The sequence below is a fragment of the Amborella trichopoda genome, chromosome 8 (genome assembly GCF_054954075.1).
Source record: "Amborella trichopoda isolate Santa Cruz 75 chromosome 8, AtrichopodaSantaCruz75HAP2 v2.0, whole genome shotgun sequence".
Taxonomy (NCBI): Eukaryota; Viridiplantae; Streptophyta; class Magnoliopsida; order Amborellales; family Amborellaceae; genus Amborella; species Amborella trichopoda.
In genome coordinates, this window is record NC_142343.1 from 35,188,575 (window position 1) to 35,320,596 (window position 132,022).

At 35.4% G+C, this 132,022-nt stretch overlaps 4 protein-coding genes across 10 annotated transcripts; 1 reads left to right on the top strand and 3 right to left on the bottom strand.

The window, feature by feature from the left end:
- Nucleotides 1-6,583: 6,583 nt before the first annotated feature.
- Nucleotides 6,584-25,983, top strand: LOC18423475 (sorting nexin 2A). 2 transcript variants are annotated; one of them, XM_020674542.2, is made up of 6 exons: nucleotides 6,584-6,978; nucleotides 7,064-8,197; nucleotides 13,638-13,847; nucleotides 14,012-14,272; nucleotides 17,418-17,504; nucleotides 25,581-25,983. In XM_020674542.2, exons 2-6 carry the CDS (start codon nucleotides 7,151-7,153, stop codon nucleotides 25,659-25,661), a joined length of 1,686 nt encoding a protein of 561 aa, XP_020530201.1. In that variant the 5' UTR covers nucleotides 6,584-6,978; nucleotides 7,064-7,150; the 3' UTR covers nucleotides 25,662-25,983. The 2 variants fall into 2 exon arrangements, with proteins under 2 accessions (XP_020530201.1, XP_006828139.2); XM_006828076.4 differs by having other exon boundaries at nucleotides 6,584-8,197.
- A 16,030-nt stretch (nucleotides 25,984-42,013) lies between these two features.
- Nucleotides 42,014-45,766, bottom strand: LOC18423471 (putative leucine-rich repeat receptor-like protein kinase IMK3). Its single transcript, XM_006828072.3, has 2 exons — nucleotides 43,198-45,766; nucleotides 42,014-42,931 (listed from the first exon to the last, which is right to left on the bottom strand). The coding sequence occupies exons 1-2, from the start codon at nucleotides 45,098-45,100 to the stop codon at nucleotides 42,300-42,302; spliced, it is 2,535 nt and encodes an 844-aa protein (XP_006828135.1). The 5' UTR covers nucleotides 45,101-45,766; the 3' UTR covers nucleotides 42,014-42,299.
- Nucleotides 45,767-53,387: 7,621 nt separating this feature from the next.
- On the bottom strand, nucleotides 53,388-65,692 carry LOC18423470 (PRA1 family protein B3). Of its 4 annotated transcripts, none has more exons than XR_016061204.1 (3): nucleotides 64,705-65,692; nucleotides 54,854-54,926; nucleotides 53,388-53,915 (listed from the first exon to the last, which is right to left on the bottom strand). XR_016061204.1 is itself a non-coding variant. In XM_006828071.4 (2 exons), the coding sequence occupies exon 1, from the start codon at nucleotides 65,321-65,323 to the stop codon at nucleotides 64,721-64,723; it is 603 nt and encodes a 200-aa protein (XP_006828134.1). In that variant the 5' UTR covers nucleotides 65,324-65,692; the 3' UTR covers nucleotides 53,388-53,915; nucleotides 64,705-64,720. The 4 variants fall into 4 exon arrangements, 2 of the variants coding, with proteins under 2 accessions (XP_006828134.1, XP_020530150.1); XR_016061205.1 differs by lacking the exon at nucleotides 53,388-53,915 and adding an exon at nucleotides 54,493-54,760; XM_006828071.4 differs by lacking the exon at nucleotides 54,854-54,926.
- Nucleotides 65,693-74,576: 8,884 nt separating this feature from the next.
- On the bottom strand, nucleotides 74,577-95,199 carry NAR1 (ferredoxin hydrogenase). 3 transcript variants are annotated; one of them, XM_011628735.3, is made up of 11 exons: nucleotides 94,900-95,199; nucleotides 91,402-91,484; nucleotides 88,096-88,252; nucleotides 83,212-83,398; nucleotides 82,391-82,517; nucleotides 77,304-77,421; nucleotides 77,112-77,161; nucleotides 76,710-76,881; nucleotides 75,429-75,555; nucleotides 75,207-75,298; nucleotides 74,577-74,983 (listed from the first exon to the last, which is right to left on the bottom strand). In XM_011628735.3, the coding sequence occupies exons 1-11, from the start codon at nucleotides 95,026-95,028 to the stop codon at nucleotides 74,831-74,833; spliced, it is 1,395 nt and encodes a 464-aa protein (XP_011627037.2). In that variant the 5' UTR covers nucleotides 95,029-95,199; the 3' UTR covers nucleotides 74,577-74,830. The 3 variants fall into 3 exon arrangements, with proteins under 3 accessions (XP_011627037.2, XP_006828133.2, XP_020530597.2); XM_006828070.4 differs by having other exon boundaries at nucleotides 77,304-77,484; XM_020674938.2 differs by having other exon boundaries at nucleotides 77,304-77,484; nucleotides 88,096-88,232; nucleotides 94,900-95,083.
- Between the last annotated feature and the right edge of the window lie 36,823 nt (nucleotides 95,200-132,022).

The following is a 132,022-nucleotide window of genomic DNA, read 5'->3' on the forward strand; positions in this document are numbered from 1 at the left end:
AGAGAGAGAAAGTACCAAATTTTTTAAGAGAGATGAACTATCTCAAAATTTTAGATAGAGAAACTATCTCAAATTTTAACTTTTAGAAAGAGAAAGTATGTTAAATTTTGAGAGAGAGAAAGTATATTAAAATGTTAGAGAGAGAAAGTACCAATTTATTTAGAGAGATAAGCTATCTCAAAATTTTAGAGAGAGAAACTATCTCAAATTTCAAAGAAAAACTATCTCAAATTTCAAAGAAAAACTATCTCAAATTTTAACTTTCAGAGAGAAAATATGTTAAATTTTAGAGAGGGAAAGTATGTTAAAATTTTAGAGAGAGAAAGTACCAATTTTTTTATAGAGATGAACTATCTCAAAATTTTAGAGAGATAAACTATCTCAAATTTAACTTTTAGATAGATAAAATATGTTAAAATTTTAGAGAGAAAAAGTACCAATGTTTTTTAGAGAGATAACCTATCTCAAACTTTTATAGAGATAAACTATCTCAAATTTTAAGTTTTAGAGAGAAACTATTATATTTTAGAGAGAGAAAGTACATGTAAATTTTTAGAGAGAGAGAAACTATATCAATTTTTTAGAGATAGACTATTTCAAAATTTTTAGAGAGAGAAACAATATCATATTTCAATTTTTAGAGAGGGAAATTATATCAAATTTTAGAGAGTACCTAAAAAGTTTTAGAAATAAAAACTATCTCAAAATTTGTTAGAGAGAGAAACTATATCAAATCTTAAGTTTTACATAAAGAAAGTATTTTTAAAATTATAGAGAGAGAAAATATTCTTAAACTTTTAGAAAGAAACTATTATATATTTTAGAAAGAGAAATGACAAAAAATATATTTAGAGAGAGGAATATCTCATTTTTTGGGGAGAGAAACTATCTTGAATTTTGAGTTTTAGAGAGAAACTATCTCGAAATTTGAATTTTAAAAAGAGAAAATATATCAAAATTTCAAAAATATAAATTGTAGCAATATTTAGAGAGAGAAACTACCTAAAAGTTTTTAGAGAGAACTATCTCAAAAATTTTGGAAAGAGAAACTGTCACAAAATTTATGTTTTAGAGAGAAAAAATATATTAAATTTTTCGAGAGAGAACTATATCAAATTTTAAATAGAGAAAGTACATGAAGTTTTTAAAGAGAGAAACTATATCAAAAATTTATAGAGAGAGAAATCATCTTAAAATTTAAGTTTTAAAGAGAGAAAATATCTCAAATTTAAAACTTTAGAGAGAGAAAGTATATCAAAGTTTAGAGAGGCACTATATAAAATTTTTAAGAGATAAACTATTTCAAAATTTTAGAGAGAGAGAAACTATTTCAAACTCTAAGTTTTAGAGAGAGAAAATATTTTAAAATTTAAGAGAAACTATTTCAAAATTTTAGGGAGAGAAACTATTTCAAACTCTAAGTTTTAGAAAGAGAAAGCATTTTAAAATTTAAGAGAGTAACTATATCAAATGTTAGAGAGATCTCAAATTTTAGCTTTTAGAAAGAGAAAGTATCTTAAACTTTGAGATAAAACTATATTATATTTTAGAGGGAGAAACTACTTAAAAATCTCTAGAGAGAGAAACTATATCAAAATTATTGAAGGGGAACTATCTCAAGTTTTAAGTTTTAAAGAGAGAATATTAAAATTTTAGAAAGAAACTATATTAAATTTTAGAGAGAGTAGAGCACCTAAAAATTGTAGAGAGAGAAATTATATCAAAATTTTTAGATAGAAAATTTCAAATTTGAAATTTTTGATATAAAATATATTAAATTTTAAGGAAAAATTCGTATAGAACTCTAATCCCTCATATTATTTCATGGTAAACCCTCATTCAGTTTTAATTCCAAGCGGCGTAATAAAACCTTTAAAGATTTTACTATAGCCCCTCATCTCTTATCTCATTCTTTTATTGACTTTTGTTTATAAAAATTAGCCCCAACAAATTTTCTTATATCATTTCAACCCAAGAACTTTTTTTAATGGGTGGAAAGGGAAAAACATGGTTAAATTTTTTTTGGATGAAATGATGTAAAAAGATTTGTTATGGCTAATTTTTATGGTAAAAAGTCAATAAAATAGGGAGATAAGAGATGAGGGGGCACAAGGATTTCCTTATGCGTATTGCAAAAAAACGGAAAGATGGTCTACCAGAAATTATGGTTCTTTACGAAATTTTCCCTAAATTTTGTAGAGACAAACCATATCAAATTTTAGAGAGAATAACTATCTCAAAATTTTTATAGATATACTATCCCAAAATTTGAGTTTTAGAGAAAGTATATAAATTTTTTAGAGAAAGTATATAAAATTGTATCAAGTTTTGTTACGAAACAATGGACATAGAAGTGATTGCAAGGAATCCATGAATTTTTTATAGTTTATCCAAATAAGATATTTGAAGAATCCATGACAAAAATCTTTAATATTGAAACTCCATATATTTTTTTAAATTATAAATATCTCTAAGTTTTAGAAAGAGAAAGCATTTTAAAATTTAAGAGAGTAAGTATATCAAATGTTAGAGAGATCTCAAATTTTAGCTTTTAGAAAGAGAAAGTATCTTAAACTTTGAGATAAAACTATATTATATTTTAGAGGGAGAAACTACTTAAAAATCTCTAGAGAGAGAAACTATATCAAAATTATTGAAGGGGAACTATCTCAAGTTTATAGTTTTAAAGAGAGAATATTAAAATTTTAGAAAGAAACTATATTAAATTTTAGCGAGAGTAGAGCACCTAAAAATTGTAGAGAGAGAAATTATATCAAAATTTTTAGATAGAAAATTTCAAATTTTAAATTTTTGATATAAAATATATTAAATTTTAAGGAAAAATTCGTATAGAACTCTAATCCCTCATATTATTTCATGGTAAACCCTCATTCAGTTTTAATTCCAAGCGGCATAATAAAACCTTTAAAGATTTCACAATAGCCCCTCATCTCTTATCTCATTCTTTTATTGGCTTTTGTTTATAAAAATTAGCCCCAACAAATTTTCTTATATCATTTCAACCCAAGAACTTTTTTTAATGGGTGGAAAGGGAAAAACATGGTTAAATTTTTTTTGGATGAAATGATGTAAAAAAATTTGTTATGGCTAATTTTTATGGTAAAAAGTCAATAAAATAGGGAGATAAGAGATGAGGGGGGCACATGGATTTCCTTATGCGTATTGCAAAAAAACGGAAAGATGGTCTACCAGAAATTATGATTCTTTACGAAATTTTCCCTAAATTTTGTAGAGACAAACCATATCAAATTTTAGAGAGAATAACTATCTCAAAATTTTTATAGATATACTATCCCAAAATTTGAGTTTTAGAGAAAGTATATAAAATTTTTAGAGAGAAAAATTGTATCAAGTTTTGTTACGAAACAATGAACATAGAAGTGATTGCAAGGAATCCATAAATTTTTTATAGTTTATCCAAATAAGATATTTGAAGAATCCATGACAAAAATCTTTAATATTGAAACTCCATATATTTTTTAAATTATAAATACCTAAGATTCTTAATTTCTTCTTATCCAACCGTGCCCTTAGATGACTTGGGGAATCACTCGAGTTAGATTGGATGAGGAGAGCGGTTGATTCTGGGCTGGAAAATCTTAGAAATGCCCGAGTCTCCTAATTTTTTAGTTTTTTTTGTTTAAAAATCTTAACATAAGTCAAAATCTCTTAGTCAAACTAGGAACTTAGGCTCAATCGGTGGCGAGTCCGAGCGCCATCTACCTTTTAAACACCAATCAAAAGTGATAATTAACACCCCAATCGTTTCTACAAATGACATAAAAGATAAAATTTATGCAAGGCTTTGAATAACCATTTGGCAGTCATGCTTATCTTTATTCTCCACACCTCTTTTTAGGGCTGCCAATGGCCGGGTCGGGCGCTTTCGGGCTGGGGTGGCTAACGGGACTTTAGCAGGCTGGTTAACGGGTTGCGGTCTGTGCCAGGCCAGGCCATTTTGGATATATAGTATTATAGGACATGACCGGGCCGGGCTGAAAAAGCCCGAAATTAGGTCATCTGGCCGGGCTTTTCTGATAATCCCGAAAATGCCTCGACTGGAACTAATAAGGCTCCGTCCATTTAATTTTTTTTGTTTCTTTAAGCAATAAAGCATAGGTATTCTCTCTACAAATCTCTCTCTCTATGAAACAAATGAACGAAGGTGCTCTCTCTCCCTGCAAGCCACAAGGTTTTCCTCTCTCTCTAAAAAACCAAAAAACTCCTAGATAAAAGAAGAGAAACAAATAAGTCTGGAGAGAATATAAGAAATCACGTACCCCTTCTTTTGAGATTTTGCACTCGGAGCATCTCTCTTTCTCTTTCTCTCTCTATGAATCGAACTTTTTCTTTTTGGAATTTGGAAGTTTTGTAATGTCGATGCTTATTAGTGGGTAGGATTTCCTGGCTTTTCGAAGTGGTTAATATGCAGTGATCCCAACACTTTTTGTGGGGTTTTTTCCAGAGATTGCAGATTAATCCATGATTAATGAGAGTTTTTTTGCTACTTTTTCTTTCTTTCATGCGGTTTAAAAACTATACCATCTTTTTTTTTTAATTAATTTAAAGGTTTTGGTAGTTTTTCTTATCGACATTTTACATATGGTGTCTCGTGTTGTCTCTCTGTTGCTCTGTCTTCTGAGAATTCCTTTGCTATTAATCTTATCTCATTTGTTTGTAACATCGAAACTTATGCAGTTAACAATAAAGTGTTCTTGAAATAGTACATCTTGTATGGTAAGAATTAAGAACATCAAATGCAACACTGCAAGGGAGATAGAGAGGTTCCACGACAAAAAGTAAGTGTTACCTCCTAGTTAAGTTGGGAATCCCATTGCCATCCCATGACTTGGGCGAAACTCTAGTGAGGAGTTGTTCCATAGGGAAGATAAAAGAAGAATCAAATAATTTGCTTTTTTGTTTGGCTTACAAGAAAAAGTTTGGAGAGATTTTTTTAATTTTTTTTTTAAAAAAAAGCCTAAATTGCCGGGTCAGGCCCAAAAAGCCTAATGGGCTGGGCCAAGCTTCCAAGTATAATTTCAGGCCTTAATGGGTCGCCCTGGGCTTTTAAGGGGTGGGCCTTATCGGGCATAGTTCTAGGTTGGGCCTTACTGAGCCCGGCAGAATCAGGTTCGGGCTTTCCTGGGCATAGTTCTGGACTGGGCCTCATTGAGCTCGGAAGAATCAGGTTCGGGCTTTCCTAGGCTCCAAGCCAGGCCTTGCCCGTTGGCAGCCCTACTGGAAAAAATCAATATATTTAAAAAAAACCCATTTGAAAACACCAAGTTCCTTCCTAAGTTTGGCCCTTTAAAACTCGTGACTCTTCTCTCTTGTTATTATGAGAGGAAAGAAGACAAAAGCGTATTAATTTTAGAAAATTGTTTCATGGGGTTGGATTGCATTTCTACATTATACAGTCCAGGAGTATAATCTTAAAGATAGATGCAAATAGGTGACTCATCTAAAAACTAATGTAAATAACTATCAAATGTTTTTTTTTAATATAATTATTATTTATAGTTTTCAATATTTTATCTATTTACTTATTTTTTCATATCCATATTTTTTATAATAAATATTATATATTTTCTAAAAATTAGGATCAAATTATAAAACTCCTATATTGTATCTCTAAAACCCTCTTTCCACCTCTCTCTCGCTAAGAGCACTGTTTTACGCTGCCGTGCAGGCATGCTTTTTACCAGTCCGCACCCCTCTCCCAGAAGTCTCAAGTCCCAACAACCAAAGTAGGCCCTACTTAAGGAAAAGTTTATATGAGGCTGCAATTCTACATTATAGGAGTACGGTGCACTTAAGAAATTCGGTACGAAAAAGTGATTTGAAGTTGAAAAACCTTCTTGGTCATGAAATGTATAGATATATAGAAAAAAAAAAATTTAAAATTTAAAAATAATGCATCTTATAATAAGTTATTTATGCTATTTATTTATAATTTTTTCAAATATTTGTAGATTTGCTTTATGTGTGTCATTTTTTAGAATTTAAAATTTTAGAATTAAAGTTGAACGTGCATTTTGAAATAACTATTAAATTTTCCATACTATTAACCTTCTCATATAACTTATAAATGTGCCTTACTATATAAGGTGGGCACTTTATTCAACGTCTTACTTGTATGGTACACAATACCTCACTAAGTAAGTTTCTTCTCTCATTTATAGGGGTGGCAACGGGTAGGGTTAGGTATGGGTTTGGGTTCGGTTTTTGAACCTGACCTCATCAAAGAATTAAAAAATATGTATTTCAATAAATTTAATTATTTTTCATAAAGAAAGACTCAAAAATATAGGTGGGATCTGGACCCAAATCCGAACCAAAATAATATTCGGGTCTAAAGTTCAGACCCAGATCTAACCCACCAGGGCCAAGTTTTGGACCCGTACCCAAGTTTTGGACCCATACCCCAGCCTGGTGAGGGTCTACCTTTGGGACCTCCGGGTCCATTGCCACCCCTCATTTGACAAAAAAAAGTTCTCACTTGAAAGTCCATCCTTTGTCTCTCTAGTCTCATTAATTTCCCTCTCTCTGCTCTCTCTCATGTGGAGTTCATCTTCATCGAACATGTCATGAGGTTGGGGATCGAAAGTTAATAAGAGCTAGAGAGAGAAGAATAAAGGGCACTCGTGTTGGAGTTGTACCTGAAACCAACCTCATCCGCCCGCCCATAGGAAGCCCTCGGTTGGTTTGTTATTGCCATTGGAGCTGGTGCCATACCACGTGCACTTGTTGCAGAGACCTGGCCGGATCTCATAAAGCGAGGCTAGAAACCCTAACCCTAAAAAACAAATGGCACCAGTATGAAGTTATCAATAAATTATCTGATCTCAAAACTCCATTTATCTGATCTCAAAACTCCATTTCATAACAACCAAGAAGGCAAAGTTCCATTTCATAACAACCAAGAAAGGCAATCAATTTTGTTCTGTAAATTTCATGGTAGGTATGTTTATCGTTTATTTAGATCAAGCTTTTGGGTGTTGACTCTTACTTTCTCTGTTTGTGGTATATATGGTTGATTCAGATCAAGTTTTTGGGGTTTTTAGTATTCTCCTTTGCCCTCTAACTGAGTTTCGACATTGAGATTTGGTTGAGATTCAACTGTGGGAAGATGATGGGCTATGAGAACCTGGAAGTAGAAGAACCTACAAATAATAACAATCTCTTTCCACCCAGAGAAGAGATGGAAAATCTGGTTATTGATGAGGGCCCAAACACGCAAACATTCATCTCTCACAGCGATTACAGGAGTGTGATGTCATCTTTAGCTGAAACCCACCACCCATTAGCTGGTGATGATCCTCTCTCTTCGAATTCTTCCTCCAAAAGTTTTAGAAACTCAAGTTTCACGGAGGATTCTTTCCTTGAACCCCCTGCTTATGCAGATGTGGTGTTCTCTCCATTCACGGAGAAACCCATCTCAGGAAATGGCAATTCATCTCAACCAACTCAGCATCTCTCTAATTCTAGCTCTGAATTCATCACAATTATAGTGTCCAACCCACAAAAAGAGCAGGAAATCTCAAATTCTCTGGTACCTGGGGGCAACACCTACGTTACCTATCTGATAACAACTCGGACAAATATGGCAGATTATGGGTCCTCTGACTTTAGTGGCTCTGCTGAATTTAGCGTAAGGAGAAGATTCAGAGATGTTGTTACCTTAGCTGATCGATTAGCTGATTCTTATCGTGGTTTTCTTATACCTCCTCGCCCTGATAAAAATGTGGTGGAAAGTCAGGTTATGCAAAAGCAAGAGTTTGTTGAGCAAAGAAGATTGGCTTTGGAGAAGTATCTAACTAAATTAGCCAGCCATCCAGTGATTAAGAAAAGTGAAGAGTTGAGGGTCTTTTTACAGGTTCAGGGTAAGCTTCCCCTTCCTTCGACGACTGATATGGCATCGAGAATGCTGGATGGGGCAGTTAAATTGCCAAAGCAATTGTTCGGGGAATCTGTTAGTGCCATTACAGCTCAAGAGGCTGTTCAACCAGCGAAAGGGGGAAGAGATCTGCTAAGGATTTTTAAGGAGTTGAAGCAATCGGTGGCTAATGATTGGGGTGGCTCGAAGCCACCTGTGGTTGAGGAAGATAAGGAGTTCATGGAGAAGAAAGAAAAGTTGCGGGATCTCGAGCAACAGTTGAGCGCTGCATCACAGCAGGTAATCGGATAAAATCTCTCTCTATCACCCTGTCTCTTATCTCCAATGTTTTTGAAACTGCTTTCTTTGTTCCAGTTGCAATTTTTGACAATTTAAATGTTACTCTGAGAATTTCAGTTCATCTCTCTGCCCATTGTGGTATGATTAGGGTTGGAAGGAATTTTGCGTGCCTCATTTTTATCCTCGAATGCTACAGTTCTATGTCAATATAAACTTCCTAAATTAATTTGCTGTTTCCATCTTTTTTAGTGTTCCCGTCATATGCGATTGCATTCAAACGATGCTCTTTGTTCTTAAATTGATTGATTATTAAGGAACCACATACTTGTTTAAAAAGATTATACGATAATAGTTGTTGGATATTGGAGACTAGGTTGCTCAAAAATTCATGGGGGGATAACCATTTTAATTCTATTTCTCTTATGATATATTTGTGAATTATTATGTTTTCCGGAATTTTTTTTTTTGGTGATCCTGGATCTTGGTATTGATGACCTTAAAATAGTTGAGATTATGAGTCATATGCGACGATATCCTAAGAATATTTACAAATGATATTATTTCAGTATCTGTGAACTGTTATTCAAGTATACCTACCTTTTTGGGCGTATAGCCATGTGTTAATGTGACCTTCCCATTATTATTCCATGTCATGTTGCTGTGGTTCCTTCTCAGCTTAACAGTTTTACAATCTATTTCTTTGGCCAGAATCATTGTAGTCTTTCTTTTATTTACTTTCTAAATGTTTCTTTTCACTCTATCAACTCCCCCCCTCCCAAAAAAAAAAAAAAAAAGATAAATTCAAAATGATGTTTATTAGCACTATGGTGGAATAAGGATCCTTTTGTGAACAAGACACTTAAATACTTCCCTTTAGGTTCTTGTCTCTTCAAAATTTTATGTTAACCTCCATTAAATTAAAATCAACCTTGCATGATACGTGATTTTGGAGGCTACACCAGTAAATGTTATGGAAGTAAGCTTGTTCGTATCTTATTCTTTGTAGGATCCTAATGTTCGTTGAATCTTTGGTTTTGATGTTGCACTTTTAGTCTTTTAATGCTCATTGGTCAAAAATTATTTAAAATTAGAATGTTACTGAACTTGTCAAATTTTTTAATTGACCAATAATATTGACTTATATTCTTTTTGTGCTGATAGCAGCGTGATTACATCTGGTTCAGTTGTTTTTGCAAATGTTTATTACTTTTTTGGTTTGCAAATGTCCAATGGGGTATCTGGAAGAACGTGATGGTTTTGAATGTGGTTATACAGAACCATTTTTTTCTTGAAATCGCTTTAAATATAATTGAATAGATTAATTGTATAAGTTGTAAATTTATAGTCAGCTAACAGCAAAAAACTACTTCATAAAAAGAAATCAATTAATTATAAAAATGAAGTGCACGACTGATTTCACGGTTTAATGAAAAAAATGAGGAGAGAAAATTTGAGTGAAAGAGCTTTGGATGCAAACTGTCCCTTGATATCTATGAAGAGAATGCTAATGCTTGTTAGCAGAGTATTACTGTACCTGTAGCATTTCCTATAAAAATCACATCCATCCTAGTCTTAGTCTTTCTTGTGATGACCTAGTCACCCAATCTCTCTTAGGTGAAGCAGGGTCAGGAACAACAAATCTCTTTATGATAAACAAATCCATTTTGCAAGCTCGTTATTACAGGTAATTCCTACATAGGATCACACTAATGATGTATACAATACTTGAATTATCGGTGTAGATGCTACCTAGTTGGTTCTCATCCTTTAGAGACTACGAATGTAGTAGGAGCATTCCTGGACAAAAAGATCGCCCTAAGATGATCATCCCATGGCTATTGAGAATGAATCAAATTAGATAGTTCTATTTCTCAATCTTTCTGACTTGCTCCTAGGGAACCTGAGTCGAAAAGATAGAAAAAAAAATCAGTCATTCACAACCATTGATGAAGGATTCCTCGAAAACTTAAGGATTAGTATAGTAATTGTGAGAAAACTCTAGAGCACTTTTCTCCATTAATTACTCTTTTCATTGTGAAAACCCTGTCCACTCAAAAGAATATTCTACTTATTTTGAAGTAGAATCGACCCCCATATGTTTTGTATGTGGAAACTCTAGTTTTAGTCCTTTCCAGCATAACCTACTAAAAACAAAAAGATCTCTCCCATAGAGCTAACGTTTGGACTATTCAATGAGGCATTCTTTGTTCAATCCCTAATCTCTTTTAGTGGGAGAACTCATTTTCTTTTTCTTTGTCATAGATCAAATCATTCAACAATGAAAAATCTTCCTTGCTGCTGCACCACCATCAATCACCATTCTTCCATCGCATATACAACTGAATGTGGACGAAAGAATTTGGTTCACCTTGAATGCTCCTCTCTTGGGCTGCATGATTTTGTTTTCTAGGAGAGAGAACTAAACTAAACATGGCCCTCGTATCTTGATTACAAAGCGTGGTTGGTAAAGGACTACTCACTAGTTTCATGGCTTGTAAGATGTCTTGAAACTCTCGTGAAGAATTCTATGCATCATCCTAAACTCCAAAATTGTGACTAGGCACATTTATGGTTTCTGACTTTTTCATTTAATTTTCTATGCTCCATGTTGACTCCAATCTTTCGGAGCTAGTTTACAGTGGTGACTTTGACTTCTTCAAAATTCAGCATAAATTTTTTTTTTAAACATATATTTTGCATCCTCACCATTTATCAGAGGCCAATGCTCCTTTACTTTCTATCCAAATGCAAAGTTAATTGGCTTCAAGGAGCCACACATCTTTTGGACAAGATTACTCTCTAGGGTCAAATTCTCTCAGCAATTCCTTCCTCATTTAGGACTTTGGGAAAAATACTGTCCCTCTCTTAGGCACCTCTATGACATGATTTTGACTCCTCATGTCTTCAAGACTTGTGCAAAATACAGGTAAACCTCAACTTGAAACTTTGATTTGTAAATGCTGCTCAGGCTTAAGAGCTTGTCCTTCTTGAATGGCATTATTGTTTCTAAATTTTTCCTCTGGCACATTTGGTTCGTGTGAAAACAAGAAAAAATTATCTCATGTGGTCAAGTGTGGGAACATTTTCATACCAATTCGTCTTAATGCATCTTTCACACTAATTGGCTACTAATTGATATAAAAATATTCACACACTTGACTACATGAGAGAATTTTTTCATGTGAAAATGTTTTCTAGAAAACATTTTCACGCGAACCAAATGTCTCAAGTGATTCCTTTTTTATCATTTTGGGACCTTGCCCAATGTAATTCTAGTGGCATGTCTCGAAACTTTGATTTGTAAATGCTACTCAGGCTGAAGAGCTTGTCCTCCTTGATTGGCTTTATCATTTCTAAATTCTCCTCAAGTGGTTTCTTTTTGACCATTTTCGGACCTTTCCCAATGTAATTCTAGTGGCATGTTTGGATTTTTTCAAACAAAATTTGAAATGATTCCAATTGGAAATTTTTGTTTTCTTCCCAGTAAAAATCTTTTATTGTAACCCTTGTCTTTAATCAAGGGCATGGCTAACATTTGTTGTAAAAGGGAAAATTTCCATTACTTTGTTTTAGACTTTGCTAAATTGATTGTTCCCATGTTAGTGGTTCTTTCTAATCATTTACATGTGATGGACCCTTACAAGGGATGCTGAATTATATCTCATCATCATCATCATAGCCTTTTACCAACTATTTGGGGTCGGCTACACGAATATTGGTCCCCACTCTGCTTTATTAAGGGGCATACCATCAAGCCCTATATCTTTTCTCACTACTTCCAACCATGTCTTTTTGGGCCTAGCCGCCTAGCCCTTGCCCCTTTTGAGCCTTCCACTTGAATCAACTTGCACGTCCTAACATGTGCTGTATTGGGCTTGTGTTGCACATGGCCAGCCCACCTAGGTCTACTTTCTCTCATCTTAGCTTCAATTGGAGCCAGGCCTAAGTTCTGGGGAATGTATTCATTTCGAATTCTTTCTCTTCTTGTCTTGCCACTCATTCATCTCAACATTTTCATCTCAGCTACACTCATCGTTTGGGTATGTTGTTTCTTGACCGCCCAACATTCAACCCCATAAAGCAAAACTGGTCTCACGGATGCTAAATTATATCTCTCGGATATATTTTTGATTGTTTTATTTTGAAGTCAACACATTTCAAACAACCAAATTGCTTCCTTGCAAGACCATTTAGATACGTAAAAAGAATATCTATAATAGCTTTATTTGATTGAACATATGAAAAAGTTGTGAGCTAGCAATTAATTGCAGTGTTATCTCGATACTCCATATATAGGCTGGTGTCATGTATCAACATGTGTCGACATTCAGACATGTGCTGACACTTAGAGGCATGACTGTACGAGTTGGTTGCATCATCAGTACGGTGTCGATACTTTAAATTAAATTGTCTAGCAATTTTTGACATATAATATTAGATCTCCACATGGTAGTATTTACTTTTTGCTTTTGGCAAGTCCATGGTTCTATTGCCAAGCTTGCAATGTCTCTCTCTCCTTTTTTTTTTTTTTTTTTTTTTACTATTCTTTAGCAATAAAAAGGTATACCATGCTTATAGTGGGAATGGAACCCCTTTCCATGCTCGTGGTGGGAATGGAACCCCTCTCCTGCACTGTCACATGTTACCACATCTCCATTAGTTGTTGAATGTTAGGAAAGGGACAATTATATTATATATCCTTAATAATATTTTATTAGTTGTAAAAAAAATATGCTTATAATGGGCTTGAACTCTGACACCTTGGCACTCTACCATCTCTCCAAGAGTTTAATTAATATTATAAAACAAAATATCCTATATTATATGATATAAGATTTTAATTACAAAAAATAGATGTAGTGACATGTCTTGTCCTACTGGCTTTTTAGATTGATGTACTAGATACTTGAGACACTTGTAGGCGTCGACACCCAGGTAGTGCCCATGTAACACAGGTTAATTGCTAAGTATCCATAATATGAAGTTGTACGCTAGCAGTACTGGTTCAGGATGAGAGGAGTGAAAATAGGTAAACCATACTTTTGCATTTGGAATTGTTTGGTGATAGATAATTGTTTGTGGATGCTAAAATGCTGCCTAATATTGTTGTCTCATTTGGCTTTCGTGTTATGAGATTTTTAGGCATCCGATCAAGAAACATTCTCAAATTTTGAACTAACAACCAAGAGATAAGTGTTGGTTCTTTTTGTTTTCTATGCACACGGGACAAAGTTCTTCTGGCTGTTGTTACAAAGTCGCTTGGTTGTTGTGACTCTTGTCCGATTATACAAAATCAAAGCAGCCTACCTCTTTTCATATTTTCAGGGCAGCAATTTCATTTTCAGTTTATTTTCATCTACGTCCTTTTAGTTCATAATAGTTGCAGGCATTTTCCAAAATGTGAATTGAAGGTAAACTTACCTCTGTTGACTGGTTACAGGCAGAGGGGCTTGTTAAAGCCCAGCAAGACATTGGAGAAACAATGGGAGAATTGGGATTGGCTTTTATTAAGCTTGCAAAATTTGAGACTGAGGAAGCTGTATACAATTCTCAGAGAACACGAGCTGCTGATGCCAAGCGTGTGGCTACTGCTGCTGTAAAAGCAAGTAGATTTTATCGGGAAGCAAATGCACAAACTGTCAAACATTTGGTATACAAGAAATCCTTTCAAATTTCGGCCTTTATTAAATCTTTATCCTTATTGGTGGAAGCTTAAGTTTTTCTCATGTGTCTTACCAGTCACTAATAAAAAAAGAAAAAAAGAAACAAAAAGAAATAATCATTGACTTACCAATGATATGTTTTTTTTTGCAGGACACGCTCCATGAATATCTTGGATTAATGCAAGCTGTCCACACTGCATTTGCAGACAGGTCTAATGCCCTCTTAACTGTACAAACCCTTTTATCAGAGTTGTCGTCCTTGAGGTCCAGAGTGGAGAAACTTGAAGCTGCATCCTCAAAAATTTTTGGTGGCGATAAAACTAGAAACAAAAAAATGGAGGAATTGAAAGAAACAATAAGAGTTACTGAAGAGGCAAAGGACTGTGCGATCAAGGAATATGAAAGAATTAAGGTTAGCCTTTTACTGTCGCCTTAGTTTCAGGATCTGCATGTGAATAGGTTTTTATAGATACATGCCAGTAGAAAAAATATTTTTTGACAACTTTTGATCCAAGTGAGAACTTTTGATCCCAGGTTAATTTCTGTAAGTGATTCCTAATTTATTTCATGTCATACATGCTACTGGTGGCTATCTTGATGCTTGGAAACAATATATACTGTTTTTTCTTGTTCTTGAATTGATATTTTTCTGAATCGTTTCGTGGTTCATCTACGAAATATTAACCACGTGATTTGAACGCATAGGAGCTAGTTTGGTTGTCCCCTAATCTGGTAGCTTTTTGGATGACAAGTGATCAAAGTTTCTGAAGGGTTTGGGTGGATTTGGATATTGCGAGTTTTTCTGATTTAAATTAGAAAAAAGCTATCAATTTCATGCCAATATTGGCATTCAGAAAAATTGTACTTTAACTTGTGTTTTTTAGCTTATCAGGCTCTCTCTATCTCAAACTTACCCTTCCTCTCTCAAGTCCCCAACCACATCCCCCAACCCCCCTATCTCTTCTCTCCCTCTTTGCTTCAGACACACAGGGGGACTGCCCTTTTTCCCAGCTCTTTCTCTCTCTCTCTCTCTCACACACACACACACACAGAGGCTGCCCTTTTTCCCAGCCCCCGATCTCTGTCTTCCCCTATCTACACCTGCAACTCAAATTCACAGGTGAAAGTGCAAAGAAACAAAGTAATGTAAGCATGGCTATTTCTCTGTCTCAAATTCAGCTCTCCAAAAATCGTAGCCAAACCAACTCATAAATCACACCATACTTCCTCTCCATCTCCTTCTCCGTAAAATGTGATAAAAAAGAGGCCTATCTTTCCCTTCTTTCAAAGTCCCACAAGCCTCAGTCCAATCCTCTTGTTCTTCTTCTTATCCTTCTCCTTCTCTCTCTCCTGTCCATGATGTCGAAGCCAGTTTATGCCAAACTTCGCCTCCTCGTTGCCTCAATACCCAAATTCTCCTTCTCTCTCTAAGCAATCACCTTCATTTCTTTCTCTCTCTAAGCAATCACCATTGAAGCTCGCCTCTCTTGAAGAAATTATGGAAAATCTTTTTGAATTTTGGCAAAAATCAGCCCCTCCTTCTCAGGCCCCCCTCTGATAAATCCCATATAATCTCTTTCCAAAAGCCTTATAAGAGAAGAGCCGTGGAACCAAATCAAGAAAACATCGATTCTAAGTGCCCCACTAAGCTATCTTACAATGCCATTAGAGAGAGCTTGCGCCAGCTTCGAGCCAGTGGACTCAATTTAACATAAGTATAAAGGCCTCTGATACAGGCATGGATATCATATATCTCTCTGAAGTAATTCAAAGATAGCCTGAATTTTCTGCCTGATGACCCAGCTTCAGAGCCATTAATCAAGCTATTTTTTGGAAAAGAGATGAGTGAGAGGCGGCGAGTGATTTTGGGTCTACAGAGACTGAGTTTGTGATGATGTATAGCGATTCAGAGTTGGATGGGGAAGCTAAGGAATCTGGGGCCTACGAGGTTCAGGGGAAAAACTGTGTATTTCTTTCCTTGAAAAATGTAGATTTTCCACAAAGGTGAAAGTCAAGGTTTTGGCCACTAATGCGGTTTCATGCTTCCATTTATTGTTGGGGTTTGTGTAGAGAGATTTGTGGGAAGGTTGGTCAGTAGCCATTTGCTTGGAATTGGCCATTGGGTAGACAGAGAAAGGAGGGATATAGAGTACATGGATTTAGTGGGTTTCTTTTGTGGGGACTCTCCCTCTCTCTCTCTCTGTCTCGCCCCCACCCATGCCACCAAACAATGTGGGGACTCTCCCTCTCCCTCTCTCTCTCTCTCTCCCCCCTGCCCTTGTGACCAAACAAGTTATGGACACCATAAAAGAAAACATCACATCTCTAAATTCAGCATAAAAAACCTGCTAGATTTTTTGCTGAAAGGAATTTTAAAGCATGCATCCAATCTGGACCCAAATCATCAGGTGCTACTGCTCTCCAATACTAGCGAGACTACCCCTTCAAACAAAATGAGGCCCAAACCTTTTAGCCATATTTTGTGAAGCCCCTTTGTTGTTGTCCCTGCATTTTACCTACCCTCTAATCCTCTTAAGATTTTTGTACTTAATCCAAAATCTGTCAAATAGAAACATAACTTCCTCTGAAATGTGCCATTAGCTTGCTTAACCTTCAGCATGGAGGGAATTTCCTTGATCCAAGAAAATTACATATATGCTATTTGATTCTACTCATATATTATCATTGCTAGCTAATTCAAGAATGGGTTCTTGTTGAAAGATGTATGCATCATGTAATTTTGGGGACATGGGCCTCAATTTGTTTACTGATGAAAAGAAGCTGTTTACATAGAGCTAGTACATCTTACAGTTGCTTATGTATAAAATATTTCGTTGACTTGCTTCTGGCTTTTGGCTTTTATTTCTGGGAGTAATATTGGCATTTGTCAAGGTGCAATCTTTTTTTATGTACATATATATGTGACACACTAAGGGCGGGGCCTAGTAATGAACTGCATAATTATTGCCTCATTTTCTTCCTTATATGGTGATCGAGATTGAACTGCCTTACAGGTTTCTTAAACCCTGCCCAACATTTTACCTCGGGTTGTGTAATTTATGGTCGAGAACAGCCATAGGGGTTTCCACCTTGGGAGTCAAAGGTTTTCCCCTTATAATTATAGAAGCTTTATTGTAATTTCTAGTCGAGGACAGCCTTCTTCCACCCCCCCCTCGCCCAACCAAAAAAAACGGCTTTATTGTAATTTCTTTCATAGTGTCGAGGACATCCTTCTCTCCCCCCCCCCCCAAAAAAAACAAAAGAAAAACCTATTACATATTCACATGGAATGAGAGTTACACTGGCAGTCTCATTCATGAGATTGAGTGGCACAAACAATTGTATCAAATTTGAGTGAAAGAAGTTAGTCTGGAGCATGCAAGAAGTTTCTCAATATTTGGAAGTGAACTTTTGGGTGTATCTACTTTGTTGAAACTTGATACGTAGTAAATCTGGAGAATGTAAGAAGTTTCTCAATATTTGGAAGTGAACTTACGGGGTGTATCTACTTTGTTGAAACTTGATACCTTATGTGCTTAATCTTGGTAATATTGCAGGAAAACAACAGAAATGAACTTGAAAGGCTTGATAGAGAAAGACAGAATGATTTCCACAACATGTTGAAAGGGTTTGTAATAAATCAGGTATGTTTCCATTATGATTGCAGTGGTATATAATTATTTTATTGTTGGTTAATTTTGAACTCATCAAGGAACAAGAGGAACTAGTACTCTTTTTTGGTTGATTGTCCGCATCTAGCAATTGTTTTCTTTGGTAGAGCAGGTTATTTTAATTTGAGTTCTTGATCTTGTTTATATAGGTCCTGCTTATCTTAAATGGGTTAGTGTTGGAGAGTCTCTGGTACACATCCCTTATTCTTCCTAGGACATCCAAAGCAAGTCACTTGGAGCATAGTTGTCGATTTTGTAACTGTCCGGCGTGAGAATATAGGTTCTGATACAATCAGCAAACAATACAATGGATGTATTCAATTATTGTTTTCCGAGATTGTGTTATCAGATCTGCTTTGCTTTGGACAGGAGGCCAAAGACTTCAGCTTCAGACTTCAAACTGAAACAAAGCAAAGCTAACGCCAATACTTTCAAAATATTGGCTGTTTTTGGAATATCACTGATATATCGCCAATATTGTTGATATTTCTAAATTTTATGTATTTTTTAAAATTACTTAGTTATATATTTTTTGTTTTCTTTTACTTAAAGATTACCTGAAAACTTCCACTGGAACAGCTGAAGTGCCAAATGATTCCATTCCTAACCAAATTGGAATCTGCAAAACGAATCTGATAACACTGTTCCCCAATGCCATAATTTTTAGGGTTCAAGTTGGTTTTATTTTCTGCGGGAACTTTTTTATGCATTATTATCAAACTTGTGCTTTGCTCCTTATTGTGGGGGATTCTGGCTGAAGAATGTCGCAACCTTTTTATTGAGGTGCAGTTATGTATTTGAAGCCTTTTCAATTGAACTGTAGCAGTTTTACACAAAATGAGATCCGATTTCTTTCTTTTCTAAATCATTACAATGTTCCATAAATACATGTATGCTTTTTGTTCATATTGATTTCTTGCAAAAAGCTCTTCTATTGATTGGTGTGAATGTCACTCTCAGAAATCAAAACTTAAGGCTCCTATTCAGTAAAACCAACTTTTAAAGTTTTAAAACTCAGGATTCACCTGAGTTGAACCTGCTCGGCAACCCGGTCAGTCTCATAGTTTATTAGGAGACTTGCCCATGTCTTATATGCATTTTCTCTGTTAGTCAGCAAACTTGTCTGGGTTGAGTCAATACAATAGCTTGGGACCAGGCTGAGACCCAAGGTGAACCAGAGGCTTAAAACACTGATAAACATGGAATGCTTATATCCTAACCTTCACATATTGAGATGAAACACACTTTCCTAATATGCTTTCTAATATTAGGATGCTTCTTCTCTACCTTTGCATTTTTGCTTTCATTATCTTGTGAGTTGTGAAGTTGTTTTCTAGACATACTTAAATCTATAGCTTATGCGGCAAATTTTGATGTACAAAACTGCTTTACTAGTATTTTCCAAGGTTTCCTCCCTAGTTGATGCCACAATTAAAGTTTTATGTTCAAATTCACATAAGGATCGTGATGTTAATCTCACCAATTCACCCTCCTACATGTCATATTATTATTTGATATAAACCTGTTACCAACAATTGGCTTAGTATAATACTTGACACAAAATGGACATTACTGAAGTTTTTGAATGTTGCCAGATTTTTTGGGTTAAAGTAATCTTTGCTGTTATCATTTTATCATTTGCATACTGATACCATATGTTGGTGGCAAAGCCATTATTTGATTTTTTTTAAGGAAATTTACGTATGGACCGGGTTTTTTTACCGTTAATATGGTATGGCCCGAAAATAGCCCATTATTACCTGGAAAGATGTATCCACGATTTTTTTTTATTTTTTGCCAAGTTTGCCCCCTGTCCAATGTTTGACCATTTTATTTCCCCCAAATCCTACAAAGATTCTATTCCAAGCTAGCTCTTTTGCTTTCTCTCTCTAACTGGCTTCTCCTTTTCTCTCTTTAAGCTCTGTTCCCTCTCTCTCTCTCTCACCTCACTTTCTGCAGGTTCCGAGTTCTCACTCTTGGGTTTCTCTTTCTCTCTCTTTTGGGATTGTTAATTTGTTATTTCTCTCTCTAATCTCTTTCTCTCTCTAGAGGGGTTAATGATTGGGAGTGTGCATGTCTGCCTCACTGGATTTATTTGTGTTTATGCCCAGTTGATTTTGCATAATGATCCCCCTCATTATTTGCTGTGATATAACAGCTGTTGCATCCCCTAAGAGCTCACGAGCGAATTCTCAAATATACTCGGCCATGTTTGAAAAAAATGCGGTCCGATGGTTTGAACATCAGACCGTCTTCTTTTCTTTTTCTTTTTGAATAAATAATGCAGTCCGATGGTTTGAACATGCCTTTTGTTCTTTTTTTTTAGCTAAACCAAGTGGTCCGATGTTTGAATCATCGGACCGCATGATTTACTTAGAAAATTTCAATAGAAGGCGGTCTGATGGTTTAAACATCAGACTGCATTGTTTAGTTAAATAATTGAACAGATTGCGGTTCGATGTTCGAACCATCAGACCGCTTGGTTTTATAAAAAAAATTGAACAGATGGCGGTCCGATGTTCAAACCATCGGACTGTGTTTTCAAACCCAAAAAAAAAAGAGAAAGAAGACGGTCCATTCTTACACGGCCATGTTTGAGAAAAAAAGAAGCGGTCCGATGTTTGAAAAATCGGACCGAGGGCAAACTTGGCAAAAAATAAAAAAAATTCGGGGATCCGTCTTTCCAGGTAATAACGGCCTATTTTCGGGTCATTCTGTTATAATGGTAAAAAAACTCAGTCCATACATAAATTTCCCTTTTTTTAATTTGATAAATAACGTGTAAATGAGTGAGAATATTCATGAACTTCTTGGCTTGTAAAGGACTGATATTAAATTAAGTGTTAGAAGGTGGAGATATGCAGCGTATGTCCAGAACAAGTAGAGAGAATTTTAAATTTTCATGTGCTCCATTTAGTACTAAAGTTTAAGTTAAAATTGTTGGTACGAGGTGAAGACCAAATAAATGGATTTCTAGATCACTTTGACAGCTTGTTTGCTAAGGATATGTTTGACAAACTACTTATTATCCTAGTACTTCAGAATAGGAAAAAGCCACCAATAGGTTGCACCTGTAATGGATCGTAATACAGGTTGACTCAGCCGTCAGATCTTTAATTAGATGGCTGAAAAAAGCATGTTGCTATTTGAAATTTAATCTTTTTTCTACGAATTGGATAGAGATGAAATATGAAATATTTGGCGTGTACTTCAAATGACTAAAGTGACTAACTTACCCTCGTCATTTTTAGGGGTATTATGGTTATTTTAAATTTTGAAAAATAATTTTTATATTTTTCTTGTGGGCCTTATTTTTTAGTACACAACCAAAATTTCATCTTGAACCAATTTGTAAAAAAAAATTAAAATTCAAATAGTAACATGCATTTTCAACTATCTTAACTATGATTTGACAACTGGGAGTCAACCTATATTATTATTCATTATAGCTACAACGTATTGGTAGCTTTTTCCTTCAGAATAATATATAGATTTATAACAATCATGTTCTTTCCTCCGTAAACCTTGTTTTGATTGATCAAGATCTTTCAGAAAATTAAGATGAGTTCCTCTTATCTGAATATCACAAAATTCAAGTAGGACATAATTTTATGGGTTCAGTTATCACTAAAATCTAAATGGATTGGGTGGCTTTCCTTCCCCCATCTTCTCCTCACCTTCATCTCTTCCATCTTCTGCATACCCCTGAGCCTATTGCACCTAAACCACTCTCTCGCCTTATGGACTGAACCAAGCCAGCTGCCAACCTTGCCGGAAAATAATTTCCCTGTAATTGAAATGAAGAAGACTCTAGGTTAATCACACCTAAAATGAGAGAACCCATCTTGCTTTCCTTCCCCTGCCTCCCCCTCGCATTCACCTCTGCCATATTCTACATGCCCACTGAGCCTATTGCACCTACACCACTCTCTGGCCTCATGGACTGAACCAAGCCAGTTGCCAACCTTGCTGGAAAATAATTTCCCTGCCACTGAAATGAAGAAGACTCTTAAGATTAATCACACCTAAAGAGAGAGACCCCCCTCATTGTTGCTCTTTTTCTACAACAAGGGCAGTTTCGGGGTTTTGGTATAGGGTGAAGCTTTGGTGATGCTGCTGGCCGGGGAGTATGCTGTGAAATCAGCATGAAGGATTGTAGTGCACACCATTAGATTCAGGTTCAATGAGGAAATCTATCAATCCATATAGAAGTAATGACACCATTAGATGAGTTCATGGCTGGACAGAGTAAAAAGAGAGGAGGTAAATTGAGAGGAATGACTATGAAATTAGGGTTTTGAAGAATAAAAAAGGTTAGATTTTCAACGCCCCATTTGGGCTGGTTTTTGGGTGGCCTTTTAAGCTGGTGTTTTGGGAGATTGGGTTCTTTGAATTGCAGAGAAGAAGATAAATGCGGTGCATTTGTGTTGGAAAGAAGAAAATGCTTGGGTACTGGTTTTTTTAAGATTTGAAGAAAGAATTGGGTATTTTGTGTGTGTGTGAGAGAGAGGGAGTGAGAGAGAGAGGGAGAGTGCTGCAAATCAAGTGATTGACATAAAACACCGGAATCAAATCCACCCAGATGCAAATCTAGCAATGGAGATGAGCTGGAGAGAGAGAGAGAGAGAGAGAGAGAGAGAGAGAGAGAGAGGTTTTTCTTTTCGCCGGACTGAAAACTCACCGCTTTTATCAAACCAGGGTAAAGAAAGATTTTCTAACATGTAGTCCGGCAAGCGGATTCGGAGAGAGAAATTTGAAACCCTCGCTGTACTGCTGGGTATCCATTTGATAGACTGGATTTTAAAAACAAAGTTTCAGGGATGGCCGTGATTGTTGGTGGTCATGCTCGAGTAATATTGTCATGGGTTGAAAACATTCAATCAAATGCTTGAAAAAATCTTGATTAAACAGAAATTCTAGTTTTGTTAGCCAAATAGTTCGAATATGAAATTTATTAAAATTTTGATTTATTGGTAGACAGTCAAACGGACAAAAAAAGAACATGTTAGGATAATATGTAATCTAGAAATATGGAAAGCCAATAAAGCCTTTGTTCAAATTTCTGAATATTTAAATCCTGTTTTATCAATCATATCCTAAGGGGCTATTTTTGAGTTAGTGTTATTAAGTCAGAAGTTACTATAGGTTGCCATGATCATTTTCAGCTTTGTTCTTAGCTTTCTAGGCCTGCCCATGCCCTAGTCTCCCCTGGACTCTATGCCTTCTGCATCCTTTACCCAAACCTGACAAAGAATGGTTAGGCTGATGTGTAAAATCATTTGTTTCAGCATACAACAACAGCCCCCTCCTCGGACCCACCCCAACCCCCGACAACCCCCCAGCCCCCAAAAAAAAAAAAAAACACCTACCCACTACCCACTGAACGAAGAAAGAAAAAGGGGTTTCAAATCTGAAACAAAGTTGGACCTGTGAACTTGAACTTGTTAATCTAGCTTAGTCTGGTGGTCCGACAAGTTCATTCTGGTCTGGTTCGAGAGCCTGGCCGAAACTCAGTAGTTTTGGTTGACTATATTTCTGTTGTAATGCAATTAGTGATTTTTTTTTTTGGGTTTTGTTTCTTCTTCTTTTGCTGTTACAAGTATTTCATTCTTTTTTTTTGTGGGAACTAGCAAGATGGTGTGGAATATGGAGAACCTTTTACCCCTGTAGGCACAAAGATGAATGTTAGCACTATTCGACATTAGGATCTGTTGAAGGACAATGTCAACAATTCCCTTTTTCAAGGGATTCTACATTCAGCCAACTCCAGATTTATAACGATCAGATTCTGTCAGCTTGCCATATGACTAATATGTTCCTTGAGCCCAGTTTAAGAAATTTCTAGTAATTGTAATTGTTGGGCACCCGAAGAGTCGGTGCATCTGCTTCTTATTTGTTGCACCCTTCTCTGACTGAAATAGTAGTGCTATGTTTTGTGTAGATGACATTGTGCTTTCCTGGTATGACTGGATGGCTCTTCTAGCATCAACTTCATCATCTTTAATGTTGCATAGATATGGGTATTTGCATGTGTGTTAGACACAGGTCTGCGGTGTTGGTTTCTTCGAGCCTCAAGGAGCGAGTAGGATTCCGTGACCCAGCTCTCCCCCACAGGAAAAAAAACAACAAACACCAAAAAGAAAGTGTTCATTCTACATTCATATAAGAGTATAAATTTCATGACTGATCCACCCCCATGTTCTTTCACTTTGAATGCACAGAAAAGGAAGCTTATATTTTTGCTATTTAACACATACCAAAAGAAAGCCAAATTTTTTTTTAGTATTTTTATTATTGAATGCATAACTGAAAAGGCCAATTTAAAATTTTGAATCACATCAAACAAGTCACCTGTGCCCTTTCATTTTGATCGAGTAACAAAGTAAAGCAAGTTTTCTTTGAAAAAAGAAAACAAAGCGAGTTTTCTTTCTTTTTTCCCTTTTGTTGTTGAATGCATAACAAGAAAAACAAGTCTTTATTTTTGATTCATAGCAAAAAAAGTCACTGATTAGCCCCATAATCTTTTATTTTGGATGCCGGACCGAAAAACGGAAAGTTTTTATTTTCGTTATTTAATGCATAACAACATAAAGCAAGTCTTTTATTTTCATTATCGAATGCATAAGAAGAAAATCAGTGTTTATTTTTTATTTACAGCAAAAAGGTTTGTTCCATGCTGCTCGTTCATTTTGAACGCAAAGGTAAATGAGCTAGTTTTCATTTTTGGAAGCTTCAGCTGGAAACTTTTCAACGTGTTTATGTTCAGAAGAATGAATTCTGGCGAATCTAGGAGAATCTTATCTGTAATTGTGTTGGTATGTCTCTGACACGGTTTAGGGAGAGGACATTCCCATTACTTGAATATGAAGTTTTCTGGACAAATAGTGCTCCCATTGTGTCACTCATGTGGTTATAGTATAGTCTCTGGCCCGGTTTGCATTCGTACATAAGTCGCTGACCCAGCCGACTTATATGCGCTACTGTTTGTGAGCTGTTTGGTCGAGCACTGTGTGCCACTATTAGCTACATTGTTATGACAATTTCATGTAGACAGCCAGGAATTATTGTTGAGTAGTTTGTTTCTTCAAGAGGTCATTTTGCTGCTGTATTGGATAAATCCACCTATCTGCATTGACAAACGGGCACTTTGTATTGCTTGTTGTGTAGTGAGCTTATGTGAATTTATTTTGTCTTTTTCATGTATTACATTTTGCAAGTTATCTATAAATATGTGGATGTCCTTTGACCACTTCATGTAGGCAACAAACTAACAAAGCCAAACCCTCAGTTTGAATCTGAGCGTGCATTTTATATTCTCTGTTCAGCCATGTCTTGACTGCTCTCTCACTAAGCTAAGTCCCCAAGAAATGGGAGCTCAAGGCAGTGGAAGTTTTGAATTTGTAGTATCCCATTGCTGCTTCAGTGGGTTCAGAATCTTATAAGTGCCTGGCAGACATCAATTCTAGAATAAATAAGCAACCCCACAATTAGTTTGGGCTTGAAGAGCTATGGTTTAATATGCATATGGACTAATTTATCAACTTTCAGTAATTATTATTGGTAATGCTATATTAGATGAAAGCTGGCCATTAATTTGCAGTCTTGTGAACCATTAGTTTGTTTACTTTTAACTGAGTATCCTTACAGGAAAAGTTAAATCATAATTTCGTCACCTTGTTAGTGGCTTGAAGGGGCAATTGCCATCCCCAACCCCACCCCCCCTTCCCCCTAATAAAACCACTAAGCACCAAAAAAAAAAGTGTGTGCGGAGATTTTTTATAGGGTGCCATTATGCCCCTTGATGCCAGTGCTTCCATGAGAGTAATACATTATCTTCCTTAATTTGTTCTCATTAACATCCATTTTTATATTTGAAAAATTTAAAATGGATGAGATATTGTTATGTTCTCTTGGTAGTGCCCTTTTGTCATGGTTTGGGGCTTCCTTTGTGTGATGACCTTCTTACCTGTATATTCATCTTATTCTCATAAGGAAGTTTGATTTGGCTTGGTGGATATTTATAGTGAAGGTTTCTGCTCGTGTTGACAGGTTGGGTATGCGGAGAAGATTGCGAATGTGTGGACGAAAGTTGCAGAAGAAACAAGTGAATATGCAAAAGATAGTATTTGATTATTGTTTTTAAGTGAGGATGGTATTTCAGATTAGAAATATGTACATAGGTTTATGGTACGTCCCTTCCACTTCAGAGCCTGTACACTACCACTCGCGCGGGGTTCCTAGAGCAAAGGAAAATAACTTGGCAGATTTTTGAAGTAGCCTTTTAGTTATTTCATGATGTGTACACAAATCCTTTTATGCTTGCAGCCATTCCATGTCCATATGGCCTTATCGATCGCAGAGAAACCTATTAAGATTTTCTAAAGAGTTTTTGGATTCAAGTTAGATTTTCTAGAGTTTTTGGATTCAAGTTATGTGGAAGTGTTGAAAGCTAGAATGTGCATAATGCTCTCTCTCTCTCTCTCTCTCTCTCTCTCTCTACACTCTGTGTATGTTTAGGTTCCCAAGTTCATTTATTTTTTAGTAGTTCAGTGGGAATTGGGTCCTCTATCTATGATATGAATAGAAGTCAGGACGTTACGTTGTGGCATTCCGCTACCTTGACCACATATCATTCTTAACTAGTTCCCAAGTTGAAATACGAAATCTCTTTCTATCTAGGTTTGATCTAAATAATCTTGTTCTTGTTTCATTTCCTTATACCCTTGGGGGTGCGATATCATTCAAACCTTGGATGGAACTCCATAGCTATTTAAATAAGGGAAACGTTTAAATATGACACCTTAAAATGTAGAAGTATAATTTACCTCTAAAAATGAAAGAGGTTGTTTTAATGTTGGAAAAATATATAATTGATCATCTATTTAAGATGTATACATATAAAGAAAAATAAGATTTTAAGTCTTAAAAATAGTACATCTTGTTACATATTATATGGGTCGACTATTTTCAACATTTTCATGTGTTTAAAGATCTATTTGATTTGAACCAGTTTAGAGTAATTAGAAATGAAAATAGATTCTCTTACCATCCTAAGAATATTTGACTCTAAGCTTGCATTTCATGATAAAAGTTTGGAGGTGTACCTTACTCTAATGTTTATGGTTGCAATATGATGTGGATGGCATCCTCCTGAAGGTGCAAGTTATACTTATGTTGGGTGCCTTTTACTTTAATGTTTATGGTTGCAATCTGGTGTGGATGGCATCCTCCTTATGCTTATGTTGGGTGCCTCTGACACCTAATGATGGGGATTTTGTTTGATAGGAAAGTTTGCAAATCATTTTTTATTCACCTTAAAAGGAATTGGTTGAGCTGTGATAAAGTCCCTTAAATGGAGGGTTAGAAGCAATGTTTGAAAACTCGTCGAGTCGAGCTGGAATCGTTCGTTCGATTCAGTAATCGTCGGTTACCGAGTCGGTTCTACAAAAAAATCGGTAATCGCCCGTATCCGGAGAGAATCAGGCGATTCCCAATAGTAAATCGCAAGTCTCACCGAATATTTTGGGTTCACACGTGGCCGCCTCACTAGAGCGACACGTGGCACGTACCTACAAACCCTCAATGCATGACAATTCACCTTGCTCGTATGCCCTCTTCGTTTTTCTACACGCATGACTGAATGACTAGTACACAACACTTAATAGAGAACAAAGGGTTTCTCATCCTTCGATGCGGGATAATTCCCACAAAAAGCCATTCAAGCAAGATGATTCAATATGTATTATATTATAGTTGTTAATGAAACACATCAAGCAATGTGGTGGTATTGGTTAACAACCTTGAATTTTCGGGCGGACGTCTTGAGTTCGAACCCTGTGCATCCTCGTTTATAATACAATATTTTTTTTAAGATAAAGATAAAAATAGAGATAAAGATAAAAAATAAAAAGCTTTTCAAGATAATGAATAAAAAACTTGAAATAAAATAGAAAAAATAAAAAGCTTTTCTTGTTGTAAAAAAAGCTTAAAAAATAAAAAATAAAAAGTTTTTCAAAATACAAGGTAATATAAAAAGTATTTCTTGCAAAAAAATAAAACAAAAGGCATAAAAAATTTTTTTGACAACAAAAATAAACGAAGGCAGAAAATACTGTTGTAAAAAATTAGAAAAAATAAAAAATAAAAAACTTTTCAAGATAAAGATAAAAAATATAATACAACATTTTTTTTTATTTTTCTTGTAAAAAAAATACAAGGTAATATAACAAGTATTTCTTGCAAAAAAAAGAAAACAAAAGGCATAAAAAAAATAAAATGTACTTTGGCAGCATCAAATTTTTTTTTTCTTGTAAAAAAACATAAAAAGTAATACAAGAAGAAAAAAAAAATGCAATCCAACTTCTTCTTCTTTTGTCAAAAAAGAAGAAGAAGATAATCAACAAGTATCATATTTTTCTTGTAAAAAAAAAAGATAACACAATAAGTATTTCTTGTCAAAAAAATAACAGGTATTTCTTAATACAACCTAGGAATAAATAGTTTAATTATATTTTTTATTTTTATAACATGATAGTCTTTAACATAAATTTAGTAATATTAATTTAAAGATAGGATTCATACAATGAGGCAGTTTGAAAGCTCTCTTTCTGCTAACAATTTTTTTACTAATTTATTCTAGAAACCTAAAAAATTAAAAAATATTGGTACGCATTCTAATAATTTCTACATTGATAACCAAATCTTTTATTTTATTTATTAATTTTTGTATTACAAATCATGTAGTGTACTATTTTTCTTACAGTTGTCAATAATACATTTTAAATTAGTTGATATTATAAAATATTTTGGATTTGTTATTATTTATATAATAAAATCATTATAAAATATTCTTGGTATATAATATTATAGTTAGTTAGGTTGTAATAATTTGGGTTTTTTTAGCGGATTAGTGTTTTTCGCCAATTCGAGATTTTAGTGGCCAAATTTTCATCGATTTAGTCAACTCTTTATTGTAGTCCATATATGATTATATAATTAATCGATAATAATTCTATGATTTCTGTTGTGTGATGTAAATTTAATGGTCAACATAAGTTTATATAGGGAAGAACATCTCAATATTCATAAATTGATGAAAACAATGAAAGTTAATAATGTAGTATCCCCATTTCTTATTGGATTCGTAAAAAACAACATTTATAATGAATTTTAATATTTTTTTGAATTTTTTTAAGGCTTAATCCGAGTGATTCGGCCCGATTCTCGATCCGGATCGCCGATTCGTCTATCTGAATCGATTTTTGGGATGCCCGATCCGAGTAACCGATCCATTTTTAAACCACTGGTTAGAAGTAAAAAAGTTGGAGTGGATATTCATTTGCTCTTTTCCAGCTTCAGGTTGAAAATTTTATGTGGGCCTCCTTTGGAATATTTTTTTGGACTTTATACGAAATTTCCTTTTCAAATTGATAGTAAAGACGAAAGAATATGATTTAAAAGTCTTTGGCGCAATAAATCCGCTTAACATGCACAAAAGACTTCCAATTCGCAAAAAACAGGGAGCTTATCATTCTCTCCTAAGACCACAAACTATTCTCACGCATTAGAAAACCACTAACTATTCTAAAACGAGTAGGGGCTTGTATTCCCACCAATCAGCCAAAAAAAGAAGAAGTCGTAATTTATTTATTTTTAACTTACATTAACGACATGCATTTCGTAAGAATATTAATCTTACCGAGTGATTAAGTCTTACTAAACTACACCCAAAGAACGTTACAAACTAGAAGTACGTCACCATCAAGCTAATAGATCAAATCACAATTTTTGTTTACGAACATTTTATTATAATAGATATTTTTGTTTCCAAACATTTTATTATATATCAATAATTCATATTTATCCATTTTCCATGCTAATCATTAATATTTAACAGTAAATAATAATAGTTAATTACTTTATTTTCTAAGAAAATTATCGATAGTATACCTATATTTTAAAAAAATTGAAAAAAAACCCCAACTGTCAAAACCTTACCCGCACCCTTTTTCCCCATTTTCACAAAATTTTGGATGAAACTACCCTTTACGATGATAGTCTTTGTACCGTAAAACTCATTACGGTATTTTTAATACCGTAATGTTTAGTGGCTCTCTATATGGTAATGGGAAAACCATATTAATAAATAAAATTATTATGGTAATATGGTTACCGTATTGTTTTTACAATGAATTACGGTATTCGTAGTACCGTAATACTTCCAAACTTTTATACGGTAATAAAATTACCGCAATTGTTTCCCGCTTTTTTTTTTTTACCAATTTTTTCATAAAACCCTATTTTGACGAATTGTTGAGCACTTTCATGATTTTTTTATCTCTCTCATCCATTTTTTATCTCTCTCATGTATTTTCTATCATATCATCTATTATTTATCAATCTTTGAAGGAGGTCTCTATGAGGATCAAATTTACACACCAACTGATTTGTAGGTATGTTATCAAAATATTATGTTGTTTTTAACTTCTAAAAAATATATTATGTTGCATAAATAAGTATTAGATTTATTTATATTGTTGCATAAAAAAGTTTAAATTTATTTAATGGTTGGCCATCAAAATAATGTTTTCCTATAATAGTTGATGTAGTTTGGTCGGGCATTTATTTTTTTTTATTTTTGATTATGACATTTGTATTACAATCTAATGTCCCTCATGCAACCTCCTCACTATTTGTAAGTATTTTGAACTTCTTATAAGTATTTTATTTATGTTTCCATCAGAAATTTCTATGCAGTGATTCAGTTTGTATGCAACAATAATGGGTGAGAACAAAGTGAAAATCGTTTTACACTTTGGTGGTTTTTTCAATAAGAAATCTAATAATGGAAGTATTTTTTATGACGGTAGGGACGTAAAAGTTATATTTTTTAAGGGGATCCAATCATTTGAACAAGTCAAGGATCACTTGTCAAAAGTATCAAATTATGCCCCAAGTACAATGACTATTAGGTATATTGACTTAGGGTTACCAAGTAATATGATATGTATTGATGATGATGACGACATTGCCAATATGATGGAAGGATCTTCTCCCATCACTATGTACGTATCCAACAGACCTATTGAGTCTAACTACAATGAATATTGACCACAAAAAATGCCCCGATATTACCGAATATCAACCACCAACAATGCCCGATAATGATCCATCAAGATTGGTCATGTAAGAAGTTTGCAATGGAAATCACTAATTTTCTTATTTTTCAATTTTTTGTTATGGGTTAAGATAAATTTGACTATCTTGAATTTTTTTTTTCTACAGCACATCCCGACTAGAGCAAGTAGGTCATAGTGAATGTGCTGCTGGCATAGGCGTACAAGATAAGCATGAATCAGAAATCGAGTGGCATATGGACGACATTGATCCGATATAAAGCTCCCTGCGGATTAACCGTTACGAGTTGTACTTCAAGATGGTTAGGATTTTGATGATGTACATGCAAAGCGTAATCATCTTATTGATTATGCCATATCACAAGACTTCAATATGAAGTTTTAAAAAGCGAGGGGAGACGTATGGGGCAAGGTGTGCTGCAGATGGGTAGTCATGACAAGTGCGCTGTTGGAGGGTTAATACAACAAACTTCTTCAGGGTGAAGAAGTTTGTAATGTGCACTCATGTGCCGACGAAATAGGTAGGGTTCATCAGCCACTTGCTTGAAGCCACTAGGTGGCAAGCAAGATCAAAGATTGGTTGAATGATATGCCCAATCTTACACCTGGAGATGTGGTTAATGATATACAACGTGAACACGGTGTCATGTTATCTTACCAACAAGCATGGCAGGGCAAAGATGTTGCACAACATATAAATGAGAGTTCTCATGTGAAGTCATACAAGGTTCTCACTAAGTATCTACATAAGATCTGAGTCACTAACCTTGGAACCTTAACGATTATTCAAACAGATGATCATGATAGGTTTGAGCATATGTTTATAGGTAACCGTCCATGTTTGTATGGTTTTATGTTTAGTTGTAGGCCGTTAATAGAACTAGATGAGACATTTCTCAAGAGAAGATACAAAGGGATATTACTGGTTGCAATTGGGGTAGATGCGAATGGAAATATATATTCTATAACATATGCAGTGATTAAGAGTGAAAATATACTAAGTTGGACTTTGTTCCTAGAGCTTCTGAATGAGCAGTTTAGCGAGAGGTCTGATTTGCCAGCAGTGACTATTGTCTCAGATTGTCAGAAGAGATTATAAGCCGCAATTGAAACAGTATTTCCAACCAGTGAACAAGGCTATTATATGAAACACGTTGCCAATAACTTCAAAAAGGCCTATAGGAATTCGGCGCTTTTAAAGAAGATGGTCATGTCCCTAGAATGGTGCGACGTGCTTACAACGAAGGCCCAAAAGGTAATAGACCTGAGGAGGGTTAAGTCCATATTCCTTCATACAATCACATGGGCACATGATGGTATGTATGAGATAAATGCAGATAAGAAATATGTTGTTAATCTTGCGACTCATACATGCAATTGTTGAGTGTTACAAATTAGTGGGTTGCCGTGCAGTCATGCAATCGCCACTGTAGATCATAGGCATAAAGATGTTACAAACTTTTACGGCATTTATTTCATAATTCAAATGTACTGTAGAGCATATTTCCTTCCCTTCAAACCACTGCCTGATGTACAACAGTTGCCAAAGATTGTATATACGACATTAATGCCGTCAGCTGCAAGGTGAACTGCGGGTCGGCAAAAGAAACGTCATAGGCAAATAGAGTTCAAAGCAGTGGTTTAAAAAACGGATCGGTGCCCCGGATCGGGCACGTCAAAAACCCATCCAGATCGGTGAATTGGTTATCCGGATTGGGAATCGGCTGAATAGGTCTTATTAAGCCTTAAAAAAAATCCAAAAAAATTATGAAAATTCATTATAAATGTTATTTTTTAATAATCCAATAAGAAATATGAGTATTACATTATTAACTTTCATTTTAATCAATTTGTGAATAATTAAGATATTCTTTGCCTGTATGAACTTATGTTAACCATTAATTTTGCATCACATAAAACAAAAAACATAGAATTACCATGGATAAAGTATATAATCATACATGGACTACAATAAATAATGGATTAAATTGATAAAAAATGGCCACTAAAATCTCGAATTGGTGGAAAAACCTATCCGCTAAAAAAAAAAAAAAACCAAATTATTACAACCTAACGAACTATAATCCAAAATTATTACAACCAATCTAACTATAATATTATATATTGCAACGAAAATTGTTGGTTTATATTTTATTATATAAATAATAGCAAATTTAAAATATTTTATAATATCATGTAATTTAAAATGTATTATTGACAATTGTAAGAAAAATAATACATTACAAGATTTATAACGTAAATAAATAAATAAAATATTTGATTATCAATATATAAATCATTCGAATGCGCATCAATTTTCGAAATAACAGTTCAAAATTTTAAAAATATAATTTTTTAGAAGTCTAGAATAACTTTAATGGAAGAGATTGTTAGAGACAGAGAAATATTTCAAATGTGTATGAATCATATCTTAAAATTAATGTTCCTAAATTTATGTTAAAGCTTACCATATTATAAAAATAAAAATTATAATTAGATAAGTTATTCTTAGTTTGTATTAAAAAATATTTGTTGTATTAAGAAATATCTTTTAATTTTTTGACAAGAAATACTTATTGTATTTTTTTTTAATGAGAAAATATGATTTTTCTTGTATTACTTTTTTTTTTTTGACAAGAAAAAAAGAAGATGTTATATTACCTTTTTTTTTTTTTGGCTTGTTGTATTACTTTTTATTTTCTTTATTTCTTTTACCATATTACTTTCTTCATTTTAGTTTTTCTATTAAGACAAAAGTAAAAACCTAACTTTTTTTTTTTTTTTTTATGAAGATAAATTTTAGTTTTTTTTTTTAAGACAAAAGTAAAAACCTATCTTCTTTTTCTTTTTATGATATTATTTTTAATTTTTTTTTTAAATTTTTTTTTTATGATAATATTATCGTTTTTTATTTATTTTTATTTTTTATGAAGATAAATTTTAGTTTTTTTTAAAGACAAAAGTAAAAACCTATCATCTTTTTTTTTTTTATGATATTATTTTTTTAAATTTTTTTTTGAAGACAAAAAATGAATTTTGCATAATAACGTCTCAACTGGGATTGAACTTGGGAAGTCACGCATGAGAACCGTTGCTGCTATCCACAATAACCCCTCGCACACTGTTAAAAAGTTTTGTACAATAATTACCTATATTGTATGAATTTTCAGTATAATATGGCTTAACGCAAGTCCCACATCGAAGAATTGGAGAAAGTGTGGAAGGTATAAATACCTTAACAAAAGCCTTAACACTAGCATGATGGAGAGAAAGGGTACACTAGTTATGACATTTTGAAAAAAATTACCAAAATATCCTCAGGTAACGACTCGTCCTGTGACGTCACTAAGCGAGAGGCTGGAATTGCGATTTTATGACGTAATAGGGGCGATTCACTGCTAAAAAATGTCGACACTCCTCTAGGATTGGACGATCCCCGGTTTTGCAGAAGAATCGACACGGGGTGCCCGATTCCCGTGTCGACTCGGGGGTGTCCATTGCGACTCACCGACTTCTAAAACCCTGGTTCACAGAGATTAGGCCTCTTAAGTGTAGCCGATGTGGAGTTGTGGGCCATAGCCAAAAGACATGTAAATCAAGTATATAAAATGATGTAAAGAGGCCATTAGTGCTAGTTGATATTTTTTTGATATATCATTTTGTTTTTTAATCTGTAAAGAGACAACTGCCTACTGATATGAATTTTTGGTTTAATTAATGAAATATCTAAAGCTGTTGATTTTGATGAGTGCCTCTTCAATTTTTTAAAAGTATGTGTTTAATTTAATAAATTTATAGTTTATAGACTTTTTTAGTACCGTAATCTTGCTGAAGTTCATTACGGTCATACAAAGGCCGTAATAGACTTGAAAAAGGTTAAAGTACTAACAATACCGTAATGTCTATTACGGTATTGGTACTGCCATAATGCATTTCAAGCTATTACGGTCATACAAAGACTGTAGTGGTCAAAAAGTTCACTGAAATTCCAATGAACTTTTGACTCTTTGTATGACCGTAATGGAATTCAGTCATGCTCCTAAACCTTTTCATGCATGCTCTTAAAGACTTATTCATCAAATCACTTTCACTTGAATCATATCAATTCACATTCATTTGAATCATATCAAATCACTTTCACTTGAATCATATCAAATCATTTTCACTTGAATCATATACAAAGCATATATACAATTCACATACAAAGCAATTGATCACTTGAATCATATACATAACACATATGCAATTCACATACAAAGAAAACTTTTCAACCATGCATCCAATCATGTACCAAAAAATATTTACATATAAACTTTTCATAAAACAGTAGAGGCACTACTGGCCTCTTTACAATAGACAATTTAGGTACTACTGACATCTTTATACAAGACAGTTTAGGCACTACTGGCCTCTTTACAACAAATAAATTTATGATCATAAACGCTTTCGTCGTACTGGCAGCTTCTCAGCCTATTGTGGTAACTACAATTCTATATTTGAGCTGCTTGGCTGTTGTGAGCAGCTCTCCTCCTGTCTTGCAACACGAGGACGTAACTGCCATCTGGGCTCCTCTGGTTTAATCGGTGTGGGGATGGGTTGTGTATTACTTGGCCCCTCATTTGCTTGAGAAGGATGCCATACTGGCATGTTGTCATCCATCTCGTCATCCAACTCCAATTCTTCAAATACTTCTTCCCTGCAACTTCTGGGTCATACATTTTAAGCATGTCTAATGCTTCCCCAATTATGTCACAATTTCTTGAATTGTAATTTTCACGTACAAGTTCAGTTGCATGGCTGATGTCAATAGGATGCATCAAGTCATATAAAATAGAAATTAGATTAATGAGACTTCTAAATTGCATCAAGTTATATGAAATATAAAAATAAATTATTACCATTCTATCTTCATCAGTATAACCTCGAGGTGTGAATTTGGAGGGACGTTTTCTAAATGGACTATGGATCAGATGCCTAATCCTTAGCCCATGCCACTCGATGTATTCTCCTGTCGGCTTCCCATTGAACATATCTTCATCTGTATGACAAATATAATCTAAGCGGTTCGTCCATATATCTATTTCAGCTCTAAGCTCATCTCCCTAGTTGTCAGTCATCTTCCCCCTTCTCTCCCTTCTCTCCACTGCAAGGGATCTGCCGGTATCCCTTGGTGAAGTCCAAATTGCCGGAGTACACAATTTGGCATATACCCGTCACAGATGTGTCCACATGTGCTGTATGTGCGACACAAAGCAGTCTAACGGACACGAAGCCCATAATCTCTGTCCTCTGCAGTTTCATCTCTTATGTCAGGATGATCATCGTATGGGGTCCAGATGACTATACTATATTAATATCATTTATCCGCGCATTATCAATCTTCTGTCGCCCCACGAGACCAAAGTTGTGAGTGTTATACCATTCTCTAGGAGAGGCTGATCTGAGGGATCTAAGTTGCCTTGCCCTTTTCTCTTTGGGAATTGGGTGTAACAGTTTGAAATGCTCGTACGTCCAACACTAAAATGCATGTATAAAAAAATAAGGATCACAATAACAAATATCTATCGACCTTTATAAAAAGTATCAAAACATTCACATACTGTCATTACTAGCAAAAGAATGATTGATCCACTTAGATGTTGATGATCATGACGAACAACCTTTGACAAGGCTCGATACAAAAAAGCTAACGCAACTGCACCCCATGCATACTGTCTAGCTACGTCCATATCCTCAAAAAATTGTAAATGCATTGTAGAAATTGTATCATCTATGGAATCCGCAAATATTGTGTACCTGACTAGATATAAGAGCGGTGCGGTTATAGTAGAAGAGTGATGTGGTTATAGTTCTGTGGTAGCTGCTTAAATGTGTTCCTCAGCCATGTCAGTCGGATAACGGAATGGCTATAACTAGGTGGCAGCTGTCCTATCATGCGGACTATATAATCATCGCAGTTCTCCACTCTCCTCAAGGTTACAGCTACAGCAGTCACCTTTAACCGGAGGATTTTCAATGTATCTTCAAGGGTAGGCATCATCTCTCCGATGTCTACAGTGAAGTGTCCCGTGTTCGTCTTTATGCGCCACCTCTCGATAATTGTAGATAATGTGCCGTGGTCATATTGACTCAATGATACTATGGTCAGACGATACAATCTTGATCTCCTAACCAAATCAATTTGATCGTTATTTGTTAACGGTCATGAAGAATTTGCATTGGGCTTCTCATCAATCCTAAGGGTATTTTTTCGATCCTGAAATAGAATTTGTGATTTCAGATACTAAAATAAATATATTGATTAATTAACATGATAGATAAAGAATATAATTTTAAATACTTGTACATACATCTCCTTCTTTGATCTTCTATGATATATGTTCTCTCTGTCTAGTAAGCAATGTAGGAATTAAGGACCTCCAAAGAAAGGTGCATCTTCCACCATGTTCACTATTGAAAAAACCATCATAAATCATTATTATTGTTCAAAAAGCCAAAGAGTAATCATTATTACTATTAGTGGATGGTGGTTGCGTAAGTTACATTGGAAATTACAGATGAGGGAGAGACATAAATCAATGATCAATGTTGTATAAATCAGTTACTAGACTAGTCTTCTACGTGATACTAGTAAAAGAGATCGCAACTATCACAAATCCACAAAAGAAAAACTTCAAACTTCAAACAATAATTCTCCCTATGCTTGAGATTAACAAATTGGGACACAAATGCTTGAAAAACACAATGTCACAATCAAAATTTTACATATGAGGGGGACATAGAAATCGATGATCAATATTGTATACATCAGTTCCTAAACATTGAATCCAACCTGATGGACTAATGTCTTCTAGGTGACACAATGTAAAAGAGATCTCAACTATCACAAATCGACAAAAGAAAACTTCAAATAAAATTTTGATGATACAACTTCGAGAACAATTATATGAATGCCCAATAAAATCATGGCTAATACAATTATCTAAACAACTTCAAATAAAAGTTTGATACCTATTTGTAGATCGCTGCTAATACAGTATAAACACGAATATCCAATGAAATCAAAGCTAAAAACTCAATAATCCACATATTCAAGAACAATTTCCCCCCAAAAAAAAAACACAAATCCAAAATTTGGATGATCTCTCAATTTCATCCAAAAACTATTTATTTAAATCGATTTTATATAATAGAACTAACAATTTTATAAACTCAGAATAATTCCATATTGTAAGAAATTTTATATATAGAGTTATTTGGATGTAGTTCTTTTCACTGATAATTTACTAATAATTCATTGTTTCGTTTTTCTAAGGCATCTATCATAAAGCCAAAAAAAACAAACCCAAATTGTCATCTCTCAATTTCATCCAAAATCTATTTAGGTTGATTTTACATCGCAAAAATAACAATTTTATATAACTCGAAAACAACTCGAAAACGTGAAATAAATCCAGACCAAAACACATACCTGTGATGAGGGACAGAGCTTTATAATGGAAGAAGGAAAACCGTAATCAACCTTCTAGGGTTCACAGACTATGGTAGAAGGAAAACTGTAATCGGCCTTTCTAGGGTTCACGGACCTTAATGAGAGAATAAGGTTTCGGTTAGGGGTTTATAGGTGCCAAACAATTACGGCAATATGATTGCCGTAATAAAATCAAAAGGAATTACGATATTAAGAATGCCGTAATTGAAACATAAGATATTACAGTACTCTCTTTATTATAATATAAATTCCAATTATTACGGTAGTTTTTGTACCGTAATACCAACACAGTGTATAATGGTAGTCTTTCTACCGTTAAGGGTAATTTCGTACAAAAAAAAAGCCAAAATTGGGAAAAAGGGTGTGGGCGAGGTTTTAAAAAATTAGGGTTTTTTTTTCCAATTTTAATAAAATTTAGGTATATTAGAGATAATTTCCCTATTTTCTAATAGTGCGTTTTTTTTTTTAACTTCATTAGAGAGGACATGAACCGGGTGGTGGGAACTTTACAAATGACAGAAGGAATTTCTTTCTTTCTTCTTTTTTTTATTTATTTTTTATTTTTAACAAAGTTCAGAGCTTTTATTAATGTCAAAACATCACATTGCCCTCAGCAACACAAATTGTTCCAGACCTACACCCCGCTTAGCAAGTCCATCTGCTGACTCATTTGCTTCCCTATAAATATGTTTGAAAGAAACATCAATTGAATCATTAATCTCCACAACAGATAACCACAAAGTGTAACATCTATGGAATTCTCTGCTGCGTATTACACCATCTGATAACGTTAAGAAAATCACCTTTCATAAATGTCTTTCAAGCTGTTTCTCCTTGAAGATCCTAAGACCTTGGAAAAAGACCCAACAAATTTCTTGAAGGACCATTTATAGGGAACAAAATGAGGATGCATTGGCCTACAATTCTAAGCTTTGATCCATTTTGACGAGTGTTCAAAATGAGCTCCCCAGTATTAAAGTAGTTGATGCAGACCCATGGAACCCCATGATTATTAATTTTCATGAATATTGAAGACATATAACTCCTGCTTTGCATTTTTCATTGTTTTTACTGAAATTTGGTGAGTGCATTGAAGTACACTAGCGCATTGAGGAGAAGAAAGACTAGAATTTTAGATTTTCTTCGGTTGTAGCTAATGATGACACTTTAAAGGCCAAGTTTTTCTTCATTGGTGTTGCTTCTTAACCATGATGTCAAAGTTTCATCATCATCATTATCCGAGCCTTATCCTACTTATTTGGGGTCAGCTATATAAATCAAGTTCTGTCATTTTGCTTTATCAAGGGCCATACCCTGCTATATAGTATATTGCTTAAAGGGAACACCCTAATATGAGCATATAACATAAGTTCAAGATTCATGAAAAGGTATGGCAAAGCCTTGTGCTGGCTGCCCTACCGATATCAACTTTTCAATCTATTCTAGCGACATGCTTAAAAATGATTGTTTTCTAGTCTTTGAGATAATTGAGCCACATTCTCCATCTCCCAATGGAAGCATGTGATGTTATTTGTGAGAGAGAGGAGATTGGGTTCATATTTTATACACCCCTGTCCACTTTGCTATATTAAAGGAAATTAACAATGCATGGCATTTGAATAGACCGATTTTAAACAGAAGAGATGGAGGGGCAACTTCAAAACCTGGCATTGAGTGCAGTGAGTGAGAGAGTAAACAATTATTATTCAAGTGAGAAATGTTATTTTTGGGTCCTAAAAAATCAACATATGGGTCTGTCTTGTCTTCATAAATAATGCAATTGGCTCCAAAGTTTAATCACAACGAGAATTGTTAACCAAACAGTTAACAGCCAACAAAGCATATTAGCTACAATGTCATTGATAAAAAAACTTGTTGGCCGTTGTGAAATTGCATGAAGCAATATAACTTAGATTGCATGAAGTAACATTGCGGTGTTAATAGCAGCTAAAAGTGTCAATCATTCAATATTGCATAAAGCAATGCTATAAAACAATGTAGAGCTGTTAACAACAATAAAAACAGCTGACCAAGCTGTTAATGGCAATTGAAAGTGTTGATATATATAGTTAACAAGCAATATAGAAATGTTGGAGCTTCATTGCATAAAGCAACAATTGAATGGATCATTATGCTGCCGGGAAGAATACTGCTCAGATATGCACAAATGAGAAGACATGCTACGTTGAAATGGACTTGGAGGCATGAGATGCTCTCGCTATGCTCAAGGTATTCAATGCCCTCTACTTGAGCTGTTAAGTGCAAATGGAACTCTGATGTGGATACCTCTAGGATACAACTTAGCCTAGTGAACGAACGTAACTCTCTTTGGTTTGCGCACTTGAAGAGAATGCCAGAGATGCAACATTGTAATGTTTTGCCTTCTGATGGACACCTCGACTCGTGCTTTGATTGCACAAAACATGTTCAATAATGATTTGGTTTAGAGAGAGAATAGTTGACAAGCTCCCCAGAAAATTCAGCAAAAAAGAGCAAGGAAATGGAAAATGGGGGATGAAGCTGTCCTAAACAATCATCTCGGTTTTAGATATGTCATTCACAAGTCCTCAACCTTAGGAGAATGTTGTCTATATAATCTTTCATGATGTCACGCATCATATCATGGAATATTTACTATAATCACATTGATAGGTTGCCCTAGCAAATTTTGGGCCAAAGGGCATGACATTTTAATAGCAAGTTCCCCATAGATTGGTGATCATGATCTCCTTCTGATCCTCTATCACCATCTTTATTTGATTGCATTTGGAGAAGCTATCCAAGGAGGACACCATCTCTTATTCGGTGTTATTTTTTACCAACATAATCAATATTGGGACGAGGGGAGTTCTCTTTGGAGCGTAGCTTATTGAGATCTCGGCAGTAAATGCACACTCTTACATATTTATCTTTTTTAGTGACCGTGATGATGTTGGTGTGTTAATTTGAGTAAACCATCGAAACTATGGATCTCACGTTGAGTAGCTTGTTTAGCTCTTTATTGGTTTTGGTAATATGCCAGAGGGGCTGATTCCAGAAGTGCTGTTGAACCAGTGTGATTCTCAGGAGCAGAACCAAAATCTTAACCAGTGTGACTCTTGGGAGCAGAACCAAAATCCGTACCAGTGTGACTATTGGGAGCAGAACCAAAATCCAACCCAAGCATGTTGGCGTATAACCATGCGAAGAAGTCTCAATATTCTTGTAGGATTGAGACTATCTTTTCCCATTCCTTGGGGGTCCTCCTTATACCTAAGTTGACGTCGATCATTTCCTCAACTATTACTTCATGTGTTCTGTTGAACACATGAACTGTTTGACACAGATTTTGAGCTCCTTGAATTCAGGAACATTGTATCTTTGATGTGGTAGAATATCAACACTGGAAGTTGGACATATCCTGGTTATGTAGAGGGATGAGACATGTTGGGTGACTTGGTTTGAGCTTTTATTAAGTTTTCTAGGTACGTTTTCCTAACTTACTAATGAATTTCAAAAACATTTTTACAATTGTTTGAGATGTTTGACCTGCCTGTTTAAGGTCAATTCTAATGCAAGAAATCTCCGATAACAAAGAGCATACTAATACTATCTTACAATATGAATTCATCAGTCATTAATTTGTCACTGTATCTTTTCAGGCATGCTAATACAAGAAAGCTATAATTAATTATTAATTAAAGAGATTGTATACTACAAGACAATTAACTTTTGGTACAAAGAGGTAAAATCACTCTTAACCATGGATTTGAAATCCACACAACATTCGGGAGATTTTATTTTGGACTTTGTGTGCACTTGATGGCACATCACTAACAATCTGATTTCAATTACGGTCAATAATAGCAGTGACCTTATACCAAAAATAAATGGTCTTATTCTTTATTCTTTTAATTAAAACCAACAGATGTAACAGTACTTATATACAAGCAAAATTCATCAAATCATCACAGTTAGGAGACCTGGACCTGGCTCCTCTCTCAACCAACTACTACTACATTAATCCAAAATCCTAAGTCACACAACAACAAGAATGAAAGAATAAAGTCGCTCTTTCCTCTCAACTTGGATGTGAACCAGTGTCCAATTCATCCAAGTTTAAAAATGGTATTAATAGAGAGCCAGCCAAGTAAGCAGTCATCAAGAGGCAGAGGCAGCAGCCTCAGTAGTAGAAGTGGTAGCACCAGCTTCTGGTTGTGTTGCTGCTAACTCAGGCTTGATCTCCTCCAACTGATGCAAAACGTGCTCAATATCTGGCCTAGCAGAAGGAGAAGGATCCACACAGTGCAAAGCCAGCTTCAAAGTGTTCAATAGTTCATCCCCAGTGTTAGCTGAATCCCTAATGAGCTCAAGATCAAAGACCTCATTAGTCCACTCTTCCTTAACTATAGAGGCCACCCATTCGGGCAAACTAGCACCAGTACTAGAAGCATCACTAGGAGCCTTGCCGGTTAGAAGTTCCAACAAAACAACCCCAAGGCTATAGATGTCCGTTTTTGTGCTCGCTTTCTTGAGTTTTGAGAGCTCGGGGGCTCGGTAGCCAAGGGCACCAGCGGTGGCAATGACGTTGGAGTTGGCTGCGGCGGTCATGAGGCGGGAGAGGCCGAAGTCGGCGATCTTTGCATTGCGGTCTTCGTCAAGGAGGATGTTGCCAGCAGTGAGGTTGCCGTGGACGATGTTCTCACGTGTATGGAGGTGGTGGAGGCCGCGGGCTGTGCTGATGGCAATGTTCATGCGTGTGCTCCAGTCGATTGGCGTCTCAGGGCCCCTTGCTGCTCACATGTGTATTTAATAAATTAGATTAAAAACAAATAGACTAGAGTTTTGCTAGATATTTACACATACATATGAAAGAAGCTTGGTTTCCATGTAAGGCAGGCAAGGTGCTGCGTGTTCTATAGTTGACAGAGAAGTATTTGAATCTCTCTCTCTCTCTCTCTCTCTCTCTCTCTCTCTCTCTCTCTCTCTCTATAAAAACGATATACACCACATATACTCATAAACAAGAAGAAGAACAATGGAAAGAAGCAGATCATACCATGAAGGAATGCAGCGAGGCTCCCACCAGGCATGAAGTCAAAAACGAGCAGCTTTTCATCCTTGGGACCCCAGTAGTAAGCCCTCAATGGAAGCAAATTCGGGTGCCTTATCTTCCCCAAAGTCCCTGCCTCAGCCTCAAACTCTCTCTGCCCTTTAGATATTCTCTCTCTAAGCCTCTTCACTGCAACCTGATTCCCATCCTCTAATGTGGCCTTATACACAGTCCCATAAGTGCTCTTTCCCATAACTTCAGCAGTTGCACACAACAGATCATCAGCTGTGAAGGCCAATGGCCCATCAAAATGGACCAATTTTCCCCCAGCCTCACCCCCTCCTTCTTCTCCTCCTCCACCCCCTACAGGTGGTGCCACCCCTTTTGCCCCTGCACCATTTCCCCCTTTCCCATTAGTCTTCTTTCTCTCTCTAGAAACCCAGCATAGGATCAATAAGCAACAGAGGAGCAATACAAAGACTAGTAAGACGCCACCCACTATTATGAGTATCTTCTCTCTCTTGGTGAGTTCCTTCTTGTGGGAGTTCGGGGGGTTAGAGGGTGGGGGGAAGGGTGGGTGTGGTGGAGCTGAGCAGGGGACTGATGGACTGTATCCACATAGTTGGAGGTTTCCTTTGAATGAGCTTGAGTTGAATTTTAGAGAGAGAAGAGGGGGAACAGAGCCAGAGAGGTTGTTATAAGAGACATTCAATGAGTCTAAATTGGGTAAATCAGCTAGGCTTGGAGGAATGCGCCCTGTTAGATTGTTTTCAGAGAGATCGAGCTGAGAGAGACCAGAGATTTTGCTTAAAGAAGAGGGGATTGAGCCATTGATTCTGTTATGTTTCAGTACCAGAACAGAGAGCTTCTCAAGCTTGTTAATGGCTTCTGGGATAGTGCTACTGATTTGATTGTTACCAATGTTTAGTTGGACTAACGACGAGAGGTTTAAGAGAGGGAGGGGCAAGTTTCCACTAATGGAGTTGCTGGAAAGATCGAGATTGCGCAACCTTGGCAACTCTCCCAACTCCTCTGGCATGCTTCCATTGATCTGGTTAGAACCCAGGTAAAGCTCTTCTAGTTTTTTGAGCCTAGAGAGAGAAGGAGGCACCGGTCCAGAGAGAGAGTTATGCTCCAAATTCAACAACTGAAGCTGGTAGGACCCTTCTGAATCAAGACTAGTTCTTATCCCACCACCCCAAGTATCAGGAACGGGACCAGAGAGACTATTATTTTGTAGAGAGAGAAAGGTGAGAGACGAAGACTGCGTAAGATCAACTGGGATCGAACCAACAAACCGATTGTAAGCCAGATTGAGCCTATACAGTCTGGTAGAGTTTGCAAACCCTTTCGGAATAACCCCAGTGAAAGAATTGTTACGAATATCAAGAGTTTGAAGCAGAGGTGATAGAGAAACAATGGGAGGAATAGTGCCCGAAAGCCTATTGTTAAAGAGATAAACTCCTCTTAGAGTGGGCAAAAGCCAAAGAGAGGAAGGAAAAGCTCCTTCTATCACATTATCATGGAGACTGAGCTTTCTTAAAGCAGGGAGCTGGCCTACCTGTTCAGAGATACGGCCGCCTAAGCCCTTCCATGGAAGCTGAATAGCTATAACTTGGCCCTGAACACATTTGATCCCAATCCATCCACCTGAACAAACCCCAACTCCTGAATCATTCCAGCTCCTCAGAACCCCTTTGGGATCGTCGAGAGCATGCTTAAAAGCTTGAAGAGCTTGATAATCAGCTTGGGTCACTACTATTCCGTCCCATGACTGAGAAAAAGCGGTTTGAAACGGAAAGACGGCAATGAGGACTAGAGGAAGCTGCAGAAGCAATGGCAGGTTCCGCAAGATGAGTTGTTTCTCTCTCTTCTTCCTCTTGGTTTCGGATTTCTTCTGCCGTAACATTGTCTACGAGACAGCAGAAGAGAGGTAGAGAGAGAAGGTCGATATGGAACGATGGGTGAAAAAGTCTCTAGAGAGAGCAGATGGGTTTTGCAATGAAAACTGGAAGTATGAGGTAGATGCAAATGGGGTTTCAGAGAGAGAGAGAGAGACGGAATGCAAGGGAAAGGTCGGCAAAATGATGGGGGGTTTGATCAGGAAAAGAGTTAGAGAGAGAGAGAAGATAAGTTGGGAAAGAAACAGATAGAAATACAAAATGATGGGTTTATCAAGAAAGAGAAAGAGAAAGAGATGGATGAGAGATGTACGGAGGCGATAAGAGGTACAGAGAAAAGATAGGTTTGGGAGGAGGAAACCACATGTGAAGGGAGAGAGACAGAGTGAGAGCTTAACCAGGACAGTTTTCTTAGGAGATTTTAGAGAGGGAGAGAAGTGAGAGCTTAACCAGAACAGTTTTCTCGAGAGATTTTAGAGAGAGAGAAGATTGAAAGAGATACTGATTTACAGAGATTGGAGAGATAGATACAAGGGATATAGAGAGAGAGATAGAAGGTAGAGAGAGAGGAGAGGTTTGAATTTTAAGAGAGAGAGAGAGAGGGGTGGTGGAGCATGTGAAGGGAGCCTCGGGGTTAGAGAGAGAAAGAAAGAGAGTCAGAATCGGAGTGTTTAGTTGTTGAAGGGGGGACCAACGGCTACTTCTTGGAGTGGAGCTCCCTGCAACGCCCAACGGCTACATTTTTAACCCTTTCTGAATGAATGTCCGCGCCTGCCCCTGGATCCTGAAAATAATGACCGAAAAAGCCCCCATCTTTTTCCATGACCCTTCCCTTTCGGGTACGAGGTTCCCCGTTTTTGGGGAAAATTGCGAGAGTGCCCCCATTTTTTCTCCAGATATGACCATTGTGCCATCTAATTGCTCTCCCAGGTGGAGGGTTCTTCGGTCTCTGTCAAGTTTGTGACGGTGCCCTGTATTAAATTTTATGAAAATGACTTAAATACCCTCATTTTAATAAGATATTGGCCCTTTGGCAAGCGTTGCCGTTAGTGGTTTGGTCATTTAAGGAAAAGAGGGAAAGCATTACGGATGGGCCGGGCCGGGCCAGGCCGCCTGTGGATGTAGCCGAATCCCAATCCCCACAGGATTGGCACATGCCTGTCCCAGCCCTTATCGAGCAAAAACGGCATCAGCCTTAGCCCAATAAAATTGATAAAAAAATTATCACAAATGTACCTTAATTTTCTTCTATTTAGAAAAAAAACCTCAACTTTCGTAAACCTTTTTACATATGCGGGCTTGACAGCGTAGAAATCGGGTCCCTAACTTAATTCCCAATATATGATTCCTAGATAGCGATATGTTCGTTTTTATCTAATTTTGTATTAGATGAAAATAAACGATATGTTCGTGTTTATGTAATTTTGTATTAGATGAAAATAAAGTATTTCGAAATTTAAATTAGGCGAACGGATCCCTTGAATTTCGAAAGGGCGGAGGTGGCGAAAAGAAAGCCATTTTTTTCGATCAACGGAGTCTTATTTTTATCTAATCACGTTGAGATTTAGATTCTAATCGTATTTTATGGTGAAGTAGGAATATTCGCATTAAATCCCAATATAATAGAGAGAGAGAATCTTTTGAGTTTGTTGCAAAAAACCATAATGCTTAATGAGTGTATGTTAGCTTCAAAAGGAATTTTGTCTTCGGGGTGGGATTTCGCCCTTTACCTAGAATAGAGAGAAAGGCTTCTTCCTCTTTTGAATGTGTTGTTGTAAATCATTATAAAGATCCATATGAGTGCTGAAAAGTCTGCAATTAGGATTGATGAACTACCACCCTCTTGTCTATTGTGAGTGTTGAGATAGAGAGAGGCTTTTTTTCTTTTTTTTTGACAAATAAGGGACTTACTCGTTTTAATGTGTTGTAAATCATCTTGAACACCCTTGATGACAACAGGTTGGATTAGACTTGGATTCGGACTAGAAAAAGGAAAAATATCATGGGGTCCGAACCCCTGACACAAAAATCAAAATATCTATGAATATATTTTACAAATTTGGATAAAAAAAAATATAATGTGGGACCTAGACCCGATCCAAAAAATAGTGTTTGGGTCCAAGATTTAATTCCGGACCTGATCTAATCCAATTTTTTAACCCAAACCCAAAACCGGATCCATTGCCACCCCCGAAAAATTTGCAAGTAGAATCGATGAAACTACCCTTTTTGTCTAGTGCGAGTGATGCAAATCACCTCAATGAGTGTTGCAAAAGGATGATGAAAAGTGATTCGTGGTTTGTTTTTGGGTAAGAAGGATAAAAAGTTTGCCGAGTGTTTAAAACCAACCAACAATCTTTTGAAAGCTTTCCTTAAAGAATGAATCAATCAATCATAATAACGAAACCACACAATTCCCAATGCAAATCCAACTCATCATAATCTAAGTCCTTTCTAAGCATTTAGGGAGTATATGGTCCCGTTCGCTTAAAAGTGTTATCCACCTCACATGTGGGAAAGTCGTACCTAATGGCGGACGTTAGTGCTTTACTAACGGCATATTTAGACCAAAATACATTAGCTTGACATTATTATTTTACCTTCCTCTCTCAAACATACGTTTGACTGTAAGAAAATGTTCTGACAGGGCCAATCAAAATAAGTAAATCCTCCAATCAAAAAAAAAAACTGAAAATGACATTTCTAGTACGAGAAATCTTCGAAACAATCATATCGGCCTTTACCATTGTGTTTGTGAAAAAAATTAGGATTTTAAGATCTAACAATAATGAATATTGTAACATATAATCTGTACTGACCATTTCACCCTAAAACTAAGGGTTGTACCATTACCATGTTTTGAGTTTAAATTTCATAGTTGGTATTAAAAATTGATTATAAAACTATGGTAGAGATTTTCGATGCTCAAAGTGCTTTTTATACTAGGAATCAAGATGAAGCTTTACTTTGTTTTCATGAAGCCTAGCCTTGTAGAATCTGCATCCCTGACTATAAGAACAATTTCACATTTTTCATAGTAGGACACGGTTTCTATTAGTTCCTGGACTCATAGGTAGAAATGCGGCCCCCTTAATAATTTATTGAGCGCATATATTATGCTCCCTAAGAAGGGCATTGCGCATCTCCTCCCTCGCTCAAAACACCTATTTAAGAGAATTTTCTTAGTCTAAAATTTTGGAAAACACATAGTAATAACTAGATGATTACTTTTAAAAGAACAAAAATTGAATTTTAAGTTATGTGGCACTTGAATCTAACCCTTCAAAAATTGGACGGTCTTTTCTCAATCTTGAGGCATACTTTTTTTCTAGTAAATAGAGAGTTTATTTCAAAAATTCTTTTTGCCATGACTATTCTATGGCTTGTAGAGATTACATTCCCAAAATTTGAGATCCAAAAAGTATCTTAGCAAGTGTTTTACATGAGGGAGGAAATCGATTGTATCCTCCCTAGGGAGGAGGAAATCTTTTCACTAATCGATTTTCAAAATATATTTTGATCCTAATTTTCAAGGAATATGTAATGGACCCGGTTTCAATACGGCCAAGCCAGCATATAGAAATGCAGGCCTATTAATAAATCTATATTTTAAAAGGATTTTTTGACTTAATTTTTAAGGACATGTAATCTCTATCATGGAGATCATGAATATGAAAAAAATAAGTAAATTTAAAAAACTAAAAATAATAATTCTAATAAAAAAACATTTGGACCGTTAGATTTCATTGTTTTTAGATAGAACACCTACTTGCATCCATATTTAATATGGATGCTTTACACTTTTTGGATTGCATATGTGTAATCCTGCGGTCCAACCCGCATGAAACAGTTTTCTATATGTAATGTCTAACATGAAAATTAATTATACGTAAAAAAATAAAAATTAAAAACTAAAAAATAATATATCAGAAATATACTTTAATTTTTGCCTAGTTGGAAGGAAACCCTCAACTTTCATAAACTTCATCCACACCATTTTCCCTCAATTTTGATATTTTTTGGACCAAAATAACATTTACGATAGTCATATTATCGTAATGACTAGGCTAAGTATTATGGTACTTTAAGTACCATAATAACCAGATTAAGCATTACGGTACTGTAAATACTGGAATATTTAGATGTGGCAAATTAGGGAGAAAGAGACCCGGTGAGCATTACGGTCTTTAAAGTAATGTAATGTTTATTCTGGTCATTACGGTACTTAAAGTATCGTAATTCTTAGCCTGGTCAAAGTACCGAAATGCGGTAGTCATCACGGTAATACGACTATTGTGAAGGCTATTTTAGTAAAAAAATATCAAAATTGAGAAAAAAGAGTGTGGACGAAGTATATAAAAGTTGGTTTTTTTTTCAATTAGACAAAAATTAAAATATATTTATGATAATTTCCCAAACTAAAAGTGGTATTTTTTGGAAGGAAATTTTCAAACCATTGATTTTACTCTTTTTTTTTTATTTTTCGACCATTTTTACATCCATCTTTGGATGGACGATTTATGCATCAGGGGATACAAATGTAGGAATGCGTTCCCAATGCATGTAACACTTTCTTACATATTAAAATACCATCTCTCTCACACATGCATATACACACGTCCAAACACCCATACAATTCTCTCCCTCACTCTTGAGCGTCAGCCCTGGAGGGTTAACATGAGATTTCTCATTCCATTAAGGCATGTTCGGATACCTAGAGATACATATTATTGGGAAGATGTCTATCATGGAATTTACATTTCGTGAAAGTAGTGTCTAATTTATATTTTATGGGATTAATATCTCTTGGAACATAAGTGTCTATTGTATGAATAGCATCTGATAAGAGACTTCGAACATGCCCATCTACTGTTTACATTAATATCATTGTATTTAGTGTTTGGATTAATATCATTGTATTTAGGGTGAGATTTGTATAAGGTGTCAACCTTAAACATTCACGATAAGATACATCTCAAAATCTCATTAAAAGATGTATTTTCGGTGTGTAAACTCTCATCATGGTCTAAGAGTCTATTTTTCACCTCTATTATGAAATTGAATGCTCCATAAATGGTACAGATCTAGCAGATTTATGAACACTTGAAAATCTTAAAAATGAACGGTCTAGATAAGGTGTTACAAAATATACTGCTTCTAAGACTTAAAATTCTTTTTTTCTTTAAAATTTATTAAGTCTATTGTATGAATAGACTTAATATCCATCTATATCGAGGTCAAGATGATCACTTGGAGAAGAAACAACATTCTTCAATGGGATTTTACGGTACACCTTCTACAGTATAACGTTGACACCTTATATAAAAGTTTTCCTTGTATTTATAATAATATTGGAGAAAATATCTCCTTATCCCCTATTTTTAACTTCCATATCTTATAAGACCCAAGAATTGAAAATATTACTTGTAAGCAAAAAGTTTCCATCTATTCTATCTTATAACCCCTTGAACCCCTTTGACTAAATTTTTTATCCAAACAAACACTAAAATAACACCTATTCAAATTCCATCTCTCTCTCTTCGTTTCTCGGTGAGTTTACCAGCCAAGATGTTTAGCTTGAGCTCGAACACGAGCACACGTTATGTGTGAGAGAGAGATGGAGTTTTAGAGAGAGATGAAGTTTAGGTTTTAGAGAGAGATGAAGTTTTAGATAAAGAGAGATGGAGTTTAGAGAGAGAAAGACGATGATGTGAGTATGAGAGATGGAGTTTTGATAGAGAGAGAGACGATGATGTGAGAGAGAGATAGAATCGTTTCATAAGTTATTGAGGTCACTAATATATGGTCAAAAGGGTTTAAAGGGTTGGAAGATAGAAAAGATGGAGTCCTTTTGCTTACAAGTATTATTTTCAATTCTTGGGTCTAATGAGATATAAAAGTTAAAAATAGAGGATAATAGGATATTTTTTCATAATATTATTAATATAATATTAATGACAACGTAGTAATTGACCCTAATAGTATGGATAAAGCTCATATGATGATAATGAATAACAAAGTATTAATAATATTGTTGTAAATTTAAGGCTATGTATGCAATGAGACCATTTAATTTTATATAAGAAGGTCAAAAGTATTACTATTTGTTAGATTTAAAATCGGGTGGCTACAGATGTGCCAATGTTTAGGCACCAAGTTCAAAACAAAATTTCTCGAATGTTATAATACATTTTCATCTATTAAAAAAATGCTTGTGACCTCCTTGTACAAAAAATGAATGGTCCCAAATATACAATTCCTAAAATGAATAGTAGAATAAATTAATAATTGTCATAATAATAATATAATATCTTAATAACAAACATCATAATAGTATAAAGCTAGGTTATGTTGGGGTACTCATGCATATGAGTATTTCCATAAGGTACGTAATATTTTTGGACACTTGATACCCTCTTACCTTATTATGTAATAACTTTCTTTTTTATCAAGGGGTATTTTAGATGCTTAATTATAGATAAAGTGATATTTTTTGATAGAGAATCATTTATTATGTGTAGTAGAGAATAACATCATGTACATGAAGTGTAACAAGCAAAAGGCTTTTCATGATTTTTTTTAATCATATATGATTGCATCGTAATTCGGCTCTTTTTACCAACTCGATGTTGAGGAATCCGTGGATCTAGAAATTCATTTAAGCGAATTGAACCTTCTCAAACTGTTTCTTTTTAAGAACAAAAAAGATTGTGATATCACTCACATGGAGCTATAATTGCATCTTAACCACTACTCAAATGCTACTAATTTTTTACAAAAATATATCATACCACTCCTAATAATGAAAAATACCCTTACTGAAAAAATTTTGTATTACAAAACAAAGGACAATTAGTGTAAAAAAATATTGAATACATTAAAGAAATAATAATATATATGAGTACCCTAACCCTTAAAAGAAAAGGAGAATTCATTTTCAACCAAACAATACCGCTCTTGGGATTTCCATTAGTCTTCTCCAATGCCAAACAAGTAAGACATAATGCTTTTTGTTTTAATTCCAATAATAACAATCAATGAAGATAAATCAATAAATTCAAAGTGAATTTGTTTAGATCCATATTTTCCTTTCAATAATTTATCCCAATCTTTCATTATCAATCTACTACCCTAAAGAGGTAGAGACATTCTTTGACGTTTGAAAATCACATATCAATTGGACCAATTTTTAGCATTTTTGTTTTCAAAAGACACTTAAATGGAGAAATTTTACAGTATTTCATTAACGGCTCATTACCATCCAAAGTCCATCAAACACTCACAATTATTTGATAGTATCTAAAATTTAATTTTTTACAAATCTAATTTACCTCAAATTTTGTGGGTATGTACACCATAGTAGGCGTACTTGAATAAAATATCATTAGCATCAACAAATATTTTTCCCAACAATTTAGGATCGACTACACGAATCTTAGTATGCTATTCTACTCTATTATGTGTCATACCCTCAATAAGGTTATAAATCCCTATCTTTTCTCTCTACTTCCAACCATATCTTTTTAAGCCTACTCATTGTCCTTTTTGAGTCTCGAACCAACTCACGCCGGCCAATGATGTGTTGTACTTGATTTGCACTGTACATGCCTAGCTCAACTAATTCTACTTTTTCTCATCTTATCGCCTATTTGAACTACACCTAAAATCTAAGAAAGGTGATAACCTTAAACTTTCCTTAATCCACCCCGAGCCTGATAAAGAGCTACACTGTACTAAATAGACAATCAATGTAAAACTTTACAAAAACTTTCACGAAACCAGATTAAAATATAAAAAATAATAATTTTAATAATAAAATAATAAAATTACCCCTATAAATATTTCAAGGGAATTTTTATCATTTTATTTTTAATAATTATTTTTAAAATATTTTATTTGGGTGTTAGATGGTTAGATGTACGCACGTCTCAAATTTTATAAAAATCAAATATTTGAAAAATATTAAAATTCAAATAGACTGTGGATGGTGATGAGTTGTATGAATGGAGTACGACCTCATTGGTGCTTGAAGGGCATCCTTTGTTCCAGATAGAAGGCTTCATTGAGTTCAGTGAATCCTACGAACATAGTGTGTTGTGTAGCATAACCAATGGTTTGGAGAAAAGAATGAAATGGAGAGGCCACATTCTAATTAGGAGTCAAAGCTCCCATGTAGAGGTGGCAATGGACCTAGCTAGACCTAGGACCTGACAGGTAGACCCGACCTTGGGTATGGGTATAAGTCCAAATTTTGGACCTGAAAGGTTAAGTCTAAATACAAAATCTGGACTTGAATACTATTTGGGTCCAGGACTAGCATGCCCCGACCAGTACTAGACCTGAATAATATGGGTACATGTTATGTGTGTATTCATAAATGTTGCCAATGCGTTTTTTTCTTAAGAATTTCCAGTTATTACATAAAACAATAAGGAAATGTGGGTATTCATATATGTTGTGCAATATTGTAAATGTTGCCAATAATATAAATATAATGGTACAAAAAAGGGCAAAAAATGAAGAAGAAAAAAAAGCTCATAGTTATAGGGCGGCAGGTAGACCTGGGACCCGACAGGTCTGGGTATGGGTCCAAATTTTGTACCTGAAGATCAGGTCCTAGTCGTACCAGACCCGACCTGTTACCACCCCTACTCCCATGTAAGTGACTGCATTACTTTTCTAACTTCGGCACTGATGCAACAGCAAGCAACGAATATGGTCTCCAAGAGTTCATGTATACACAACCAAAGGTATTATCCTTAACATCTCTACATATAGCTATCGTATGCCGTCTCATGGATTCTCTAATTTGAATCACCAAACCTGCCAAGCAAATGCACAGATCTAAATTTCAAACCTCCTATAATAAAACTAGCTGGTTTGACCAATGGCATCAAGGCAGTTCCCTTCAGTTGGGACCCATTCTACATTGTCAAAAGTTCGTAATGAAAAACAAGGAAGTCCACCATTAGGGGGCATATTGTAGCATGTCCCCCTAAAAAAAAACCATTGAACAACAAGCATTGAAATGCAGATGCTCACCAGGGAGCAGTTATGATACATCTAATGAGCAAGAATACACTTGAAAAAAAATCTATCAATTATCAAAGAAAAAAAGAGTGGTCAATGGTAATTTATTGTTGGTCATTAGAAGATATTTATTATTAACAATATATAATATTGAGCAGGAAGGAAATTTGGAAAATGAAACAGTTCTGGCATGAACCAATGAAAATCTGATGAGAAACTTTCCCAGGATTCATACCCCTATCCTTCATCCACTTTCCTTCGTAATCTAGAAATTCATCTATTCTCCAAATAAAAACCATTTTTCCAGATCTCATTTCTTTCTCTAATCCAATCATCTGAACATGAAATGGGCCATAATAACAGCAACTCATCCACCACAATTCTTCGAGATTCACATTTCCATTGCTAATGTCATAATTGTATCTTTATTATTAAAGTTGAATTAGCTGCTCATTTACCTCAAATTAAAATTGAGGACGTGTTCTTGTTAAAAACTACTATTTTGTATTTTTCCTGCCTCAAACAAGATCAGATCTCATTTGCATGCAAAGGAATTAGGGACGTGGGCAGACAACAGTTTTTTGACTACTCCACAACCACATCTGCAGCCTTACCTCAAATTCAGCTTTTTGACTACTCTGTCAACCACATATGCAGCATTACCTAAAATGCAATCCAAATTTGTTTTGAGGCAGCCTACAAATCCAAAGTATTAAAGTCAATTTACTGACCTGAAGTTTAGTATAAAAGGTGCCGCTGGCACCTAGGGATAGTCATATTTGTCATTCAGTAGAAGATTCAGACCTACAAAAGAAACTTCAGCAAATATACAGAATGTTCATTTTGGTAACAACAAAATTCTTATGGAAAGTTTGAATAAATTTCCACATGCTAAGTGAATGATAATATGGCAATTTGAAGGAAAACAAAGGTATAGCAAAGAAGTCATTCACAGAAAGATAGTAGTGAGGATAGGTGGAATGTGAGGAAAAAGTCCTATAGGGTGCCTGGTCTATGGAGAAGTAGCAGCATGATTGAAATAAGACCTGTAAGGGGATTAGATTTAGGTAAAGGGATGGCAGTAGGTGCAGTATTTAGAGGATAAAAGACTAACATGGGTCCATAAAAACTCCCATGCCTGTGATGGCTTGGTGCCAAGTAGTTGGTTGATTGGCCTCTCATTAGAACAGGGCGCATCAATGATCTGCTTTCCTTTTGGATGCCATAAACACAGAAAAATGGATGAATATTTCAAGGTGCAAGGATGTATAGGAATTACTCACGCAAGAATATTAACAACATTGGAGTTAAAGATTTGGTCTATAGATTGGCAGAGAGCTTCTCGTGAGAGGTTATGTAAAAATCAAAATAAAGCTAAATGGTGCAATCCTCTAAGTAAGTCCATTCAAGTCAAATTTTAGTAGCAGCTCACTTCGAAATTCCGACTCCTTAAGAGTTGGAGTCACAAAAATAGTGAAGGCTTGACGTGTGACTCGCTTGAGGCCAAGTTGGAGAAGGTTTATATGGTTCAAAAGATTTTCCTCAGCAGCTTCTGTATTCTCTTGTGACTGAGTCAACTTGTCAACTTGTAGAACGTTAAACGATGGATGAGGACCAACGTACCTTGGTGATTGCAGTTGTAATAGAGGAACTTTTTAAAGTTTACAGCTTCTTTTTATCATATTTCTTCAGAAGTTAACTAGTTCAAAACATGCCATATGTTGGTTAAGTTGCTTATCAAAACACTAAATTTTAATTTCTAATTCAAATACTTCCTATTATTATCATTTTATTGCGGGCTATACAAATTATATTCAAATTTATCATTGGTTAGAACTCTCTTCCAATGTGCATTTGCCAAAGTCTAAATGAAATCGACATGGAATCCCTATATTCCCTCTGCTCTCTTGACTCCACCTTTCCCATCCTTTGCAAGATTTCATATATCTACGCAAGCCCATTTAATATCTCTTGGATGGGACATAATTCATTTCTTTCTGCTGAATCTAGAACAAAATGGTCCAAGCATGATAGTAGTGCATCTTTTATGAAAGCTGTAAGTTCTAATTTCTATCTCCGTTTATCAGAGCACCACTAAAGAGAGTAAAATTTACATGCTATTGCAACCATCAATAAACGAATGGCTTTGCTAATAGCATGAAACTATTATGACAGCATTCTAGATATAAATATTACCGACATGCTTTCAAAGTCGAGACAAATTGTAATCTTACATTAGATTTCTCCTTTCACATTAACTTCTCCTATGACTTTTCTACCCCTTGAGGATTCAGATCATGATCATCAACATAATGCTTGTCTTAAGTTCGCCACAAACTTTTTCAGTTCTTCTCGACAAAAATAACTATTCTTATTTGAATAAGCCTACTTTATAAGTCAGGTTTATTTTCTAACAATCTGCTTAAACCAAACTCTTACACACATTAAGTAATTCAATTAATTGTGTATAAACAAAATTTCACATATTTCTAGAATCTGCCCATAGGCAACAAGCTAGAGTTCAATTCCATATTTCTCTAATTTACAATGATGTCCTTCACCAAGCCAAAATATAGAAGTAAAATATGTTGCTTCCACAGCATCACAAACTGAGCATTCACCCTGAGCTACAACATGGTTACTGTCAAAAGTGATTGTGGTTATGTTATCCATTCAATATTCAAGTATTCCCTTAGCCAGATTGCTCAACACGGACTTGCAAGAATTACACATATGGAATATGTCAAACTTTAAGAACTGCCAGAAAAATGACTTGAAGAACTTTAGATAACTTCTGAGATAAAAAAAAATCCCTGAATGAGTGAAATCTTCTCCCCCTTTATTTGAGGTCACTTCACCAAGCTCTCTTGGTTCAATGGATTTAAAGCTCACCAAAATTTATTCCATAGAAAAGAATCTCATGTGCTACTTCCCCCTTCATAAAACCAACTAGAGGGTCTACTTCAAATGAAACCCATCTACCACCTTTCAATCATATATGATTACCAATATGAGTATATGTCAAACTCATGGGATTGAGCTTTAAAAAAAGCATGCATAATTGATATATCAAGAATCCATTTCACTAAAATCTTCAAGACATCACCAAAATTTATCTGGAACTACAACAAAAAATTTCTTCTTTCCCATTTCGGATTAGTTACGGACATCATCCAAGTGAATGCAGCTAGACCAACAACAGTATAGTAGTGTTTTATCTGCCGAAATGCCAAAATATGAATCCTCATTGTTTTCTTCGCATATACAATTTTTTTTGATAACTGTTAACTTTTGTATTGATCGAAAGAATACATACAATGAGGTAAAAGTAAATCCCAGAGTACCTTAAGTAAACGGAACTCCTGGTAAAAAAGAATATGTCATCAGTCCCTATACAAAATGGGTTACAAAATTATCTCCTTACACAGTGTACTGCAAATGGACAAAAAAATAAAGAGAGTAGCTAACAAAAAATCCCAGTCCACAAAAAAACCCCGCCCCCAAAGGAAGCACGTACTCTGTAACCACCCGAAGTTGATTGCGCCTATTCTTCAACATGAGCCTTGGCTCCGTCCTTGACCATTAGATTCGCGAACCCGTTCGGCGTCCTCGAGATATGCTTCCATAAGACGGGCATATCCCTGCCAAGATGCTGAATCTCGTCATAAATAGACACAAGATACCAGGGGGGAGTAGCTTTCCTTGAAGCCCATGAAATAATGTTTGTAGCGTCTCCCTCCACCAACAGAAACTGTCCCCAAGAACGGTCAAAGTTTTGTATGCCTCTGAGTAGAGCCATTGATTCGGCGAACTGAGAGTCTTGGATGCAGAGATATTCAGAGAAGGTAAATAATACATTTTCGTGGTGATCCCTGAAAACTCGACCTGCCCTTGCATGGCCTGGGTTTCCCAAAGAGCAACCATCAAAATTCAATTTGATTACTCCTTGGGGAGGAGGTTCCTAGGCCTTTGAAACTTTATTTTTCTTTGGTTTGTGAAGTAGGATATGCTCCCACTGCAGTATAAAGGAGTCTGTAGGGATACCCTTGAAAAAATGGTGGTTTAAAGCCCAAAAGGTTACTAAGGAGGTAACCTTATGGAAGAGAAAGGGGATTAGACGGACCTATCCTTGAAATATTCTGGCATTTCTTTCTTTCCAGATAGTCCAAATTGTTGCTGCCACGGTAGCTTTCCATAGGGTCCTGCCTGCCTTCGGCCAGTGTGATGCCAAGTTCAGGGCGATAAGGTCTTTAACGGTTGGAGGTATTACCAAAAAGACCCTAAATAGTTGCAACACTAGGCACCATAGATCATCACGTTACAATGTAGGAACATGTGATTGTTCAATTGCTCTTGAATCAAGCACATGATGCACCTATTGGAATAGGGATTCCTGTCTTTTGAAGTTGATCCACGGTAAGAGCCTTGTTAGAACTTGCAATCCAGTTAAAAGTTTCCACCTTTTTGGGGGTGCAATAGACTGCCAAACCTGTGATAGAATCGAGGTTGGGTTGAGGGGGAAGGTAGGTGGTTGGATTAGCTTTTTATAGAAAGAAGTGACTGTGAACTCCCCTTTAGGAGCAGGGGACCATACCAGTTTATCTCAACCAAAGATGGGAATAAAAGTGTTGTGAAGCGTTGTGAGGAGAGAAAGGAATTCATTATATTCTCCCTCAGAAAGATTCCTTCTGAAAGTTGGATGCCAAACTCTTCTTCCTCCATCCATTCTTAACTCCTCCTGTACCGTAGCCTCTCTATTCAAAGTAATAAAGAACAAAGAGGGATAGGAGTCCCTCAACGGGGCATGGCCTATCCATAGGTTAGTCCAGAATCGCACTTTACTTCCTTCTCTTGGGTAGAATCTGATAAACTTCCTGAAAAGTTCAAGGTTGGCAATAAGGACCTCCAAACCCCTGAAGCATTAGACCAAGGTTTTTTCTCTGGGATCCAAGAGTGTTCTGGAATATTATACTTGTGTCGCAACACCTGGGCCCAAAGTGAGTCAGGTTGGGTAGCCAAGCACCACCACCATTTCCCTAAGAGGGCAAGATTTTGTTTTCTTAAGTTTCTAATCCCCATCCCGCCTTGTTGTTCAGGGAGGCGTACCTTTTCCCAGGAAATAAGGTGGAATTTGGTTTTTTCCACTTGTCCTGACCAAAGAAAGTTCCTCATGAGCTGGTCAAGATGTTTTACCACAAAGAATGGTATTTGAAAGAGGGACATCATGTACACAGGTGCATTGGCCAAAGTAGCCTTGATAAGGGTGGTTCTTCCTACTTGTGACAAGTATCTCCCTTTCCAACCAGCCAACCTTCTGTCGACCTTATCTAATGCTTTGGAGAAAAGTCTCTTTTTTGGTTTTCCGAGGCCAAGGGGAAGACCCAAGTAGGAAGTAGGGAGGTCTTCCACTTGACATGCCCAGTTTGGGATGAGCTCCCTGGTTTGGGTGATGGTGATAGCTATACTCATCATTTTCGATTTCTCCATATTAACCTCCAGTGGCAAATGGATTTCTCCATATTAACCTTGAACCCAGTGGCAAATTGGAAGCATTTGAGGTAGATTATGAGGTTTTCGACTTCGAAAGAGGAGGCATTTAAAAAGACCAGGGTGTCATCTGCGTATTGCAGATGTGACACCATAGACCCTCGACGAGAAGACTTGAAGCCTGAAAGAAGGCCAGCTTGGTGAAGACAATCTAGTGAGCGGCTGAAAACCTCAGTCGAGATAGCGAAGAGAAAAGGGGGCAGAGGGTCCCCTTGGCGTAGGCCTCTCGATGAGGGAAAATAGACTTTGGGAGTCCTATTTATGAGGATTGAAAAATTAGGGTGGGAATAACACCCTCTCATCCAAGTACGCCATCTATCTCAGAACCCCATTTGAGCCATGTCTCATCTAGTATCGACCAATTCACATGGTCGTATACTTTTTCCCAATCAATTTTAAAAATGAGACTAGGTTTTTTGGTTCGATGCCTAGAATGGATGCATTCATTTGCGATCATGGCTCCATCAAGGATTTGCCTATTTTTGATAAACGCCGACTGTGAGGGCGAGATGATCGACGGGAGGACCTCCTGAAGTCTAAAGGCCAACACTTTAGATAGAATTTTATAATCCTTAATTTTCTCAACTCCTTGGACCTTAGGAATCAGAGTAACGAAGGTGGCATTGATAGATTTGTTGAGGATACCCAGCTGGAAATACTCTACAAAGAAATTTAAGAAATCCACGTGAGAAGTATCCCAAAAAAACTTAAACGGTGCAATAGGAAATCCATCAGGCCCAGGAGCTTTGTCTTTGGCTAGGTCATCCAAAGCCTTAAAAATTTCGTCTTCAAGGAATGGACGTTCTAGCCAAGTTGCTTGTTCTTCTGAGAGGGTCAGAAAATCTTAGTCAGTCATAGCTAGTCGAGAACCAGAGGGACTTGAGTATAGGTTCTTGAAAAAATTTAAGATTGTTGATTCAATCTCCTCCGGTTGGTCTAAGACAAGGTTGTTTACTTTGATGGCACAGATTGTATTGTCCCTCCGATGACAGTTGGCAATCCTATGGAAAACGCGGGTATTGTAATCCCCAGTTTTGAGCCAGTTAACTCTTGACCTTTGGTACTTGTAGATCTCTTCTTTTTTCAAGGTGGACAAGTAATTAAGTTTGGTTTGGGTTCAGAGCTCAGCTTCAGAAGAAGATAGAAGGCGTGATTCTTCAACGCTGTTTAGGTCTTGCAGGGTCTTAAGAAGGTCAGACTTTATCTGGGAATAGTTTCCCGAAACTAATGACCTCCAGGGCTTGAGTGAGGCTTTAAGAAGTTGAATTTTCGATTGCAGTCTAAACCCAACTCTACCTTTAACTTGCACAGACAAAGAATTCCATTAGGTAGGGATCAGAGTTGAGAGAGACCTTTCCTCTAGCCAAGCCAGTTCAAATCTGAAGGGTTTAGGTCCCCTACTAAGAGGTAAGGTTGACAAGAAAATAGGGCACCGGTCAGAGACACGCTTAGGCAAGGCCATCGCATAAGAGCCCGAGAACTCTTCCTCTCATTCTGGATTAAATGGAAATCTATCCAACTTGGATAGAGAGGGTTGGGAAGAGTGATTGGACTAGGTGAATCTGTTTACTTGAAGAGGCATATCAAGGAGATCAGTCCCACAAATAAAATCAGAGAAGTCCAACATGCCCTAAGAAACCCAACTGCTGGTGTTCCGTTCATGGGACCACCTGGTAATGTTAAAGTCCCCACCCAGGCATCAGGTAGGATGAGGTAAGGCCACGATATAATCCAATTCAGACCAGAAACGCAGCCTACATGTCGAGTTACAGGGGCCATAGATGGTCGAGAATTTCCAAGCAAGGCCATCCGATAGTCTGGACAGCATAATGGTGACTAAGAAGTCCCCTAGATGTGATGATTTCAAAAGATGATCAGTTGGGTCCCAAATAACCCAAATATCCCCCGACGCTCCTACCGCAGGTAGGGCTACCCACTGGCATGGTCTTCTATCCCAAACCTGACGAACTTGGGGAAGGGAGGGCTCAGGGCACTTAGTTTTGGTTCAAGCTAGAATAGTGGGATAGTGTTTGGAAGTGAGGTCCTTAATGGCCTTTCTTTTCAAAGGTTGACCTAGACCTTTGATGTTCCAACAGACTAACTTCATGAAGAATAAGCAGGGGAGGGGAGGGAGGCAATTCTGGGTGAACGCCTCATACGACCGCTTGAAGGGGGGGGGGATAGCCCTTCAAAAGTTGAGGTGGCATGAACCGTAAAAGAGGAAAAGGGGTTGAGAAGGTCCCTCTTTCCTTTGAAACCCACCTTCATGCGGCTTTGGCGGTCGACGAGTATGAAGCGATGAGCTGGACCTTCTGGGCCATCATGCTGGAACCCCATCACGCTGTACATGTCTTTCATCCTTTCTAAGTCACGGTCAGACCCTTCCCCATCGACCCCCTCAACTCCTGGGTTTTCTGAGGGGGGAGAGAAGGGAGTAGAAGAATCCTCTAGTGGTGGGTTAAAGTCATCCCCATCGAACTCCCCGTCTAAAGCCACGGACGAGAGGGGAGAGATGAGCTGGGACAGAAGCCTCGAACATGTCCATCTCCTGCTAATGGGGTGAAGGGGAAGGGGAGAAAGACGGGTAGAGATCAGAAGGAACGGCAGGAGAAACACAGAGTTGGGAGGCAGAGGAGGAAAGAGGGGTACGAGGGAAAAAACCCGGGAAGACGGAAGGAGAAGTGTGGGTAACGTGAGATGGAGAAGTAGCACGGAAGGCGGTCGGGGGGAGGTAGGTAAGGTAGTGGGAGACCTCAACAGATTGGTGGGACAGACAAAAAAAGCCCCATAACAGTGATGGGGGGAATGCACCCTGTGCACCTAACAATGTGGGGACACTAACCAGGGGGTAGTCCACAGAAGGGTAAGCAAAGGGGGGATACTCTGGTTCCCAAAGGGGGAGGGGAGGAAGAATCCATGAGGGGAGAAGGGAAAGACAATAGGCCAGGAGCGGAAGGAGAGTGGGAATCAGTCACGGAGGGTTCCTTAGAAGAGGGAGAAGGGTTGCAGAGCTGAGGTAGAGAAAGAGAGGAAGCGAGTGAAGAAGAAGTTGAGGGAGGGGGAGGAAGAACTGAAGAGGCAAAAGAAAGAGGACCCGACAGGAAAGACGAAGGCTGCATGCCGTCATAAGGACACGTGGCAACCCGGGAGGGAGGCGAAGAGGCCAGGGGAGGCTCGAGGTCAACAATTAGCATCAATTATGAGTTCACCAAATTGATTTCACCACCTTTCATACTACAATCAACATATCTCTCTAATAATGATATTGATATTAAGCATTACATCAATAAATATAATAAATAATAAATATGAAAGCTATAATAAATTAGTATGAATTATCCCATATCACACAATTCTCCACAAAAGTCTCTTAGAGTATTCCTCTATAATAAAGGGACACAAAAGAAGCTCTTACAAACATTAAGCCAAAGCGAAAGGCTCTCATCCCTGAGTCACTAGAATCACAAAAACCAACTAAAAAAATGCCACTGCATACCAAGGCAAATTCTAGAAAGCCTCTCACACTTGAAAACCTAAAAAAAAGCGACTGCATACTAGGGTAAATTCTAAAAAGGTTCTCACACTTGAAAACCTATGTTTTCCCAGTGAGGTTTCACATAGACAAGTTTAAGAACACCCTCACTAGCCTAGTGCAAATAGCCTTCATCAAAGTCTTCAAAGGCTAGAGATTCATGAAGCTATCCACTACTATCATCCTATGGGTCAAGCCGTCCATTCTATATATAGACTAAAAACTCGTTGGCATAAATGGCTAGAGATTCATGACATTCGTAATGTAGAGCCTAAGCCTCAAGCAGTTCATATACGCACTTGATAACAATCTTGTTGTATCTACTTTCTCATGGAAGTTGTGCACGAACAAAGGTCCCATGAGGCAGACCAAGTTCATGAGCACAATAAAAGAAATTTCAAAAGGGCTAAAAAAATTCAATTTCAATGGATGTAAGAGAAAAGTGAGAGAATTATGTCACATTGTTTCAGAAGACGATACATTCTCTTTTTGAAGTGTCTAACTTAGATAATATTGCAACCTGAGTCAGATGTCACAACTCCTAGGCAATTTTACTAGATGCCTAAGAAGTATTGTGGTATTGACATGTGCGATCTTGCTATATCACAGAGAATGGATAAACTGAAAAGCATCATGACAAGCAAACTTAATAAGTATAAAGTTTAACCAGCATCCAGCAGTCTCGCATTAAGAAAATGCCAGAGATCATTTAGGGCCAACTATGAATAACATAAATTGATACAATTTCTATCAAAGGTGAAGTTTGGTTCCAATCAAAGATGAGTGAACATAAGTTTTAATTTAATGGTATTTCTAGAAACTCAACCCTGATCATGATTTGTGTTTTTTTTTTTATCCACACTGGTTCCCTTAACTTGGTAGATTAAGAACTAAAATATCTTGGCCATGGGAGTCCACCCATTTGCAAGTCAGAATGTACAACGTACAAAGTGCACAATTCAATAACAAGGCGGCTGTTGAAAACTTCATAAGATCGGAAAAATAAAACAAAAAATCACAAATAAAAAATCACAGAGGGGGAGAAAATGATCAAAACTGCATATAGCAAAAATTACCAAATAAAAGAAAACATAAAAAACCAACCCATGTTAAACCAAATCGAGAGAGAGAGAGAGAGAGAGAGAGAGAGAGAGAGAGAGAGAGAGAGAGAGAGAGAGAGAGAGAGAGAGAGAGAGAGAGAGAGAGACCGGATGATAGAAGCCTGCATATTCATGTCGTCTTTAAAAAATATCACATATGAATGACTCGACTAAGTACTCAGAATGAACAATATTCAAGAAGACGTGGCCAATTCCAAAAGCTACCCAAAAAAAAAAAGAGATCCAACCAAAAGTTCATGTGAGAGAGAGACGGAGAGGAAATAATTCTCTGATCGCCAAAATCAGGCAAACGAAAAAGGAACAGAGCAAAAATTACAGATCAGGCCTATAACATAACATAAAATGAAGCAAAGAGAAGCTTTAATTCAACGAAGAAGGAAACCTTAGCTTCTGGATCCTCAAACATGCGCAGCCACAACAGGTGCAGGTGTAGCAGCCCCTCCAAGGAATGACAAGAACCCACCAGAGGACTCCTGCTCGTCAAGGAACAAATCCTCAGGCACACGAAAAGCACCATGAGCGCATACGATGGCGAGCCCAAACATGAGAGCAGAAATGAGCAGAGACCCAACACTCGTCAAGAACACCACAATCACAGTGAGCAGAACCATGATGCCCAGAACCTCTCTATCACTGAAGGATCGATTGAAGAGAATCAAAGGCTCAGTCCTGAAAAAGTACAGGAAGATCCATCCAGCCAGTAAACAAACGAGCATGAAGAGAGAGACTGGATGAGAAACCAGGCTGATCGCTAGGGCACCACACAAGAGAATAAGGTAATTGATGCGAAAGTAGGTCCAATTCTTCCGAATTCGAGCAGTGGCTTCAGAGAGAGTATCAGGCTTTGAGAGCTGGTTTCGATCCAACAGCTCCATCCATGGCCGACGCTGAGCCAGGGAAGCACGTGCTCCATCCGAGAGGCGAGCAAAGAATGCACGGGCAGCGGGTGTTGTTGCAATGGCCGTGCCCTGGGACACTGGTAAGGGGCTCTGTGTCGCCATTGGTGATGGATTTGATAAACTCTAGAAATTTGCGGGAAGTTAGCGGGGCAAAGGGGGTGTGGGGGGGGGGGGAGGGGGGCGTGTAAGATCTGCGTTCTTTGTTGAAGATCTCTACCTTCTGAAACCCTAGAAAAGACCAGAATGATGCTAGATCTGTACCTTTTGGAAACCCTAGAGAGGAAGAAATGGACGATCCGTACCTTCTGAACTCCTAGAAAAGGAAGGCTTTAGCTTCTGAAAAATGAAACAGAAGATACCCTAAAAAGTTCAGGAGAAAGGGAGATCTGAAACTACCAAAACCCAAGAAATCTCTCCCTGAAATTTTTAGAAAACCCTAGAAAAATTGTTCGTTAACTCTTAAAAAGCCCTAGACAATTTCAGCGAAGGTGGAGGGTTCTTTATCTTAAGAGAACCCTCGAAAAGCAGAAGAGGAAACGTTGGGATCACGGAGATGGAAGCGGCACCGTTGGGTGAGAGCGCTCGGCGATGTGGCAGGACTTGAGCCGTGGGATTGAGGGACGGAAGCGATGAGATTTGACCCTTCTTCAACGCGTGAAAGGACGGTTGGTCTGAACTCGATCCGTGGTTTCTTATAGGAGAGAAGAGGGAAGCAAACGAAATAATAGGAAAATCGTTTGATAGGGCTGCGGGCCTATCAACGTAACTAACGCCTCCGCTGGTACCCCATAAAAACAACAATTGTTTCATGCGGGCTGGACCTCATTTCTACAATATGCAGTCAATAGGTGGTCCATCTACAATCAATTGTAGTGTGCTGTCAAAATATTTTTTCATATAATTATTACTTTTAGTTTTTAAATTTTATTTTATTTCGTATTCATGATGGCCATATTAAAGATTATATATTCTCTAAAAATTAAGATCAAATTATATTTAAAAAATATATTTATTGCCAAACACGCATTTCGGCATGCGTGGGCTTGGCCGCATGCTAACCGCATCCCATAAAAAAATTACAATTCAATTACTGGAAAACCTTTATATGGATCTCAGCTTGAACATTATTTTTTGTAAAAATAAAAAATAAAAAAAATTCAAGTTCTAAAAATAGTGTATATTATATTAAATTATCTACATCATCTATTTACCACTACAAATAAGTGTTCATAGATATGCAAGATCGGTATTTTTTCCAAAAATAATGGCCGTAACATAATTTCAAAGATTGTCTTATTATAATAGAATTGTTACATGAAATCACTCCATCATATATACATTAGTAAAAAGCACATGCTTTGCACGTGATTAAAAAAACCTTGACTGTCAAATAAAAAACAACAAACAATTTTAGGTAAAAAATAGAATATATATATATATATATTAAATTGCTTAATTTAACTAATAGGAAAATTTACTAATGTTGTGAAGTATTGATACTATTTACCCTCTCACAAAGTTAAAATAAATTTTAAGAGCATGAAAGTTTGTTATTTCAAATATAATATTTCTTAAGCATTTTCAAGAATAACGATTAAGTGTAGGGCTTGGGATTAGAAATAAAATATGTAAAGAAATTTAAATAGTCATGACAAGTAATAAGAAAGAGATTGTCATAAAAAATATTAAATTTATAACTGTATTTAAGAAAAGAAATGACAAAAGTTGGATACATTTTCATCTCTTTGTATCAATAGAATATTTTTATGTATCTAAAAAATTCAAAATAATAAATGTGAAAATTGATCATAATCTATTAATATGTTTTTAAGGAGCAGAACTTTGGCCAAAAATTGCAGTTTCAAATTTGAAAATTTATTAACAAAGTGAAATGATGAGTTATGGACAAAAATTAAAAGGATGAGAAAGTTAAAGTAAAAAATAAGAACTTCTTTGAGATTAATTCTCAGTAAATTGCATAATAATACACATGATGTTAAAGTTATACAGAAAAATAAATAAATAGAAATATTGGCATACCTTTAGATGTATATAGCCTTATTAAGCATAATGAAATCAATATGAATTTTACACAATAATAAAAAATTAAAAATATTTACAATAATAAACAAATCAACAAAGAAAGCTGTAAAAGATATCTATGCAAAAAATAAATAAAATAAAATAAAATAAAAAACAATGCATAGGAAGTGATCTCTCTTGATATATGATGGGAGAACTCTTTCACGTCTCTCTCAACCAATTTCTCTCATTTTCTCACGCCTCTCAATTAATATCATTCTATATATGATGTAAAGGTATAGTTTGTATGGAGGCCAGGCTCTAAACAATTAAATTAGAGCCTATTGTCAAATAATATCGAGAAATGTGATTTCAGCATTGGAAATCTTTCTGATAGACTTAAAATATTTTTTCATCTTTATTTATTGAGTTATAATATTTTTTCATCTTTATTTATAAAGTTTAAAGCTTCAAAAATAGTATAAATCAACATATCCATAAAAACTTGAAAATCTTGAAGATTAACAGTAAATAAATGCGTTACAAAATACACTATTTCCAAAACTTGAAATCCATTTTGTTTTCGCATGTCCATATATCTTGATGTCGAAATGATCAATTTGAGGATATTTAAGCATCAAAACAACCTCTTCTAGTGAAATTTTTGAGGTAGGCTCTAATTTGATTGTTTAGAGCCTCGGCTCTACATAAACTTTTCCCATCGTGTAATTCCCACCCTATCTATTATAATTTATTTGCTTAGATTTTAATTGATTGTTTCCTATAATTTTGGCTTTTTTTGTGGCTATAACTATCCACTCCCTCCACTACCACCACTTTCCTTTCTTAACCATATAAGTTTTCTAAAAAAAGTTTTTTCTCTCTCCCTATAGATGGGGAATTAAGATAAAAGCCAATCTATCTCCTTGATGTTTTCTCCATCTCTCTCTTTCTCACTATTTTCTCTCTACATGCTCCCTCTCTCAATCAAGAACCTCTCCAAGTCTCTCTCTCCCTTCTTTAAAATACATATATCTATACCCCAAAAGAGACAGGAATGTAGACTATATAATAAGTAAACTATCTTATAACACATGTAGCATTAGGGTCTTTTATTATTCTCTTGATATATGTCTAATATATATATATATATATATATATATATATATATATATATATATATATATATATATATATATGGTGCGGTTTCTATAAGGTTGCAATTTTAAACCATCCAATTAAGGCGCACCTCCAATTTTTATCATAACATGTAATTTTGTTGTAAAAAATTCTTAGGATTATCTTAAAATCTATTTTTATATCTAATTAGAAAATTTTAAACTCCAAAAATAGTTAAAATAAAAGAGATCTATAATCATATGAAAATCTTGAAAATGGACGATCTAGATAATGTGTTGCAAGGTGCACTATTTCTGATACTCAAAAACTGTTTTTTCTTTTATATTCATACATCTCGATGTCTAGATGATCAAATAGAGGATTTTTCAACACTAAAACAACCCTTCCGATATATTTTTGAGGTGCATCTGTAATTCTACATTTTAAGGTTGCAATCTTATATAAACTTTTCCCATATATATATATATATATATATATATATATATATATATATATATATATATATATATATATATATATATATATATATATATATATAGTCTAAGAATGGTGAAGACCTTAAACTTTCTTTTAACCTATCCCCTGCCAAGGTAAAAAAGTTGGGTTGTGTTTGGTAGGCAGCCAACATAAAGTTTTGTTAAAACTTAGCATGAATCCAGAATTAAATTCATTAAGAGTGAGGATCACAATGTCTTAGTGAAGGTTGAAGAAGTTAATGAAAGGTGGAGAGTTTATTTTCAAAAAGTATTAAATGATGAACACAATGAGAACATAGTGGTAGAACGAACCGTTCGTATAAATGAGGGCAGAGGTCATAAATACATTTGTAGGTTAATATCGGAAGTGAAAGAAGCTTTGAAATTAATGAACATAGGAAAGGCTTTAGGACGAGGTGATATCCCGATAGAGGTTTAGAAGTGCTTGGGAGAAAATGACACTATCTGACAAAGTTGTTCAACAAGGTATTGAGAACAAAGAAATTGCCAAACAAATGGAGGAAAAGTATTGTGGTACCTATTTATAAGAACAATGGAGATATGCAAAATTATGCTAACTATTGAGGGATTAAGCTTATAAGCCATTTATGAAGCTCTGGCAAAGAGTAATTGATCAACGACCAAGGCATGACAAGTGTATCTGAAAATCAATTTGGTTTTTTGTCAAGGTAGTCAACAACCGAGGCAATTTTCTTTCTTAGACAACTGATTGAGAAGATTAGGGCGAAGGGAAAAGACCTCAACATGGTTTTCTTAATCTAAAAAAAACTTATGATAGGGTATTTCGAGCTTTGATTTGGTACGTGTTTGAAAAGAAATGAGTCTCCAAACACTACATCGACTTGGTGAGAGATATGCATGATTGATTGCTAACTACTATATGAACAACTAATAGAGAGATGAGAGAGTTTTTAGTGACAATAAGTCTACTTCAGGAATCAGTATCGAGCTCATACCTCTTTGTCTTATTTATAAACGATTTAACTAGACACCTACAAGATGAAGTACCGTAATGCGTGTTGTTTACAGATGACATAGTTTTGATCGATGAGACCCGAAACAACATCAACACAAAGTTAGAACTTTCAAAGAATGCTTGAATATAAAGGTTTTAAAATTAGCCGGACTAAGACATAGTATATGGAATGCAAGTTTAGTAATAATAGGAGTAGAGGTGAGGAAGTAGTTAAGATTGACGACCATAAAATACCAAAAAGACTGCACTTTCGATATCTTTAGTCAATAATCCAGGAAAATAGAGAGATTGAGGAAGATGTCGCACACATTTTATGTACAGTGGAGATGTGCAATTAGAATTTTATGTGATCTCCGTATACCAATGAAGCTGAAGGGCAAGTTTTATAAAACAACTGTGAGACCAGCTTTTCTCTATGGAGCAGAATGTCGAGCAGTTAGAAAACAAAATACCAATAGAATGAGTATAATGGAGATGAAGATGTTGAGATGGATAGGTGGCAAGATAAGAAATATTAGTATTCGAAGTGAATCCCTTCGAAAAAATTTAGGTGTAGCACCAATAGGCGAATGGAGGAAAAGTATTGTAGTACTTATTTACAAGAACAAATGAGACATACAAAAATTGTACAAACTATCAAGGAACTTATGAGCCATACTATGAAGCTCTAGGAGAGAGTCATTGAACAACGACTAAGGCATGAAACAAATGTATTTGAAAATCAATTTGGTTTTATATCAAGAAGGTCAACAATTTAGGCTATTTTTCTACTTAGGCAACTAATTGAGAAATTTAAGGCGCAGGAAACATCCACATGATATTTATTGATCTAGAGAAAACTTATGATAGAGTACTTCGAGATTTGATTTAGAAGGTATTAGAAAAGAAAGGCATCTCTAGACACTACATCAACTTGGTGAGAAGTATGTACGATAGAGCAGTAACTAGAATACGAACAATGGGAAGGCAAGTGAGTTTTCAGTGACAATATGCCTACATCAAGGGTCTGTATTGAGCCCATACTCTTTGTCTTAGTTGTGGACAACTTAACTAGGCATCTACAAGATGAGGTATTGTAGTGCGTGTTGTTCGCAGATGACATAGTTTTGATTGATGAGACGCGAAACAACATCAACACAAAGTTAAAACTTTGGAGGGATGTTTTAGAATCCAAATGTTTTAAAATTAGTAAGACTAAGACAGAGTATATAGAGTACAAGTTTAGTAATAATAGGAGTAGAGATGATGAAGTAGTTAAGATTGACGGTTAGAAAGTACAAAAGAGACCGCACTTTCAATAACTTAAGTCGTTAATCTAGGAAAATGGAGAGATCGAGGAAGATGTCATATACAGAATTAGAGCTAGGTGGGAAAAGTGAAGATGTGCAACTGAAATTTTATGTGATTGATGCATACCAATGAGGCTGAAGGGCAAGTTCTATAAGACAGTAGTGAGACTAGCTTTGCTCTATGGGACAGAATATTGGGTGGACAAAAAAACGATATACCCATAGAATGAGTGTAATAAAGATGAGGATGTTAAGATGAATGAGTAGCAAGACAATAACGGATAGAATTTAAAATGAATCTATTCGAGAGAATTTGGGTGTGGCACCAATAGACGATAAGATGAGATAGAATAGACGTAGGTGGGCTGACCATATGTGATATCGACCAAGTACAACACCTGTTAGAAGGTACGAGTTAGTTCAAGTGGAATGACTGAAAAGGCAAGGGATAAGCTCAAAAGGATGTGGTTGTAAATAGTCCGAAAAGATATGGGGATTTATGGTTTAACTGAAGATATGACCTTTAATAGAGCAGAATGGAACACCATGATTCATGTAACCGACCCCAATTAATTGACAAAAGGCTAAAATAATGATGATGACGACCAATAGACGATAAGATAAGAGAGAGTAGAGAAATGTTGGATGGCCATGTGTGATAGAAGCCCAGTGCAACACCTGTTAGGAGGTATGAGTTAGTTCAAGTGGAAGGCTAAAAAATGGCAAGAGATAGACCCAAAAGGATATGGTTGAAAGTACTGAGAAAATATATAGGGACTCATGGCCTCATTGAGGGTATGAACCATTAATAGAGTAGAATGATGCATCAGAATTCGTATAACCGACCCTTATTAATTGAGAAAAGTCTATGATGATGATGATGACGATGATATATATATATATATATATATCACTTAAAAACACTAAGAAATAAATTTCTACATTATTTTGCTCATGGCTCGTCACCATCAAAAGTTTATTATGCGGTCACGGTTATCTAATAGTGTTTGAATTTTAATAATCTTTCTATGAATCAAATTAACATGAACTTTTAATGATTATGTGTGAGGCATACCTAAATAAAAGGTAAAAAAATTATCCAAAAAATTAAATGGCCACATTACTTCTACAAATATTTTAGGCGTACTTTTATTCTTCTAAGATTTTATTTAGGTGTGAGCTGGTCAAATTTACACGCTCCAAATTTTTGATGAATATGATTTGTAGAAAAATGATTAAAATTCAAACACTATCGTATTATTATAACCAGAGTTTAAAAACTTGTCGATCTGATCCGGAATCGGATATTGGTGACACCATTTCGGATCCACTAATAAAACAGGATCCGATCGTTTTTGTCAACAAATCGCCCTGACGTCATAAAGCAGGCAGTGTTTAAAAAATCGTCAATCGGATCCGAAATCGGGCGATCCAGATCAGGTATCGATGACACCGTTCCGGATCTGTTACGTACAATGCACAAGGTCAACGTCCCACATGTCACTTTGGTCCCACATTTCACTTTGACAACCAAATGATGTATATTTCTAAATTATATAAGCATATTCTTCCCACCATCTATCGATGTGGGATATTTCTTTTGCCTTGGCAATAAAGTCTACAATTGAATGAGACATTGTCATTAATAGCTCTCTCTTATATAAAGAAACTATCATCTATAAAATAATAGGTGCGATTTATATAGAGCTTAAAAGGTGCAATTTATATAGAGCCTAGGCTCTAAACAATTAAATTAGAGCATGCCTTTAAATAGTAACTAGAAATATGGTTTCAATACTGGAAATCTTTTTGATAGCCTTAAAAAATATTTTCATCTTTATTTATAAAATTTAAAGCTTCAAAAATAGAGTAGATTGAGAGATTTATGAAAACTTGAAAATATTGAAAATTGACGGTCCAAAAATGCATTGCAAAATCTACTATTTCCAAAGCTTGAAATCCTTTTTTTTTTTTTCTCATGTCCCTGCATCTTGACATCGAGATGATCAATTTGAGGATATTTGGGCATCAAAACAACCGTTTGTAGTGAATTTTTGAGGTAGGCTCTAATTTGTTTATCTAGAGCTTAGACTCTATATAAACTTGTCCCTAAAATAAATGGTCTACAAAATAAAAAATTTATTTTTCTTTTCTAAATAATTATATTCATTTTTCTTTTTATAATTTACAAGAATATAGTATACATAACTAAGTTGAATTACACAAATACAAAAAATAAATTACACATAATAAATTTACAAGAATTAATATAATTATATGAAATTTTTGTTATTTATGCTAATAACTCAATATAATTATGTTAAACTTATGTTGCTATAATTATGTGAATATGAACATATTAAAATAACATTAATATTATTATGTTCAATGAGTATAATTATGTAAAAATTGTTAACTAACTATAATTCTTTATTATAATTATGTTAATATTTTTATTGCTTTATTGTAATTTTTATTGTTATAAATACATTAAAATACTATATAATTTAATATATTAAATTATTGTGTTATTTAATAAATCATTATTGTTACATAAAATGTGACAACATTTTATCATTTACATATTTTTAATGCTAAATTTTGAAAAACCATATATACAAAGTCGAATTTAAAATTTTGAAACTTAATCATCACTGCCTAAAAAAAATACAATATATCATTTATATTCATATTGAATGTTTGAAAGTGGTTTAAAGCTTACTCAAAGTTTTGTTACCATTTTTTTTTTTGGTAGCTACTATGCGTGTGGCGAAGATATTTTTTTTTTTTTTTTTGAAGTTTGGTATCTTTATTTTCCAAATTTTAGAATAAATTTTTTTTGTAATATTTTAATTTCATATTATTACAATTTATAGGGGGTTTTATTTTTATTATAATGTTATAATTAATAATTATAGATTGATAATCAAATCTTGTATTTTATTTATTAATTTATTTGTATTATAAATTTTATAATGTATTATTTTTTCTTATTGTTGTAAATAATTTTTTTGAATTCGATGATATTATAAGACATTGTAGATTTGTTCTTATTTTTAAATAATATCTTATTTTTTGAGTTCGATCAATGTTTAAAAAATCACCGATCCGTTTTTTTTAACCTTGATGTAATGTACTATTTCTTTTTACAATTGTCAATAACATTTTAAATTAAATGAAGATACTTCATCCATGATAATTCTATGATTATTTTTGTGTATGATATAAATTTAGAGTTTAACATACATTCATACAGAGAAAGAATATCTCAATATTCACATATTGATGAAAAAAATGAAAATTAATAATGTAGTACCCCTATTTTTTTTTGGATTCATAAAAAACAACATTTATAATGATTTTTAATAATTTTTTTATTTTTTATTTATTTTTATTGCTGAATCCGACCGATTCCCGATCCGAACCGCCGATTTCAATAAATATGCCACTGATACAATTTCATAGATAAAAAGACCAACTGATACAAGTGTATAGAAAAAGAGAGCCCCAAGAACTGACATGGGGTTCAGCTGTGCGCACTATGCAGAGAAAGAAAAGAAGGCCCAAGAGCACATGCTACGTGCACGTTATGCAAAGCCAACTCCTGGTTCGGCTGCATTCGCCATGTACAGAGATAACCCTTGGAAACATATTACGTAATGAATCAAGTAAAGGCAATTATGTATCACCAATTGCTCAGTTGAGAAGCCATACTGCTGACTGTTGGATGGTATGCTGTGCGTACATATTTCTTAGCTTTCTCCGAACCAGGTAGGCCTAGCCATTCATCATATAAGCCCTTCACCAGTGGATTCTCAAAAGGATCAGCCACCCTAACCTGTAAAATAACCGAAAAGAACTTGAGCTTGTTTCCTATCATAAAGCTATTAACCGTCCACTGCCACTTTACCCAGTTATCAGAAAAGAACTTTACCTACCCTGCTCAGCCTAAAAAACTTTCCTGACCAAACACAAGCTATAAAAACGATAAAAAGCGCATTTAGGTATGAGAGGAAATTAAGACTCCTTTTTCTTTAGGTTAGTGACAAATGAAAACTAACATCTTGCAAATACAAGTTTTCCAATAATTGAATGGTATCCTTGGCTGATTGGCCCAGCTTTGGTTTTATTTGACCACCTCCGTTGAGACAACCTGCATAATTAATGACAGAATACAACTTGTCAGATGAATACCTTGAAGCATTCACTTATAAAAGTTTGTTTTAACTGGTTTTTTTATTTAAACAGAAATTACAACAGAAAAATATTAGAAGGGGCGACACCTGAAGGACATGCCATGACTTCTACATAGTGGTAATCAGATTTCCCAGTCTTTATTTTCCTCACAATGTTCTGCAGGTTGCGGAAGCCATAACAGAGAGCAAATTTAAGAACAATTTTGCCATTGACCTGCAGTGAGAATATCACAAGGCATGGTTATGTAAAACCCATAGTTGTTGAGATCGGGAGCGGGAACGGTATCAGGATCAAGATCGGGAGTGGAGGATCGTGAAATGCTAGAAAATCCCTATGGCTAGGAGCGCCGTCCATCCAATGCACATGTTAGGGTTTGACATCCCTCCACAAATGTTAGGGATCAAGATTCCAACCATAAAGTCTATAATAATTTAGGATTATATAAACTTTTTAAAGTAGGGATCTCTTTATTTAGGGAAAGCTTTCTATGCTTCCCTTACAAAATAAAACTTATATGCTTCCCCCTATCCAACTGTCCATCCTGAATGGATGGCTAAGATGGCCCCAATCACAATATCACGTCTCTACACTATTTTATTTTTTAATTATTTTTTTACAAACTATTTTGACACCAAATTTGAGGCATCCACTCCTCTCTTAAAGTAGCACCTGTAAAAAATATATAAAAAATAGTCTCAATAAAATAAAATGATCAAAATACCCCCAAGAGTTTCAAGGGGTATTATAGTCATTATATTTTATCAAAAAATTCTTTTTAATTTTTTTTGATGCGCCCCAATGAGATGATGGAACATACCAAATTTCATGTTCATATAATTTGCATTAAAAAACTAAAAATAAAATACTCTGAGGTGTCAGATCTATATCAAATGGTCAGTGGCACACTTGATCTAAATTGAACGGCTGGATAGGGAGAGAGCATATAAATTTTATGCTGTAGGGGCAGTATAGAAACCTTTTCCCCTTATTTATAGCAAACAAGCAATGCAACTATATGAAAAGTATAGTTGTATTGCTAGCTGGCTGTAAATAAATAAAACCATTATTTTGATTGTTGTCTTGGTCCTTAAGATTAGGATCGAGATCCCCAACAAGAAGCAGCAGGATTCCTAACAATGGGGATCAAGATCTCAAAATTTAAAAATAGACTCCTGAAAGATCTGTTTCGGAAGCATAATAATCGGGATCCTAAAAGTGATCGCCTATCCCGGTAACTATGGTAAACCACAAAATCTCGAGTATGAAACCATTTCCTGAAACTTCCTTAAAAAAGTGTTGATCTACTCACTCTTGGTAAGTTCATTTGTGTGTGTAAAACCCCAAAGAAATCAATCCTAGAAACTTGCCTCTAATGTTGCTTCTCGAAAATCTGAATTTCGTAATATTTTGAAGTTAACAGGTCCTTGCATGTCCTCGCCGAATAACCGTTCGGCAGCATAGCGAAATATTGTCTCTGCATAACCTCCAGAACCCCCTTGAACCCCATAAAGATGGCCCTCCTCATCAACATTTGTGAGCCTGTGTATGATGTGTAAAAGCATCTTAAGAATTGCAAAGATGAAATGCTATTTTTTCTTATACTTTCTTCTTTTTGTCAGTTGGATGTAAGCAGGGAACTGAGCCACAACCCTAGTGTTATGGCCTTTATGTATGTGTATGTCTATATCCATGTATTTATGAATGTGGGTGCGTGTGCCTGTGTCAATGGCCATGAAGAGACTTTGCAAAAGAGAAAAATAAACTCTTACAATCTATCTAGGGGAGCTTCCTCTAAGGATCTGAAATCGCAAGATTTTAACTGCAACAATCCCAAAAACAAGAATATATGTCAACCATGTGTTTTTTTTGGATAATATTTGTCAATGATTTGATTACCAAGGATTCTTACAAAAAAAAAATTAGAACCTTTTTAGGATAAGTAAATATGGAGGTATCATTACCTTTATCAAGTCCAAAACTTCACCAGTTGTCAAAACAGAATCAACCTCAGCAATTCTTGGGCCTGCAGCTTCGTGACCAGTTTCTCCTTGGCGCCCCATAGAAAATACAAAATCATCCCTGAAAGCCTCCAGCTTTTTATCATAACAGGGCATCACACTCACGTGATAGACTTTATCTGGGCTATCCAACAATTTTCCATCCCAAGTTACTCAAAAACTATTCTTAAAAACAATAACAGCAAAAATGATGTTATTTCAATAGACTAAAAATAGGTCATAAGGAAAAGAAAAATGCATGCATAGAGCAGACGTTAGCAAGACTTGCGAAGAAGTTGAATCGCCATCAGAAAAAATTCAAGTACAAATTATAGAGAGAGAGTGAGCGAGAGTGGAATTGCTGCAAGAACTTCTCTTTCCGGCAAGAATGGCCTGGGAAAGCATAGCTACAAAGAATTCAACCTGTATGCAGGAACCCTCTCTTACCATTGTGGGACTCAACATTGTTCCTTTCTTTTTTTTATTATTAGGGACTCAACATTGTTCCTGATTTCTCAAAAGCTATTTAAAATAATCTTTGACATTTGTTTACGACAAGCACAGGTCTTGAAATTCTAGTTGCTGTCAAAATGGTTTAAATACCATTGCTTTTTGTAGAAACTGAAGACAATATGAATTACCCATTCTATCTCAAAAACTCCCCAAAGAATTTCTCAAATTGCAATACATCCAATTTTCAATCTAGAATTAAAAAGATCATCATAAAGCTACAGAACCCATAAATTAGGAATTTCAGACTCACTGTCACGTACATAACTGAATTGTTAAATGAGTGTATGTATTGGAATACTTACAATTCCCAGCATAAGTATTAAGTATTGTACTAAACAACATTTCCATCATTATTATATCTTCCAGGTGACAAATTTCTTGATCTAAGATGGGTGAGGACCTTAAACTTCCCCTTAACTTGTCGCATGCCCGGGTAAAGGGGCTGGGTTGTGTTAGGTAGGCAGCCAACACAAAACTTTTCCAAAACTTATTAGGTGACAAAGTTCTAGGCTTATACTTGCCAAAAAAAAAAAATCTTAAGACCAATGTTCTAAAACTCGTTTAGTTGACTAGTTTAACTAAAAAAAAAATTGTTGAGTAAATTTGGGCCTTGTCTGAGTGGACTCTACTCTGGTAAACCAGTGAGTTTTGTGGTTTATCAAGAGAATCCTCAAAGTCATTCTATGGGCCTCTTTGGATGCACCCATTCTCACTAATAATTCACTGTTGCTATAAAATACCCATTAAAAGCTTTATTTGATGTTTGTGTAATGTCCCTTGTATGTTTATTTGTGATGGACTTTTTGTTAGGTTTCATGTAACTTAAATATATTTGAAAAAAGTATTTTTCTTTACTCATATAACTTAATCCCTTTCTGTACAGTCTTTTTGATAGGGCGACCCATGCTCTCTCTCTCTCTCTCTCTCTCTAACTACAACTATCCCGTTGCTTTTCAGTGAATTGACCAGAATTCGTAATTGAAAACAACAAAAAAATTTCGGAGCTAATGATTGTCAATAACCCATCTGTGAAACAGTAACTTCTTCTCCGCACCAAAAATGAAACCCTGATTGCGAAGAAAATGGACTACTCCTTATCCCTTCTTCCCTCCCTACATTCTTTCACACCAAAGCCTGATGGCCATGATTGTAAACTTTGAGCTGATTTTCAATTCTTTTTTGAGATAGGAGGAAACATAGGGATCAGCTTGACATGAGAGAAGTGCTTTGCATAGATCAAACCTCAAACCTTTCTCTGTTTGATCTGATCTGCCATGTTTGGAGCCAAAGAGACTTCCTACAACTACTAAAGATCCTTCAACAGTACAAGCACTCCGAGCCCTGTAAAGGTTCAATTTTCTCAGTAGATCATCACATCCTTGATGCCTTTGCTCTCAGTAAAACTCTTCAAAGTCTTCACTGTAAGATCTATTATTGCTTCCTCTGAGGCCCTCTCCCACTAATCCAGTCCTCATTCCAACATATAACAACATTTTCTGAGGAGCTTAAACTCTCTCTGAACTGGAGAAATGAAAAAAGTCATGGACTTGGGTAAAGAACTCAAACCCTAAATTCAAGGAGGAAAGGGGCAATGAAGGTTGATGCTGGTTTTTCCCGGTGAAGGCTGTAGTTCATGGTAAAATTACAAAACATTTGAAAAATGGAAATATTACATTTGGTGGAGAAGTTTGAGTGAGAAATTAGGGTTCTTCTGTGGAGTTTTACAGAGAAGAATTACGGTTCTTTTGTGGGAGAAATTTTTGAGAAACTTGGGTTATTTAATGCAGAGAGATAATGAAGATCAGTAGTTTTAAAGCAAAAAAGAGAGAATTAAAAAGAGTACGATTTGAAGGAGATGGAGCTTTGGAGGTTAAGGTCATGGCCAATTTTAAGTATGGAGAAATTGGGGTCAGGGCACCAAACAATGAACCAAATAATACTATGCAACATATAGGGCACCTACCAAACCAATGATGTTAAGACTGAACTGGAACAACCAATTCAAACTGGAAACTGGAGAACTGATGGCCCCTCATTCAGGTCAAACCCCCTAGACTGGATGGTCCACCATACCAATGGAGTGGTGGATGGGCTGGTCCACTGATCCAGCACCAAACTGGCTTGTCTCAATGGACCTAAAATGATAGATATCATCCCTTTTTCATTTTTTAATATTTTTAACAAATTTGACAGGGTTTTTGTCCTATGAGTTTGTTTTGGGGCAGTTTGGTATTTATAACATTGTGATGAATTTTTACGGTAAAACAAGAACCTTTTCTAGAGAGTGATTGAATCTTTGGCATTTTCCATCTCTCTCTAACCCAAAATAACCTAGCTTTGTTGTGATGGCTGCCGACTTTCTGAGCTGGTTCGAGCCACTCAAATAGAAGTTCTCAAACCTCCCTGATTTATTCTTTGGTTTATTTAGATTTAAAATTAGAAAATTGAAAATATTTGGATTTTTAGACTCTTACAAATAATTATTTTTTCCCAAATAATTGCTGAGTTGTTTCTTGCATTCATTCTGAAAGTCTTTTGCATTTAATAGTCAAATTGATGTAGATATTTTCTTAATTTGTAGATTTTGCGCATAGTTCGGGATATAAATATGTTTGATTTTTCAGTTTTTGATTTTCAGTTACATATGAAATTCAATGATTTAAAGGTCAGTAGAGAGAGATTTAACAATGAGGAAGGTTGAGATAATGAGGAAGGAGGATATGACATTAAAGATGATGATTATGGATCACATCTGTTTTCTTTAGCATTTATGTGCAAGTGATCAGTCTTGTAATATTCTGAATGTAACAAACTAGGTTAACTAGTTGCAAATCTGTGGCCTAATGTATGCGGACTTGTGGAGTTGTGGATTGGTTTTTTACTTCTTCTTTTTTTGCTAAATATACTTCTTGTCTTGCCTTCAATATTTCAATTTCATTGTCACTGATATCGCTTGATGAGTTATCAGAGTGCATCATGACAATGTCATATGTCGTGTTATGATATTAATTTGTTCCCAACAATTATGAAATTTTATATTTTTTAGATTTTTCTTTTTTCCAACATTTTCACTTTTCTTTTTCAAATTTTCTGTATTTTCCATGTTTTCTTTTATTTTTTATTTATTTGAGGGGTCTAACAAGTGAACCAGTCCAGTTTGACAGATCTGACCATAAAGGTGCCCTCACTGGTTCAGCCAATGGTCCGGGCTTGACAACATTGTAACAAACAGCTAACAAAGTAGTCGCATGCAGAATATATAAATTTTAGACAAACAGTCCACTCCTGAAGAATTAACTGCCCTATAACTGTTGTTTTATCAAAAGAGTCAACCGATTCTTATTAAGAGTCAGATATATCAGACTTCTGAATCATTATCTAGGAGAGTTATTGGCTAACATAGACCCTTCAAAAATCACATTGTACCAATACACATTCAAAGGTTCCTTCCCCACACAGTAAAATATGAAAAATTTCTGGGAGTTAGATACCTAAAAATGCAAGTAATCTGAATGTAAACATCTAGTAGGAATAAATCACACAAAGTAGAGATTGCAGGGAAAACAGAGACTAGCCAAACAAATAACCCAAAATTGCTCTATACCAACATTAAAAAAGAACAGAATAATAATAAGAATGAAAAGGCACCCGAAAGTTCAGAAAACCAAATAAATATATCCTTTCTCTGGATTAGGCAGTGAACCAAGCTTGAGGTGGAACGCAATCCCATCATAACATCGTAACCCATTTTTCTGTCCTCTATAACTAATTCAAAGGCTTTGCTAACCCATTTGGGAACTGATTCAAGATTCCAATGAAACTATCTACCCGCCAAGACACTTAAAGAATGAGGGAGAGCTCATTTATGGGCAGGCCGAGTGGCGGCATCCTCAAACCCCGAAAGGGACACAACAGATCCTATATCCCATAAGAGACGCTCAATGAGAAGGAATTGGAGGAAGAATCTATAATGCACTAGAACGCCCTTTTTTGGGTTCCTACAAATGAACAAAAAAGGGATAAGGTAAGCAAGGAGATTATTCTTATTAATTACAATTGGGGGTTCAAATCCCTCCTCGCCCACAACGGCCTCAAAAAGGAAGGCCCCTTCCTTCACCTCTGGGGTAGGAAAATAAAATAATGATCGGGATAGCAGACGCAAAGCTATGGAACTTGGGTGTGGGTCTTTTGTTTTATATTTCTAATTTCTAGAAATTAGAAATTTAAATTTCTGATTTTATTGTTAATTATTGCATATACTATTCCTCGTCCGAATCAGCATATTTGTGTTTTACTTCCTGTAACTCTTCCTCAGCCAGGCTAGGGCAGAATAGCGGAGCAAGTATTAGTAATGTCTAGATAAATGATAATTGCTTAAAAACAAAGCAATAAATAATGTAGTTTCCCTGGTTAAGGTCCTTTTGTTGCTACTCATGCAAAAAGGAATGAATGTTTCATTTCAAAAATATGCAAATTAACTTGATATTCCATTCTAGTAAGAGATCAAATAGCCACATTATTTGAGATATAATACTTACGTGAGCCCCAATTTCCAGCAAATATGATGTTTGATGATAGATCCAATAGACTGCTGGGGACTTCTCACAGTACTAATATAAGGCAAAATATAAGATCCAAGAGTCTTTTCCGCATAGCATATCCAACCTGAAATATTTTAAAAAATAAATAAATCTCAGAGCTGTCACCATTTCTTGATATAACATTTGAGCCACTAATCATGCATATTGCATGAAACAATATTGGTTAAATAGAAAAGTTCACATTAGAAAATGAATACTCTAAAGCCTGATCATTCATATTGGCTTTGTCTCGACTAGTGCTCTCCTGATTACATTAGGAATTAGCTGCAAGAAACTTTGATCACATTGTCTTTTCTTTATTGGAAAAATGTCAGGATAGTACCTGCAACACCTGTACAAATCAAAGAGTGGTCCAGAAACTTGAAATATTGGACAGTACCTGGACCAGTCACTATTTTAAATGACTATTTCATCACACATGACCTGGACTAAGAAAGTCATTTAAATCTTGAAATATCAGAACAGTAAAATAACCTAGCTTCACCATTGTTAAAATAGTTATTTAAAATCATTAATGGGTCCAGAACTCGTCCCAATGTCTCCAATTTCTGGACAATCTATGCAGGTGTTCCTGGTAGTGTCCAGATGTCCCCCCTTTCTCATTATTTACATTACCTTCCAACGGAGAATATACCAAAAAGTAAACAGGCAAGAATGAAGTTGGTGATTTATCGAATCCATAATAATTAACATATTGCACTGAGATGGTACATTTATAACTCAGTAAGAAATCAGAAAAAGTTTGTAGTGCATAATACCTGGGCAAGCCGATGAAAGCATGGGAAGTGTGGGCACACATTCTTGGGCATAAGTTGCAAGGTGCTGATTGTATCTTGTAATAAATTCATCGCATGCTTCAATAAGAGCTAAATCCCTACTGCAATTTGTATCAAACACAGCCTTCACTCCCAAAGACTTGAAGAACTGAGTGAGTTTCCTGAAAACCTGAAAAAAGGAAGAAATTGTTAGTTCAACAGCATAACCCATTCGAGTCTTATTAAAAAGAGGTTCATGAAGTCTTATGAATAAATAACTAGCACCAAAGCAAGTTCAATTTTGAACTTCAGGCCAGTAAAACCATGTCCAGTAAAGGAATGAAAAAAAAAGTAGCATATCCATCTCCAATTGTTATGATAAATTTTCAAGTTCAATTAAAAAATTACAGGAAAAACATAACCATGTACTGAAGGAATAACTATAACCATCTTACTTGTAGTCCACTTTAATATTACTCTGGATTTAACAAAATCCTCCGGCAAGCATCATGATGCATTATTTAACTGGAGAAAGTAAAATCTTTCACCAATATTTCTTCAACATTTCCAGACCCATAGAAGGATTTCCATTTGAAAAGAATAGTCAAGTTATAAAGGAAGAATGCATCATATCAGAAATGAACAAGAGTCACAGGTAATTTCACATATTCTACCGCTAGCTTCAAGCATATGGCATATAAGATTTTCAACAAATTCCTATAAAATATTTTACAAATCAAGTTGGGATCATGATATTACTATATGTGATTCTGTTAAAGTTGCAGAAGATCCAAAAAATGACAAGAACTTGCTCCAAGCAGTTGTTTCACTGATATATATATCCATTTTTCTTTAGAATGGTCACTTGTATTATTTAAGAAAAGGTTTACAAAAAATCAGGCAACCCATAAGAGAGGACACCCTATACAAGAACCCCGAAGGGGCCAAAAAATGCTTTACAGCAATTAAAGAAAAGATACAGCAGTGAATGAATGTGACAGTGGAGAGCACAAAATCGCCTAGTCCCCTTGATAGGATTGGAATGGCCTCCCTCCCTATCCAAAGCGTCGGCTGCAGAATTGGCTTCCCTATAGATGTGGTTCCATGAAACTCTTAAATTCCTGCAAATATGCGATACCTCGTTGAAACTTTGGTCGAGTCTCTATGGGCAGGAAGTGGGATTGGAGGCCTCACATTCCTAGAATCCCCTTTGACCACTAGCTCTAGATTCCAAGTGGGGTTAACCTTGCGAAGGCCCTACAAAAGGACAAGGGCCTCAACAAGAGTTGAGTCAGCTATGCCTATTGGTCGAGAAAAAGATAACAACGTGCTGCTTCGTTGGTTCTGAAGAGGCCCCCTATGCCAAAGGGACCAGGGTTGCCAAGAGAGTAACCGTTAAAAGTTCAACTTGGTGTAGCCTACATCCGGCAGTCTCCAAAGAGATGATCCTGAGATCCTTGAGGTACTCAAGACCAACATAGTTTGCCAATTGTTGTGAAGGTTGGAGTAGGAGAAATCCTTAAAAGAACTTGTGGTTTTTGGCTCAAAAGGAGACCAAACTTCTAACCTTATCTATCATGGTGGCGACAGTGTTCTCGTGTCTCTAAAAGTTCTCTTGTTTCTTTCAGTCCAAATTACCCAAATTATTGCGGCCACTGAGGCTCTCTCCAAAGGAGTCGACATGCCTTGGGCCAGGGAGTGAGAGAAGGCCTTACACAGGTGGGAGATCGATCGTGGGGTCACCCAAAACCACTGAACTAGTCGAAGCAGGTCACTCATAAGGATCTGGCCACTTTGCAATGGATAAACAGAAGTTTGTTGGTTTCTTCGGCCCCCATGCACATGACACTCCTATTACGACAAGGAAGGCCCCTTCTTTGGATGTGGTTGATAGTCAAGACTCTCTCATAAAGAGCAATCCAGCAGAAAGCTTGTATCCTCAATAATATGAAAGGGAACCAGGCCTTGGATGCAAGGACAAGGGGGGAAGTAAGGTCGGGTGGGTAAGAAAAGGTTCGAAAAAAGGAGGACACAAAATTCCGGAGGCTGCCAGTGCCTAGATAATCTTGTCTTCCCCACTAGGACGGAGGAAAACCAAAGGCAAAAGTTTGACCAGAGCTACTCCTCTATTTCGTGATCAGCTAAGAGCCTTCTGAAGTCAGGTGTCCAGGTCCTAATAGACCCTGAGGTACCGAAGTTCTCGGGCCACTGAAGATTGAGCGTCACGAGCAGGGAGAAATAAGTTAGGGAACGGATCCCGAAGCGGGGTGTGACCCATCCGAGTGTCTGACCAGAACTTCACTTTATTTCCTTCCTTCAAACGGAAGCAAATGTGTTAAAAGGAAGAGGTTGCGGCAGTGAAGCACTGACCTCCAAAAACCTGAGATGTTGCTGCTGACTCCGCATTCAGGGGGCCAATTATCAACACCGTAACAGTATTTGTGACGAATGACTTCCCTCCAAAGTTGTTGGGTGGCAAACCTCCATCACCATTTGCCAAAGAGGGCAATGTTATGAGCTCTGAGGTTGCGAATGCCTAAGCTGCCTTGATCTTTCGGCAAGCAAAGCTTAGGCCACGATATAAGGTGGTCCTTTCATCTGTTGTCCCCCGACCAGAAAAACTTTCACATCATCCTCTCCAGCCTGGCCACCACCAAGGCGGGGAGGTGAAAAAACGACATTTGGTATACAAGGGTATTAGCAAGGGTGGCCTTGATTGGAGTGAGCCTGCCCGCCTTGGATAGGAATCTACCTTTCCAACCTGCCAATCTCCTATCAAATTTATCTATAATGTGACTCTAGTGAGAGAGGTGGAGCATGCCAAGGCACATAGGAAGGCCTAGGTAGGTCAATGGTAGTTCATCAACTTAGCAGCCCCATCTGTGAGCTAAGGACTGCACTAAAAGAGGATTTGTGCAAACCCCAATCATCTTGGATTTGGCCAAGTTAACCTTGAAACCAGTGGCCATTTTGAAACACTTAAGGAAAGTAAGACAGTATCGACCTGTTGAATTGATGAATTGCAAAAGACGAGTGTGCAATCTGCATACTGGAAGGTGGGATATGTTGGGACCTTCGTTACTAGATTGGAAGCCACTCAGAAGTCCAGCTTGGTACAGCCTAGAGATGGAGGAGCTGAAGATTTCAGCCATGATAGCAAAGAGGAATGGCAACAAAGAGCCGCCTTGGCCAAGCCCTCTGGTGGCCGGGAAGAATCCTTTGGGGGATCCATTTATCAACACAAAGAAGAAAGGATTTGAGATGCACCCTTGCATCCATTTCCTCCATTTGGACCCAAAAGCCATCCTGCTGAGAATCTCATCAAGAAGCGACCATTCAACTTGGTCGTATGCTTTGTCCCAATCTAGTTTTATGACTAGGCCAGGGATCTTGGAGGTGTGTCTAGTATGGATACACTCACGGCTATGAGCTCCCCATCTAAAATCTGATGGTCTTTGACAAAGGTCCCCTAAGTAACGGAGATGGAAAGCATTTTGTAGGAGCTATTAACTGGGCTGATGGGACTAAAGTGTCTAAGTTCCTCTATCCCTTCAATCTTCGGAATCAGATGAATGAAATTGGTGTTCATGACTCTGTTGACAAGCCTGCTGGAGTTAAACTCGGAGAAAAAAATCGAGAATATCAGGATGGAGAGTGTCCCAAAAGTTCTTAAACAGAGCGATAGGGTAGCCATCTGGACCTGGCGCTCGATCAGGGCTCAGTTCATTGATGGCTCTGAGGATCTCATCTTCGAGGAAGGGGCTAGATTTTTCAGAAGGAAGGGTGAAAAAAGAAAGGTCATCCATCGTGGGTTTCACTCCTGTCAGGGAGAAGAGGCAGGAAAAGAATTGGACAGCTGCTTGTTCATGAGCGAAGGATGCTTGAGAATGATGTTAACCACCATGAGATGGGTAATGGAGTTTTCTCACTTTCGGGAATTTGCAATCTTGTGGAAGTACCCTGTATTGAGGTCTCCTAGTTTTAGCCATTTTACTTTAGCCCTTTGGACCAATAGATTTCCACCTTGCATAGGGAAAGGCTGTACTCAAATTTTTCTTGGGAGCAGAGGTCCAGTTCAGCAAGAAGTAGGGTTCTAGACTCCTCAATATTATCCCAATGTTGAATGGATTGGATTAGGGCTTCCTTCTGGGAACAAAGATTGTCCGGGATTTCGGAGCTCCAGGTCTTCAAAGAGGATTTCAGGAGCTGCAACTACCGTTGAAGTCGGAAACCAGCCCAACCATGGACCATGGACGAGTAAGACCCCCACCAAGAGTGCACCAAATTGGTGAAATTAGGTTCTTCAAGCCCGGATACCTCGAAACGGAAAGGCTTGGGGACTTTAGCGATGGCCAGGGTGTCAAGAAGGACCGGGCATTCATCTGATGGTTTGGGCAAGGCAGCAGAATGGGTGCCCGGGAAAAGGTGGTCCCATTCCAAAGAATGAGAAAGCGATCAATTTTAGAGATGGATGGGTTATTGGAATGGTTGGACCACATAAACTGGGCCCCTTCGAGAGGAATATCAATGAGTTGATATCGGGATATATAAGCACTGAAGTGAGGAAAAATTAATACATTTTCATAGAAATTATTTCTTAATGAAAAATCCAGTTTTTGAATTTATCTATTAGTTTATACATTTGTTTTTGCTTACTTTATACTGCATCATATCAGTTTTAACAAAGCAACATTGAAGGCACATAATAATATCGTGCGATAGAAAATATTAGTTGTTAGCGCCACCACGCCAGTAGAGCAAATCAACAATCAAGGATTCAAATCTCCCATGTACTAATAAAATAGACGTCACACTCAATTATGGATTGAACCAGATTAATAGAAATTGCAAAGAACAAAAGGCGACGAATGACAATCTTTTTGATACCTGTAGCGGAGAGATGTCAAAATGAGCCGCTAAAGATGCTCTTGACTGGGGAGAAAGGGAAACTATAACAGCTTCTTTATTCACTTTGACCTGAGAAAGAAACTCATCCACACTTTGTTGCTCAAGCATGACAGTCTCTGCAGATGTTAAGCAACCACTGCAGGATCAAAAGAAATTAAATGTTTCTACTGCTAGTCATTAGAAAAGAAATTTAACAATTAATATATCGTCTTACACAGGGAAGGAGAGAGAAATATGCCAAGCTAAATAGAACTTGACAAACCATTAACAGGGCAAAAGCCTTTATTGTTATTGATAAAATAAAAAAGTCTGTGTTGCATAATGCTCGCATATGCAACCCATCAACTATCATAAAGCTAGCAATACCACATACTTAATTATTTGCATATTTGTTATAACAACTAATGTTTTACCATCACATTTCCTTGCAAACTGTAACAGTCCCTTTACTATTTATAATAAGATGAGTAAAATCGCAAATTGAAGATATGTACTTTTCACGGACATAAAACTGACAAATGAGTCTAATTTTCTCATGGATAGACAGGACATTGAGCTGGATTTTTTATTTTTTTTGGTGTTAAGTCAGAACAGTGAACCAGATTTGTTGCAAACATCCAAATTGAAGGAGGTTAGGAAAGTTGAACAAGTACTAAACTCTATTTGGCTAGAGAAAACTACTTGTTAAAGGAAAGCTTCTACTGGGACTAGGAAAAGACTCCATAATTTCTAACCAATTTTAAATGCACACGTAAATCAACTTTCAAAGTCATACCCATAATTGCTTAAACATGCTTCGTTTAAATGGAAACTAAGAATCATATATCATGCAAACTTAAAGTACATCATATATATGGGAATGATACAATTCTGTCACAATACAATTGGGCCAGAGAGAAGGGTCGCCAACCATAAGACAGTAAAGTCACCCAATTCTAGCCAACAAGTCAGCCAGGTCAATTGTCTTTCAAAATACATGAGATTAGGATATAGTGGGTGATCGGGAAAACCTATTGGATACTTTAAATTTTCCAGGAAGGATGAACGCAAATCACTACTTGATAGGCATCACATGTCACACCCAAATAATTACATGGTAGTTTCTATTTTGTCTTTTTGCTTTATTTCTTCTAGCTTCAGAAACTGGAAAGACAGCTTTTGCAAGTCACATCAAGGGATGTGCCTCAATAAAGTGAGTCAGTTGTGAATAAATCTTGTTGCCATTAAGGAGTGCTCAGGCTCTAAGTTAGCTAATTGCTAAACTGCAAGAGAGTCAGATCTCTTGGCAACAGAGTCAGCATTAGTTCAGTTTTGATCCCGAAAATGTAGTAAATAGCCCACTAATTATGGAGAGCTAGAAAAACTTCAAGACAAAAGCACATACGTCAGAATTAACTAAAAAACTCCAACGTCCATGTTTTTAAGTGAATTTCTTTGGGTAGGGTTAGTAAAACATTAATTAATAATAAAACAACAAAAATTTCTTTGCAGAGGGTTGAAATGGCAGACCGAATTTCATAATAGGGCTTTGGAAGATAAGGTGCAAGACAGAGTAAAGTGTTGATAGAGAGAGAGAGAGAGAGAAGATAAGCTGCAAGACAGAGTAAAGTGTTGAGAGAGAGGAGAGAGAGAGAGAGAGAGAGAAGATAAGGTGAAAGACAGAGTAAAGTGTTGAGAGAGAGAGAGAGAGGATAAGCTGCAAGACAGAGTAAAGTGTTGAGAGAGAGGAGAGAGAGAGAGAGAGAGAAGATAAGGTGAAAGACAGAGTAAAGTGTTGAGAGAGAGAGAGAGAGAGAGAGAGAGAGAGATGGGAATTGGTCCAATAGCCAAAAGAGAGACAAGTAATAGAGAATACTTTGGAGGTAAAGAGAGAGTTGAATGGGGATTGGTCCAAAAGCCAAAAGCGAGACAAGTAACGGAAAATAAATTGGAGCTAATTCTCAAGAAATTTTACCAATCAAAATGTTTTTGAGGAAGTTCTTTAAGAACATCATTTGAATAATGGTATAATACGGCTGTATTTCTTTTCCTTCAAAGAAGCAAGTTACTTTGAAAATAATCATCTTTTAAAATACTTCTGAAAAATGGAGTCTTTTGGGGGGGTTGTCGTTTGTTGCTAACTATGCCAGGGCATCAACCTCCGAATTAGAAGAGTCAAAAATTTCGAGGGGCCAAAGCAGGTTATAGTAATGAGCCATCATGAACCCTAAGGAGTCCACTATTTCCAAGCAGGGTGGGGTAGTGGTTGAGCTACTATAGAAAATAAGTCCGACTACTCCTGGCTCTAGATACCTCCATCACACTGTATGCCTAGGTTTGTGAGCTCACTAGGCAAATGTGCTCCAGTTCTCAACTGAGATCCTTTCCAACCACTATAAAACAATATTACAGTATTCTCTAGGACATTGGCACAGGTAGCTAGATCTGAAGATTTTGCGTTTATGTTCTTCTTTTTTTTAATAGATATGTTATCTTATACGTCATGATCAATATTCTACAACGTTGACTTAGCAGAAAACACCAAATCGATTCATTCAGATTATTACTTGGAACCATCGAAATAGTTCTAGTAGAAAAATTCATATTTTTGACATCTACACTCGAGTTTAGATGTAAAGGATGGTGATACAAGCACCTGTAGATGATGCGTAAACGCCCTTAGGATCATCCTGACAACTTAATCCAAATTATTTTTATTCTTTGTATATGACCCAGTTCATGGCAGATCGATCTTCGAGTTGCATGTGAAGTTTTAGAACCCACACTTAACATAACCTTGATTTTTTTATACAATTTTGTAAGACTTCAATTAGATAAAATCTGCATATCATGACAGGAACAAAATAGTAAGGCGTATGATGAAAAATAAAAGAGAAGGGGGGGGGAGAGAGAGAGAGAGAGAGAAAGAGAGAGAGAGAGTTTTGGTGTCACTGATAGAGCAATTGAGATGTGTAAGGGAAAAGGACTTATCACTTCCCAACATTCTCAAATATAATATTACCATGATGAGAGATGAATAACAGTACACTTTACAAATAATTTCTATGATGTGATAATAATACCCTTTACAAATAATTTCTGCAATGTGCTAGCTTCACCCCTTGACATTTAGTGGAACATATTGAGACCTGTGTCAAAAACAGGGAGGGGGAGGGGGAGGGGGAGGGGAAGGGGGGGGTGGGGGGGGCGGAACCAAATGCTTTGTTGCTACGTAAACAACCAGTGTAAAACCTTTCTACAGAAAAGAGAGAACGAGACAAGAAACAGAGAGAAAGAATCTGATACCTGCAAGCCAAGCAATCATGTAGGGTGACTTTCACTGGTTCTGATGGTGATTGACTCAAATTAGGTGTTGCTTTATCTTGACTCTGGAAAATAGAAAATCCCATCCAAATAAGTAAAATTACGGAGACTAAATCAGAAAAGCATCTTTCATTAAGAAATGGTTTTTACAAACTTCCAGATAATATTGATGGAAGCTAAGCACTAGAATCATGGATATGAGCAGGGTGGCAGATGCCACAATGTGACATCTAGAGTTCACTTCCCACTAGTTGCAAGTTAACATTCCAAAAAAAAAAGAATAAGAAGAAGAAGAAGAACAATGGATCTGAGCAGAACCACTGAAATCACGATAATACAAATCATAAGAACGGATCCAACAAACCAACAACATTTCCTTTTCCCTTTCTTTGGGTTGTTGCACTTGTGCTCTCATTTTGAGATTTCACACACGCACACCCACACACACAAACAAACAAAGACAGCCAGGCATACATACATAATACATATACATACATACATATATAATACATGCATGCATGCAGGAATGTGCGTGTGTTGGAAGTTGGACCCAATACAAAACTAACTAAAAGGCCCATGCAGTGTTTTAAAAAGCAGACCGCCCAGTGCCTAGGTGGCCGCCTAGGTGGTCCAAAAGGCTTGGGCGCATCACCCAAGCCTAGCCAGCCAAATTACGTGGATATCCCTGGGCGCCCACCTGACCGACCCGCCTAGGCACCCGCCCAAGGCCTGCGCCCTGCCCAGGGGCGGAAATGCAGCTCCTTGTGGGTATTTTGGGTCATTTTTTTAATACTAAAAAGGTTAAATTGTGGGTTTTACGTTCATTTGAAACTTAAAACCCATTAGATGCTATTTTAGCGAGAGAAAACCCCAAAAAGAAAAAAATTTCTACTGGGCCGCCCAAGTTTTGGGCGCTTTCCTAGCTCTTTTTGAAACACTGGGCCCATGATCTGATTGGTCGAGTTCATGTAGATAGGAAATTGAACCTGAAAACCAATGGCCGAAGAGCCCCCTCACTAAAAGAGTGCATTACAGCCGTGATCACTTTTTGGGCCAAAAAACAAGAACTTTAGTAAACACCCTATTTCATCTTTTATTCTATAGACAGACCGCCGGCCATCTCTTGTTCCTCCCTATTGAGACCACCGGAAGAAGGAATCATCAAACTCAACATAGACCACCAAGGATATCCTACTTTCATTTTTAGGCTCCATTGGGTCCGCATACTCCAGTCTTGAAGAAATATAGCTGTCATAGAAGGCATTAAGCAATTCGACCCAACTTGGGGCACCTCTCTCATGGTTGATGGTGATTCCAAAGAATGTAATCTAGACCACTAAATACTTCCCATTTTTGGTGACTCAAGCACTTGTTTGATCATATTTTCAATCTATGCAGGCTTATTCATATCTCCTTTTAGCTAAACCTACAACTGATGTGCTTGCTAAAGAAGGCACAGCCTCAAGGAACATAGATAGGACTGCCACGACAGATTTTAAAAGTGACAATCCCAGTTTTTCCTTTTCAGTTCATGAATGTATTTTTTGGATTAAGCCTCTCTGTTAATATGGGGTATTTCACCCCTCATTTTTTGGTTCTCTCTTTCACTCTAACGTATAGAGCTTCCAACTTGTGGGATGCCATTTTTTGACAATTATGCATACATGTAATAGAAATGTTAATATTCTCTTAGAGAAGAACTCCATGCCTCCAAACACTAGGACGCTTGAAGGATCCAGCCACACCATCTAAGATTATTATGACACAATATCCACAAAAAGTATACTCCTGCAAAAACCTAGCCAATCATATGCAGACAAGCACGTACCAGTTATTCTGATAAGAAGCAAAGGGCAGAACAACTAAGAAGGAGAGGACACATTTTCAGGGAAATCCTTGTTTATGCTTTTGAAGGAAAACCAAGATTTCAGACTTGGAATGCAATAAGTTAAGAGACTCAATCTTGGGACCTTAATGCAATAACAAAAATTTCCTGACCACCACTTGACAAAGATCATCCCAAGAAAAAAGTTCAAGTTTTAACACAATCCAAAGCATAGCCACCAGATTCCTATTTTCATTCTGATGGAACCACGCATCAAACTAGTTAAGTGTACAACCATGTAAAGGAAAATAGTAGACTCCTAAAGGACAAGTTTCAGGTCCAAATTTTTCCTCAATACAATTTGATGACCATATACTTATCAAATACTAATTAATAGACACCCTTTGAGCAAGGTGCAGACACAAAATAACCATACAAGGATTGACACCATTGGAGCAGGAAGCTGCTGAACTGGATATATCCTTAATCTGAGGCAAAAACTCTGGGCATGGATTGTGCAATAATAGAAAGAATCAATAATTGGTTAATTTATCAAATTCGGAAACTTTTTCCTTTCAAATGGTCAATAATAAAATCAGGGTGCAGTTGGCATATGGATGCATCCGTAGCTGTAGAGATAAGGTGTACCTTCAAATTTTATCATGGTATATAATTTTGATGTAAAATGTTCTTAGGATTATCTCAAAATCTATTTTTATATCTAATTATAAAATTTTAAATTTAAAAAATGGTTAAAATCAAGTAGATCTATAAACATATGAAAATCTTGAAAATGGATGGTGTAGATAATATGTTGTAAAATGCACTATTTATGAGACTTAAAATCTTTATATTTTTCAGGGTCATAAATCTCGATGTTGAGATGATCAATCAAAGTGTTTTTCAACATTAAACTACTTTTTCCGATGGATTTTTGAGGTGCATCTGTAGTTCTACATTATAAGGTTGCATTCTTATATAAACTTTTTCCATAAAATAAACATCTAATCTCACAAAAGAGAGTTACTTCACAATTCAGTTCAGTCGTAGTATTCAAAGTTGGGACTTAGCAGGAATCGTCGACGACTAACCAATCAAGCCCAAGCCCAAGCCCAAAATCCGAATTAGTAAAGAAAATACAAATAACAAATGTCAACAATAAGTTATCAATGGAAAACGAGAGATTTTATTTTTTCCTACAATTAGCTTTGCGTGGTTCAGAATAAAATGGTAGAAGATGTTAACTGTGTTAATTGAGTTTCTACCGTCTCTGATAGAGACTCAACCTACTTCTTTACAAAAATAAATCCTTAATCTTTCACTTACCAACCACAATACAATATTATTGTATTTAATAGTTTAATTTATTCCCTCAACTGTTCACTTGAATTACCCGTTGGGTTCATTACATAGATGAAAAATATATACCAATTTACCAAAAGAAACAAATACCGAAAGAATATTTCAGGATTAGAAAAACCTGCAACTTACTTTTCAGATTCATAAGGGCAAAAGAAAAATGAATTTGGTAATATACGATGCAAACTTGTATTCCGGATTCAAGATGGAAAAAGAACCAGTATGAATCAGAAACTAGTAAAGGAATCTATCGAAGAAATCATATGAATTCCACGAAATCGTATGAATTCGCTTACCTTATCAGAAGCTCTCTCTGGTTTAGAGGCCGGCTCGTAGCCCTTCAAAGAAACTATGCAGGACTGAGAGGGGGCAATGAAGTCGTTGAGATCACCAACCCTCAACGTGGCTGAGAACTTTTCCGACATCTTCTCCTACACCTTCCTCTCCTACACAACTCACCCGAGAGCTGGAAGAGCAAAGAAAGAATTCCAGGAACCGACACAGAGGGATAAAGGAAGAGCGTGAAGGAGTTGTCGGTCTAAATTTGGAACCCGTTTCTATACGGCCAAGCCCGTATATGTAGAAATGCGGGACTCTTATAAATCTATTTTTGAGATGGATTTGAAGACTTAATTTTCAAGTACATGTAATCTCTAACATGTACATCTTGAATATGAAAAGATAAATAAATTTTAAAAATTATAAATAATAATTCCTATTAATTTCTATTATTTTTAGATGGAACAAATACTTTCATCTATCTTTAACATAGATACTTCAAACTTTTTCTAGACCCCATAGGTAGAAAAGTGGTCGAGCCCGTGTCAAACAATTTTCCTGTGAGTTTAAACTAGAAGGATGAGGTTTCTATAAAGCATAGGTCTTATGAAAACAAAACAAATGCTCACCTTAAATCATTGATCGGAAAGTACTTTCAGGACAAAAATTCTCTTGGCTCTAAAATCAATTTCTAACACAAAATTTGAAACTAAAAAAATCTACAGATCTTGTGGATTTGTGAACATTTATTTTTAGGATAAAATGGTCGGTCTAGATAATTTGTTATAATGTACACTATTTTTAGATCTTAAAATCCTAATTTTTTTTCACAACTATAATGTTCAAGTCAATATGATCGATGTAAATGTTTTCCAAAGCTTGAATTGTGATTTAAGATGACTTATGAGGTGAGGGTTTGCTTACTCTGGTAGGGCTGCAGTCCTATCAAACCATTTTCCAAAAGGAGATGACGTAGTGCCCTTTGTAATCTATGGTCCACAAAAACCACATGGCCCCTGTAAACCCATAGACGCCCTCACATTTTGAAAACTAGGACCAATTCCCCCTCTCCCCACATTTTTTTAGCGTAAAATATACGAAATTACGCTTTTTTTCATCTCTAAAATGCCTAAGTCATCAAATTAAGAAGAATAGTACCGGTTTTTATTACTTTTACCGAGCGTTCTAAGATTCGACCGAGGTACTCAATCCTTGGTCAAGGTAAGATACTCGCCCGAGTCCAGTTCTTTTTTTAAAAAAAAAACTAAAGAAAAAAATTGTTACATATAATATAATCGACACATATATCAATCAGCTAACAAGTGTGCTGGTTAGGCTGCCTCACATCAATATATCTTTTTATAAGAGGTCCTGAGTTTCTATTCTTGTAGAACCGCATTAAAACATTAGCATGAGGACTAACCGTGAAGCCATTCAAGCACATTTGAGTTAAATTAGACATAGTAATATAAAAAAAATTTGTATCATGCGGGCTGGACCGCATTTCTACAATATGCGGTCCAGAGGTATAAAGCATCCATCTTAAAGATGGATGCAAATAGGTGGTTCATCTAAAAACAAATGTAACTAACTATCCAAATGTTTTCTTAATATAATTATTATTTCTAGTTTTCAAAAAAAAATATTATATTCCTGATCTCCAAATTAAAGATTATATATTCTCTAGAAATTAAGTTCAAATTATATTTTAAAAATAATTTATTGCCAAGCCCGCATAGAAACCGAGTCCTTAATATAATTAAACTCTAAAAACAGAGTTAAATTAGACATATTAATATAATTAAATTTGAAAACATGTTGTATAGAAGAATGCATAGGGTCAGGGGGCTAAATTTTATTGCCCATTACATAATATGGTCTCGCCATAGCAAATTGTATAATTATTTGTGGGGCAGCAACCGCACTTCAATAAAGAATTAAATTGACAAGAAAAAAGTTTATATAAGGTGTAAAATTATACTGTGGGAGGCCTACTTCAAAAACACCCCAAAGCATATTGTTTTTATAACGTGAAACCCTCTAATCGATCATCTTGACTTTGAGGCCCATGGCTATGAAAAAAAACCAATTTCAAGTCTTGAAAATAGTGCTTTTTTTTTTTTTGGTAAAAAAAAACAGTGCATCTTGTAGTACAGTATTTTGACTATTCATTTTCAAGATTTTCAAGTATTTATAAATCTAATTGATTTGCACTATTTTTAGAACTTTAAATTTCACAATTAGATAAAAATAATAACCTTTTAGACCATTGCAAAGTTGGTTGGCACCAAAATTACTTCTTTCACCATAATTTGGAAGCGTGCCTTACTTGGATTATTTAAAGGTGATGCCTTATACAAATTGCCCCCAATTGATAAATGAGCTACTAGTGCCTAAAAAAATAATGAGATAGAATTGACCCATATCCCAATTACCTGCTATCCCAATTACCCATATCCCATATCCCAATTACCTGCTAAAATGTTGAAGAATATATATATATATATATATATATATATATATATATATATATATATATTATAAAATATAATTTATAATGTATATAATATTCATTTTATTAATTTATAGTTCAATTATATATGATAAATAATTTAATATTTATTATATGCTATAATAATATTATATATTATATTAATAATACTACGATCATGGAGAATATTATAATATTATATTATATTGATATATATCATGTAATGTTATATAACACAATATAATATAATATATTGTTTATATATATATATATATATATAATTCAAATAACATCGATAAAATAAATATCAGGGTCTGGGGCAAAAATATGTTCCCAAATTTAAGCTCCTGGGCATGGAGCAAAAAAGTTATTCTTTTTAAGTGAAAAATGAGAAAGTTGATGAATAAAAATATTCCAATAAGTTTCAAACACTGTAGTACTTCTTGTGTGTCAAACACGAGATTTCTACAGTTTTAGGGACTTATTTGTTCTAAAGAAATAAGTTCCCTAAACAATATGCTCTAAGAGATGAACTATTTGTTAAAATTGTTGAATTGTATTTTCTAGAAATTATATCAATCTTTATTTTATTTTATTATGAGTGAGGTAGTGAGGTTATACTTGTAAGTTTGTGTAGTATGAAGTTATGAAACTACTAGTGGTTAGTAATTATTGTTGAAAGTGGATAATTATTGTAGTAAATACGGTTTTAAGAGCCTCTATTTAAAGAAATGTGTGTGGCGAGAAAATTGGAGCATATGTACTAAGGTTAATCTTAGGTATCAAGATTGTAATGCCTTTGGGTACTCAATTTTCATCTTTGAATGAAAATTTTTCTTCCACCTCATCTTGATTGTTCTTCTTCAATCTCTTTGGTTGTGAGTCTTGAACTAATGTGACATTGTTACACTAATTGAGAAGCGGATTGTTCCAGTATTGTGTCATGATCTTTCTCACGCTATTCAACATTTTATCTATTTATAACCATTCTAATTAATGATCACATGTCTTTTTATGGGTATTTTAAATCAAAAGATATAAGTAAAATGTTAAATAATTCATATCTTATAGGTATAGTTAAATAAATTTTCCGAACTTTTATTGCCTTTTTGATTGACAATCCAATATATAGGTCTTTAGGAAATTAATTAAATTTATTTATAACTTCAGAATGCTTAAGTAATTTTATTTAAAACTAAAAATGCATTTTCTTGGTGTTACAAACTCAAGAATGTAGTAATTCTTGCTTTCTTTCATTTTTTTTTTTTTTTTTGAAGTATTAATGGTGGACACGGAGCCTAGGATGTTATGTTTCTTGCTTTCCATACTTATAACAGGTTTTATTTACCAAGATTGTATACAATGAGACCATTTACTTTTGCTACATGGATTTCACAATTACTTATAACCATCCGATGTGAAATCTGATAGCTTGCATGTGTCACAAAGTTCGAGAAAATTTCTTTTGATCTTTGAGCTTGGTCAATGAAATAAATACAGCCACACTATTTCGTCCCTAATAGTCAAGATTAATTGTGACCACCTTGTACCAAAGATAAATGATCTCATTATATACTTTCCCTTATTTATATGCGATTCAATTTCTTGTACTTACTTTTACTTTGTGAGGACAACTCTGTAGCAAAAGAAATAAGTGTTTATTTGGCTACAAATTTTGAGGAAAAAGATTATACAAGGTGCTAACCTTGTAAAACGCATCTCACAAATGTATAAGAAAAAAGCATTCTGATGTTGAAAAAATTCTCCTTTTGATTGTCTATATATATATATATATATATATATATATATTTATATTTATATGGGTGTGGATTATGTTAGACTATGGGTTGACTGGTACAGTGTCATCCAATTGTCCAGATTCAATCTTGGCTGATCTGACGATTACAATCTCATTTCATATTTGAATTTTTATTTTATTTTTCTACAAATTCAAATCACTTGAAATTTTAGGCGTTCATGATTCTCATCAAGGAACACCCAATAAAAATATAAAAAAATAATTCGAAAAATATAAATTATCCAAAATACCCTCGAGATATTTTATTAGATTCTTATATTTCTTAAAAATAGACGCTCCAAATTCCAAGTGATTTGGATTTGTAGAAAAAAAAATGAAAATCCAAATACGAAATGAGGTCGTGACCGTCAGATCGGCCTAGATTGAATATGGACCATTGGCTGACACTGTAGCTATCAAAATATTGCATTTTGTAACACATCGTCTTGACGGTCCATTTGCAAGATTTTCAAGTGTTTATAGATATGATCAATCCACACTAATTTTAGAACTCTATTTTTCATAATTAGATATGTAAATAGATTTTCATACTATTGTACGAGTTTTTGGCATCATAACTCTGGCAAGGTTTGGAGGTGTGGCCCACATTGATTGCTTAAGGTCGTTCACACGTTATATAAACCAAACTTATTTTTAAAGGAAAAAGTTTATATAAGGTTGCAACTTTGAATTGTAGGATTAAGGTGCACCTTAAAAACCCATCGGAAAAGGTTGTTTTGATGTTGAAAAATATTTTAATTGATCATCTCGATATTGAAATATATGAATATAAAGAACAAAAACGATTTTGAATACCAAAATTAGTGTATCTTACAACATATTATTTGAACCGTCCATTTTTAATATTTTTATGTGTTTATAAATCTACTTGATTTGAATCATTTTTGAAGTTTAAAATTTTATAATTAGAGATGACAAAGGATTTTAATGCCATCCTAAAAATTTTGACACCAAAATTACATCTTACTATAAAATTTAGATGCAACGTTATGCAAACCGCACCCATTTTTAAACCATTGGTCCTTACATGTTGGATTTTATCTTAACTAATTTTGTGGTTTGGGGATGTTTGGAAGTCTTTCCACAGCCAATGATTTCAACATAGGGTACGTCTTGGGCTCTTTGGCTGCATTTTGCACGTTGTAAACCATATTGGAGAGATAAAAGGATAGCAAGGAATACTCGCTTAACCTTTTCCTTTCCCAATGGTTTTTTTTTTTTCCAATTAATTAACATGCCCTATGAACAACATTTTCAGTTTTTTTATTATCTGAATTTTTTTATTTTTCACAACTATATAGTTCTTATGGACAGAGTGCAATTGGAGAATCTTCTATCAAGGATAAATAGAAGAGAGCAATTGCTTGGACAAATCATTTCTCATGTTGGGGATTTAACTGAAGCTAAATCCTAGACTTTCCATTTGTCAAATAAAGCGATGATTGATAACTTAAAGTTCATATGACATCAACAAAAGGCTAAAACTACTGTCCCAGTGGCATGGTATTTTTCTAGCCTTAGTCATTTCAAGCTAAACATTGATGGGCCTTCTTTGCGTAACCCGGGTTGCGTGGGTGGGGTGGCGTTGTTAGAGATTGTAATGATGTGTTCATTGCTGCGTTTGCTAAACACTTCGGTATCACCTCTAACCATTATGTGAAATTTCTTGCTCTTGAAGAAAGTTCGATCCTAGTTGTTCAGTTGCAAAGTTTCCCTCTTCAGATTGAAAGTGATTATGCACTGCTCGTTAATGTTATTAAAAAACGGTGTAGACCTCCTTGGATGCTACCTACAGTTGCAATAAATTGTCGACACTAACTTGTTAATCGTAGGTGGCTCATGTCCTGTGATGACCCAGACTTTTCCTGACCAATTAGCGTCCATAGCGGGATAAAGAGGAAGAAGTACCAGCGTTGGCTGTGTTGTGTACAACGCGGCTATGAAGAGGAAGGAGTACCAGCGCCGGCTTTGTTGTGTGCAGCGCCAGTTGTGCTGTGTACAATGCGGCTGTGAAGAGGAAGGAGTACCAGCACCATCTGTGTTGTGTGCAGCGCCAGCTGTGAAGAAGAAGAAGCACCCGCGCCAGCTGTGTTGTGTGCAACACCGGCTGTGAAGATGAGAGGGATGGACCAGTGCTGGCTGTGTAGCGCCGACTGTGTCTTTGACATGCATGTGTTAATGGTGCCACTTGTGGAGTGCATGCTGTTTGAGTGTCACTTGTCCAGCTTTGGAAGTCTTTTGCGCCACTTGGGCAGCCACCCCACCCTCGTGAGTACTTAAGCCTCCTCTCTCAGCCACGCCACTCACTCTTCCCTCATCTCTTCTTTCTCTCTAGGACAATGGTTCAAGGAAGTGACTATTGGAGGGCAGCCATTGTTTGGTGGGTGAGAGCTTTGAAAGGAAGATTGGAGAATGCATGATCAATCGCCATTGCATTATAGCCATAAAGATGCATGAGAATTTATGCATGCGAAATGAGCAAGGAAAGTGTATGTGATGTAGAAATGTAAATTTTTTTTATATAATATAAAAATTTACTATATAATATAATATAAATATATATATATATATATATATATATATAATATAATATAAAAATTTACTATTTAAAAAAACTGGGTTGGATGGCACCCAAATCCAATCCAGATTTTAATTTAGATCTATTTTTTGAATCCAAATCTGGATTGAGTCATTTCTCACCCCTATATAGGAGCTTAGTTTTGACAAGTTAAGAGACTACGTCAATTAACCTATAATTGTTCTCTTTTTCTTCCTTGATCCTATTGCCATTTTTTTAAAGTTAATTCAAGCCTTATGATGCTTCAAAATTCACCCAAACAATAATGTGTTAATTGTAATTTCTTTTCTTTGTTCTCGCACAAGAATCTATCTCTTTGTTCCCATATGAGGACATGTTACCATTCAAGTCCATTTGATATCAAGTGAGGGAAGCAATTAATGTTATCATGATTTCCATGTTGACAAGCACCTTTTCAACTAATGCTAAAACTAGGGTAAAATAATTGCTAGAGTCATCAGCTATGTTAATACTGCTTTTTTTGGGGTAAGTTAGCCCCTTTTCATTAAGAAATAAAAGAGACTATAGCTAATTACTTTACATGAGTTTTAGTAAGGAAAATAGGGCACTTGTGCCGGATCATGAGCTTAAGTAAGGAAAATAAAAACCAGCGAAAGAGAATGTCAAATTGTAGCTTTAGCACGGGTTGCAACTCTCTTTGCAAGAGAAGCAACCACCATGTTGGCCTTACAAAACATATGGGACATGTCACGACCCCGCCCCCAGACCACTGCTGGAGGGCGACAGAGCGCGTGATCGCTATTGGTGGTCTCGAACGTCACTCAGGTAGGAGTGGCTCAACGCATAAAACACGGAATCAAGAGCAAATCATGAAAAAAAACTAGAATAGATCCATTCAACAGACAAATATCAAATCAAAAGTATACACACACACACATATATATATACACACACACATATTTAAATAGTATATAATCCGGATCCAGATCGGATGTATCCTATTAAGATCCGAATCTGAATATCCAAAATCCTATTTGAACCCAAATCTGACTTGGATTCGATGTATACCATTCGGATCTAGATCCCGATCGGTCAGGCCTGCTCCCACCCCTACTCTTACAAGCCTAAGATACTTAATAAGGGTTTGATATGGTTCACGAACTTGGTGCTTGATCAATCATTTCCCAACGATATCAAATAATCTTGGAATGAGATCAAAGGTTAAAGACCTCAAAAACATGGCATCATAAGGCGATTAGCCAAATTTGGATGATATATGAGGGCAAGTATGACCCAAAATTTTGTACACACACTGTCTTTGTTTTAATAATCAATCCAAAAAAAAAATTCGATTTGAACCCTATATATAGTAAAAATGAGTCTTCTCCAACAACAAATCTAGACTATTCATTTGATAAATTTCAAGATCTTAGCCTTTAAAAACTCAAAATTATTTTATTTCTTTCTTATCATTGTTCATTTAATGATAATGAAGCCATCTAAAATGATTGGAACAGAAAAAATCCTTTTAAGGCCTAAATCTAAGCATCTTATCAAAATGGATGACCTATGTTAATTGGGCTAAAAATATACTTTTGAGGTTGCGTTTTCAAAATTTTCCTTTTTGTGATCGTTCATTAGAATGAAAAGAATGTATATTTTAAAATTTGGATCAAACCAATGGCCCTAACATGGTTTTTGAAGAATGTTGCATGATATTACTATATAATCATTGCATGAAATCATTGTCTGCGAAAAATATAAAAAAATTATTTTACATGAAAAAATTGACAAAAATACCCTCAAAATTTTTTGGGGGTATTTTGGTCAATGTTTTTTCGGAGATAATTTTTTTTATATATATTTTTATTAGATGCGCCTCAGTAAGATGTACATAACCTCCAAATTTCAGATCATTCTGATTTATAGAAACAAAAATGAAAAATAAAATACTACCAGACAATCGTGACCGCGCTATGAAACTTGGACGGTGATGAGGGTAGGCGAAATTACTATTCATTTTTTCCTATAGGTGTTAGGAAGACTTTTCCTATATATATATATATATATATATATATATATATATATATATATATATATATATGAAAGATACTATAAAATACCTATAGGCGAAAATGAACAGTGATTTCGCTCACCCTCATCACCGTCTAAAGTTCATCGTATGATCACGATTGTTCGACAGTGTTTTATTTTTTATTTTTTTTACAAATTGGAATGATTTAAAATTTGGAGAGTGTGTTTATAAAAAATAGGAAAATCTATGAAAAATATTAAAAACATATTTTACATTAAATAAATTGACCAAAATACCCCTAAAAAGTTTCAGGGGTATTTTGTTTAATTTTTTTCACAAATTATTTTTAATTTTTTTTATTAAGTGCGTTTCACTTAGATGTTCGCACGCTCTAAATTTCAGATCATTTCGATTTGTAGAAAAACACTTAAAAATAAAAGACTACCAGACAATCGTGACCGTGTGATGAACTTTGGATGGTGATGAGGGCATGTAAAATTCCTTTAGATGAAAGTGAGCAATGAGTTCGCCTACCCTCATCACCATCCAAAGTTCATCGCCTGGTCACCATTGTTCAATAGTTTTTCATTTTTCAATTATTTTTTTACAAATCGGAGTGACTTGAAATTTGGAGCGTGTGTTCATAAAAAATAGGCGAATCTAAGAAAAATATCAAAAATATATTTTATATGAAAAAATAACCAAAATACCCATGAAAACTTTTAGGTGTATTTTGGTTAATTTATTTTTCTAGAATTATTATTTTTATATTTTTATTAGGTGCGCCGTACTAAGATTATATGTGCTCCAAATTTCAGATCATTCTAATTTGTAGAAAAAAAATAAAAAATAAAACATTAATGAACAATCATAACTGTACGATAAATTTTACACAATCATAACTGTATGAAATCTCTATACAGAATGTACAGAGATTTTCGTTAATTATTATTTTTTCTTTCAATGTGGAGTCCACAATTGAATAATTATTTCTCGGTACTTGAAAATGTTCTTTTTTAATGTTTGCTTCATTGATTGTTTTCGTTCTCTTTTCATAGTATTATTCTGTTCCCATATTCTTGGCCTTAAAAAACCGGGGTTAATTTTTTCAAAAAAATGTTTATTTCCAATTTGTCTATTTACTTCTATTTCTCGCTCTCTCTCTCTCTCTCTCTCAATTTTATACACATATCAACTTGACATTCCAAACAACCTAGACCGTAAATGATTGACAATAGTCTATAGTGGTAAAGTGTACCCTCTCTTTAGCTTGGACTTGAAATTGCTTTCTCCTCTCTCTCTAGTCTTCTTTTTTTTCTCTCTCCATTGCAATTTTGAAACTGGCGAGTTCTTTTTATTTCATCTTTCAGTTTACAGGTTGCTAGTTTCTATTAAAATCTTCAATGGAAGTGCAAAAGAAAGAGAGAGAAAGTAATATAGCAAGATCCACCCCACAATTTCCAACTGCCTTTCGCTTTTATCAAATGGATGCAGAGCTCTATGAATATTATATCAACAAAAGGCACAATTATCTCCCTTTACCTGCATATTTGTTTGTAGAAGGTCAATACTTATGTATAATCCCTGGTACGTTGAAATTAATATTTTTCTTGCCTTTTTTTTTCCCCCGAAAAGTAGACTTTCATAACTCTTTTGAATTAAGTTAGAGTTTCATATTACTATGCTTCTTTGTCTTGTTTATAGAGTTTTTACAGGTAGCCTTCATAATCTTTGTTGATATGGAGTAAGAATGAGGTTATGATAATGTGATAAATTGTGTGTGAGAGAGATGCTAAGCTTTTCAATATAGAGAGAGAGAGTGATTTTAATGATTTTTTTGGCAAATCAGTGGGGATTTGAGCCCCTACCCATTCTTTATCGAAAAGAAAAGGAAAAGCAAAGAATGTAAAGTTTATATTACAATTCTTTCATATGTATTCCCATAGTTATTGGGAGGGGGACCAGGAGTGGGAGCAGCTATGTTTTCGGGAGCAAGAGCGTCGGATCGAAGGCTGCTTAAAGCTCCGGAGCTCGGGAAGCGAGTTCCAGTGAGGGTAAAAGTTGCAGATTGAGATCCCGTATGAACAGGGAGTCCGTTCCCCATACACTGGGATCGATGTCCTTATTTAACGGGAACACGTTCTATGTAAAATGGGATCGTGTTCTCATGTTCATTAGGATCACGCTCCTATACATTCACCACCTCTTCGACCTCCCCACCCCTAACCAATGGACCCATTTGCCAAAACACGCCTCTCTCTCTCTCTCTCTCTCTCTCTCTAACTTCATGAACACATTCATTTGACTTCATAGTGAGTGGACTCTTTCTCTCTCCTTAGAAAGCACAACAACAACAAAAATCTACATACCCATCTCAACCTCGCTTGTTAGCAGTTGCAGACCTCCATGGCGATCTCCAAAAGGTCAAACAATCTCTGAAAATAGCTAAAATCTTCAATGAAAAAATATTCATTGGATTGCAGGCAACTCCATGATTGTGAAAGCTTGGTGATATCTTTGACATAGGAGGTAGCTCCTTTACTTATTAGAAAAACTCAAGCAAGACACAGAGAAATCAAAGTGGAAGTTGTTAATTTTACAGGGAAACAATGAAAGCCTGAATATACAAGGAGATTTAAGGTATATTATAAAAGTTGGCCTTGATGAAGTCAAGAATTGGGATGACTTGTTTTCTGTAAGAATTTAAATAAAAAACTTTGCAAAGGATTGGAAAAGCAAATTAACATTTTTAACGGAGTACCCAAAAATTACTCATCTGGAATTAGGGCTAGAATAGCTGCTTTGAGTCTTGGAGGCCCAATTTCTATTCGTTTTTTAGCCGATAACCCTACTGTTTTAATGGTGGTTGGCTTTGTTTTTGTTCATGGTGGGATCCTCCCTTAGGATGGAGTTCCAAGAATGTAATGATCTCAATCCTAAAATTTTGGGAGTGAGGATTTAATTTGTTCAGAAACCCATTCCATGGGACAGTGGGGGCGATATCCGTGTGGTAGCGGGAGCGAGCTCCGTTGTGAATGAGATCGAGAATCTTAAAATAAGAGCAAGCTCCTAAAAAGTTGGGAACGGGTTCCGGACGAGATCCTAGCTACGGAGTGCCTAAGTTGGGTTCCGGATTAGGAGCACCACCTTAGTTGGGCGCTCCTGATAACCATGTGTATTCCTAGCCATATATGAAAATATAAGTGAATTAAGGAACTTTGGTGGGCGGCTATGGCCTCAGAGAGATTTGCAGCTCTTTTGGCCATACAGTCGGCTACCATGTTGGCCTTACGTAGAGACATGAGAAATGTTTAAAAAACAACCAACAAGGTGAGTACCATGTTGGCTTTACGTAGAGACATGAGAAATGTTCAAAGAACAACCAACAAGGTGATAAGGGCAGTTTGATGCAATAATATGGAGATTCCAAGGGGTTTGTGTCAAGTTTAGATAGAATACATTAGAACCTGTGAATCGCTTTCAATAAGCAGTGAGAGCTGGATGTCCCTCTCAATAGCCAACTGGATGTCCCTCTCGAGGGCTGAAAATTCAGCATTGTTGTTGGATGTGTGCCCCAAGGGTATAGCGAATACAGTAAGGAAAACCCGTTAGTCATTTTTGATAATTCCAGTGCATCCAACCACTCTATAATTACTAAGAGATATGCCATCGATGTTGAGCTTGTAATAGCCCACTGGACGTGAAGACCATGAAACCCATAATGAGAGTTGTGGCTTCCACAGCATGCCATTGGATTTTCATATTATCAACAATGTGCTTCTTTAAAGGGTGAAAATTCCATTCATTCATTTTTACCAAACCTACAACAAAAGAGTTCTAATAAAGCTGGACTTTGAAATGAACTTACGTCACTCGTTGCTTCTTAATTTATCATGATCAATTTTACTTTTGATACATTTTTCATCTTCATAAACCTTCGTTCTTTTCTTATTTTTTCTGATTCTTTTATTCTATGTATGCGCTGATGGTTATTGGTTAGCTCCTCTCTTTCACTTTCTCTCTCTCTGCATTGGTTCTTTCTCTCTCTTTCTCTACATTGGTTCTTTTGCTTTCTCTCTACCTTGGTTCTCTCTCTCTCTTTTTCTTTGCATTATTCTTTTGCTCTCTCTTTTCATTCTTTGCTTTCTACATCCGTTTTCGAATATGTAGTTCTTTTGTCTAACTTTCTTCACCTATGATGTGTTAACTTCTCTTACATCAAAACTTCTTGTTCTTGCTTTCTTGTGTGGGTTATTACTTTAAATTGGTGCTATGTTTGTTTCTTTGCTTAATTTCCTCCTCATTAAACCATATTACTTATCTTCTTGAAAGATTCAAATCATTGTCATAATCTGAAATCAGTTTTTATTTCATTTTCTTTTGCTTATGAATAATGAATGTATATTGCCTATTATTTGCTGCATTTCTCTTCTACATTATAAGAAATATATATTTTTCATCTTTGTCTCAATTTCTTGAATCTTTCTTGTTTAGATCTAGTCATGTTATTGCTTTTATATTTCTTTTTATTTAATGGTAAATTGAAGATGATAAAAAAAAATTTGTTATGAGAGAGAGACATCTGAGATGGAAAACTTTGTAAATTTTTAGAGAGAGACATATCAGAGAGCAATCTTTGTAAATTCCTATAGAGAGAGAGACGGATGATTGGGCACCTTTACCTGTTTGACCTTTGCCTTAAATTTTAGAGAAAGACAGCGATAGAGCTAATAAGGTGACCTTAGCCCACACTTTCAAAGAGAGAGAGAGAGAGAGTTCATGGGTTCTATGCGTATAGAAGATACTGGTTTTTAATGTTGTGGTTAGTTCATTAAGACCAGCGTCGCAAAATCGAACCGAAAAGGTTAACTGATATGGGGCTTGGAGTGGTTAGAACCGGAACCAGATTAACTGGGCAGGTTTTTTTTTTTTTTTAATTGGTCAAAAATACCCAAAAAAAATTAAAAAATTAAAAAAATTCTAGTAGAGGCACTTTTCAAGTTCGACCCTCCAAAGATGGGTTCCTTCGATAGATTAACCTAGACTTCTTGGGTGTATTTTGTCATTAATGACCCAACCCATATTACCAAATGTGAGAGATGATTTGAAATTAAGATCACATTTGTAAAATACACACATACTCTCTCTCTCTCTCCGTGTATGTGTGGAATTGGGCCAGATTGGGATCGGCCAGTAACCGATCCCGAGTTAGTTGGCTGATATTTTAAACATTGGCTAATCTTTTAAAGACTCTTTCCATAACATTTTAAAAACCTTGATAGAAAATGAAAAAAAAAAGAAAAAAAAAAAAAAGAACCAAGCACATACAAGACAATGGTGTAGTGTTTCATTTAACATAAGATAACCAAAATTTTTGCATGCACTTAAAAAAACAAAATGTCCCATTTCCATTATTACAAATATAACTATCATGCACTTAACAAAACATAATTAAAACAAATCGAGCAAAAGATCGAGCGACATTATCATGCACTTATAAAAAAGAAGAATCAATTTCACCAAAAAATAATTTTATAAAAAAGGATAACTTTATTAAGCAAAATAGAAAAACTTTTCCCATATTCATCTAAAAACATAATTTTATTAAAAAATCATAATTCTATTAAAAATAATTTTATTAAGAAAAATAGAAAAACACTTCCAATATTCATCAAAAAACATAATTTTATTAAACAAAATATTTTTTTAGAAAAATCGATTTTTCAAAAACCCCTAAAATCTAGGAATATTTCAAGCAAGAAACGACCTTCAATATTTGGATAATCGAACAAATAAACATACATGCATTGTAAAGGCTTCGATCATCTTTCAAATGCACCAAATCTCATAAAAAAATATTTGGTATTTTTAATTTAGTTGAAAAGATGGTGGAAATTTCGGATCTATAAAATTTTCATGATATGGTGCAACAAAAAACTTCATATAAAAACATTTAATCAATCATAAATAGGCATACCTATTTTATTTGAGAGATAAGCCTTGATGATCAAAATCCACAACTAAATTTGATAAAAAACAACCAATAAATTGATCAAAAAACTGTGTTTTTGGATCGAACACAGGTTATTTGAGCAGCAATTTTTCAGGCTAAAATCAACCCATAATCTTTGGTTTCTTGAACAAATTAAAACATGAATCTAATACATACTTCGATTATCTATCAAACCTACCAAATTTCTTCAAGAACCATTAGGTATTGAAGAAATTATCGAAAGAATGGCGGAAATTTTCAAAACCTAAAAAATCTGCCATTTTGATCCAAGAAACTCTTTTTTTTTTTTCTATGTTTCAATCCAAATTTCTTGTTTCATAGATTCTAGATAGTGATTTATGGCAATAAATTATTCAAAAAGACAAAATAATGCACGAAAACGAATCAAAAAGTGAAAATTTGGATTCAAGAATGCTTGCTACAAAATAACGGCCCCGATTTCAAAATAATGGCCGTAACGGGTACATTATCTTTATTTCGTAAAAAACGTCCGTTATATCGTTTAACTGGTCCGGTTAGCATAAAATGGGCCGATTTGACTAAGAAATGGCCAGCTCGACCTATAACTGGCTGGTTTTGGCCGAAAAGTTTTTGGGGGGTGTACCCTAGGCTACTCGACACCCAAAACCGGCCCTAATACGATTCGAAACCCTTTTGCGACGCTGGTTAGTTCATTAAGACCAGCGTCGCAAAATCGAACCGAAAAGGTTAACTGATATGGGGCTTGGAGTGGTTAGAACCGGAACCAGATTAACTGGGCAGGTTTTTTTTTTTTTTTAATTGGTCAAAAATACCCAAAAAAAATTAAAAAATTAAAAAAATTCTAGTAGAGGCACTTTTCAAGTTCGACCCTCCAAAGATGGGTTCCTTCGATAGATTAACCTAGACTTCTTGGGTGTATTTTGTCATTAATGACCCAACCCATATTACCAAATGTGAGAGATGATTTGAAATTAAGATCACATTTGTAAAATACACACATACTCTCTCTCTCTCTCTCCGTGTATGTGTGGAATTGGGCCAGATTGGGATCGGCCAGTAACCGATCCCGAGTTAGTTGGCTGATATTTTAAACATTGGCTAATCTTTTAAAGACTCTTTCCATAACATTTTAAAAACCTTGATAGAAAATGAAAAAAAAAAGAAAAAAAAAAAAAAGAACCAAGCACATACAAGACAATGGTGTAGTGTTTCATTTAACATAAGATAACCAAAATTTTTGCATGCACTTAAAAAAACAAAATGTCCCATTTCCATTATTACAAATATAACTATCATGCACTTAACAAAACATAATTAAAACAAATCGAGCAAAAGATCGAGCGACATTATCATGCACTTATAAAAAAGAAGAATCAATTTCACCAAAAAATAATTTTATAAAAAAGGATAACTTTATTAAGCAAAATAGAAAAACTTTTCCCATATTCATCTAAAAACATAATTTTATTAAAAAATCATAATTCTATTAAAAATAATTTTATTAAGAAAAATAGAAAAACACTTCCAATATTCATCAAAAAACATAATTTTATTAAACAAAATATTTTTTTAGAAAAATCGATTTTTCAAAAACCCCTAAAATCTAGGAATATTTCAAGCAAGAAACGACCTTCAATATTTGGATAATCGAACAAATAAACATACATGCATTGTAAAGGCTTCGATCATCTTTCAAATGCACCAAATCTCATAAAAAAATATTTGGTATTTTTAATTTAGTTGAAAAGATGGTGGAAATTTCGGATCTATAAAATTTTCATGATATGGTGCAACAAAAAACTTCATATAAAAACATTTAATCAATCATAAATAGGCATACCTATTTTATTTGAGAGATAAGCCTTGATGATCAAAATCCACAACTAAATTTGATAAAAAACAACCAATAAATTGATCAAAAAACTGTGTTTTTGGATCGAACACAGGTTATTTGAGCAGCAATTTTTCAGGCTAAAATCAACCCATAATCTTTGGTTTCTTGAACAAATTAAAACATGAATCTAATACATACTTCGATTATCTATCAAACCTACCAAATTTCTTCAAGAACCATTAGGTATTGAAGAAATTATCGAAAGAATGGCGGAAATTTTCAAAACCTAAAAAATCTGCCATTTTGATCCAAGAAACTCTTTTTTTTTTTTCTATGTTTCAATCCAAATTTCTTGTTTCATAGATTCTAGATAGTGATTTATGGCAATAAATTATTCAAAAAGACAAAATAATGCACGAAAACGAATCAAAAAGTGAAAATTTGGATTCAAGAATGCTTGCTACAAAATAACGGCCCCGATTTCAAAATAATGGCCGTAACGGGTACATTATCTTTATTTCGTAAAAAACGTCCGTTATATCGTTTAACTGGTCCGGTTAGCATAAAATGGGCCGATTTGACTAAGAAATGGCCAGCTCGACCTATAACTGGCTGGTTTTGGCCGAAAAGTTTTTGGGGGGTGTACCCTAGGCTACTCGACACCCAAAACCGGCCCTAATACGATTCGAAACCCTTTTGCGACGCTGGTTAGTTCATTAAGACCAGCGTCGCAAAATCGAACCGAAAAGGTTAACTGATATGGGGCTTGGAGTGGTTAGAACCGGAACCAGATTAACTGGGCAGGTTTTTTTTTTTTTTTAATTGGTCAAAAATACCCAAAAAAAATTAAAAAATTAAAAAAATTCTAGTAGAGGCACTTTTCAAGTTCGACCCTCCAAAGATGGGTTCCTTCGATAGATTAACCTAGACTTCTTGGGTGTATTTTGTCATTAATGACCCAACCCATATTACCAAATGTGAGAGATGATTTGAAATTAAGATCACATTTGTAAAATACACACATACTCTCTCTCTCTCTCTCCGTGTATGTGTGGAATTGGGCCAGATTGGGATCGGCCAGTAACCGATCCCGAGTTAGTTGGCTGATATTTTAAACATTGGCTAATCTTTTAAAGACTCTTTCCATAACATTTTAAAAACCTTGATAGAAAATGAAAAAAAAAAGAAAAAAAAAAAAAAGAACCAAGCACATACAAGACAATGGTGTAGTGTTTCATTTAACATAAGATAACCAAAATTTTTGCATGCACTTAAAAAAACAAAATGTCCCATTTCCATTATTACAAATATAACTATCATGCACTTAACAAAACATAATTAAAACAAATCGAGCAAAAGATCGAGCGACATTATCATGCACTTATAAAAAAGAAGAATCAATTTCACCAAAAAATAATTTTATAAAAAAGGATAACTTTATTAAGCAAAATAGAAAAACTTTTCCCATATTCATCTAAAAACATAATTTTATTAAAAAATCATAATTCTATTAAAAATAATTTTATTAAGAAAAATAGAAAAACACTTCCAATATTCATCAAAAAACATAATTTTATTAAACAAAATATTTTTTTAGAAAAATCGATTTTTCAAAAACCCCTAAAATCTAGGAATATTTCAAGCAAGAAACGACCTTCAATATTTGGATAATCGAACAAATAAACATACATGCATTGTAAAGGCTTCGATCATCTTTCAAATGCACCAAATCTCATAAAAAAATATTTGGTATTTTTAATTTAGTTGAAAAGATGGTGGAAATTTCGGATCTATAAAATTTTCATGATATGGTGCAACAAAAAACTTCATATAAAAACATTTAATCAATCATAAATAGGCATACCTATTTTATTTGAGAGATAAGCCTTGATGATCAAAATCCACAACTAAATTTGATAAAAAACAACCAATAAATTGATCAAAAAACTGTGTTTTTGGATCGAACACAGGTTATTTGAGCAGCAATTTTTCAGGCTAAAATCAACCCATAATCTTTGGTTTCTTGAACAAATTAAAACATGAATCTAATACATACTTCGATTATCTATCAAACCTACCAAATTTCTTCAAGAACCATTAGGTATTGAAGAAATTATCGAAAGAATGGCGGAAATTTTCAAAACCTAAAAAATCTGCCATTTTGATCCAAGAAACTCTTTTTTTTTTTTCTATGTTTCAATCCAAATTTCTTGTTTCATAGATTCTAGATAGTGATTTATGGCAATAAATTATTCAAAAAGACAAAATAATGCACGAAAACGAATCAAAAAGTGAAAATTTGGATTCAAGAATGCTTGCTACAAAATAACGGCCCCGATTTCAAAATAATGGCCGTAACGGGTACATTATCTTTATTTCGTAAAAAACGTCCGTTATATCGTTTAACTGGTCCGGTTAGCATAAAATGGGCCGATTTGACTAAGAAATGGCCAGCTCGACCTATAACTGGCTGGTTTTGGCCGAAAAGTTTTTGGGGGGTGTACCCTAGGCTACTCGACACCCAAAACCGGCCCTAATACGATTCGAAACCCTTGCGGTTCCGATCGAACTAGCTGGTTCCGGTTCTAACCGACCAGCTTTCCTAACACTGATTAAGACTTTCGCTTATATCATTTCCAGTTTTGTGTCTTCTCTCTATGCACCTGGCTTAGCCAAAAGGTAGAGTTTAATTTGAAAATTGGTCACAAGTTTCAGATTTTTGAGTTAATTAATGGAAAAATATCTTCATAGATCCCATTTTCAACTTTCAATTCTTCCTAACCCCCAAATAACTTTATCTATTTTTCTTCCAACTTTTAACCCAAACAAATTAAAAAAAACATCTTTTTTTTAACTCTCTCTCTCTCCTCACGTGTTTCAATCTTTCTCCTCATGTGTTTCTTTCTCTAGGCTGTTCTTCCTCTCTCTTTTTGCAACCCATTCTTTCCAGCTCAACAATGGTGGAAGCCGGGTTATTCTGGTTATGGTGGGGGTGACGTGGCGTATGGTGGGGCATCAGGCTATGGTGTTGTTGGTGGTCATGGGGTGGTGTATCGAGTGAGACTGGCGTTTCAGGAGGAAGTGCAGGTGGTGTAGCTAGTGGTGAGCAAAGTGGTGGAGGCTATATTGGAAGTGGATATGGTGATTCGAATGGGAATGCGGGGTTTGGAAGTCTGATGCTTCTTCTCAAGGTGGTGGTCAAGGTTATGGGGTCCCTCGAGCCAATGGGCCTCCCAGTTCTCAGGTTGGGTATGGTGGCTATGGTGCGCAAACAAGGCAGGCTCATCAACAGTGAGTTAAGGAGGCTCAGCACGTTCCAACCCTCAAGCTCTTCATAGCTCACAAAGCCATCTTTTGGCTTTACATCAATGAGAGGAAACCAAAAAACCAGCCTCCTCGTCACGTCATAAATATCGCCGGAATTAGACCCAAATTTACCCGAATTTTCCCCCACTTCTCCATATTTTTTCCCTTAAAAGCCTGAATGGCCAGAATTTTGACTGGGAATTGCCAGAAAAATGAGCATTCCGGCCAAAGCCTTCTTCCTATTCTAAGTCGAAGAAAGAGGGGCGGGGTTCTTGTGGTCGCCAGGAAATGAGCCGGCGATGTTTGGAAGTGGCCGGAGGTTTGCCGAAAAATGCAGTAAATTTTGGGGGGTTGAGAGAGTGGGGGGTTTGGGAGGTTGATAGGGAGGGAGAGAAAGAAAGGGAATCATGTTAATAGATGAGGGGTTTAGCAAACAATATCTTTTCTAAATTTGTTTGGGCTAAAAAAATTAGAAAATAAATAAAATATGTTCAAGGGTTAGGAGATATAATAAAGTGAATTTCTATGTGATAAGATTAGTTTGCAACCTTAGGTCAATAAAAAAAATAAAAATTGAAAATGAGGTCTATAAAAATATTTTCCCAATTTTATACATGCTGCTTGACATTCCAAACAACCTGGGTTATAAATGGTTTTCGATAGCCTATACTTGCAAAATGTACTCTCTATCTTTTAGTTCACAAGTTGGTAGTTTCTGTTAAAATCTTCAATGGAGGTACAAAGGAAAGAGTCAAAAACTAATATAACGAGATTCGACCCATCATCCTATTATTTCCAACTCTGTGAATATTATCTCAACAAAAAGCTCAATTCTCTCCCTTTACCTATAAATTTAGTGGTAGAGGTCAATATTTATGACTATAATGCTTGGGATCTTCTTGGTACATTGAAATCAATGATTTTCTTGCCTCTTTTTTTTTCTTCGATAAGTAGATTTTCGTAGATTTTCATAACTCTTTTGCATTAGAGTAGTGTTTCATATTACTATGTTTCTTTTTCTTGTTTATAGAGTTTCTACAGGTAGGTTTCATGATCTTTGTTGATATGGAGTAGGGATGAGGTTATGATGAAGTGATAAATTGTGTGTATATGAGAGAGAAGATTTTTATGATTTTTTCTTATTTTAGTAAATGGGTGGGGATTTGGGACCCTACTCGTTTTTCATTGAAAAGGAAAGGAAAAGCAAATAATACAAAGTTTATATTATAATTCGTTCATATGTATTCCTCACCATTTCAAAAAAGGATAATAGAATTATGGAAATCTGGTGGCTGGGCACAGAGAGATTTGCAACTCTTTTGGCCAAGCAGTCAACTACTATGTTGGCCTCACAATAGACATGAGGAATGTTCTAAGAACAGCCAGTAAGGTGATGATAGTAGTTTGATGATATGGAGATTCTAGGGGCCTCGTGTCGACCTTTGGATAGAATGCCCTAGAACATATGAATCACTTTCAATAAGTAGAGGAAAACATTGCACCTCAATGGCTAACTAGATGCCCCTATCTAGTGCTGAAAATTCAGCAATATTGTTGGATGTGTGTCCCAAGGGAATAGTAAAAGCAGCAAGCAAAACTCCCCTTGTCATCCCTGATGATTCCATTGCACTCAGTCAGTCTAGGATTGCCAAGAGATAAGCCATCAATGTTGAGCTTGTAATAGCTCATTGCCACTAGATTTTCATATTACCAACAATCTGTTTCTTTAAAAGGTGAAAATTCTGTTAGAATATGGATATCTCAAGTTCATACTGATATACATCATTATGGATGTATGGGTATATATCTTGGTCATCAAGTTAGTATGATGATAAGCCTCCTATTATTTGCCTCTATCTTCAAGAATCATATCATATTTATCTCATGTAATTGTGTAACCGTCCTCTATATAAAGGTATTTATTGATATAAATATTCATCCAAAATAGTGAAGATGTAGTCCGCTAGGCTTTGGATCCATGGATGTAAGACTTTGGCCTGAACCACGTTCTCTCTTCTTCTCTCTCTATTCCATCTATGCCATCATGAATTCTAACATGGTATCAGAGTAATAGGTTCCTCGGCTCAGATCTGAGTTTGCCAACCTTAGATCTGAGATCAGGAAATTTCAAAACCGTCTGCCTATTGTTGGCTCATATTCGTTCCAAAAATTTCGTGCTTTAACAAGAGTTAGAAAGAGAAAGCGAGATGGTTCCTGTTGGATGAGAGATAAAAAGAGCCCATCTTCAATGGAAGATCAGGCCTTTTTCGTAGGCCTCCTGTTGTTGCTGTTGCTGCTGATGCTTCTTCCTCTCTTCCAGCGGTCACCTATTCTTCATCAGCTACTATGGAGATCAGTCATCGCAAGCATAATATACATTTACATGCCAAATAGCGTTTACAAGTGGCCCAACATAAGAGAAGGCGTGTGCCAAGTTGTAGAGAGAGAGAGGACATGGATCAGCTTCAGCTGCTATTGGAGGGTTGCCTCCCATCAATCCAGAGTTTAGAGATATCTACCAAAAAAAAAAAAAAAAAGGAAAGATAGAAAAAGAAAGATAGAACTTTTGTTGCATAATATTTCAGATTGGCACGAGCAGGTGTTAAATCCTTGAGCTTTATCATATGGAGATTTGTTCGTGTTTGCACTTTTGTGTTGAATAAGTCATGGACTGAAAATAGCTACTGCTAAATAGCGTCTTCTGTTAATGTATTAGTAAGTTTAAATTGATGGTGTGCCTTGGGGATGTAGATTGTTATTTTATCAACCATGAAGCACTTGAACAGTTGGGATTATTCTGCGTAGAGAGGGAAGGTCCTCAATTTGAATAGTTGGGATTATTTGGTCTTTCAATGAAGTGATAGATTAAAAGACAATGCAAGTTTATGAAATTCGGTGTGAGAGATAAAATTGATGCAAAAAAAAAAAAAAAAGATTGGAACTTGGGGTGATTTTGGCAGGGAGAGATTGAAGACTGAAAGATTCAGGAGTTCTCCTTGGTTGCTTTCTAGAGACACAGAGAAGGCGATCAACATTAGGGAATTGATTTTAAGTGGGGTTTCTCTTGAGAGGGTGATTGACGAAGATTTGTGGAGTGATTATGATTGACTGAATATTGATCTCAGGGCATGTATTCCAAAATAAATAAATACAAAATATATAAAGAGATAAAAAAGTGCTCTTGATTGTGAACCGCGCAGGTTGTGATTGATGAGAGCGGGCCTTCTGCTCAAAACTGGATCACATGGGAAAAACTTTTCCCATTGGTATGTTGTTGCTTGAGTTCTCAACGAATTGCTGATTTGTGTTATCACTTCCAAGTGCTTCTTGTTTGATGATCGAATTTCTTGATCCCGATTGATGATCAAGTTTTTCGTTACTTGATCATGTTTGATGATGGAGTTTTTCGTTACTCCATCCTATGTAATGATCGAGTTTTTCATTACTCGATCCCAAATGTTTCGATAGCCTCCTTCTTCTACAGAGAAGAAGAAGAGGAAAAAGCCATCATTTTCCTAAAGGGAGAAGAAGAAGAGAGAAAGAAAAATCATTTTCTTTCCTAGAGGGAGAAGAAGAAGAGAGAAAGAAAGATTATTTTCTTTTAGAGAGAGAAAGTCTCTAGAATGAAAAAAAACTTCTGAGAGAGAAAATCTTCAGAGAATAAAACCTTAGGGAGAAAGTCTCTAAAAGAAAGTATAGAGCACAAGAAATGTCGTTTCTTGGATGACCCTAGAGAGAAAAAGTCTCTAGAAGAAAGTAGAGAGTCCAAGAAATGTTGCTTCTTGGAAGACCATGGTAACCTGTGAAATTTATCATGGATTTAATCACTACTCGTTTTTTTTGGCAACTTATTATTGTTCAAAATCCAACTGCTTTGTATCAAAGCATCTTGAGTTTGAGGGGTGCTAGGATATGGATATCTCGTGTTCATATTGATAGACATTATTATGGATGTATGGGTATATATCTTGGCCATCAAGTTAGTTTGGTGATAAGCCTCCTACTATTTATCTCTACCTCCAAGAATCATACCATATTTATCTCATGTAATTGTGTGACCGTCCTTTATATATAGAGGTACTTATTGATGCAAATATTCATCTAAAATAGTGAAGATGTAGCCAATTGGGCTTTAGATCCGTGGACGTAAGGCTTCAACCTGAACCACGTTCTCTCTTCTTCTCTCTCCATTGCATGTATTCTTTCATGAATTCTAACAAATTCCATCCACTTGCTTTTGCCAAACCTGCAGCAAACGAGATAATGTAATGCAACAATTGTTCTCTTTTGTATTTGCTTCTTTCAAAAGTGTGTAAGTTTCTCTTAGTCTAGAGGAACCAGATCGTTGTCGAGAACAGGGATATACAGAGGCCCAATGATTTGTACTGATACTTGTTCCAAATGTTTAACATACAAGGAATCGATGGTCTTATGGGGAATTTTTGCCATCGCACCATATGATAGAATGTCAGAGTACCTACAATATGTTAAGATTTAAAAACCCTCTTAGATACAGAAACAAGAATCCCAAAAGTTGAATCCTTCCAAGGTCGTGCACTTATCCAGTTAGAAATAAAACAGGAGAGACCACGAGCCACAATATGAGAAATAAAGCATGAAACACACACGTCACAAGAATACAAAGATTTACAAAGTTCACCCCAAGAGGGCTGCAGCTACAGGCACAACAAACTGAAATTTACTATACCAATGAAAGTTACATTATAGATTTTGGGACAGAATTATCTCTCTAACCCTCAACAAAGCTCAATCAAGCAAATTCTTTTAGACTCACTCTCCCGATCTTCACCTGTTAATATCTCATCTCTATTCTACAACTAAATTACTGTCCAAGAACAGATCCATCTCTATTGCACAGTTAAACCACCGTTTAGAAAGAGACCCTTGAGAGCAACGGAACCATCCAAATTCTCCTTGAAACTGAATCATATCCAAAATCTTATTGAAAACTGCTTCTCTACAAGAAACCACCCTCTCAATCTATATAAGTCATATCCATGGTGTTTCTCTCCGTAGGAAGCTCTCTTCTCTATGAGGAGAGGCTTGCCTCTAGAGCAAAGGAGATCCAACCTCTCTCTTTAGAGAGGAAGCCATCTTTCCTATATGGTGAACCAAATAGCACACACCTAGTCTTTCATCTTTCATCATATATATAAGATTAGGAGCCCACACTAAATAAAATATTTTCTATATGTGTTACATAAATATCAAGAACGAAGAGATATATCCAAGACTCCTAATCTTTTTTTATTTCTATTTCCTTTAGAAGCCCGTTTGGATAAGAGGAATTAAGAATATTAGATATTTGAAATCCAAGAAAATCTATGGATTTTCAATATCAAGGATTTTTGCCATGGATTCCTCAAATATCTTGTTTGGATAAACTATACAAAATTTATGGATTCCTTGCAATCACTTCTATGTCCATTGTTTAGTAAAAAAACTTGTTACAATTTCTCACTTTAAAATTTTTATATACTTTCTCTCTCTAAAACTCAAAATTTGGGATAGTGTATCTATAGAAATTTTGAAATAGTTCTCTCTCTAAACTTTGATATGGTTTGTCTCTCTAAAATTTAATATACTTTCTATCCAAAATTTAAAAATTGAAATTGTCCATCTAAAAATTTTGAGATAATTTCTTTTTCTAAAATTTTTAGGTGTGTTACCCTCTCTAAAATTTAATAAAGTACTCCCTTTTTAAAACTTAAAACTTGAGATGGTTTCCCTCTTCAATAATTTTGAGATAATTTCTCTCTCTAAACATTTTTAAATAGTTTCTCTCTCTAAAATATGATCTAGCTCTTCTCTCAAATTTTCAGATACTTTCTCTTTCTAAAAGCTATAATTTGAGATAATTTTTCTCTAAAAATTTTGAGATAGTTTTTTTTCTAAATATTTTTATGTACTTTCTCTCTCTAAAATTTGAAATAGTTAGCTCTCTTAAATTTTAAGATGCTTTCTCTCTCTACAACTTCAAGTTTGAGATAGTTTTATTATCTAAAATTTTGAAATAGTTTCTCTCTTAAAATTTGATATAGTGTCTCTCTAAACTTTGATATACTTTCTCTCTCTCTAAAGTTTAAAATTTGAGATATGTTCTCCCTCTAAAACTTAAATTTTGAGATAGTTTCTCTCTCTAAATTTTTTTGACATAGTTTCTCTTTCTAAAAATTTCATGTACTTTCTCTATTTAAAATTTGATATAGTTTATCTCTCGAAAATTTTAATATACTTTTTCTCTCTAAAACATAAATTTTACGATAGTTTCGCTCTTCATAAATTTTGAGATAGTTTCTATCTCTAAATTTTTTTAGGTAGTTTTTCTCTCTAAAATTTGATATAATTTCTATTTTTTAAATTTTAGTATATTTTCTCTTTCTAAAATTCAAAATTCGAGATGGTTTCTCTCTAAAACTCAAAATTTGATATAATTTTTCTCTCTAGAAACCCACATAGATATAAAGAGTACTGGAGGCACGATTTGCATCGACGGTGAAACTATTGGAACATGGCATAGTTTCGGCAAGCATAAACCAACATCATTAAGTTATATCACCTTTCATCTTGTATGTATTTTATTATTATTATTATTATTATTAGAAGAAGAAGAGTAATAATCTTATGAGACCCTCCTATACCCATTTTTGTAGGACCCCAAATGATCACCATTCAATTTGTTACATATCTCTAAAAAAATTATCACATGGGTGTGGGACTTGATTTTTCTAGAGATCTGTGCCAAATTTAGTAGTGATCCTTAGGGGTCCTACATACATGAGTGTGGGAGGTTCTCACAGGATCATTGCTCTTATTATTATTGTTATTGTTCTTGTTATAATTGTTATTGTTATTGTTATTATTAACAATTTACATCAAACAGTTCATTGAAAGAATATGTGTAGAAAAATGGTCCACGAGCCAAGCAGCCTATTGAACAATACTAATTGGATGACTTAGATTAAATATTGACACATTGAACACTGCATTTTTTTATTTTTTATTTTCTTTGTAAGTCTTTTCGAGCTGAAATTTAGAGGAGAGGTGCAATAAACCTAAGTATAGAAAAAATATAAGCAAATCATATTAAAAAAATGATGAAATTGCCCTCCCATATCTGTCATGAACACAAGCTGTCCAAATTGGTCAATATGGGAGTCTCAAATATAATGTAGCATAGATAGGCTACACCTCCCATGGAGTTAGGCGTGGTGCCAATACGCCTAGCCGCATGGGCCAGAAGAACCTCAGCTGAAGTCATTAAAATTGTTTCAAGGACTTAGCCCAGGCCGAGCTAGAATTAAGGGTAATAACCTAATTCGGCCCTGTATGACCCCAGCCCAAGAGCAGGGTTAAACTTGAGCTTGAGCCCTTTAGGCTCAGGGTTGGGTGGGTCCTAGGCTACTCCTTTAAGGTCCTAGGCTGTGCTCAAGCTAGCCTTGGCCCGTCCCATTGCGGCTCTTAAATAAAAGATTGCTGTATCCAACTCAAATTAAGACAGTTGTTGCCCTTATTTTTTTATATTAAAACTTTTTAAACAAAGGTACTTTTATCATTAGAATCAATATTAAAGAAAAAGATAATGACATTTTATTATTTATTAGAAAATAATTAATACATCATATAACTAATGGCACATCTCATCTCATGTGAATGACATTGCAACCGATATGCGCGGACTGAAAACTTGTACACAAAACTATTTTGGCGCATTGACTATGTCAAAGTACATTGTATTTGTATAATCCTTCGTTTCATCATCGAAAAATCAATAGATGGGCAATAAGTGCACCCATAAGAATGTGAAAAACCCAATCGTAGGTCCCATAATCCTATGGTTTCTATTATTCGTGAGACTTAACCATGATTTTCCTTATAATTTTTTTGGAAGGATACCAAACACTCAAATTGATTGGTAGAACTAGTGTTTTAAAAACCGACGATTTCTTATCCATAGCACTGATTCATATAGGAATAAGTCGGAACCGAGTAGGTTCTGGGATGGTATGGGTCCAGCTATTGTTGGAAAAATCACTTGATCTAATCGGTAACTGCCTGTAAGATCAGTTTTGGCCGATTTTGGTGACCTGCCGGGTATTTAAAAAAATAAAAAATATATAAAATCCCAAAAAATAAAGGATTTTGTTTGTAATTTATTTTAGATTTTTTCATCATTATAGAAAAATGGAAATTTTTTTGCCATTAATATTTAGTTTTACATTTTTTACATCTTTTTTAGAAAATTTCAAAAATATTTCTGGGCACAAATCAGTTCTTTAAAATTCATTTTTTCATTAAATTTTCAACTTCATTTGGATGTGATTTGTTTAATCATTCTTTAAATAGACTTTTCAGATTTTAGTAATTTTTTTGTGTTTTTTATACTTTTTAACACTTTTTGGACTGTTTGAGACTTGCCTTATTAGATCAATTGAACCCACCGGTTTACTGGTTAGGCCAGTTAAACTGCTTCCATACCTATGTCCAATTAACCATTCCGGTTTAATTTTTCCAATATTGGTTCCAGCCTAGTTCCCCTCTTGAAACCTCCTTCTTATCTTTTTTTTTTTTTTTTTGTTAATCTCATCTAATATTTTATTAGGTCCTCTTAAATCCCCACTTTTTTAATTTTATTTTATTTTTGTTTTATTTATTTGTAAATATTTTTTTAGATTACCTATTCGGACCCCCCATCCCACAATCTGAACGATCCGCCCCACCTATCCAAAATTTTAAAAAATTGTTGGAACTCGGAAGCCTTAACCACAAAGAGTCCAAATGCCATGGAGCGTTTTCATGCTTACGATGCTCTTGGATATTGAAGAACTTAGCGAAGAATTCATGCCAATATGGTGTGGGAAGTGGTTTTGTTGACCCACTGGCAAACTATCTTATTCCTACTTTATTACAAACGACCGATCGCTTTTGACTTCTCTCTCTTCTTTTTAGCAGAAGCAATGAAGAGGATAGCAACCATAAATTGTGTTTTTTAATTGGTCCATTTTAAAATATGTATGGACGTCTATTTTGGCAGGGCTTGAGCTTGCAACTATTGAAAAATAGGAGAAGCTGCACAAAAATGAGAATTTATTTTCTCAGTTTTCTATATTAAAATTTTGGAGTTCTATTTCACCTGGAAAGGCAATAATACTTCAGACATTTATGCTTCGTTTGGGTACGTGGAAGTCTATTACATGACAATAGATTACGAGGAAATATAACATTTACACTATTTGGGTATTTATGCTCCGTTTGGATATGTGGAAATTTATTACGTGACAATAGATTACAAAGAAATATAACATTTACACTGTTTGGTATACGTTAATAGTAAAGAATTAGAAAGAGATTACCGATATTACTTTAGATTTCCCTAAGATGAAATCGATTAGGCCGAGGGTGAAAAATCTATACAGAGGTTGATAGGTAATTTTGGAAAGAGGAGGGGTGAAAAATCTATAATAAGGTTGATGGGTAATCTTTGAAAATCTTTCGCGTGCGTCTCTCTACCGCTTAAAAATCATTTCCCTTTCTCAAATATGTTGTATTGTATAATTATTAAGGTAAATAGAAAGTGAAAATACGGGATATAAAAAGGGGAATCTAAATTGATTTGAATAAGTATACGAGGACAATTCTCTAATACAAATAGAATATAAAATTTCTACATTCCTCAATCCCCAATTTGGGTAACAAATTTTTTTAATAATTAGTAAGTGAAAGCAAGGGGAAATCTAAATTGATTTAAACAGTTGTAGAACCTGATGAGGGACCATTTTCTACCGCAAATAAAATAAAAATTTTCTATATCCCTCTATCTCCAATTTGGGTTGTAGCTCGCCATAAAAACAAAAATAATAAAAATAATAATCGGTAATCGATGAGAAATTACACAATACAATCATAATAAAAAAAATTCACACAACATAATCCTCATAAGAGATTAGTGAAAGCTCAATTGAAATAAGATACCTAGTCTCCTCTAATGCTTCAAAACTTTCTACTGCAATTATCAAACCTTCTAGTTTGCTAATTAAACTTCTTTCCATTTTTTAACTTGTACCATAAATATTTTGATATTGGTATAATAACTTCTTACCATTATTGCTTATTTAACTTCTTTCCATTATTGCTTATTTGAAATTATATATAGAGAGACATTTGAAAAAACTTTTATAAAAAATAAATAAAAATAAAGCTTATCACAATAAAATCATGTTATTTCAATGACTTATCATGTTAAAACCAAAATCTAATCATGTTAGTTAAACATAGCCATATTTTTTACATTTGGATGATAATGCATTTTTTATATTTCTTCCGTATATAGCCAAACACTAGCGATGTATTTCCCAAGTTACATCTAAATATTACCCAAACATTGACAATCCATTTGCAGGTAATATATTATATAGTAATGTCTTACGCATAATATATTTCACATACAATATATTTCCAGGTATCCAAACGGGCCAATGGTCGAAGGTTATATTCAAAATCTTGAAGGACTAAAAAAATTGGGGAAAACGATTTCCTACTTGAAAGCGAAGATTATGACATTTAAGAAATGGACGAAAGTTATATTCAAAATCTTGAAGGACTAAAAAAATTGTGGAAAGCGATTTCCTTCTTAAAAACGAAGGTGATGAAGAAAAAGGTGTAGAAGAGGAGTGGAGAATATTGATGTGTATATGGAGCAGTTGGTTGACTGGGACAATTATCATTCTTCAGGTGAGTATCAGATGGTGTCTGTTGATGGTTTTAATTTAAGGAAAGTGGGCATTTGTTTAGTCAAAAAAAATCTATACCACGGAGGCATTGCAAAGATTCACTCCCCTGGGTAGAACCCGTTTTTTTTTTTTTTCTTTCTTTTTTGGATAATTTAGGGGGTAAGATAGGCCCCTATCCGTTTTTTCAAGTAATTAGAGGCATGTTTGATAAGGGAGAGTTTTGAAAGTGGGAGTTAAATGACACTTCCATGTTTGATATTATTGTGTAGAAGTTGTAAAGTGAAAAGACGGTCTTCCACAGCTTTTTTTTAGTGTTAAATGAATTCAGTTTTGAAAGAACTCCCTTCTATAAAAAATCATGGTCGCGCAATCTTCCATAATTGTGGAAGAGTCCCTTCCAATCCCAAAAACTCTACATCTCAAACACACCCTAGGAGTTAGCTTTTTGAAGATATTAGTGGGGTAGGTGTTAGTAGTGAGAATGGCAACCACATCGTGGTGATTAGGTTGTGGGGTGCTACTATCACGACCCAGCCCATCTAAGGGAATTCTTAAGACCCCAAAATTTGGGATGCGACCTCTACATTATAGCATCCTACTTCATATAAAGAAGGAAAAATAAAGAAAAGAAAACTCATACACCACAAGTGCCTGGAAAAAAAATAGTCCTATTCATAAGATATTGCCTAAGGATGGTTAAATCTAAAAGTTTAGTAAGTCAAAATCCTCTCTTTCTTTTGTTTCCCCTCCCCCCCTATGTTGAGAATACTCGTATGGTAATTCTAATGTGGATCGCAAAATTTCATATTAGGATAAAGACAAGAAGAAGAAACCACTTAAGTAGGTCTTTTAATACACCTCAAGAGCGTAAAGTATATAAGGGTGGCAACGGGCCATAGCCAGGGCCTGTCAGGGGCGGGCCGGGCAAAAAAATGAAGAAAAAAAAGGGTCAAGCCGTGCTGAACCAACCCGGCACTGGCCCTAGCCCGTCCCTCGGGCCACAATTTGTGGCTCAAGTTCTACCCTGGCCAACTGAGCCAGGCCAGGCAGCCCGGCCCATTGCCAACCCTATCGTAGAATACACTCTATTTGATCATAAAGCCGTACGGAATCCAGCCTGAACCAAAGCCCACCAAAAAAGAAAAGGAGTCATAGTATGTGCCTAATATGTACACAAGCAACTCTTATAGAAAATGGTTGGTGAAGGTGAGGCATAGCTCTAGCTCCCCATGGTTGCTTTGTAAGTTGCGTTCCATGCTTCATCTCCACCGCCCTTTGTTATAGATGGACGGTGGATGCTTTGCTTAGGAGACAGCTTAGTTTATATCCCTGACTTCTCCTTGGAAACTTAATTTCTTTGAATTGGACCAAGTCTATTGATGTTGATGGAGCTAATATTTCCCATTAGACCACATCACTCAATGTAGATGAAGTTACAAGTGGTAAGAAAGTACCTACACCAATAAAAAAAATGTTGACAGTTTGAATAGAGAAAAAAAGAAAAAGAAAAAGAAAAAAGGGAGTAAACAAAAGCAAAGACTTAGCCCAAGTTTAATAGTTGGTAGATGACTAGTGTTGTAGGATATGGCCTAGTGGTATACGGTATGTGAGGATTTAAGAATCCGTTTATATGCGGAAACAAGAATTTCTAATATCAAGATTCCACCAGGATTTTGTGCTGAACTAGCGGCCAGCAAAATAAGCAAATACAAGAATGAGAAATAAAACATAAAAACATGGATACCGCAAAAATTCATAGAATTACGTGTTTCACTCTAAAGTACCAATGTCTACGGGCATTAAAAGCTGAAATCCACCGATGCTTTTGAAAATTCCATCGTAGAAATCCATCAATACCGATGAAAATTACATCACAGATTTTAAGATTGAGAGTTACTTCTCCAACTCTTGACAGAAGGCAATCGATTGTGTGGTTTCTCTCAACCAACGTTACATATACGGTTCCCTTAACCACTATTAAGGAAGCAAGGTTTCTCTCACTAAAAAGGGATAGTACCCACTCTCAACCAACGTTACATATACGGTTCCCTTAGCCACTATTAAGGAAGCAAGGTTTCTCTCACTAAAAAGGGATAGTACTCAAAATTTCATAGGAAGAAACAAACCTCTTACCCAAAATTTTCGTAGGAAAAAACCAACCGCTCACCCTACATGAGTCACCATTATAGAGACTCTCTATGACTTTATTTCATTATAAAGAAACATCACCCAAAATTTCTCACAGGAGTCACCATTGCAGTATGTTTTTTTTTTTTTGGATAAATAAAGTGGTCAGTTAGTGGAGATTTGGGTCTTTAACTTTTGGAGAGAATGAAGTTACATACTTTTTTAAATGACTAAATAATACTACCACCAAGGCCCCGGGCCATTCTCCCTATAAAAAGTTCACTTCTCTATATGTAGAAGCCATGAGTCTCTATGCAAGGGGTCCCACTTCTGACTCTATGAGATGCCGCACTTCCACCTTAAATATCACACATTATTTTCCAATCATTCCTTGTATATATTAGGATCAATACCAAGCATAAAACTTTAATGGATTTCTTAACTAATTTGGAAGCTTCAATGTCTGTCACTTTTAATAAGAAATTTCCTTATTGCAATGATTTTGGATAGCATGGTATCCAACATGGTACACCTGCCATTGAAGAGACAGCATGATCGCATCTGTGCTTGCTATGGAGGTGGGTTCCATCCAGTGCTGCAATTTTCCTTGTCCAACTTTTATTTCCGAGGTTTTAGCTTTGGAAAAGTGTTTGATGAGTCCGGGGGTGCATAAAGAATGCCCAACTAAAATTTCAAAATCGACAGTGTAAAGTGCTTTGTTTAAAAGATAACATTTAAAATTTTTAAAATTTTATCTATTTTTACATGTTCATGATCCTCCTGCTTTAGATTACGGCCCCCTTAAAATTTGATCGAAAGTCTACGTTTGAATCTTGGAGGGGGGGAATACATGAATAGGTGATTCCGACCATCACCAAAACTGGATCCTTCAGCTGTTTTTTTTTTTTGGATAATTCAGGTGGGGATGACGCCCACTGAATTAGTTAGTGGTTTGTTGACGGGGGGGGGGGGGGGGGGGGGGGGGGGGGGGGGGGGGGGGGGGGGGTGAATTAGTTAGTGGTTTTTTTTAAACTGTGAGGGGGAGGGTGGGGGGGGGGGGGGGGGTGGTGAATTAGTTAGTAGTTTTTTTAACTGAGTGGGATTGGAGCGGGAGGGGGGGTTGGTGATTCAGACCACTCACCAAACTGGATCTCCTTAGCTTTACTTTACTCACCAAATTGGATCTCTTTTAGATTTACCCTTTATTTATGTATTTATTATTTTATTTTTTATTTATTTTTTTTAGTTTTTTTTTTTGGGGTAATTCAGTGGGAATGACGACTCCTACCCGTTTTTTAAAAAGGGATAGCCGTTTTTTTTTTTTGGGTAATTCAATGGGGATGACGACTACTCGTTTTTTAATTACTTAGTACGCAATTGACCTCCACAACCTCAGCCCCTTTCTCTTGAAATTGTCAATGGGATTGGAAGCCACAATGCGCAATTGAATGTGTGCTACCGTCACAACCTCAACCCCTTTCTCGAATCATTTAGCTGTTTATGTAACATATCATGCTCTTTACATAACATATCGTACTATAAAATGGCAGTAACACACTCCATATCTCAATTGCGCATTGTGGCTTCTAATGACAATTTCAACCCCTTTCTCGAATCATTTAGCTGCCATATCTCAATTGCCCATTGTGGCTTCTAATGACAATTTCAGCCCCTTTCTCGAATCATTTAGCTGTTTATGTAACATATCGTTCTATAAAAGCTACGGGTGGGGTGGGGTGGACTGGGCACATATGAATAGGTGATTCAGACCACTCACCAAAATTGGATCCTATAAGCTATTTTTTTTAAAGGGTACGACGATCCTATGCGTGGTAATTCAAAGGGGATAACTATCCTACGTGTTTTTTAAATAGTCAATGGTTTTAGAAATCGTCAATAGGATTGGAAGCCACAATGCGCAACTGAGATATAGGATGTGCTACTACCACAACGTCAACGCCTTTCCCAAATCCTTTTTTGTTTATGTACCTATTGTGCTATAAATGCTAAGGCATATAATTCAAAATGAGATAAGGTAGAAGTCAATTCCTTTGATTGGCTCTTAGAAGGAAATAAAAAAAATTAAACAATTTAAATTATGAAAAGCAAAAGAGAAGCAATCACGCAAAGTAATATCCTCCATCCATAGTTTTCAAGGGGTCGATACCACACGAGCACCTGGGTTTCCTACAATGTACTCGCACCTTGCCAACCTTCAGATGCCAACAATGGATGGAGAATATTATTTCTTTGCTCGAAATCTGTTAAAGAAAAAGTTCAATAGAAAATAGTTCAATATTTCATACTTGAACAAAGGATAGCAATTCATGGATAGTTAAGTCCTAGAGCAAAACTTTGTCATTTGGAAAGAGAGACATTTATGTAATTGCTCCTCTAAATTAAGGTCATTTAAAAAATCTCTTCCAAAAGTTTGATTTTAGGTTTGTATACATTTTTTGAATTATTTTATTTTATTTTATTTCCCATATTAGCTTTACTCAGGCCTTGAAAATCGAAAGTTCAATTGTTTTTGCCCATAAACTTAATTTAGACCTTAAGATCCAAAGTTGTTCCAAATATCAACTTTTCTTTTGAGTTATATAAATATCAAGTTTGATCCTTTAAGATCCAAAGTTGGCTTTTGTTCATATACATTAACTGCGGAACTTCAAGTATTGAAGTTGATTAAAAACCGCTTCAATTGCCTCTTTATCGAGCAAGAAAATTATCACACTTGAAACAATCAGCAAGGAACACTCATTCTCTAAAACTGATCATCTTAACTAAATAGAAGCATATGCACATAGGAAAATAACAGTTATAATTAAATTGAATACGCATGCCTACACATTTTTACTTATATTTTATAACTAAAAACCTACAATAGCATAATAGAGACATCTCATAGGAATATGTCATTTCAAAAATGAATAATCAATTGTTAACGAGGATACATGACTTAAATTCTAACTTTTCAAACAATTTTTTGGCCTTGAAGGTCTAAAAGTGTTGTAGGTGAGTAAAATTTATTTTGTTCCTCATTAAGGACCTTGAAAGTCGAATTTGATATTTGAAACAATTTTAGGCCTTCGAGGTCCAAACTAAGTTTATAGCAAAATAATATCAAACTTTAAAATAAAATTTTTGGAATATGAGCATAAAATAAAAAATTTCCCCTTTTTTTTTTTTTTTTTCTTTTTTTTTTTTTTGAGGTGGGGAGAGAATACAAAAATCAAAATTATTATTATTTCTTTAATGGTGATCATTTGGGGTCCTACACATATGGATCTGAGAGGGTCTCATAGGATCATTACTCTTAGCATAAATATAAGGAAAATTTATCAAAATATTCAAAGAGATAAGCTATTTAAAAATTTGTCTTTTGAGACTATTTCTACTCACGGCCATGTATTATTTTATTTTATGGGGTATTTGAAAATTAAACCAAAAAGATATGGGCAAAGTATTCAATTACAAATCTCTCATGGGTAATTTGAAAAAATTTCCTAAATATAATAACTCTTATTAGTTGCTCAAAAGTCCAAACAATTTCCAAAAATATTTTACTTAATTTAACGAGACTTGTCACTTGTTAAAATGGAAAAAGGGCCATTTGAGAGAGCGAGAGACAAAGATAGAGATGCCTATCCGTATCACCATGTCCCATATCTTCTACCAAAAATGTCAAGTTTCAAACAATAAAATAAAAAAACTACTTAGGAACGCAACTTCTTGTCACTAATGTTTGGTGTAGATAAATGAATTTCAACCTTCATCAATATGATGTGAAACAAAATTATGCAATTAGTTGACTTCATTGTACTTCAAATGGCCCTTTTTTTCTTGATAAAGAAAAAAGTGTGGTAATAGAAAGCAAATATGGAGAAACAAGTGGCGTTTGTCCTTATTTAAGAGAGACTTAAAGCCCCAAATTTACTGAGGCCATGCAACTTTAATTGTCTTCATTTCGGTCAATTTACTGTTCAATCAAGACCCGCATGATGCGCTAAATAAGCAGTCGTACATGTGTCCAAATTACTTTCGGCAAGCTCCAAATGGGGGACGTCTCTCCCAGTTGTAAGAATGGCTAATGAGATGAGATCCGGTTAAAACTTGGTTTGACTCTAGTTGAAATGGTAGGGCTGGATTTAAAAATAAAAAATAATTTAAAAATATAACATATATTTAAAAAAGGAAAAAGTTGCTTTATGGGAAAAATTAAAGGTTCACTGTAAAACTCACA

What these genes read in the sequence shown, in the direction of transcription:
- LOC18423470 (XM_006828071.4), bottom strand. Translation starts at nt 65,323, where the DNA reads ATGGCGACACAGAGCCCCTTACCAGTGTCCCAGGGCACGGCCATTGCA.
- LOC18423471 (XM_006828072.3), bottom strand. Translation starts at nt 45,100, where the DNA reads ATGTTACGGCAGAAGAAATCCGAAACCAAGAGGAAGAAGAGAGAGAAA. An exon ending in CCTCGCTGCATTCCTTCATG is followed by an intron (nt 42,932 to 43,197) that starts GTATGATCTGCT and finishes ACATGTGAGCAG; the next exon opens with CAAGGGGCCCTGAGACGCCA.
- NAR1 (XM_006828070.4), bottom strand. Translation starts at nt 95,028, where the DNA reads ATGTCGGAAAAGTTCTCAGCCACGTTGAGGGTTGGTGATCTCAACGAC. An exon ending in GAAGCTCCCCTAGATAGATT is followed by an intron (nt 76,882 to 77,111) that starts GTAAGAGTTTAT and finishes CATCATACACAG; the next exon opens with GCTCACAAATGTTGATGAGG. An exon ending in AGTCATGGCATGTCCTTCAG is followed by an intron (nt 75,299 to 75,428) that starts GTGTCGCCCCTT and finishes TTAATTATGCAG; the next exon opens with GTTGTCTCAACGGAGGTGGT.
- LOC18423475 (XM_006828076.4), top strand. Translation starts at nt 7,151, where the DNA reads ATGATGGGCTATGAGAACCTGGAAGTAGAAGAACCTACAAATAATAAC. An exon ending in AGGAATATGAAAGAATTAAG is followed by an intron (nt 14,273 to 17,417) that starts GTTAGCCTTTTA and finishes GTAATATTGCAG; the next exon opens with GAAAACAACAGAAATGAACT. An exon ending in AAGGGTTTGTAATAAATCAG is followed by an intron (nt 17,505 to 25,580) that starts GTATGTTTCCAT and finishes TCGTGTTGACAG; the next exon opens with GTTGGGTATGCGGAGAAGAT.